The following is a 143,199-nucleotide window of genomic DNA, read 5'->3' on the forward strand; positions in this document are numbered from 1 at the left end:
AGCGTTGTTACCACGAGAGCAAAGCCTCCCGAAGAAAAAAGGTGGAGGAGTGGAGAAGCCAAATTTAGACCTAGAAGAAGATGGCCTTGGGGTTCCACCCAGGAAGTGCACAGTCAACCTCAAGGAAGCTACTTTCACTGGCCGAGATGGAAATGGGGTTAGGAGATCAGGTTTGTAGGAATGTGTCAATCAAAGGTGGGTGTGAGGATGCTTAGAGATGCAGGCCTTGTGTTACTCCTGCTGGTCCCGTTCAGCCTTTACCTTGCTAGCTGTTATTGACGGGTCGTTTTCATGAATGAGTGAGTCTGGGGTTGGTCCACTCTCCTGGGGCTTTGACGTGAGCAGTCTGCAGGGAACCTTCCAGACATTGGTGTGGGGATTTTTTTGTATTCAGATGGGTAAGCCTACCAAGACAGGAGAAAACAGCCAAGAGCTAACCATCTCTCCATTCACCCGTTGACTCAGACATACAGGTGCTGATCCATGGATTTGCCCACCTGTTCACTCATCCTTGAGCCCACCCAAGGCTGATTTTTCAGGCTTTTGTGTCTCCAGACAAAAGAAAAAAGAAGACATTGAAGACAGGAGAGACATAAAGAGGGGCAGGGGAACTGAGAGACAAAAGGAGAGTCAGCAGCGCATTCAGCAGTCTGTCCGTCTACCTGCCCAGTCGCCCATTCCCACATTTTTCTGCCCACTCACATCCTACCCATCCAATTCATCTACCTGTCTTCCACCCACCCACTCATCCATCCACCCACCTATCGGCCCATGCAGGCCAGATTGAACATGGTTGCTGAATGCCAGCCTTGAGACCTACGACCAGATGCTGTCTTTTAAGACAGCTGCCAAGCAGGGGAGGTTAATGCACACAGTTTGTGTGCACACTGGAAGCTAACAGGGATACAGGAAGGCATAATCTGGAGATCACAGAGGAAGGGGGACTTTGAGAATGGGACTCTCTATCTGCATGCCAGCTTTAGGGAGCCTCCGGGGAGCAGATGGCACTGTTGTGAGTGGTGGATTGCTACCCAAGTTACACTAACCCTAGAGTGCTGGTGTTGTGTGAATTCCCCAGGAGATATCACTCCAGAGAGAGGGGGCACCGGTGGACCAAACAAAGGTTTCCATCCTGTTCTAGCCTGGCCAGCCAATGAGTTGACTGGAGTTACTTACAGAATCCTAGGTGACTCTTGGGTAGCCATGTCACCAAACAGTGCCCCCCCCCCAGTCTGTGTAACCCCAGAACAGCGGTAACACTGGAGTCGTCTGGGACAGCTATACCACCATTAAGTCCCACCCAGTTGGCTCTTTATCCCCTTATATAAAGGCACCTGGAATCTCAGTGAGGGGACAGGGCCTCAGAGAGGGAGGAGCCTTGGAAGACCTCATGAAGTCCTCGTGAATCTCCTGGCCCTTCCTTCTCCTTTCCTGTACAAGGGAATATTTAAGACCCCATCTCCAAATGGCCTCTGTCAGGTGATCACAGCTGCTTTGCCTCAAGATGGTGGTTGTCATGTCCAACCTGGAACAAAGATCTCACTCAGCAGGCAGCAGATAGAATGGTCTGAATTGTTAGTTCTCAAGAGCTTTTGGAGGTGGAGGGTGTAGCCAGAGTTTCCTGCCTGGCCCACAGTCAGGACAAATCTCTCTCACCCTCCAGTCCCACAGCTGCAACCCATTTAACATACAGAACATCCCACAGCAGGAGGGAGCCCCAGCTCATCTCTCTGGGTCTCTGTTGTGTTCAGGGCTAAATGATGAGCCCTTTTTGAAGGAACAATTCATGTAGGAGAAGTGACTTTCGAATGCTTGTGTGTGTGCATGTTTATGTGTGCATGTGTTCATGTGTGTGCATATATGTATGTGTGGATGTATGTGCATATCTGTGCCAGAGGCCAATATCAGGTGTCATTTTCGATCACTACGCACTTTCTGAGACAGGGTCTTTCTTTGAACCTGGAGCTCACCCTTTCAGCTAGCCAGCAGGTCCCAGGGACCCTCCCGTCGCCACCTCCTCGGTGTTGAAATTATAGACTCACGTGCCAGTGTCTGGCTTTTTATGGGGGTGCTGGGGATCTGAACCCAGGTCCTCATACCTGCAAGGCAAGCACGTTTCTGACTGAGCCACTTTCCCAGGCCCTGAACCTGCCTTTGAGTAGTGACTGAACATTGTTCTTCAAGAGCAAAGCCGTGCCTGGGACCACGGCATGGGGCTAGGCCTTCTGGAGGAACCTTCATCTCTCATCAGCCGTTGGTCCTGTGTCTCCATGTTCATTATGAGGGACTGCTTTCTCAGCTTACAGTGTTTGGTGTTCAGTGGCGCCTATCAAGTGAACGAGTGGGCAGACCCCATTAGTCAGTAAACACTTATTGAGGGCCGGCTGTACGCCAGGGACTATCCTGTCAGCTTCGCATCCTACAGTAGATGAGACCGATCCTCCATCATAGGAGCTTGATTCAGTATTCAGTGTGTTTAGAAACATGCCAGCCAGCCAGGACTTTCACAGCACATACACTCTCTTTATGAGGGAAGCGGTGTGGGCTGGAGTCTCTGGGTGACGGTGTCTTGGGAATAGGGGTGAAGAGAGAGCAGCACTTAAGAGAGGTACCAACTGGAGAATCCTAACCGCCAGTTATGAAGCCCCTGTCACATCCAGTGCACCTACGATCACGTGTCCTCATCCACAGGTCTTACGTCTAAGGATGCAACCAAACCCATAGGAAAAATATTGGGAAAAATTTGTGCCAGTATTGAGCAAATGTGGACTTTCACCCTTTCCTGATTCTCTAAACAACACAGTGTGGCACCTGTTTGCATAACTTTCACAGTGTGACAGGCATTATAAGTAACTGAGATCATTTAAAGTACATAGGAAGATGTGCATAGGTCATAAGCAGATAATGCACCATTTTGTATACTTATCACCTGCAGATTTGGGGCTCTTTAGGGACCCTGAAGCCATCAGAAGATAGCCAAGGTGAATATGCTTTCCACTGACACTGTGTACCCCAAGTATCCTACAATGTAGTTTTATTTTTTAAATATATTTTTTTTAATTTTGTGTGTGTGTATGTCTGTGTTTTGTGCTTATACATGTGAATGCAGTACCCAAGGAGGCCAAAAGAGGGAGTCGGATCCCCTGGGGCTGGAAAGTTAAAGACTTCTCAGCTGCCTACTGTGATGCTGGGCAACAGAACTTGGGTCCCCTGCAAGAGCAGTATGTACTCTTAACTGCTGATCCATTTCTCCAGCCCCCAATACAGACTTTTTATCTGCTCATTTTCACAGACGAGACACCGAGGCCCCAGGAGCTGATGATGAGGCTCATGGAGTCTCAAAGGGAGAAGATGATGAACACGTGATTTGAACTTGGGCACTTGGCTCCACTGCTGGGGGAGGGGAGGGAGGGTGGCATGAGGGTCTGCAGGAGCTAGTCTTCTTTGGAGGACTCTGGAGCTGCCCTGGTGGCAGTCTTGCCTCTAACACCGCGTGTCCCCGAATGTGGGGCTGTCATCACCGACTTTAGAGAGACATGCCAAGGCAGGCCTCCGGTGCCCTTTCCCCAGGAGACTGAGCGGTGCAAATTACAGCTGCCCACACCCAGTATGGATCCTATGAGTTTACACAGCCCCCTAAATGAAAATTACATATTACTGCAATTTATAATCAGCAGCCCGCCATTTGTAGCTGCAGGGGAGGCACGGAGTGCTGGGCCCGCTGGGCTCTGGAAGGCAGGCAGTCACTCAGCGCTGACACTGCCACAGCCACAGTGGCGGGTGGGCGGGGGACCTGGCCATGTGGAGAATTTAAGCACTGATTCAGTCCTGCAAACACACACATCTGGAGGCCCCTCCAGAGCCACAGCCCAGGGGTGATGACTCTTAGAAAGCCATCGTCACAGCTGTCTCCCACACAGCTCTTTCTGCAGTCAGAAGCCAGGCTACAGGCCTGAGACATAGGTACCTCGTTTGCCACCCTCGTTTTACGAAGGTGGAAACAGGCTCAGCGAGGTTAAGCAACTCCCTCAGGGTTATCCTGCTAGGAATTAGTGGAGATGATCCCCCAAAGGGTAGATTCTTTCTTTCTTTCTTCCTTCCTTCCTTCCTTCCTTCCTTCCTTCCTTCCTTCCTTCCTTCCTTCCTTTCTTTCTTTCTTTCTTTTTCTTCTCTCTCTCTCTCTCTCTCTCTCTCTCTCTCTCTCTCTCTCTCTCTCCCTCCCTCCCGTCCTCCCTCCCTTCCTTCCTTTCTTTCTTTTTTTTTTGAGACAGGCTTTCTCTGTGTAGTTTTGGTGCCTGTCCTGAATCTTACTCTGTAGACGAGGCTGGCCTCGAACTCACAGAGATCCACCTGGCTCTGCTTTCTGAGTGCTGGGACTAAAGGCATGTGACACTACCACCCGGCTTGAACTTGGATAGGTTTAAACACCAGGGTGGAGCCACAATGCTGCCTTGCCTGGACCTGCTTCCTCCCTCCCAGCCTCTCCAAAGGAAGCTTGTTGTGAGCAGAAACCATCAGCAGACTTCTGCAGAATCCCTGAGAACACATTCAGGAAATGAAGCTGTGTGAAAAGCTTAGAACACATAGCCAATGGTGTGCTCTCTTGTATGTCTGTACATGCATGTACCATGTGTTCTGCATGCTTGTATCACCCAAATGTGTACAAGTGAGTGGCCGAGGGCTTTAGTATGATTATTATTGCTACTAGCCATAAGCATGCCTGTGCTCATGTTAAGTGTGTGTCAGATTTTTGCTGGGTTCTTCCCTGTGTTCTGAGTACAATCTTGTGTGCTTTGCAATCATCAACTAATTTTATCAGCAGATACACTCATCTCCCTACACCAGGGGCAAGGGACAGAGGCAAAGGAAGAACATAACATTACTCGACATCCCTTCTTGGGATTACAGTTGTATCTTCATTTATGCCTACTCCCCCTCTCTTTTTGGCCCACGAAGTTAAGGGATTGGTTCTATGGCTCTGTCACACCAGGATTAGCAGTGGGACAAAGGTGTGGCAAGTCAGAGTCAACATGGTTGGTCCTAGACATTGAGGGTAACTCAGTGTCATTCAAAGCACAGCAGAGTCCCGTCACGGTCTCCATCCCGGATCTCAGAAGCAGAGTCTCTGAGGCTGAGACCCAGGCATCTAGGCTTCCATAGCCTCCAGGTCCTGAAGCCACCTGCCTGGGAGAGGGCCAGAAATCCAGCTCCTCCATTCAATAGCTGTGGGTAACCTCTGTCTGTGGTCTGCCTCAATTTCCATGTCCATGTAGTGGGATAATGGCAGGCTTGAGTGAATCCCTATAAAATGCCTAGAGCAGCAGCCCATGGTGCCGCCACTGCCCTAATGCAGGGACAGACATGTGACCTATCCTACCTAATGACGGTAAGCCCTGGGACTTCTGCTGTCATCAGCTGGTAAAAGGAGTGCCTCTCTCCCCTGGGACAGGCTGTGTGCCCCCAGCTGCTGCTGACCGAATGCCACTGCAGGGGGCGGCGAGCTTGCCTGAGCTTAAAGCTGTAAGAAAGAAGCCACAGGGAGACTTGTTTGTTTTGAACTAAGGTTCCACACATCCCAAGCTGGCCTTGAACTTGCTATGTAGCTAAGGATAACCTTGAACCTCTGGTGCCCCCATCTCCACTCTCTGAATGCTGGGGTTACAGATGTGCTCCACCACAGCTGCTTTTTATTCCGTGCTGGGGGATTGGACTCAGGGCTTTGTGCAGGACAGGCAAGCACTCAACAAATGAACTAAACCCCCAGCACTACCATAGACATTTTTGGAGCACTTGGATCCAAGCCTGAAGTCAGTAGACTTGTCTAAACACGGGTAAGCGCGTCTCACCTGAGTGGGCTCCTTTCGCCAAATGGGAAGCATTTGTTGACGGTCCAGTCTGACCCTGTTTATTATGAGAGTGACTGTCAGGGACCCCAAGACTGGTCAGTGGCTCTGGACAGTGCTCCAACTCCTCCATGCCAGACTGGCACCTTGTCTCGCTGTCACGTCCTGACAAGGTGACTTGGGACCTCAGTGCCACCGACAGTGGTGGTCCTTGCATCGGCATCTAGAGAAGGTCCTGCTCCGCTGCCATCGCCTCGAAGTGGCAATGATCTGCACCATGCAGTCTCATTGCTGAGGCCCTTAAGCCATGTGGAGACTTTCTGAAGGCTGCATCACTGGCCAGGCCAAGGCCCTCGGCTGCCAGCTGGGGATGGGTCGAGATCAGATGATGAGGGCCTCAGGGCCAGTGGCATGTCCTTTAATTTCTTATTAAATTAAGGTATGTGCTAGCATGAGGTAGAGCCACTTTCTGCCTCAGTTTCTCCAGCTTGCAATCTGTGGCTCCCTGCTTCTTTACCCAGACTAACCAGGTACTCCCTACCTCCCCTTTGGACTTGCTGCGTTCTCTCCACACCCTCCCTCCTTGCCTGGCCTCGCTGTTTCAAAGTCCCAGACTCCTACAAACCCTCATCCCCACCCCATCTGACTCTCTCTCAGGCTCACAGCTCATCCAGTGTCCCTGTGCCTCTCTCTCCCTAGATCTCTAGGTTTAGCTCCACCGGTCCTGCCTCAGGCAGCCAACCATGCACCTGTCTCTGTTTCTCCCTCCCTCTCCTGCAGGTGGCCCACTGCCTGTCGGGTACCAGCCCGGTTGCCATGGGAACCAGTGAGCAGCTTAGGAAGCTGCCATAGATCTAATCACAGGCTGTGAGGCTTCAAGGAACAGCTCCCTTTCTGTATGAAGCAACACCGACAGCCAATTAGGCAGCAACTGAGAGCGGAGTGGTGTGTGGGGTGGGGGGAGGAAAAGAGCCACGGAAGATGTCAATCAAGGAAGGGCCAGGCCTCCTGGTCACCTGGGGTCAGACCTCCCCAGTCCACACTGCCAGGGCTTCACTGGCACATTCAAACCCTCTGAGAAGGTATCAGTGATGTCTTCGGGACATTGACTCTGTTACCCCTGCCATTCCACTGATTGATCAATTTTCCTCATTTATCCATTCATATACCAGACATCCCTATGGGTCATGGTCTCCAGACACGTGCCAGGCAGTTGGGGAAGGCAGATCCTTACGTGGAAAGCTGCCCCCAGAGGACCCAGAATCACTGGTTGGAGGCACACGGGCTTAGGGACCACCTGAGGTGGCAGGAGCCCCTGCTGGTTGGGCTGGATAGAGAGAATAAGGGACCTGGGGGTGGTTAAACACAAACTGTCTCTAGAGGAGAAATCGGATCATGTTAGTCAAGCCACAGGGGCCCTAGACTCCATTCTGCAGGTGGGCGTGGCATCTGTCTTTGAGGCTGCATCTCAGGGGATCCAGACAAAGCAGGGTGAGGCCCAAAGAAGCCATTGTGGGTAGAGACTCTTTATGGTACCCAGGTTCCCCGGAGTCAGGAGGGCAAGAGTGGAGGATGGGGCATGAGTTTCCACCTGTGGACACTTCCCCCACAGCCAACAAGGCTCTAGACCACTTCCCAGGCCAGAAGGGCCTGCAGTTTGGGCCCCTCTCAGAGGCCTCTCCCTGAGACCAGGCTTTTGGTTTCTCTATTCCCAACCAGGGAATGTGTTTACATATCATTTGCATATATTTGCATGTGGTGTCACAGGCCCCAGCATAACATGTGGAAAGCACATTTTTCTCGCCAGGGCGCTTTCATTCTGAATTAGAGCCCAGGTGCAGAGAGACCAGGGCTCTCCATTCCCCCCTCCACCCTCCCCCGCCCCCCCCACCTAGCCCACTGCTCCTGAGTTCCTCCCCTCACCTCAGAGCCTTGACCCCATTTCCTACCCGACAGTCAGCTAGCGAGGCGGCCAGGATCCCTCTGCCCCCGGAGCAGCGTGACCAGTGTGACTTGAGCCTCAGTGTCTGCACCTGACCTTGAGTGAGTCTGGTGCTTGTCATAGGAGCAGAGGATGAGTCTATTTGCGCTCTGAGTACGGTATCCCTGGCCCCAGTGTTTCAGGAAAACTGGCCTTTCTCAAGGGACCACCCGTTTGTGCAATATGGGAGCTCAGAATGAGCCTCGAAGGTCATGGGAGACTTCCTGGAGAAAGTGTCATCTAAGTAAAGAGGGGCTGGAGGAGTCTTTCATGCAGCAGAGAAATGTGCAAAGGGCCTGGGGTGGGAAAAGCAGCTGGGAGAGGAAGGCAGTGTGGCTGAATGGAGAGGGTGTGGAGGAGAGAGCAGACAGGAAGGGCTGCCAAGGCCCCAGGAACTTCCTGGATCACTATAAATTTTCTCTCCTTTTCCTCCCCTTCCTTCCTTTCCCTCCTTTCCCTTCCAGAGACAGGGTCTTTCTCCATAGCCCAAGCAAGCTATGAACTTGTGACCTTCCTGCTTAGCCTCCCAAGTGCTGGGACTGTAGGCGAGGGCCTCCGCACTGGTCCTTGGAAGATGATGCTCTCTAACCCAGAGCTGCCTTCGCTCTGGGGGCAATGGAGCTATTAAGCAAGGGAGTGAGGAAGAGCATGTGAATAATGGGTGGAGAGCATCAGCAGAGAGGCTGTGCGGTCCCCAGGAGAGGAGCAAGGGCTTGACAAGCTGCGTCACGGAGCTAGAGGGACAGGAAGAAGTGAAGACAAGTGGTGACCTACTTAGTTCATGGTAGGCCCCCAAGAATGTGTGTGTGTGTGTGTGTGTGTGTGTGTGTGTGTGTGTGTGTGTGAGTGTGTGTGTGTGTGTGAATAAGCCTGGAGTTTGAGTGGGAAGGTGAACCTCCAGCCAAAGTGGCGGATAGTGGGCCAGGGAAGACCAGACTTGGGGAAGAAGAGCTGAGATTGAATTACGATTCTGTCGGGTTTGTACAGCCTCGGAGACAGCCTTGCAGCATCCGGGCAAGAGTCTGGATGACAAGAAAGGGCAGATACGGGTGTTGGGTCCTATTTACTCACCACCACCACCACCACCACCACCACCACCATCACCACCACCACCACCATCATCACTACAACAATCACTGTCAACACCACCATGGCCACTGTCATTATCTCCACCATCACTACCACCACCACTGCCAACAAACTACCACCACTATCACCACCACAAAGACCACCACCATCATTACCATCACTGCTACCATCACCATGACCACAGTCATTATCTCCATCATCATTACCACCATGACCACAGTCATTATTTCCACCATCATCACCATCACCACTGTCAACAAAATACCACCACCACCATAAAGACCACCACCATCATTACCATCACTGTCACCACCAACATGACCACAGTCATTATCTCCATCATCATCACCACCAAGACTACAGTCATTATCACCATCATCATCACCACCAAGACCACAGTCATTATCACCATCATCATCATCATCACCACTGTCTCCATGAACATCACTACCATTACCAACCAACCACTACCATTACTTCTGTGACTGCCCCTGCCACTGCTGCTGCCATCACCCCCACTTCACACCGTCACCCCCACCTGCCACAGAAACCACCCTCATCCCTTACTTTCTAGAAGTGCTCAGGCTCACTTGTCTGTAGTTAAGAGCTGAGGCTTATTTCTAAGAGCAGGCAGGACATTGGCAAATGGTGCCATTGTTCTTGGGAGTGTTTAAACATCTCTCTCCCCTCCAGGCTGCGAGTACCTGGATCACTGAGCCTTTCTCAGAGTTTTCTTTGCTGACCACAGGCCTCATACTAGGTGTAGTCTGTATTGTTGAGTGAGTGGCTGGGTGTCAGCATTTTGTGTTAAGTGCTTTGCCTTACCAGCTCCACACTGTTTGGCTTGGGTTTCCCACCCACCTGTGCTCTTCACAGAGCCTGGCCTGAGCAGAGTTGGTGCTTAGTGTACATCTGCAGTTTGCCCCAATACACAGCCCTGTCTCAAACAGGCTTAGGTTCCTGTGTGTGGCGGCCGGCCTCGCTTGATGTAATGGATATGTATTTCTCGCTGCCCACGTGGCTCCCCTCCCCTGCTGAGCACTGTATTAAATGGCTGTTCAGCAGCTTGAGCGCACACATATTCCTTTCAAAATTATTATGTTCACCTTTTGTTGGCAGAACATGCCACCTGAAACATCCCAACCTCTTAGTGAGTGTGGGTGTCTGCTTCCCGCTGCTGCCTCCACCACCATGCTGAGGCCCAGAAGCCTTGCCAGGGTTCCAAGTGCCTATTAGGCCAAGGAGGGAATGGACCCCAGGCCGGTGAGGGAGCTGTCTGGATTAACTGGAACTGACCCAGGCAGAGAAGTCATCACTGTCACAGCATTGCTGTCCCCACCATTGCCACTCAGCATCACCACCATAGCCACCACCGTCATACCATGATTATCACCAACTCCATTACCTCTGCCATCAACACCAGCACCATCATTAACACCACCACTATCACCACCATCACTGTTGGGGAGCAGTTTCCTTCTAGATGAAAACCTTCCATTGTAGGGGGGAGGCTCCTTAAGACACAGGACATTCAAGAGAGGTGAAACATTCCATCCTGCAAGGAGGTTCCTTAAGCTCAGGAAATAAACAACTCAATGGCTTCAGGAAGTTCCTGAAACTGACCAGATGCACTACGTAGTAAGACTTGTGGAGAGACTCTCAAGACAAACCGAACTACCTGGAAAAGACACACTACAACCTGTTGAGCTGCCTGTAGGCTGTGCGGTGAGCTCCACGTTTCCAGTTTGGTGGGCTGTTACCCCTGCTGGGGTGGGTTTTGGTGATGTGGCCCTTGAGTCATTTCTGCTCTTGTAACTAATCCCTCACCCAGATTCCTGTAGGTAACTCCAATAAAACTCATTGGTCACCAGGTTGGACTTTGGCGGTGTCCACACTTTGGTCTGTCGTTGGTTCCCCATCTGGAGTAAAAGTAGACATTTGTTCATGTCTCCCCATCATGCACCACCACCATCATCAACATCACCCCCCCCTCATCGCCACCACCAGCTTAGCTGTACTCCTCACCTCTGTTACCTGTATGCCACCATCACTACCACCAGCATTGTTAGTCATCATCATTATCATCTTCATCATCTTCACGATTATCATCGCCATTGTCCCATCTCAGCCGCAGAGCGCTACCATCAATTATTAGTGTTGCCAGCATCTTTACCTGTGGTAGGTGTGGTGTCAAGTACCTCATGTGCATACTTTCATGGAATCCTCAAAATGACCGTAGAAGCAGAAAGCTTTCTAGTAGTCTTGCTTTTTCTGTTTGCTTTCTTCTGTTTGAGCCAGCCTCAATGCGTGGCTCAGACTGAACTTGCTACCCTCCTGAATACTAAGGTTACACGAATGCTAGGTTATAGGCATGTACCACCATGCCTAGCTTTTTGTTCTTATTTTACGGATGAGAGAACAAACTCAGAGAAGTTATGGAGTTTGTGCAACATGGTACTTTCAAGTACTGGCTAAGGTTAGTCTGAAAACAACAACAAAAAGCAAAAGCAAAAGCAAAAACAAATGAACAAACAAATAATCCCCTCCCCCAAGAAACACCACCATCACCACCACCACCACCACTACCACCACCACCACCACCACCACCACCAAGTCTCAAGCCAGCAGGTGTTCAGCGTTTATTTTGAGTTACAGTGCCTCCCGTTGCTAGGAACACAGAAATGAGTGTATCTCCCGGCTATGAGGATCTTGACAGCTCTCTGAGGGACATTAGACAATGAAATCCACACCGAAAAGCCTAAAGGAAGATGTCTTATGAGAGTTATAAAGTGAGGCACCCTGAGGGTCAGGAAAAAGGCATCATTTGTGGTGGAGAGGGCGCTGCACACACAATTTTGAGAAGAGGGTGTCCCGACTTCTGGTTATCTAAAAGCCTTCTTGTCTTCCACTGTCCAGAGTCCAGTCAGCTCAAGCGAGGCCTGCAGCAGTTCTAGCCTTGGACAGCCTGGCCCAGGTGCTCTTTGTGTGTATTTCCCCGGCCAACATCTTGGTGTCCTCTGAGAAAGTGAAGCGAGATGGCCAGGCACTGTGAGGGAAAGATCAGTTTTGGGCCGAGCTGAGTTCCTCTCGGTTCCTTACAGGCTCTCTGCATTTATCAAGAATGGGAGGAGACCCTCATTAGCTGGATTTTGTAGTAAACTGTGGCAGTGGTGGGGGCATGGCTCCTTGTCACTCTTCCCTGATGCCTCTCAAGGGGACTTCAGGGCACCTGTATGGATCATGGAAGAGGCCAAGATTCTTCATTCGCCTGTCCATCAGGAGTGCACACTCCTTGTGGCTGGCTAGGTGATCCTTCCCTTAGTGGGTGAGGGTCCCAAGCACACATCTGGGCCTCCGGGTCAGGAAAACGGGCCATCAGTTTCAGTCTGGCCTTCTGCCCAAGCAGCAGCTGGCCTGCTTCCCGAGAGCCTTGGGCAGGCAAGAGGGAGAGCTGAAGGATTAGAAGCTGTTTGGTCTGAATGACGAGTTAACTCCCACCTTTTGGCGTTCTCTCAAGAGACCGCAGCACAGCAGTTAACGCGCCTTTTGAAGGTTTCTGCACATTAGACTGAGGTTCTTCTGCTGTGACTCATGCTCAGGTTGTCTTCAAGGAGGAGGCAAGATGGCCTAGCTCCAAGAGCTTTCACTCGACTGGTTCCTTTGCTCATTTGACAAATACTTTCTGACCTCCTCTGGAAGGACCAGGACCTGTGCTTGGAAAGAACCCTTGGGAGAGGACAAAACAGAGGCAGATTCCACCATCAGGATAGTGAAAGGCAGATGGATTGCACTCCCATGGCTACTGGAAATGGAAATGCAATTATAGACAATTTGGGGCCCTCCTCCAAGGAAGGGCTGCTAGGAGAACATGGAAGTGACTTGGGGTGTCATAATGGCAGTGCTTAGGGATGGCTACCCGGTGTTGGATGGACTGAGCTTTACCCTGAGAATGGCTTGCAAGATCGATCATTGGTACCCATGTTATTCCTATTGGATCACTTCCAGGTCCACACTCACTTCTAAGTGTTTGTCTTTGTGGTTACTGACTCATCCATTTCACCCTCACCCTTAGGAAACAAGAACTACTGTTATTTTATGGATTAGGAAACCAAAGCACAGAAAGACAGTAAATATTCTGATGCTATACAGTTAGTAAATTGTCAGGTGAGGACTTGCACCCAAACGTGTTGGGAGGGGGGTGAGTTCTCAGTGGATGGAACAGAGGTGCATGGAAAATGACTGGTGACTAGAAGGAGGAGGCAGAGCATTCACAGAACCAGATGAGGCATGCCCCTGGGCACAGGGCTCTAGGAACAGCAGGGCAGAGGCAGGCCATAAGCAGGGGGTGTAGAATAGGTGTTGAGATTTGCTTTGGGTTAGGATCTTGCCAAAGGGAGCTTTGTAGGGGCAAATCCTGGGTCCATTCTTCCCCCCGTGTATACCCAGGTCTGGGTATCTGAGCTGTCACAGGATAGGAGGTATCCAACTGTCACCTGGTGAGTGACTGTATAGGAAAGTCCAGCTGTCACCTGCTGATGTCCTCAGTTCCCACTGGGAAGCCAGTGGGGATGGCAGTATGGGTCTGGGGTCTGCCCTTCAGACACTTCTGGGAACACACAAGGAGCACATCGCCTCTAGTCTGTCTTGGTGAGGTCAGCATATCTCTTGGAAGACAACACCCTGGACTGGTTCCTTGCTCCCTCTTCTGACTTGGGGCTGTTGGCATCAGCTCCTGGGCTGAGTCTGGGCACCCCTAAGCACAGATTGGATCATAGTTAAGCTTGAATTCTACATGTTCTATAGACTTCCTAGAAGTTTGTTGAGTCAATCAATCTGCCTAGAAATCTGTTGAGAATCAATCAATCAATCATTAATCTGCCTAGAAATCTGTTGAGACTCATTCATTCATTCATTCATTCATTCATTCATTCAATCAATCAATCATTACTTTACCAACCAATTAGCTAACCCAGAGAAGAGAGGGAGAAGTGGTGGGGGATGATGGGAAGAGGTGAATCAAGAGAAGAGATGGAGGGAGACTGACGGTACAACTGAGGTGTAATGTGGGGGCAAGGGGTAAGGGGAGAGAGTGCAGGACCAGGTAGAGGCTAAGGGGGAAGATAAGGCCCGCCAAAGGGATGAGATGGTCCTCAGGTCAGTCCTGAGAAGTAACAGCATTGAGTGTCTGACAGAAAGACTAGGCTTGTGCCACACCTGTTATCCTAATACTTTGGAGGATTCAGAATTTGAGTACAGCCTGGGGGCTGCTTCATGATGAGATGCTGTATCAATAAAAGAGAAGAAAAGAAGGAAGGAAAGGAATGAGGGAGGCAGGAAGGGAGAGGGGGAGGGAGGGAGGGAGGGAATGGGGAGGACAGGCAGGCAGGCAGGTCCTATATCAGCTATTCTTGACGAGTTACAGGAGAATAATACAGCTTGCAGGTGCTGAGGGTCAGCCAGCCTTCCTGTCTCTCCCTCGGGGTTCAGGGATTCAGTTGCTCTGAGAACCCCTGAGCTGTTTCTCGCAGTCAAGGGGCGTGATCACTGCTCCAAGATCATTTGTGTCTAGATTTGAGTCCCACTTCTGCCCTGTACTGGCCAGGTGCCATCAGGCAGGTGACACAGCTCCTCAAGCCTCAGTTTCCACATCCTTGAGGGGGAAGTTACCAAAGTGCCCAAGAGCAGTACAAACAGCAAGTGATCCTGATACTGCAGGGCCACACTTTCACTCCAGCCGTTCCAGGCCACACTTGCCTGCTCGTTCGCACACATGTCTTCTGCCTGGACGCCATTCCAGGCCATACCTGCTGACCAGAGTCTCAATCTTTGACGGAAGGTTTCTTCTCAGGAAAACCTGCTCTCTCAGAGGGAAGCCGGACCTGCTAGGAGTCTCTGCATGACTAGAATAGTGAGGTAAGCTTTGTCATGGCCAGAGTGTGGACCAAGGTCCTAGTACCCAGCATGGGACTCAGCACAGAACAAGGAACCACAGGAAAAATCACTTGAAACAGTAGATTAAAAGAGACTGAACAATAGATATGAACTGTGAGGGGAGAGGAAGAGAGAAGGAAGGGGTAGGAGAGATAAGGGAAACGTGAAAGAGAAAGAAAAGAAAGGAGAGAAGTTGAAATTCAAAGAAGAGATGGGTAGGGCAAGAAGGTGGAGGGAGGATGGCTTTGGCTCAGGCCTTCATGGTGCCCCCCCCTTCACAGTACCGACACCCCTCAAGCCTGCTTCCTCTCCCCTGCCCACTCTCTCCCCCTTTAACCTCACCCCGCCAGGTCTTCAGTGCCTCTGGCTCTTACGAAAACTATTCATTGTTCTCTTGCCTACTCGGCTCTTCTCTGCATCTTAGGTGCCAAGGAGGGTGGCATCATCAAGGTGAAGCTTGTCTGACACCAGGCCTGGTGGGGCTGACTCATCTGAAGATGCTCTTCGCCCCCAGGCTGCAGTGCAGAAACCAGCTCGGCGGGCTGAGTGTGCCCAGATGTTCCTGACTTCTGGAAGAGGGTGGTAGCCCGACCCAGAAAGCAGCATAGGTCCACTGGTTTGTAAAATCAAGTGACAGGGGCCAGAGAAGCCTTGGCCAAGGTGGAGGGGACAGACCTCCTGGATGCTGAGGGAAGGGAGAGGTGGCCCAGCTGTCGGAGCACTGACGCTGCTGGGAATTCTGGAGCCACTTAGGGGCAAGGCCCAGGGGACCTGGGATGTGGAGGATGGGGGCAGGCGGCAGAGGAGGGAGAGGCAGACATTCCAGATGAAGTGGAGGCCGGCTAGGAGAGACAGGTAGAGGCCGAGTCAGAGACAGAGACGCACGTAGACAGAGACGGACACACAGGGAGCGACAGTCACATAGAGAGAAACAGACCAACACACACACACACACACACACACACACACACACACACACACACACACACGGGGGGGGGGGGAGAGCACTTTTGCAGACTAAGAGGTAGATGCCGAGGTCTAGGAGGGCTATGACATCTTGCCCTAATTGCACACGATGGCCACAAGGAATTGGATAACAGCTCCTTTTTAAAACAACAACAACAAAACCCCTACATACCTACTATGTGTCAGGGCCCATGCTGAGTACTCTAGGACCTTGACTCACTCCATTCTCTCTCTAGCTTCTATTGTAGACATCAACACCACCTCCGTATGAGAACAGCACAGGATGGGAAGCTGGAGAAAATCCTAAAGTCCATGGCTGGAGAAGGAAAATCAAGATTCAAACATGGACGTCAGAGCCTCCCTCTCCGTGGCCTGTGAGGGCCTTCTGTCCTTCTGTGTAGGCCTCCTTACTGACTATTGTAAACTATGATACATGCTGTCTTAAGATGCCAAGTGAGAGTAGGAGAGATGACTCAGAGGTTAAGAACACCGGCTGCTCTTCCAGAGGATCCAGGTTTAGTTCCCAGCACCCACATGTGGCTCACACATCTGTAATTACAGTTCTGAGAAAATCCAGTACCCTCTTCTGGCCTCCACAGGCACAAGGTACACATGTAGTACATAGACATACATGTAGCAAAATACCCAAACACACAAAAATATAAAAAACTTAAAAGTTGGAAAATAGAGTTCAGGGAGGAAAAAGTGTTTAAGGCATGCATTTTTTTTTCCAGATGAACTTTTGTGTCCAGATTTGATTTTTCTATACTTTTGGGATTCCTGGACATAGATAGAGGCTGGGTCAGACCAGGGCTGCATTGAGGAGTGGGCGGGTGGCAAAATGGCTTGGGGTCCTGCCAGTCCACTCCACAGAGGATGACATCCTTCATAGGAGGCTAGCTGGTGTTCCTGGCTTCTGGCAAAGGGTCATGATCTAAGGCAGAGTTTCTGGGTTCCCTGTTGACCTCCACACCTTGCTTAGGAGGGTGGTAGTTCCAGAGAGCCTCTCATGCCTTTGGCTTGCTCTGTGCTTCCGGAGGCATCACTGACTCTAAGATCATGCCTGGCAATCAGGCTCCCCCAAACTCAGCAGGTGTGCCGTTTGACATGGAGGACCTGCTAAGGCCCGGCAAAGGTGTGTGTGTGTGTGTGTGTGTGTGTGTGTGTGTGTGTGTATTTCTGAGTCCCTCTGTTTTGAGAGCAACTTTGTTCTTTCCATAATGTCAGTTGCCTTGCATGTTTTTGATTCCAGGTCATATAATTCTATCCCCTGAGCATAACGAACAGCAATTTCTGGTACCATGGTTGCCATGGCAACATCATCCCAAATTTCCTCCTAGGGGGGCTGGAGAGGCTTGCGATGAGGGTGGGGGCCGGCTTGGATGGGGCTGGAGTCCATTAGGTTTAGGACATTGGGATTTTATTATCCAGATGCCCTCAAGGAAGCCCTGAGGCTCAGCCTAGCACTTGAAATGTCACCAGTGACACTCAGTTTTCTGTCCCTGTGCCTATCTATGCTCCCATATGAAGAGAGGCAGGATCCAGGGTTCATTTAAAAAAAAAAAAAACTCAAAGATATGAGGCAGAGCTGAATCCTGTGCAGACTGAGCCACCTGACAGGCGAGGGACGGCTGCAGAGAAATTGTGTCAGGCTCTTTTGAAGTCCAGGCAGAGAACAGGAGAGCAGTGGAGGCTGCAAGTGGTGGGTGACAGGAGCAGGCTGGTCCCCAGCAAACAGCACAGAGAAGTACCTGGCGAGGAGCTGGGCCAGAATGAGCATCAAGGGAGGGAAGGGCTAAGAGTCCTGTGCTTCCCGGCAGGGCCAGGCTCAGAACCTGCCCCAGGCATCCCGTTAGAGCCCTGTGCTGACAGGGTCTCACCTGTTGCCACGAAGGACACCCTTCAGCTGCTCTTAGCTGAGAAAACAAAGCTGGGACAGGAAGTGTCCTGGGTCCAGGATCCTAGGGGAGGCTTCCTCATTTGCCTCTCTTTAGAGAGGGCTCTGTGAATCAGTAACAGTTTCTCTCTCTCTCTTTCTCCTTTGCATTTTCTGTCTCTGTCTCTTCATACTCCAACCCCTTCCTTCCCACCCACAACATCTGTCCCCCTTTCTCCTCCATCCCTTTATTTCCCCTCCTCTCTTTCCACCCTTCCTGCGTCCTCTCTCTCTCCTCTCCTTTCTCTCGCCCCCATCAGCAGTTCTCCATGTCACGTGCTGCAAAGCCAATCTTAATTAAAATTAATTAATTAGTTCAAAAGCCCACAGGGCTCCTTCTGCCTCCCAGCCACCATCTGGGCCTGCCTCCATTTGCCCGTAATCTAAACATCAACCCAAAGGAAAATTACAGGGAAAGAAAAAAAAATCCATTGCTCAAAATACCCAGAGCTAAGCAGACATGCATTTAGGCCAACACTTCCCACACTGGCTACTATTCTTCAAGTCCTGGAGTTGGGGCAGGCAGTTGAGCCAAGCTGTAGGAAGTATAGACACTGGAGCCTGCCCACTTGGGTTCATAGCTTTGCTTTGTAGTACACTGAATGTGTGACTCTGGGCAAGTCCTTTGTTGTTCTGTACTTCAGTTTTCCTCTCTGCAAAATGGGAACAGTGATAGTACCTTCTTCCTAGGACAGTACAGTGCCTGGCCCTTAGGGGAAATTCACTGCGTGTTATTTATTCCTGTAATTGTTCCATGGGAGGAAGATTGGGAACACTGAATACTTTCTGCTCTTGTCTCAGAAATAATAATCCCATAGATCCCCAGACTTATTTTGGCTGCAGTTCCCCTTCTTTGTTTGCATTCATGAAACACTTGTCTTGGGGCGCTCCTGTTGTCGAGGTCACAGTTTGAGAAGTGCTCGTTTGAGATGACTCATTTGTTCAAGAGTGGAGTAGACGGAAAAAGTGGTTTTCATCACTTGAGAGATCTGGGACCAAATGTGCTGCGCGCCAGCTTTTCTCACTACTGACCACAGGGCCCAGAAATGTCACGGACAGGCCCAGAGAAGGGAATGACGTTCCCAAGACTACACTGTCACCTAGAGGGAGACTCAAGAGTGTTCTGTAGGATTTCCAGGCCAAGGCTAGCCCACCTTCTCATTCTTTTCTCCCATGTTATCAAATAAACACAACTCCCGCCCCCCCCCTCGAGACTTGGGCCCAAGCAATCACATAGCTCGTATCTGCGTTTCTGCACATCAGAGAGGAATGTGAGAGGCCCCCACATCTTCCTGACTATTGGTTTACTTTAGAGGATTTAACTAATCTTTTTTTTTTTTTTTTTTTTCCTGAGACTTGGGTCTCATGTAACCCAGGCTGGCCTTCAGTGTACTGTACAGCTGAGGGTGGCTTTCCTGATTCTCCTGTCTCTACCTCTCCAATACGGGAATTACCGGCGTGTGCCACCATGTCCAGTTTATGTGGTTCTGGGCATCAGATCTGGGACCTCTTGTGTGTGGTAGGCAAGCACTGTACCAGCTGATCTATTTGCCCAATCCTATTTTTATTTTTTTTTTTTAAAGAGCCCGGTGCATTGCCAGAGTGACTGTTTGCCCCTATAGCCAAGGCTTCCTCTCTGTCCATGGTGCTGAAACGCTATGCTTCTCTGGGCAGAGGTCTCCAACTCCAGCTCTGATTGGAACAGCTGTTACGAATACTAAGGGGATCTGGGCAGTGGTGGTGCAGGCCTTTAATCCCAGCACTCGGAAGGCAGAGGCAGGCAGATCTCTGTGAGTTCGAGGCCAGCCTGGGCTACAGAGCGAGTTCCAGGAAAGGCACCAAAGCTATACAGAGAAACCCTGTCTTGAAAAGCAAATAAATAAATAAATAAAAAATAAATAAATAAAAAATAAATAAATAAATCCTTATTTCTACCATCTTAGGGGCTGGAGCAATGGCTCAGAGGTTAAGAGCACTAGCTATTCTTCCAGAGGTCCTGAGTTCAATTCCCAGCAACCACAAGGTGGCTCAGAGCCATCTAAAATTTGATCTGCTGCCCTCTTCTGGCATGTAGGCAGAATACTGTATACATAATAAATAAATAAATCTTTAAAAAAAAAGTTTGGAGTCAGTTAACGAATACTAAGGGGTGGGTGGGCCATGTGGGGGCATCCAACTTAATACTATGCCTCCCAGACTTCACATCTCACCCCATGAGCCAGAATCCTCTGGGTTCAGTGCCTGTCTCTGGATGCTGAAAAATCTTTTGGGGGCAGTGGTTTAGAACCCCACTAATCAATATCAGGTCAATATCAGATGCCATTTTTGATCACTATGAACTTTTTGAGGCATTTATACCTTCCAACTCTATTTCACCTCTCCTGTGGATTACTGTTTGCTAGTGTTATTTATTTCATATAAATGACTAAAAGCTCAGATTTATAGTCTGTTCCCTTAGTTTTACAGTAGCAGCAACTTATTCATACGATGGGAGCTCCTGGTCCTGTGAGAGTGGTCCTTCAAGGTCCCCAGAAGCTAAGTGAGGCAGTTCCTGCTCTACCCATCTCCTTGGCCTCCAGGCTTAGTGGTTGGGAGCTGAAATGTCCTAGTTTTTCTCATGTGCTTCCTCTCCCCACAGTGCACTGCCCCACAATGGCACAAGAAGGTGCTAGGTTAGTATTGACCATAGACTCTTCTTTTCCAGGGGATACTGAGGGAATTCCTCTTTTGTGGAGAAAGAGCTGTGCTGAGCTATCTACCAAGAAGGATACCACAGGGTGGGGCCAGCAAGCTTCAATAGCTTGGGAGGAATCTTCCAGCTCTAATGCTGTGGAAAACAGTGGATTTCACCCTTGGGTCCTGTCTCATCCTGTTATCTGATATCCCAGAGCAGGTACCTCTGAGGTCATGAGGAAGTACAGAGATGTGGTTATAGGTACAAGCTTTGGAATCAGACCTAGGTTCAAATCCTGGTTCTGTCTTTTGCTAATCCTGTGTGGTGGGCTGAATGAGAATGGTTCCCTATAGTTTACTATTTGAATACCTTGTCTCTAGTTGGTGGAACTGTTTGGGGAAGGGCTAGGAGGTGTGGCCTTTTTGGAGGAGGTGTACTACTGGGTGTGGGCTTTGAAGTTTTAAAAGCCCACATCAGGCCCAGTCTTTCTCTTCCTGACTCCAACTTTTGGATCAGATGTAAGCTCTCAGCTACTGCTCCAGCACCATGCCTGCCTGCCTGCTGTCATGCTCCCACTGCGATAGACATGGACCCAGCCTCTGAAATTGTAAACAAACTCCTAAATTAAATGCTTTCTTTTATAAGTTGCCTTAGTTGTGGTGTCTCTTCACAGTAACAGAAGAGTAACTAGAATTCCCTGTGATCTTGGAGAATCGTTTCTACTGCCTGTATTCCCGCTGTCTAAAGCGAACAGTAAAGAAAGCACTATCCATGCCCCCCAAAGGTTGATGCATGAGAAAAAATATTGGGAGACAAGGGGGCCTAAGAAAGGGGATAGGATGGGTTCTAAGGGGCTCAGGGCATAGAAGCTCAGGGTTGGTTGTAGGTTATTATGGGGTATTGGCTCTGCTCCCTACCACAGCTATGAACTTAGGTCCCCTAGAGCCTCAGACATCAAATAGGAAAATGACACAAAATGTTAACCTATGAACCATCATAGCTGACTATAATCATAGAAGTGAACTTTTACATGATATTCTTGGAGTCCTGCAAACTTTCACTGCATTTGATGAGGATGAAAACTGAATTCTAAGCATGAGCTGAAGGCAGGTATCTGAAGTAGAGAGAGGGCAGGGCTGTGTGACCAGAAAAGGGTATTGCTCACTGTCCTATTTATGGCACCTTCCCCAGGAGTTGTTAGAGGGCAGCCCAGTTCGGAGTGGAGGAAACTATCCCAGGTGTCTGTGTTTGAGTCTCTCTCTGGTACCTGACACAGGGATCCTGGACCAGCACGGGCCTTGGAGTTAGCCTGAAGGAGTTGAAATGCCTCAGATAGGAAGATGGAAGCCCAAAGTGGCCAAAAGACTTTGCTGCAAAACCAGGGTGTGCTTTTCATTGTACCGTAGGGCTTGCTAGGCACCTGCTACCAGTCTAGCACTGGCATTAAAAAAAAAAAAAAAAGACAAAGGGTGATCAGGGTCTCTAGGAAATGGATTGGATGGATTCTGAGGGACTCAGAAAGCAGAGACTTGGGGTTGGCTATAAATAACAATGGGGGTTCGACTTTGCTCCCTTCTACTGTTATGAACTTAGACACCCTCCCCCCCCCAGCCTCAGTTTCTCTATCAGTGCAGTGGGACTGATAAGGAATTCCAGTTCTGTAAGACACTCATGGTGATATCTGCAGAGACTATCCTTCAGGGCCGTGTCCCTTTTCATGCCAAACTGTCTGAGTAAGGAAGGAGAGGGGTCAGAGGGAGGTGGGCATAGGCAGATGGTACACAGAACTGGACCGTAGACTTCCAGTGGTGGGAGGAGCTGTCTGTGGAATAGTGAGCTCCCTGTCTGTGGAGGTGAGCAAGGCCCTGGTGAAGATGTTGCTTAGAGGGTGTGGGCATCTGCAGGAGAAATGGGCCAGCACCTGGATGCCCAACAATGCCCATTCTTCCCCCTCTCAACGCCCTGGCACCAGCTCACTGGGGGCCTCTGTTTTCCAAAGCAGCAGGCAGCCTGCCTAGTCATTACTTTTGGACTTATTAAGCATAATTATCCCCTAATCACACACAACCAGTAATTACTGTGGCTGTTACCGGGGGCCTACCCAGGCAGTACTGCCGGCAGTACCAGGGTCCAACTCCCAGCTGGGGCCTGAGGTGGAGTCGGGGCTCCATGCCCCAGGGTTGGGGGTGTATTGGTAGAGATGCTTCATTTCAAATGTCCAGTCCAGCCCTCTGCAACCTGGGTACCAGGTTGGTGAAGGGATGGCTCACACACTTCAGCCTCAGAGTCATCTCTAGCTCCACCCAATGAGCATCCCAGCCTAGCCCTGCTCACACTGGGCACGTGCCCATGCCACCTGGCCTTTGCCCAGTGCTGTTCCGTCCCACCTGGGAGTCTCTTATCATCCCCCTCCCTCCAAACTCCATTCTCCCTCTCTTTCCTTCAAATTTGCAAAATGGGGCTATACTTTATGCCATCTGGGGAATGTTCCAGAGAGAGGGAACACCCAGTGCTGGAGTGCTAGTGTGGGAACAGGTTTGGCATGGTTGAGGAATAGGGAGGAGGCTAGGGGGGCTGGAGCAGGGGAGTGAGGTCAGGGCTGGAGGGAGGTGGGGGTGGATTTCCAGGGCCTGGCAGGCCATTTTTAAGGACAGACAGTAGATTTTTCCATTTCACTAACCTGCTGAGTGGAGGTCTGGTCCCCTGGCTCCTTGTTTTTATAGCTCCACAGAGAGCCAATGAGAGAGAGAGGTCAAGATGGGAGCAGGGAGCTCAAGGAAAAGCTGCTGTAACCAAAAGAGCTTCACTAACACCAGGCAGCAGCAGAGTGGGGGAGATTCTGGAAACATCTCCAAGGCAGAGATGGCTAGGTTATCTGACGGCTACAGGCTGGTGAGAGAAGAGGCATCAGGAATGATTCTAAGGTTTTTGTCTCAAGGGTAGAAAAGGAAGCTGCCCATTTCCTGAACCAGAAGACCTGGGTCGGGTGTGTTGGGATCCCAAGGAAGGTGTTCTTCTCCAGGTCAGAGGAGCAGATCTGGCTGGAGGGATACACAGAGGCCCCTCAAGACATGGCATTTAAAGCAGGAAGTCTTTGATGGCCCTCAAGTCATGGCATTTAAAGCAGGAAGTCTTTGATGGCTATCCCTTGCACAAGACAGGAGAGCAGCCGAAGAGAGAGCCCGAAGGCTGAGCCCTAAGCCTCCTTATGGGGAGCCTGGGCAGATGTCATAGACCAAGGAGGAGACTCAGCAGGGAAGGAGGAGGGGGATGCCCAGGCTAGCCAACGACAGGCACTGATCCTTGTCTCCTCTCCTTTCACACTCTCTCAGACCAGTTCACTCCAGTTTTGTTTCATCTTGTTTGTTTGTTTTGGGGAAGGGTCTCACTATGTAGCTTTGGCTGTTCTGGAACTCACTGTGTAAAACAGGCTGGCCTCAAACTCACAGAGATCTGGCTGCCTCTGCCTCCTGAGTGCTGAGATTAAAGGCACCATTATGCCTGGCTCATTCTGTATTTTTTTTCTTCTTCTTATCTCTTCTTGGCTTTCTCCCTTGGTCTCACTCTCCGTCTCTGCTCAGCCCCTAGCCGTAGATCTCAGGCATCCGGGGTCTCAGACTTCCAGGTATCCCTGGCAGTCACAGGCCTGTGCCAGTCTCCAGAGGTGGAGGCGTCGCCACCGGCCTGCGGGTCCCCCTTGCCTTGCTGTGCCTCCTGCCCGCATAATGCGCTCTAATATTTATTTACATGCCTTTCTGACTATTATTTATTAAGGTATCGCTGCCAACTGCGCGCGGGCTAATTGCTTTTAATGTGCCCCCTTCTGGTTCCCACGGCGACATCTTCCTGGCTGCGGAGGCAGTGTTGTTGCTCTAAGCAGGAAAGCCAAGGACAGAACATGGGGACCTCGAGGGACAGGAGTGCAGGGGTGCTCAGAGTGCGAAGTCTGGGTGGAGAGGCTGCAGCCTATAGGGCGGGGACCAGGGCAGCGCTGGGTGGGAGTCTCGAAGCTCGAGCTCATGTCTAGGGCACAGCTTGCAGTCTTGAGAGGGGGGGGGAGCTTGGGGTGGGGTCTAGAGCCCATAGACGACTTTGGGATTAGGGGTGGCATGAGGAGTCAGGTAAGGTTGGAAGACCTAAGGCTCAAGAAGTGGATCAAAGAATCAGATTGGTGCCCTGTAGGGCTGGGGGGAATTAGGGAGTCAGCAAGAGGTGTCAGAGAACCAGGGCTGGGGACCTCAGGACTTTGGGGGTGACACTGGGAAGTCTTGTGGGGGTGTGGAGTGCTCCTCCTTCATCAGCACAAAGCTGGAGTATTTGGGTCTCAGCAGGGTCCGATGTGGGCGGACACAATGCATCCGGCATTCCGAGGAGCAGGCGGCTGCCTCTCCCTGCTCCACCCGTGTAGGCGGCGGCCTCTGCGTTCGTTTTTCCCGACGTCAGCAGCCGCCACTGGAGCCGGAAGGAACTATTTAATTGGCAGGATTTTGGGTTAAAGACAGCTGTGGATTCTCTGGGTTCCAAAGGGAGCGTGCGCACCCGAGTGGGGACAGGAGGAGGAGAGTGAGATTGAAAAAGGAAACCCTAGCTTACAGAGGCTCTAGATCAGCGGTTCTCAACCTTCCTAACGCCGCCATCCTTTAATTCAGCACCTCCGGGTCCCCTCCCCGTGGGGGAAGAGGAAGGGAATGGGTTCTGTTTGTCTTCTGGGGACAGTGTAGGGAGCAGAACTCAGGCCACTTGAGACTGAGCCTGCAGTCCGTAGCGTGAATCTCAAAAAAGTCGTATTAGTTAAATCAAACCTGAGGCCAGTTATTGGGGTGAACGCTGGTAGAACAGAGAAGCAGAACAAGCCATAGCTTCCTCACTTCACCAGTTCCTCAGCTGATCCTGTTTCCTCAGACTGGAAACCTCTGAGTCCTCATCCAGAATGAATCTCAGCTGAACTGCTGCTCAAAAGCTTAAAAGCTTTACCAGCTGGTTTTCACACCTTATATACCTTTTTGCTTTCTGCCCTCACTTCATGGGATTAAAGGCATGAGTCACCATGCTTGACTGTTTCCAGTGTGGCCTTAAACTCACAGAGAATCAGATGGATTTCTGCCTCCCAAATGATAGGATTAAAGGCGTTTCTAGTCTTTGTATCTAGTGGCTGTTCTGTCCTCTGACCCCAGATAAGTTTATTAGGGTGCACAATGTTTTGGGGGAACACAATACCACCACAGCAGTCCTGGTAGCTGACCAGAAACAGATTTCCTTTAATTAAACTTGGGAGAAAGCAAAAAGCTTAGTCAAAAGGTCCCATTCCTAAAACCCCAGGCACCTTGGCCCATTTAGCTGAGCATAGGAAGTGTGGGGCACATGCCTTGGAGTACATGGATCCATGGATGGGCAGACCCAGATTTGAATCCTTCCCACCTAGATTTCTAGTTGGATGACCCTGGACAGAATACACGATGTCTTTGAACTTCAGAGTCCTTGTGTGTAATAACAAATGATGCTTCCTAGAGTCCCGAGGAGCAAAGATTTGAGTGTGAGGCCACATCTGCCCTCCTGCCCTGCCGATGATAGCTTGATTATTGTCTTTTTAATTTTTACTGAAGAAAAGGTGACTGGGTTGGCCTTGGGCTCGGTCATCAAGCGGCTCTGCCTCAGTTAGCTTTCTGCCACCCTGGCGCTCTCTAACGGTGCATCACCGAGCTGCCCTCCAGCCTTTACCCCGTGTTCTAGTTAGCTTTCTGTTGCTGGGACAAACACCATGACCAAAAGCAACTTGGGGAGGAAAGGGTTTTTTTGGCTTATAGGTTACAGTCTGTCATGAGGGGAAGCCAGAGCAGGAACTCAAGGCAGAAAGCTGAAGTCAAACACTGAAGCAGAGATCATGGCCGAACTCCATGGTCTTGCTTCCATGACTTGCTTGGTTTGCTTTCTTATACTATCCATCTATGTACTATACTATACTATTCTATACTATCTTATATTATCCTAGGGTGGCTCTTCCCACGGTGGTCTGGGTCCTTCCGTAGCTGTCAGTAATCTAGAAAATGACTTACAGGGTTGCCTACAGGCCAGTCTGATGGGGGCATTTCCTCTTCTCAGAGGACACTTGCTTGTATCAACTTGACAAAAACAAACAAACAAACAAACAAACAAACACAAAAACCCAAACAGCAACAGCAAAACCCAAAACCTCACCAGGACGTGCGGTATATATTGACTTGGTTTTGTGTTGCTCATCTGTCTCTCTTTCCTAGACCATCAGCCCCATGGAGACAGCGGACAGGTTAAATGTTGCTCTCAATTCCTACACTGAAATTCTAACTTCCAGAATGAGACCTGTTATGGAGATAAGATCTTTTTTCCTTCCATTTTTTTTTTTTTTGGTGTATGAATGTGGTATTAAAGTGATAATTTAGGGCAAGCAAGAGAACTCAGTGGGTAAATGTGCTTAGTGTGCATGCTGGACAATCTAAACTTTATTCCTGGAACTATGTATGCGCATGTTCTCTTATCATGCTTTCACCCAAGCATGTGTGCACACACACACTAATGTATTATAAATAATAATAATAATAATAATAATAATAATAATAATAGTAAATTTTAGAAAAGAGGCAATTTAGCTAATTGAGGTCATCTAGGTGGGTGTTAACTCAGTGTCTTTATAAAAAGGGAATAGTGGAGACAGGAACTCTTGTGGAGAATGCAGTGTGAAGAATGGAGCTGTGACCTTGGACTTGGGGGTCTCCAGAGCTGTGGGACGGTGGCTACCTTATTAAACTCTCATGTGGGGTGCTTTGCTGTGGCAGTCCAGCCACAATGCAGGCAGGGATTTCATTTTGCTTCTAGCTGTATCTCCAAGTCTACCATGGACCCTGTGGTTTAGAAGGCAACGTGGCTTGTAGATGAAGGGAATGACTCTGGTATGACATGTAAGAAGTGACAAAAAATAGTGAGACCTCCGCCCCCAGTCTATGTGAGGGATCTTGTATGTCAGACTGAGTTCGGATTTTCCCTCCAGAGGCTGTGGGAGCCATGGAGGGTGTTTGAGGTTTCCCTGGTGGCAGTGTGGATACAAAGTCATCATCTGCAGGCAGGGAGACTAGGTAGCACAGGCGAGCAGGGATGTGAGCAGAGTGTGAGGTGACAGTGTGGATGGAGGAGATCTGTCAGGGAAGAGTGGAGGCTGGCACGTATAAGACAGCCAGGGTCTCCACTCTTAAAATTCCATCTGTCCCCTCCTTTTCTCCCCCCACATTGGTAATGTTTGTATGTCTAAATCCTTATACTCAGCATGCAAAGCTCAATGGGACTTGGGTCATTTCAGATCCCTTCTTGAGTGAATGACCAAGAGACTATCTATCCTCAAACTGATCACTGCTTGGAGACAGTGCTTGAGCAGGTGCTATGAGAGCTACAGAAGCTCTGCCTTGAAGAATGTACAGTCTGACAGAGGAGACAGAGACCTCTATTTGAGAAACTCCCTGTCTGATGGAGGACATAAAAGCCCTGCTCTTGGAAGATCTCCAATCTGATGAGAGCAGACTGGTACACAGCACTGGGCAGGTACACTGGCCCTGAAGGATTTCTCTGAATATACAGAGCTGGGAGCTCCCAGTCCAATAGGGAGACAGACCAGACCCTCCCTATCCCAGTCCCAGTAAAATATGAAGTTGCTATTGAGAGGAGATCTGGGAAGCTTGTCTGAAAGAGACAGGCATTGCATGAGGTTGTGGGGAGTGGTACAAATATGGTGGAGGAGAGAAGGAGGATTAGGCCAAGGAGGCAAGGACCACATGGCCACTTTGTCCTTTCTAGGCATAGGTGAGCCAGCCTGGGGTCTGAACTCACAGCTGAGTACATATGGCACATCGGGCTTCTGGGCTGCAGAAGTGCTTGTTTTCAGCAGGGGCAGCTTGGGTTGCAGGCCTCCACCCCTGTGCTTGCTCCTCACTTCCCACATCCAGGCCAGCGCACAGCCCTGGTCTGGGAAGGCAGTGTACACCCACAGCGCTCTCTGCTGGATGTCAGGATGACATTGCCAACTTGAACACAGCAAGGCCTGCAAAACAGCCCCTGCTCTCCTGCTGTGGAGCCCCAGGTTCTGAGGGCACCGGTGCTGGGTACACAGGGAATGGGCCAACACCCGCAAGGTTGCATATCTGCTCTCTGGAAGATCTGAGACCTTTCTGGGACCAGTTAGTCTTAGGATGGCTGAGAAAGCTATAGTAAACACTGTCCTCTGAGCTGGCTTTAAGAGTGGGGTCTGGCCAACATCGTAGGTATCTGGGATAGGAAAGGACTCCTTTCCCTCACGTGTCAGTAAGATGACTCAGGGTTCATTGTGCAATAGAGGATGCATGGCCCTTCCTTCTTCCAAGGCCCTAGACCTGGGCCAGCTGGACTTTGGGTGTGGGTAGGCTGGGTGCTCCCAGAAGAGGGTCACAGTCGGGGAGCGAGTTCATCGGGGCTTCCAGCAGAATGATGGAGGTTGAAAACGCAGGGCTGGAGTCCACCTGGCAGACCAGGGTAAGAGTGAACTGAGAGCCCAGGGCAGCTCAGGCTGTAGAGTGACAGGGGCAACAGTGGCCTGCAGGCTGTCTCAGGAGAGGGAATACTGCAGGCCCAGAATCTGGGGCGCCATCACTCCTGTCTTCCAGAGTTCCTGGAGATAGCCCAGGAGTCCCGATTATCCATCAGCACCTCATTCCAGTGCGAGGGGCTGGGGGATCCTTACCGCAATCCAGGAGGGTCAGAGGATGAAGTACTAAGTTCCTCCCAACGGCAGAGGTGGTACCACAGGGGCCTCCAGTGGAGGTGGGACAGTGACAGGTCTTGTTGGTCACACTGAAAGCTAGCTCTCTGCTGCAGGCCAGCAGGGTGTTGGTGACTGTTTTAGCTCAGCCTGCTGGCATCCCGCACTATCTGCAGGGACAGGTAGTGCCTTATAGTGATGTTTTGAGGGCTGATGGGAACTCCTATTTTAGGCAACCATTTCCCCTGTAATCCGCAAAGGGCTTGTGTCGATCACGTTTCCTGTTGTTGTGACCAAAATACCCAACAAGAAGCAATGTAAGGGGGCGGGCGGGTTCTTTCTGGCTTACAGTTCAAGGGCATACAGTTGGTCATGGCAAACTTGAGGTTTTCGTCACTCTGGCTCCCAGAATTCCTGGTTAGGATGAGGGTCCACGGCCATGGTAGTAACCTGAGCAGCAACATTCCCTCTATCAGTGACCCTCCACATTTATCCGTTGGGTGGCTGTTTCCTCTGGGTTGGATGTGGCTGGAGTCTTGAAACCATAGCAAAAGCGATCACCCTGGGTGGCCCTAGGGGATCTGGTGGGTTAACACTCCCTCCAGAGGGATGGGTGGGGAGGCTTGGGAGCTCTTCCTAAGGTCCTTCCTTCCCTGAGGTTATATAAAAGGTAAATAATTGCCGGGGGAGCATTCAGAAGTTCAGCTTTTCTGTGAGTTTTCCTGGTGCAGGTGGCACTCTTTGGTGGCACTCCTCCGTGGCACTCTTTAGTGACACTCCTCGGTGGCACTCTTCAGGGGCATAGCTTCCTCTTTGTCATCCTTGCCTCTGTTAAGTAATCCCAATAAACTCATTGGCTCTCTGAGCTGGACTTAGAATCTCTCCCCCCCCAATCTCTCCCCCCCCCCACTTCTTCCCCTTTCTGGGGTGAATAGACATTTCTGTACGTCTCTCCAGAAAGTATACCACAACGTCCATTCCTCTTCTCATCTCTCCCAGGGTATTTCCTGGGACCCCCAGTTAAACCACATATATGCATACAATTTATCCATATCTACTTCTCAGGAACCCACTTCTATTTGACCACAACTGTCCCAGTTTTAAAATATCCTGGCGACCTTTCAGTCCCAGGCAAACCTAGATGATGTCACCGTAAGAGGCACCCTCGATAAGACAGACGCAGCTCCCTAAGGAAGGTGAACGGTCCCTGTCCTGGTAGTTTGGACTCTGAGAACAAAACCAGCAGACACAAGTATAATCTTGTCACATGGATACTCTTTATGAGCCAAAAGCCTGGAGGAGGACAGGAGACATCATGGCAAAGCAGCCATTCCTTTGAAAATAGATACACACACACAATCCCAGGGTAGGCATGGCTAAGTGTTGGTGGAATTCGACAGCTGGCATCTAGGACCTCGGCAAACATCAGTGTAACTGGGCCACACTAGGCAAGATGCTAATGTATTTTCCAAGAAGCGGGAAGTGTCCCAGGCACTGTGGGGTCACTGGGTTGAGCAGAGAAAAACACAGGGCAGCGTGTGATAGGCACTTGAGGCTCTGACAGGGACAAGCACCAGCCATGCCGCTTGAGCCAAAGCCACCTGAGCAAATAGTTGGAATTATACCACATTACCACATGAATGCATGGAGACCAGCACTTTGCCTTAGAAGCAGCTGCAAGCCCAGGCAGGACAGCTGGACCAAGAAGTCTGGGAGAACTGCGGCGTCAACGGGAGACATTTCACATGGGCATTGTTAGGTCACCTGGGGAGGGCGGTGCTGGTGTGAGGTTAGAGTCATCAGGTCAGGGCAGAGACGGACACAGGGGTCAGGGCACTTCCCTAGTAGGGAACCATAGTATTGGCTGGGCAAGGTTACCACGTCCACGGTCTGGGGACAGACCTCTGTGGATCAGGTTACTCAGCTGCACAATGCCACACATGTTATTTTGGTGGTCCTGTAGAGAGAGCCACGTTACAATGGAGGGGTCTGCCTCTTTGTTTCCTCTGCTGTCCTTAGTTCTGCTATGGAAAAAAAAAAGACATCTCCAAGTGCTGAGGCAATGGATACATGCCTCATCCCTTCCCTCTCCCACCTGAGGCACTGAGGATGGAGAATGCACTTCTACCTGGGGTTACTCTGAGATGTTGCAGTGGGTCAGAAGTGAGGCAGGACTTAGAACCCCAAATGACACGTGCTGGGGTGTCATCCAGCCAGGCAGAGGGATGGGGTATCCAGTCTCTGGGGAGGAGGCCACTGTGGTCAGGTGGAGCAGACCCTTTTCTATGCTCTCTCCTTTAAGAGTCCCGGCTGAGGGAGAGGGCAGAGGCATTTGGCCCTCAAATAAAGATGTCAGTGGGGGGTGCAGGCAGGATTTAGAGGAAACTTCTAGAAATCTTTATTGGATGAGTGAACCAGCAAGCAGGGGGATTGGGGTGGAGGGCTTGCTTTTTCACTCATCCAAAGGGCAAATGAAAATTACCAGGAGTTGGTATTGGGAGAGGCTGCTCCACTCATCAGCCACAACCATGCCAGCTCAGGTCACCGTGGACACTCATTTTGCCTCAAGCAGGGGACAGATTGGAAACCAAGGCCACCTATTTACATTTACACATGCAGTGTGAGCCATGTTACTGAGTGTGAGGCTGAGCTTCCCTGGGCTCCAGAGTTGGACTCCTCAGCTGAGGAGCCTTAGAGACACGGTCTGCCTATGGCAGGAGGTAGACCCAAAGGGCATCGGGTGCTCCTCTTTGGCTGTTACCATGGCCAGCTGTCCTCACACCATCAAGAATGTCAGAGTGCTCAGAGATCTACAGATTAGCATTGGCAGTGCTCAGACAGTGAGGCTATGCTCACACTCGGCAAGACCATGAGTCTGGAGTATGGTCAGTCAAGATAAACCCAGCCATGGACCAAGGAGTGCCAGAGGGGTCATGGGAGCTCTTCCAGTACTCCTTGTCAAACTCCAAAGGACAGGGGTGGCAGCCAGTGTGCTCACAGGGGCACTTCACATGCCTTACATACAGCAAGCACTCTATAAAGGCTGTTTGGATGTTAGTACCAACCCAGGGAAATGCCCAAAGACCAGCATTTTTTCAACTGGGTACCTTTGAAAGAGCTGCATGCTGGGTGATCTCTTTGGAAAGTAGTAGTGCCAGTAAGTGGTGGTGCCGTTACCGATTATCTTTCTTGCCTGCATAAATCTGTTTTCTGGGGGTTTCCCCAGTGTGTTTGACATACAGAAGTTTCTTGTAGATGGGCAACAAGCTTGGAAGTGTGCATCTAATAGAATCCTACCATTCTACAAAAAAACAAAAAAACAAAAAACAGGGCCTTGGAGGAAGACAGCAATGTGCCAGAAGTCACACAGCGCAGTGATAGTTGGATTGGGTCCAACTCACAGGTTCCTCAATTCTTGGCCCATGTTTTTACCACTAAAGGCAGCACAGAGGCTGGCTGGACAGTCTCAGCAGACATTTCTTCACACAGTGAGGACATCAGTGTCCCTTTGACATGACCTTGAAAGTAAAGCTGGTTCAACAAACTAAATGAGATGAATTCAAGTTCACATAGATCACAGGAACAACCGTGCACTCCTTGGTCTTTGTACCGCTTCAGCGTCCATGCGTGTGCTCACTACCCAGGGCTCTCACCTTTTCCTCGAGGTCCAACCCATTGGCCATCTGCTTGGTGAGCCAGGCAGTGGGTTGCTGAGGCTGCAACTGGAGTAGTTTTGACAAATGCCTCTTGTTCGGACACTCCCTCCCCAAGTCCTTGGGTTATTGGACACCAAGGGATCTATCTGTTCCTTGGTACTATGGTGCTAGAAGGGTGAGTCCAATTATGCATCAAACACACCGATGAGCTCTGGCAGCGGATATATGGGCATATCTTCCTAGGTATCTCATAGTGCTGATTCCATGCTGGGTGAGAACTGGACTGCTCCCAGCCATGGGCATTGTTGTCTCCAGGTCCTGAGTTCTGGGATCAAGCTCATGGGCAGGTGCGGGCTAGATAGTCCAGTTTGCTCATTGCTAGAGGAAGAGAGAGGCCTGGAGTACACACACAACATGTTCAAAGTAACGCAGAAATAGAGTAAATCCTTGTTTACCAATAGGGGATCTGGGAATGTTAACAGAAAGAAGCAGGTTAACTCTAGAATACGGAGAGAAGGGAAGTCTCTTATTATCTGAGAGAGCATCGAGACTGAGATCCAAGTCCACATGTCCTGACTCACAGCCTGACCATTTTTCCTTTCATGGTGACCAGAGAAGGGACACTACCCTTGCCTTCCTGGAGAAGCTAGGGCTGTTGGCTGTGTATCGAAAGTAGTGGGGGTTTTGATGGAGCAAGGGAGTTGACACGTCTCTCCTCATATCTCCTTGGGACCTCAGGCAAGATAATCTAAATCCCTGTCCCTCTTGGCGACACTGATATTAAGCCAGTGCCCAAGATTTTATTCTGCCCCCTCTGAGGTCAGGAGCTGTTTCTCCCTAGAGGGTGAATCGGAAGCAGAAACATTCAGTGAAATAGGGACTTGACTCCTCAAGAGGGTCGTTCAGACAGCGAGGGGCTCCGTGGGAAGCTGCCGCAGCGTAACCGAAGGCAAGGCAGGGTGTGAGGGTGGGGAGCAGAGCACCCAAATCCTGTTGGGCCTGTCTCTTGTCCCTTCCCTCAGCTGGTGTTCTGTGGAAGCATCCCTGCCTCTAGCTCTCAATAGAGACTGTATGTCCCTTAGAATCTTCATGGAGCTGTCACCTGGCTCAGAGCCCATAACCCGTGGGTTGGTTTAATCAAGAGTTGTCTCACCAACAAAGAAATGTTGTAGGGTTTCATATCGAGGGTCTTAGAGACTATTTTTGGAGACACACATGAGATGTTAATACCTTAGAAAGGGGATTTATGGGGTCCATTCTGTCTAGGGACCCAGGCTAGTGTCCTTGGTGAGATACAGACACACTTCTGGGGAAGTGTGAGGGGGCAGGGGTGGTGCCTAGACAGTTGGACACCAGTCCAGGGTTATCACATGGTGCTCCTGGATTGGGGGAGGCCCCCCCACAGCTCTTGCTTTAAAGGTTCGAGAGCCTTTTATTCCTTTCCATCTCCAGACACACTGCAGCCCAACTGTTCTGCTGCAGTGAAATTTCCTCTCTGCCTGACAATGTGGTATGGGCACGTTGATAGAGACTCCACTATCCCAGAGTGCAATGCACACAGAGGCACTCTAGCCCGTCCATACAAATGGATGGAGTCACTTTATCCAACAATGGAAAGCATGTAAATTATTTAAGTCTGGTTTCTTCACCAATTCCTGTGGGCTTGCCTATTTTAAAGTAGTTCTACAGACCTCAGCTACAATCTACTATTTTGTCTGGAAGAGAACCTATCCCCCACTGGTCCTGCCCTCATTTCCTTAGATAGGAAGCCAAACTTAGTGCCAATCATACGGTACTCAACTGCTAGGAAGAATCTCTTGCAAAGTCTTGGGAGGGATGGTTCTTTGGTTGGCTTCCTAGTGGGATTAGGAGCCCCTGGACTGTTACCATGGAGACACAAACCTATCCCATGGTGCAATAAACAAGAGAAGGTTTCTTGGTGCCTGGAACAAGCTTGTGGTTCTGGTGGCTTATCTTTGATGGATTTTCTTATCTACCTTTTTACTGGAGAGGGGCATTGTCCTTCCTTCCTGGTGCATGCCAACATGGTCTTTCTCCAGGGAAAACTCCTCTCTCTCTCTCTCTCTCTCTCTCTCTCTCTCTCTCTCTCTCTCTCTCTTTCTCTGTGTGTGTGTGTGTGCGCGCGCGCGCGTGCGTGTGCGTGTGTGTGTGTGTGTGTGAGTGTGTGAGTGTGTGTGCGTGTGCGTGTGCGTGCGTGTGTGTGTGTGTGTGTGTGTGTGTGTGTGTGTGTGTGTGTGTGTTTCCCTCGCCATGGCCCAGTAGCAGCAAGTCCTGAAGCTGCCTGAAGGTCTGAATGGAAAGGAAGATTGGGTCCATTTAAAGATCTAGTACATGGCCTTATCTCACTCTCTTGTTTTGCAGATTGGAAACTAAGGCCCTGATAGGGCAGTGACTGGCCTAAAGTTAGGAGGTGACAGCAAGGTTGGGATCGAAGTCAAGCCCACCACTGCCAGTCCAAGGCTCTTTCTAGCAACACTATATTGTCTACAGCTTTCAAAAAGTTCCCCTACCAACCCAAATGGCCCATCCCTCTCCCCCTCCCCTACACGTAATTGGGGTTGTAACAGAGCATATTGAATTCCAGGTTCTCATCCCAGTGTCTCAGGAGCACGAACAGCTGGCGAGCGGTGGCCTTGAGTGCGCCCAGTGTGCGCCCTTCAGGTACCTTCTGCTGCTCCAGCCATGAGCTGGCCTTAGCAGCTACCAGCTCCCACTCAATGAAGTAGGAAGCTGAGTTGTGTTCTAGCCATGCGAGGGCCACCACGGTGGCCCACAGCTTTCCTGTGAACTCCAACAGTGCACTTGAGTCCAGGCCTGAGCTGCCTTCAGCTTGGGACTCCAGGGAGGTGTCCTCACAGGGTGGGGATGGAGATGACAGAACAGGGCAGTGCTGTGGACTCTGGTTCTTTGAATCATGCCGGTGGTTGACGAGAGACATTCGGAGGCAGATGAAGGGTGAGGTCCATTTGAGTTTCTCCATGTGGATCTGGATGGCCTCGCAGAAGGCTTGGTTGAGCAGAAAGGCTCCTGAGGCCAGCTGCAGAGACACCTGTGGGCAGGGAAGCCATCTTCGTGGGTCTCAAACCTCCCAGGCCATGGAGCCCCAGGCCACGTGAAATCCAGATCCACATGAAATGTCTGCTTGTTCATTTCCTCCTGCCCATTCTGCCTATTTTCGGGATACCCCAAGTCAACTGGGTATGTTCTTATTTAATTTACCCTTCAGCATAGCGGGCTAATCATTCTCCAGGCCAAACTCACTCACTCTCCTGGCTCCATGCCTGCCTCTTATCCTGTGCAGGCTCTGCTTGGCCACTGGGATTGTGCAGACCTGTCCTGCAGACCCTAGCCTGCTCACCCTTGTCCCTGCATGGGGACTGGTCACTCTCTAAGTCCTAACAGGTCACTCTCTTAGTCCACTGTCTGCCTCCTCACACGTTCCCCGCCCCCTCTCTCTTTCCTCCTCCACATCTGTTCATCTGTCTTGCACTCAGAGGGACCTCCCTCCACAAAGCCTAGATTACACACTCTCTAAAGGCCCTGCTCAATTTCCCATTTACTCAGTGTTCTGTTAGACAGAGTCCAGCGTGTGATTTATGAAGCCTTGCACCACCTGGCTCCATTTTTTCCCTGCACTCCCCTTCCCTCCACATCCTTCTCCAGATGACAAGCTGTCTCCTTTCTAGGCTTCCAGTCATGACTCCTCAAGAGTCAGGTCTCAGCTCAGCCACTGCCTTCTTCAGGAAGTCATGCTCCATTCTGTTAGTACCCCCGAATGACCCCTGACCTCAGGCCTCAGGGTCCTACCTGTATTTCCCACCAAAGAGACCCTCCCACTGCTCTTAAGGGGTGGGATTGCCCGGTTCCTACCCTGCCTTCCACTGGGTGCTTCCTTCCAGGAACTACCCTTAACTAACTCAAGGCCGTCTGTCTCCTCAGGGTCTGCGCTGAGTCTGACTCAGTCATCACTGGCAGAGTGATGACATGTGTAAGTGCTCAGTCCCCCTGGACTTTTGAGGATTCCAAATGACACCATGCACACGCCTGGGTGTGGAAGGATGGAGACATGAGGTGATGTACCCGAACCATGCCTCTCCTTCACACACCCCACAAACCCCAAGCTCAGGGACACTCAGAGGTGGCAGAACACTCCTTGCCGTGTTCCTTGACTCTGAGCAGCAAGCAGGCTGCAGATCCAGGCTCCTCTAGCACCATGGCGTACTGGGCCACCTACAGAGCCACTTTTGGAGCAAGGGTGTATCCTTGGGATGGGACTTTTACTCACCCGAGAGTCATGTCAAGGCTTATTTCTATGTACTGAGAACAGACATGTGGCTGATGTTGCAGGACAGTGCCCAAGTCCCATGAATTTTTAAGGCAAGGATAGCAGAGCACAGAAAAGCATCTTGAGGCTGGCATTGGCTAATACGGACACCCCATGTGGGAATTCCTGACTGTTCCCTCTGCCTTGGTGGCTACTTGGGTGGGGAGTTCTAGGAAGCTCAGGATTTCTTTAGATAGGGGCATTGAGACAAGAGCTCCTTCCCTTGGAAGAGGGGAAGGCATGGACAGGGGATGAGCTGGGTGGGAGGGGTCTGAGGTCTGGTACTTACCAGCGGTATGTAGTCGAAGCTCTGGGTGCCCCGAGTTGGCTCTGGAGCCTTGGACAGTGATTTGTTGAGAAAGCCTTTGGCAGCTCGGGTTAGCAGCCTCGGCTTGCTGAGATTCAACCTACGTAGATAGAAACAGGTTCTCTGGGTCATCCCAGCCCTCTCAGAGAGAGAAATGGAGGCCTGGAGGAAGGGGGAGTGTCCATCCCTAACTCATCTGTTAGGGACAACAGGGTAACGATCAGGTCAGTGGATACTGTCTGTGGATACTGTATCCACCCAAGGCCAGGGATGGGGAAGTTCCTAAGATAGTTGTGACAGTTGATATTGTCAACCTGATGGGTTCTGGGGCCAAGGAAGAGACAACTCTCTGGGCTAATGGAGGAGGGAAGACCCACCCTAAATGTGGGCAGCACTATCCCATGGACTGGAATCCTGGACTGAATGAGAAGGAGAAAGCGAACTGAACACCAGCATCCATCTCTCTGCGTCCTTACTGCAGATATGATGTGACCAGCCACCTCACACTCCTGCCGCCATGCCTTCCCAACCGTGATGGACTGTACCCTCAAACTAAGTAAGCACAAGACAAACCCTCTGAAAATTGCTTTGCTTGGGTGATTTTTTTCACAGCAAAGAAAAAAGTAACTATTTTTGGCCTTCCCATGGGTGTTTATATTTAAAGAGACCATGGAAATGGAGGGAATGTTTAGACAGCTTGAGACCCGGCACACTGTGGCATTTTTAGGTGGCAGGACTTTTTAGCACCATTGAGATAAGGCTGCCTCTGCCTTTGACAGGAAAAAGAAAGCAAGCACCATGTTCTCAGAGGAAACTCCACTTACTTGGATACAAAGAGAGTCTCGGAGGTCTTCATGGAGGACGGGGCACTGGTGGATGTGTTGTGAGGGGGACCTAGAGAGTCACAGAATGACAGGCTGAGACTTGATAGGGGACCTGTCCACTGAATCACCTCCCAGCTGGGGAAACAGGTTCTGAGTGGAACAGGAGCTTGCCTATGTACAGATGGTACCAGGATGCGAACTGATGGCTGAGCAGCTACACCCCAGGGGCCGTGGATAGGGGTGACATAGGTAAGGGGCAGGGGAGCCTATAGGGTTCTTGCAGGCAGAGCCTGGCATCTTCTGGGAGGTGACTGAAGGGACTGTTACAGTTTCACACCAACCACACCATTTCTGGATTAGACACTGAGTTGGCAACCTTGCTAGAGGATGCCATGATGGGTGCCAAGGGACAATGGCCTCTCAGCTGGAACGGGGGTGGGGGTGGGCGCGGTGTGCAACCCTAGGCCCAGCTCTATAACGAACTTGCTAAGTGACGCTGGGCAAATTGCTTCCCCCTTCCAAGCCTCAATGCCTTCATTTTTAAATTGGGGACAATCCCCTCCATCTCTTGCTGACTTGTTCTGAGACATCAGTGAAGTTCTGGGCACTCTGTTGGTGACGCCTCCCTGCCCCTAATACTTCTCACATTCCGCTAACACAGTAAGAGGGCCAGCCCCAGCTGCCTACCTACCTTCCTCAGCGGTTTGCTTCTCCTGGCCGGGGGACAGGGGTTTATTGAAGGTCGAAGTTGGGCTTTCTTCTAGGGCTGCAACAGAGGAGGCCAGTGGGACCTGAGCACCCTTCACCTCTCCTTTCCTCCTACCATGCTGGTATCAAAGACTTAACACCCCCACTCACTAAGCAGTGGCCTCTTGGTAATGTTCTCAGTTTACATTGTAAACTGGGGCTAAGGGTACCTGTCTCACAGAGTCAGTGGGAGGAGCCAGTGAAACATCATTCAGATAACACTTAGTGCTTTAAGTACTCAGCCATGTACTCAGTGAAATCTTCAACTACAGACCCCACAGGGAATCTGAGGCAAGTCTGGGAGGGCTTCAGGATGGGAGTCAGAGTCTAGATGTGGTGGTATTTCCTCCCCAGGTCTGTGCCCACTGAGATGTTCATTTCCAGGAGGCACCAGTACATAGCCTCGACCCAAGAGAAGGTTTTGAGCCTCAGTTTCCCTGTCTGTAAAATAGACATGCTAGTCATAGTCCACAAACATGATTGTGGTGGTTTGAAATGGACGTGATCCCCATGGGCTCATGGATTTGAACACCAGGTCCCCAGTTAGTGGGAAAGTTTGGGGGGCGGTTATGGAACCTTTGGGAGTCAAGTCTAACTGGAAGATATAGTCACTAGGGCAGGCCCCACTTCCTGTTCTCTTTCTTTTTTGCTTCCTGTGTGTGGATGAAAACATGATCAGCCAACTTCCTGCTCCCACCACTGTTTTCCTCTGCTCTTTCCCATGCCTTTGTCGCCGTGAGGGGCTCTATCCCTCTGGAACTGCCAACCACGACCAGTCCTTTCTTCCCTCAGTTGCTCTGCTCAGGGTATTTTATTACAGGAACAGAAGAGTAACCAATACAGCGCTGAACCAAGTTGATGGCTATTGGGACTGTCACTTCTGGGGTCAGACTGATGGGACAAGCTGACATAAGGGAGGCTCTAAATTATAGAAAAGAGGTTCGTGTACAGACACGTCCAGCAAAGCCTCGGTCTCCCCAAATGAGAAGGGGCTCATTGCCTCGGCACGAGAGCGAACTAGAGATGGAGTGGCTGAATGACTGAGGCAAGCAGGAGGTAAACACAGTGTCACTTAATGTCACAGTTCACTGTCAAACACTGAGCCCAAGCCTTGATTCCATCACATTCTGCCACTGCGAGTGAGTCGCTAACTTCTCCGAGGCCTGTTTCTCTCCTCTCTAGACCAGGGAACAGAAAGTCCCTTGAGAGGTGTGCGAGGGGTTCTGAGTAGTGAGGACGGAGCTAAGCGCAGGGGACTTCTCAGCGCAGTGCTGATAACCTTTGGTAGGGAACGAGGAGGGGTAGTGTAAGAGGTGAGGGGCTGGAGATACGGGGCCTGAACAAAGCATGACAGGAAGGAAGGGGCTTGCGATTTCCATGGACGCCTCTGCCTGACTAGGGCTGAGGTGCAGAGAAGGAACGGTTAGACCAGAAAGTTCCAGAAACTCAGTGACTGGGCTCAGCTGGTCCCTGGTGCTTGGGGCACAAAGAGACAAAGACGTTGTCCTTAATTCTGAAAAGTGGCTCTGCACATCCAATACTCTAGTCCTTCTTTTACTATCTCTTTCCTTACATTCTTACAGTGTGGGTGGCTGCCTGGGGTCAGGGTGTGGCTGCTGGTGTCCTCCCCATGTTCAGCAGAGGGCAGGATGCCCCCACTGTGTATAGAGGGTCCCAAGGGAAGTGGTTAGGATGAGCACAGGCTGTCTGTGGAGAGCCAGAAGACAGGCATAGATGAAAGATGTAGAACAGCCAGACTGTCAATCAGCTCAAGGTCACACAAAGGTCATGCATGCCACAGTTCTCTAAGCACCAGGCGATCAGGTGAAGGCCGAAGGGGAGATGCTAGGAACCGAGGAAACAGCAGATGGTGTGACCCCGGCAGACTGCAGATGGTGTGACCCCAGCAGACTGAATACTCTCTATGGCCATCACTTGCTCTTGCTCATTAGGTTTCCCAGAACTTGGTGTCAGGGAGAACCCAGAGGCTGGAGAGCCGCAGCTGTGGGTGAGAGGGGACGCTGTGCAGGAAAGCCTTGCCGAAAGCCCTGCCTGCTGTTTCCTGCTTCCCGCCTCTGCACAAAGCTGTGTCCTGGAGTTATACCAATCCCGTGTCTATGGTAGTCAGTCCTCCAGAGCCCGAGAGGCCTGGCCTTGCCCTCTCCTTGCTTAGAGGTCCCCGAGGCCTTGGATTGTAGGGATGCCTGGACTTCTGAGCACACACAGGAGATGGTGTTTACCTAGGGTCTGGAATTTGCTGTCTCCTGCAGCTGAGGCGTGTTCTCTGAGCACGGTCTGGGACCTCCCAATACCAGCCGACGAGCTCCTCCACTGTCGGGTCAGGTTCCGGAAGCTGACCATCTGCTGCATGGCACCTTTGTGGAGGACAAGGAAGGAAAAGGGATCAGGTGGGTGTGAGCCTGTTGGTTTCTGCCCTTTTCCCAAGGCTGTCGGCAATGAAGGAACGGCTCTTTTATCTTTCAATTAACCTAAGGTAGGCAAGCGTGACGTAACACAAGACCATGAGCTTTGGGGCCAGAAAAATCTGGGTATGAACTCCAGCCCCATCCCTCACTAGCTGGAGAGGATGTGAACGCCGAGCCTCAGTTTTCCTATCTTTAGAATGGGGATAATCATCTTACCAGGTAAATATAACTGTTGTGAAATGCCCCAGCCCCCTTCTCCTACATAGATCCTTAAAGCCTCAGGCATTGCTGTTGGAAAGCACAAGGGTAAAGCCAACTTCTCAAAGTGTGTTTAGGAGGCCTCATCTTAGAGAACATTAGCCTGGGAATTGTTCCTTAAAAATAGAAGCTGTGTTTCTGGGAAGATAGCTCAGCTAGGAAAGCGTGTAAGGACTTGAGTTTGAGTCCCAGAACCCACATGAGAAAGCCTGGTGTAGTGGTCCACACCTATGATCCTGGTGCTGGGGAGGCAGAGGCAAGAGGATGCCTGGGACTTACCATCCATCCATCCATCCATCCAGCCAGCCAGCCAGCCTATTCACTGAGCTTCCAGCCAATGAGACTGTCTCAGACAAACAGCACTTGAGGAGCAACACTTGAGGCTGACCTCTGGCCTCCACATGTGGGCACGTACACATGTCTGTGCACACACACATGCACCCACCCATATGGTCACACATCTACAAATACACGAATAAACACAGAAGAAGAGTCTCATCGGGGAGTACATTTGGAAAAGCTGTGGCCCATGTTCCCCTGGTGTCTGGATGTGAACTAACACTTCAAGGGCTCTGAGAGCTCCTGCAGCAGAGAAAGCTCCAGGCTTTATTTAACCCAGGGTCCTTGAATGCACTTCCTGACTTGATAGTTTCTATTTTTTTGCATTAGACAGCTATTTACAGGCTAAGAAATCGGAGTTTTGGTTTCTTAGCACACATGTGGGGAGGGTTGGGCTAGAGGGCAGGGGCTTTTGGATTTGGAGTGAGAAGTGGCCTGGGTCCTTGATCTCTAAGGCTGTGCTACACATTGCCAGCCACAGGGTCAGAGCTGGGTGAGTGGAGAGAGAGAGGCTTCCCTGAAACAGAAGTGACATTACATCAGGGCCACAGCCTCTGGTCCAGCGCTGGCGCTCTGAGCTGGAAATGGGGAGGCAGGAATGAGGGATCATTTTGGTAATATGGATAAGGAAATGAAAGGGAAGGTGAGAGGAATGGCAGGGGAAGGAGAGGAAGGGCATGTTTGGTTTCTAAACATCTTCCTGGAGATCTGGTTAAGGAAAAAAAAAACAAAACAAAAAACTGCAGGCCCGAGGCTGTAGCTCAGGATTACAGTGCTTACCCAGCAAGCCAAGGCCCTGGGTTCCTGTGGTGATATATTGTGTACCCTAGTAAGCTTGCCTGAGGATCAGAGGACAGAGCCACCCACTAGATTAGACATAGAGGTCAGGCAGTGGTGGCACACACCTTTAATTCTAGCCCTCGAGAGGCAGAGATCCATTTGGATCTCTGTGAGTTCAAAGCCACCCTAGACTACATGAGATTGACTCGGTCTAGGAGAGAAACAGAGCCAGACAGCGGTGACACACACCTTTAATCCCAGGAAGTAATACGGCAGGGTGGAGAAAGGTATAGAAGGCATGAGGAGACAGGAACCAAAGGCTCTTTTGGGCTGAGGCCTTTTGGGTGAGGATTCAGAAGCTTTCAGTCTGAGGATTTGTGGAAACAGGATTGGCTGAGGAGTTGGCTAGGTGAGGTAGCTGTGGCTTATTCTGCTTCTCTGATCTTTCAGCTTTCACCCCAATATCTGGTGCAGGGTTTTTATTATAAGATCTTTAGCATTCAAACAATAGGTTCCATCTCCAGTAAGACTAGCAAACAAACACAAAATGAAACAAGCCACCAACCAACCCAGGACAAGGCTTTGCAAATGCCAAGAAAGGAGAATTCAGAAAAGAAAAACCCTAGAGTTAAACAACAAAACAAAAAAATAACAATAACTACCACCACAACAAAGAACCGTGAAAATTGTCCCCTCACCCCCGGTGGTTCTCAACCTATGGATGGAGCCGCTTTCATAGGGATCGCTTATCAGATATCCACATTACAATTCATATTAATAGCAAAATTAGAGTTATGAAGTAGCAACATAAATAATTTTATGGTTGGGGGTCACCACAACATGAGGAACCGTATCAAAGGGTCACAGCATTAGGAAGGTTGAGAACCACTGATCTACACAGACATCACAGATACACACAGACATCATAGATAACACACACATGGACACAGACACCACACACACACAGCTTGCCACTGGACACATGTGAGGGCCAGAGAACAACTTTCAGGAGTCGGTTCCTTAAACCATGTGGGTTCCAGGGATCACATTTCGCTCCTCAGGTTCGGCACATTTCGTCCCTCAGTTTAACTGATGAGCCACCTCGCCAGTCCCAGGTTGCAATAAATATTAGGAGAAAGTATGGAGTCATGGGGAGAACACAGACTGGACCAGGCCACTAGGATTCAAAGCTTAGCTCTGCCTGTCCTGCTTTGTGACCTCAGGCGGTGTTTCTAAACCTCGTCTGCCTCCACCTCTGAATCCCAATAAAAAGTCACTTTGGGCAATAATGGAGTCACTTTGCAGAACCTGTTCTGAAAGTTAGATGATCTAAAATATGCTTTAGAACATGGATTGGGTGTGAAAACAAAAGAAGTCAGTGCTAGGGACTGACCTCAGGGACTCCCAAACTAGGCAAGCACTCTGCCATCCCTGGCTCTCTTTTTTACTTTTTATCTTGAGACAAGGTCTTGCTAAGTTGCCCAGGCTAGCCTTGGAAACTGAGTGTGTAGCCCAGATAGTCCCAGACTGATCCTCTGCGTCAATCTTCTGAGTAGCTAGAATGACAGGTCTGTGTCACCAGGCTGGGCCTGATGGATGATGGGAGCTCCCTGCAGTGGAATGCACCACATTATCAAAACAAACATTTAAAGGTTCCTTCCAGGGATAGAGTATTTCACACCCACGTTTTGAAAAACATAGCGTGTATTAGTGTGTTCTAACTCACATAACCTTATGTGTCTTGATTTCCCTCCAAGAATAACCCATCAAGAGGAACACAGACAGGAACAGCAGGGAAGGACAAGCTTTCCTTCCTGGGTGACTGTCACTCTGACCCATCTGTACCTAGTTTGCATCAATCTAGACATTCTGGGACCCTCTGTCATTCATTGTCCCTCCTGAGGAAAACAAAGGACAGTAAAGGCGTTTGCTCTTCTCCCCTTTGGTGGCCCAGCCACCTGCTGGGAGCCTTTTGGCTTTTGCATTGCCTGGCACCCCTGTCTGCAGGGCCGTTCTTTCCTGTATCTCAGCCCCAGCGCAGGCCCATGCACCGAGGTGCTCCACCCTTGCACCGGACGTGCCTTACCAGAGTTGGGGTACTTCACCACCGTGGGCAGGTACCGCCTCTTGTTTATGTCCACAGGCACGAAGGCTGTGTACTTGCTGATCACATTGCAAGCCTTGCTGGTGTGCACAGCGTTCACCTGGTATCGGCGATTGGACCCTGGGGGAGGAAGAGTGAGGGTCACTGTTGGGGATCACAAAGTATTTTCGGAGACTCTGGAAGCTGAAAGGAGAGCTTGACCAGCAGTCTCCATCTTTGGGACCAAATAGGTCTTCAAAGTCAAGGGTCTGTGAATGTACTCATTAAAGACATTCAGACAAAAAAAAATTCATCATTTTAAAATAAAGGGTATTTTAATGTAAAAAAACTAAGTCATTATCTTAAAATAAAAGATAGTGAATTCCCTTAAATAACAGTTATTTAGAAGGTAGTCTACGCTGTCTGCATTTTATATTTGAATTTTACAGATGACTAATGGGAACCTTGTTACAGGGCTTCATGGGTTCCCAGTCTGACAGGACCTACCACCCTGATGAGAGGATTGAACATCTGTGGCTGGGAAGATGGCTCCATGGGTAAGTGTGCTTGCTAAGAAAGCATGAGACCCGAGTTTGTATCCCCACCATACAACTGAAAAGCTGGGTGTGACCATGGCCACCCGTAACCCAGTGCCAGGAATGCAGGCATGGGGAGACAGGAGGACCCATGGGACTTGCTGACCAGCCAGCCTAGCCAAAAAGTCCCAAGTTTCAAGTTTGGTGAGAGCCTCTTGTCTCAAGGGAATAAGGTAGAGAGTGGGTCACACTCAGCATCCTCCTCTGGCCTCTGTATCTACATATCCACCCCCACCACTCCCATCCAAATACACCACACACACACACACACACACACACACACACACACACACACACAGAGAGAGAGAGAGAGAGAGAGAGAGAGAGACAGAGAGAGAGACAGAGAGAGAGACAGAGAGAGACAGAGAGAGAGAGAGAGATTGAAAACTAGAGAATGAATCCATGTAAGGTCATATAGCAAGTTAACAAGGACCTGAGATTAGGATTTAGTATGACCTGACCAGGAAGCTCAGGCCCTTTCTACCAAATAGTGAGGAGTCCTCTTTATGTTGCCTTCTGAGGTTGTTCAAGAAGCCCAGGGAAGGCTGGGCAGTGGTGGTGCAGCACTCAGGAGGCAGAGCTAGGTAGATCTCTGTGAGTTCGAGGCCAGCTTGGTCTATAGAGCGAGATCCAGGACAGGCACCAAAACTACACAGAGAAACCCTGTCTCGAAAAACCAAAAACCAGAAAAGAAGAAGGAGGAGGAGGAGGAGGAGGAGGAGGAGGAGGAGGAGGAGGAGAAGAAGAAGAAGAAGAAGAAGAAGAAGAAGAAGAAGCAGCCCAGGGAAAGAGGGGTGGAGGAGTATTCACAGGAAGAAAAGAGTATCACGCATTAACCCAAAATACAAATCAAATATATGCCGCATAGTATGTAAATGAAGCATAAACTTAGAACAAAGGAATCATGTAACTCTTATTGGCTCTTAATTCTGTTCTCCAAGCGTGTTTCATCCAGATCTCAATAGTCATGTTCTAGGGAAAGGCTGCCCCAGTTCCTGAGCTAAATTAGCTCCCGAACCATCCCTGTTATACATGGCTTAGATTCATGTGTTTCTGAACAGCACTTAATTATCTGTGTAATTGTTTGATTAATGTTGGCCTCTGTTAGCCAGTGCCAGGTGCCCCTGGGAAAAGATGGACTGGCTTTGTTCTATGCCAGCCAAGCTCCCGGGGCATCAACAGGGCCAGACACCTAGCCTGGCCCCCAGCTGGGCCCCCAGCTGACCAGGAAGTCAGTGGGGTTGATGAGAGAGTGCAGGGTCTTGGCTAGGTCTAGGGACTCTGTAGGAAAGGTTGTCTCAGAGGAGCCGTGATCACTGCTGGGTCTCCAGGACCAGGCACGGGCCACTGCAGCAAAGTGCTGGGTATAAGGGAGCATGGGGGTGAGGGAGTGCAGAAGAGGAGGAGGCAGGGGAGTGCGAGAGATGGAGGAGGCCAGGGCTGGAGAAGGGAGGGCACCTCCTGTTGAGGATAGAACCCAGGCACCATTAAATGTATTGGGGAGAGGTGTGGAGTGCAGAGCCTTGGCCACTGCAGGAGTGTGGGACGGTGGTAAGTGTTGGAGGCAGTGGAGGAAGAATTAACAGTGGGACCTCAAGCACAATGAGGATCCCTTCTCTCCGCTTCCAAGAGTGGGCAGGGCATGGGGTGTGGCTTCCATGAAGAATGGGTGGATCTAGGAGGTGGGCAAAACCTGTGCCCAGAGGGCAGACTTTGAGGCTGTGGGAGGGGCTTTTATGAAGGGTAGGGATGAACGTTTTTTGGGGGGTATAGGCTTGGCATTGGGAGGTGCTGTGAAGAGGGGTGGGCATACACAGGCCACTGGGCAGGGCCCTGGGAGGCTAGAGAGAGGACCATGTGGTAAGGGCAAGGCTTTGGGGACAGGTAGGGTGGACATTTAGGCATGGGAGGGGACACTGGGTGGAGTTGGTTGGTTAGGTGGCTAACCTAGAGAAGCGGTTGGAACCCCTAGAGCAAAGGCTTTGAGGACTTTTGGGTGTGGGCAGGAATCTGAAGACTGGGGAGGGGATCTTGGGCAGTAGGCTGCTAGAGGGCGGGCCTTGGGGTGTGGGTGGGGCTTTGGAAAGGAATGGGCCAGGGCTTGGGCAGTGGGTGGGGCACTGTGCTGCCAAAGGGCTGGCTTCTGGTAGGGGATACCGCCCCTTCCTCAATCCTGGGCTCTCACCCAGCTCAATCTCGTCCTCACGCTCCGCCAGCTGCTCGAAGTCCCGGATGATGGCGCGCGCTGCCAGGTGGTGGAAGGTCTCGCTCCACATGTCGGCGTCCTGCGCGTCCCTCCTCTGCAGGGCTGGCGGTTCCAGCTCAAAGCTCACCTCCCACTGCAGACGCTGGTTGTCGCACAGGCCTTTGACCAAGGCCTTGCCCAGCACAGGGCCGGGGGTGGCGGGCCTGCAGGGGCTGACTTGCTCCTCCAATTCAGCCATGGGCTCCCAGTCTGAGGATGTCTCCGTCTCCAAGGTGGACGGCTGATGGAGTAGCTCTGTGGGTGGAGGGACGAGAGGGCTGAACCTGAGGCCAGAGACAGGGAGCCATCCATAGAGGATGCTACCCCTTCCCCGGGTGCAGTCAAAGCTAGCGCCCCCCCCTCCCCCGCTTAAGGAGTAGAGGACAACTTCCGAGTGGGGGATAGATCTCCCTTTCAGGAAGCTTGTCCCTGAGGGGCTGGATTGATAGGGTGGGACAGTCAGATTGAGTGGAGAAGGTGGGACTAGAGAGGTTCTCAGAGCAAGAGTTTCAGGAAGGCACTGGTCCTCTGTCCCTGTCATCTGAAATTGGGCCTTAGCCTTTCTGCCCCCTCAGATCTTGGACCTTGGGCGCTTACCCAGGTCCTCAGAGCTTCGGCTGTCAGGTGCAGACTTTGGGCTGGAGCCAGGATCCAGCTCCCTCTTAGGGCTCCAGGCCTGGGGCTCCTGGCCAGAGAGCAGTGAGGGTTGGCAGCCTTGAGGCAGAAGGGATGGCCGTCGGGCTCCCGGGCCGTGCAGTCTGGGGCCCTGGCTCAGGTCATGGCCACTGTTGAGTAAGGGCTAAGGAGGACAGCGGAGAGCAGGGGAAGGGAGGAAGGAGGAGGAGGGAGGGGAGGAGGGAGAGGAAGAAGGAGGGAGGAGATGATGGAAAGGGGATGAGAAGGAAGAGAAAGAGAAGAGGATGGAGAGGAGGAGGAAGGGGGAAAGAAGAGAAGTGAAGGAGGAGGAGGTGAAGCCCATGGTTGCTGGTGGCTAGAGCCTCCTTATTCTGACCCCCCAATGCTTCCCCTCTCTCCTCCTCCTCCTCCTCCTCCTCTCTCTTCCTCTCTTCCTCTCTCTCTCTCCTCTCTCTCTCTCTCTCTCTCTCTCTCTCTCTCTCTCTCTCTCTCTCTCCTCCACAGCTCTTCTCAGAGCAGGCCCCTCAGGGACCCAGGAACTCATGACTTTGTCTCCACCATCCATGAGAAATAGAGACCAGAAAACTCCCAGGCCACAGGTCAACTCCAAGGCGCAGAGAACTGTGTGCCATGGAGAATTCCACACCCGCTTTCCTTTTTGGCATAAAGCTTAAAACCTTTTTTGTGTGGAGTTAAAATTACCAACCCTTTCCCGTATGTCTTCCCATATGTCGTGCTTAAAAGGTCTTTCCCACCCAAAAAAATCTTCTAGAAGTTTTGTTATTTTTGTTTGTGTGTTTTAAGTCTTTGATTCATATGCAATTTATTTTCCTGTAAGGCGATAGAAACCAGCTTTTACTTTGATTTTCCAAATGGTGTAGGATCTCAGCACTGTTTACTGAACACAGTGGGCTCTCTGTGGTTTATCAATTCGCTACACTATCCTTACAAAGCTTTTGCGTGTGTGTTTGGTGCTGTTTATGAGCTTTTCCGTCTGTTTTGATGAGTTCATCTCTCTGTTCTTAGGCTTGGTAGAAACAAACATCTAAAAGCCAAGGGGTAAATGGGAAATGCCCTTGCAACATGTATGATGGAGTTCTTTTTTTAAGAAAATGCTCTTGGTATAGCTTGGGTTTCCTGAGAATGCAGGATCCTTTGAGTCCCGCCCAACCTCTGACTTCTGTAAAAACATGTGTTTGTTTAAAAATGCATTTTAATTTCCTTACCATGTGTGTTTGTGTGTAAAGCCGTGTGCCACTGAGCATGTGTGGTCAGAGGACACACAGGAAAGGAGTTCTTCCACCATATGAGACTCGGGATCGTGAGGGAACTGCATCCCGGTGCCAGGTGACTTTGGCCTTGGACCAGGGCTGCCCTGATGTGCATGGCAGGGACTGGCTACGTGACTGGGTGACACATCCGTGGTGACTCAGCTAATCTGGACTGCCCTCCTCCTCATGACACACGCTATGTGCCCAGAAGCTACATACAAGGAAACATCTTCCAAGCACAGGAAGACACCCCATCCCCTTGCCTCGTCAGGCATTGCCCTAAGGGACAGGTGGCACCATACCTACTGCCCAGCCTATTTGCCCTCTTCTGGTGTACTCAATAAACAATTATTCTTATTCTGGTCTTAAAAAGAAAAGAAAAAAATTCTCTCCCATGTAACTGAAGGGAAAAGACAAAATCGGAATTGTGGGGCATTCATCTATAAGTAGCTTGTATCGAACATACCAATAAGCTAAGCAGAAATGTTCAGAGCCACGGCAGTTAAAACAAGTCACACTTTTCCATACTGGAGATTGGTAAATATCTAAATGTTTGGTGATGCTCAATATGTCAGGGTCTCTTATGGATGGGAAATGGGAGTGGTACACACTGGGACAATGGGCTGTCTGTCTATCACCAATTGAAATCCACAGGCTACCCGAGATAGCCATTTCACTCTTACGAATTCAACCCTGTGGGAGCCAGAGGAGTCCGAGGGTCTGTGTGCAAGCCATGTGTATTTGTTGTAGTATTGACAATCGGAGTAAAGATCAGGAAACTATCTGGGTGAGGTGGCAACGCCTTTAAGCACTTAGGAGGCAAGGGAAGCAGATCTCTGTGAGTTTGAAGCCAGCTTGGTCTATACAGTGAGTTCCCAGGTCATCCATGGCTACACAGTGAGACCCTGACTTAAAAAAAATCTGGAAACTATGTCTCCATTGGTAGGGGAGAGTGAGTAGGTTATGATATATCCATATAATGATATATTGAATAGAAGGATTTTTTCATACACTGTGAGAAGATAGTTGAGGAAAAATTACCTTAAATATTAAATTATGACAGATTTGTATCTCAGTGATGACAAAGAGTAAACTGGGGTGATCATCAGTCTCAGAGGACTGTTCATCAGGAAGAGTAATTTTACTGTATATAAACATGAATTCAAAAGCCAGTAAGAGGGCCAGGGAGATGTCTCAGTTGGTAAAGGTACTTGCTACCAACCCTGACATCCAGAGTTTGATCCCTTGGACCCACATGGTAGAAAGAGAACTTACTTTCAGGAATGGTCCTCTAACCTCCACATGAGGGTAGAAGCATGCACACCCACTCACCCACCCAAATGTGTACACAGAGGAAACAAATGCGATACAAATTTATTTTTAAACAGCATTAAGACACTATGCATAATTGCACAATTTACATAAGCAGCTATTAAAATATACATGTGTTCTGTATATACGTGTATGTGCATGGTATTTCTAGAAAGACATACTTGGAATCAGTGTGCATTGGTGTAGGGGAGGGAGACTTTATTTGTACTTTATACCCAACTGAACTGTTTGAAAGATTTAATTCCAAATGCTGAGTAGTATGCATTACTTTTGTGATGGAAGAATATTAAGCTAAAATGAATTTCCAGTTTCTTAGACCATACACATGACCTGGTAGGTAAATAAGATGAGAAAGAAAAAAAACCACTTACCAGGTATAATGGAATTGGGGGGGGGGGATATCAGTAAACCTTGGGGCATCTTGTCACATTATTATGTATTAGTATATATTGGGGTGTGCCTCCCATAGAAGGGGTGTTTTCCTGTCTCTAAATCAAGGACCCATAGCTCAAGGTATGGAAAGAAAAGGAGACTGGCCGGTTAGGGTACTTCTGGGGGGGGGGCAGGTGCCAAGCCACGATTCTCTGACCCCTCCACTGAGATATTCTCTGCCGACCTCACCACCACCCACAATGGGTCAGAGAGAAATGGACTCTGCTACAGTTTCCATGGTAACAGAGGCATCTACAAGCTAGTTTTTCACCCAGCCAGAGTCTCTGGGGGGATCTACACAGACAGAGTGAAGTGCTGTGGGAGAGACAGATTTCAAGAGACAGCCAGGCAGGAGAGGAGAAAGAGATGGAGCTAGATGGGAGAAAGAAAAGAGTGAGCCTGCCTCAGGCACTCAGTGAGTGGAACTGCCTTTGAAGAACCGGCTATAGCCAGACATTGGGCCAGGACTGCATCCTGCATCCACTAAAGCCTGGGAGCCTCCCCCACCTGGAGTATGCTCCCATTCCATATCTGCTGGTGGATGGTGGCTGATGGGGGCTCACCCATCTATTTACATTCTCCCCATCTTGTAGAGGAGGCAGTGGGGTTCAGAGAGGTTCAGAAATATATGAGAAGGATGCCTGACTCCAAGACTAGCTAACATATACCAAGAACACTGAGGGTCCCTGGAGAAGCACAAAAGAGAGTCCCCAGGGGCCAGGTGGCATGTGGCCCATGCCTATGTGTAGATTGGGAGAGGATGTGGTAGGGAAGCGGGAAGGCACACAGGAGATGGTGGGAAGCTGCTTTGGCCCACACACTTAGGACAAACGGTTTCTGTGTAGAAGAAAATTCTTAAGTCATCATGCGGTTTAGCATAGTAGTCTCAACTGGGTTGTTTTGTCCCCTGACTTCAGAGACATTCTATCATGCTTAGGACCAACCCCTATGGCAGAGCCTCGGCAGTAACAATGCTGAGGTTGTTGAGGGCTGACCTAACAGGACACTGGTGACCTTTCCTGTGGTGGCTCTGACTCCTATTCCTTTGCCTTGGGTGACTGTCCAGCCATGGAAGGACCAGCAGTGTGATGGAGGAAAAGCAAGAACCCTGAGGACCAGGGCTGCCTGGGTCAAGTCCAAGGGTGGCTGGGTATTCCGGGTAAGTCTGCTTACTTCTCTGACTTCCAATTGCCACATGTGTACCAAGTGAGGATGGATGGTCTCCAAACTCCCTCTCTCTCAGGTGCCATAAAACCTAATGACAAGAGTCTATACAGGTGCCCTATGCCGGGCAAGCTCACCGACCAGGGAGCATCATGATTAGGAAGTCGTTTGAAGTTGGCAGATGAAGGTCCAGTTAAGTGAGGAGTGACTTACTAAGCCAAAGATGATCAGTTTGAGGGGTCATTAATAAACATATTTCAAATAAAAACCAACATCATCAGAAGGCTTGGCATTATCTGGATCTGGACTCTGCCTTCTACCTGATCTCAATGTTCGTGTGATAAACACCCCATCTTTGTGGTTATGTGTAAGCCATAGCCAAGCCAAGCTCCTCCGACCCCCTCCCACCCTACGCTGCTTAGGTACCTGCAGATCAATCTGCCACCGTTGGCTCCCTGAGCTGCTCTGAGTGGCAAGGTCCTGCACCTTGGCTTTTCGAAGTGGGTGTCTCTTGGCAGTCCCAGTGGGGTCGCTGGCTGTGGTGGCCCTTGGGCAGGTCTTCTGGCTGGAGATCTGGTTGGTACTGTATGCCCTCCGTCGCCTGAAGACATCCAGACCTGGGCAAGGGCAGAAAGAGAGGAGCTGTCAGGGGGGAGGGCGGTGGGGAAAGAAGGGGGCTTAAATGCTGCCTTCCTGCTTTGAAATGTCTTCAGTTCCTGTTTTCTTACAGAAATATGTGCAGGTGTCTCCCTTAGCAACCAAAGCCTTGCCAGGTCTGGCCCTGGTCTATCTTCTCACAACTGTCCCTTCTTCATTTTAGATGGGCTGTTCTGGGGGTCCAAACTCTGGCCCTCTTGCTGGTGTGGTGAGCACTTGATTCACAGAGCCGTTTCCCCAGCCCCAATGTTCTTATGACTTTTGCTTTTATTTTTTTGCACTTATTTCATGTTGAATGTATTCAACCCTATGGAATGCTTCATGCATTTGCCTGTCGTCTTTGTGGGGGGGGGGCGGGGGGCACGCTAATCTCCTCTGTACCATTCTAATTTTAGTGTGTGTGCTGCCGAGGTGAGCAGCCCACTGTCTTCTTTTGACAGGCTCTCTCACTGACTGGAGCTCATCGATAAGCTAGATTGACCAGCATGCCCCTGGATCCTCCTGAGTCCGCCTCTCAACACTGGCCTTTACACTGGGCCTTGCTTTCTCAACGAGCACTTCACCTGCTGGGCCGTCTCCCCAGCCCCCTCCCAGCCCCTTCTAGAGATGCTGTGTAGTCAGAGGAAACTAGAACTACCAGATGAGTGGCCCACGCCATGCCTCCACGGCTTTGCTTGAAGACTTCTGCTGGCAGGCACTTCCTCTCCCTTCCCACAACTAAGACCAACCCTCAGTTACCTATGATCTATATGCTTTTCTCTCCCTGGGGTCCCCACAACTGCAGTCTCTGTCCCTCTGCTTTTTCAGAGTTAAGGTCAGTTGTGCCTTTGTGTCTAAAGGGGGGACCTTGGAGGGCAGGTGCCAGGTGGGGGTCGTTCAACTCCCCACCACACACACTTTGCTCTTTGTCAGATAATCAGTAAATTCTCTTTGAAAAGGGTGTCAAAACTGTACAAAGGCACATAGGTCTAGGTTGACCTCTCTTTAGCATCCAAGAACTTAGCCAGTTGCTGAGATTCTGCAGTCTCTGTCTCCTTGTCTGTACAGTGGGTATCACTGTATCCACACCCATAGCTGCTAACTGGTCCCAGAGATTTTTTTTTTTTATCAAATGCTTAACACATACTAAATGCTCAATATAAGGTAGCAATCATTATGACATCCATGGCAAAGGGAACAAAACAGAGCAGAAAGCAGAGGCCCAACCATGCTGGGTGGGGGAGTCTCGGTTGCATGGATGGGCATCTTGGGTCGGCTCCGAGTTGAAGATTTTGGTACAGGTCCCACTGCCTGGGTCAGGTGCCTCATCCTGAGAGTGGTAGAAAACAGAGCTGCTGGACTCCTGAGCATGCAGCATGCCGTACTTTCGCCTTTTGTCCTGGGGACAGGAGAAGAGAGAAGGGTGAGGAGCGTGAAGCTAGATTCAGCAAGGACTTCCGTGGGCAGCACAGGGTGTATGGTGGGACTCGGGGAGGAGTCCACCTCTGAGGACCTAACAGCATAAGGAAGGGATGCTTGCGTGCTTGTCTGGAGAATTGGGGTGAAGATCAAGAGATTGTGAGCACAGAGCTGGATACTGTGGCTCACATCTGTGATCCCAGAACTCAGGAACTATGGTACAAGGCTAGCCTGAACTACACAGTGAATTCTGGGCCAGCCTGGTCTATAAAGTACAATTCTGTCTCCACAACACAACATAAAAATAAAAAAATGAGAAAGAGAGGGAATCTCTCCTCTCTCTCTCTCTCTCTCTCTTCCTCTCTCTCTCTTTTGAGACAGGGTTTCTCTGTGTTGTTTTGGTGCCTGTCCTGGATCTTGCTCTGTAGACCAGGCTGGCCTCGAATTCACAGAGATCTGCCTGGCTCTGCCTCCCAAGTTCTGGGAATAAAGGCATGTGCCACTACTGCCCAGCTAGAATCTCTTCTTATAGTATGGTGATATTTAATCATTGACTTCATTCACTGAAAATTAAAAAAATGTAATTCTAAATTTCATTCTTGTCTCCTTAGATGAACTATGTGTCCTTTCATTCTGTTCTTCATGACATAAACACACACACACAGAGCACACTCATAGAAGTCATGTTTTATTTTATAAAAACCAGATCATACACATTTATCAGCATCTTGAATTTTGTACTTAAACCATTCTGCCTGCTAATCATTGTCTTTGGCATCTGTAGATATAATATTCCACTACCTTTCAGTGTGAAGCATTTGCTTCATGGCTGTTTGTCTTTACCACCATATGATCTGTGGTCATAAATATATTCCATGGCTGTTACTTCTCTGGGGCAGCATCCTAGGAGTGACATTTCTGGATTGCAAGATTTTCTGTATATCTAATTTCACAAGTTATTTCTAGATTGCCTTCCAGGAGGGTAAAGGCAAGTCACACTTACATCAATAGCATATGAAGGTGCTGTTTATCCAACATCTGCCAGTAACAGGAGACAACATGGCCAGTCTCATGGGTAAAGAAAACAACTTGGAAAAATAGTGTGAGCACGTGTGTGCATGTTTGTATGCCTGTTCATATATATGAAAATGTACATGTGTGGGTCTGTGTGTGGAAGTCAGGGGACAACTTTGGGTGTCATCCTTAGCAACACTCATCACTGTCTACCTCCTTGAGACTGGGTCTTTCAGTGTTCTAGAGTTCATCATTAGGCTCAAGACATGGCCAGAAAGTCTTAGGGGTGGATCCTGTCTCCACCTCCCCAGCTCTGGGATTACAAGCAGCCACAATGCTTCCTGAATATGTGGGCTCTGGGGTGAAATTCGGTTTCTCACACTTGTGAGGCAGGCACTTTACCTTGCCTGAACTATTTCATCAGCCCAAGAGAATGAATCAAAGACTTGGTTGAGTCCCTATAATGTCTTTCAAGGCTCCACTTTTAATTAAAATTAAATAAAACATGGACCATGAAAAAAAAACATGGCCAGTGTTTTGCTTAGAATTTTCTCTGCATAGTTGAAGAGCCCACCTTCCATAACACATTCATATTGACCATTAAAAATCTGGACATTTCATATAGCATTCCAATTATTCTTAGGGACACAGTCAATACATGGCCTGTGTCGCAGTATGGAAACATTTCAACTCAGTGAATGGAAGCTTTCCAGTCCAGTCAAGTGAACCCCGGGTACTGGACAATGTCCTCTCTGCTCCTTGTTCCTGACTAGGCATTCAGTCATGGTTGCCTTCCTTTATGGCTTCCCTCTTTCATTTTTATTATTATTATTTTAATACATATCTACTTTACAAGCAAGTGAGCATCTGTGTTCCTATGTGCGTGTGTGCACATGTGCACACACGCATGTGAAGTCCGGAAGACAAGTGCATGCCACCGTACCTGGCATTTCTACACAGCGGGTTGGACTCAGGTCCTCTTGATAGCACAGCAAGCCTTCTACTGACTGAGCCACGCCCCACCTCCTGTCTTTCAGTGTACCAAGTTCATGTTACCCTTAGCCACTCTAGGCCCTGAGTTTGTAACTCCTTAAAAACCCACCGTGATGAGCAATGGGAGAGTGGCGAGGAGGAGGCAGTTGCTTAGACCATCTCCCGTCGGTCCGGGGTACTTACGTATCTGGAATTGGAAATGTACAAGGAGGCATCGCACACAATGCCATATCCCATCAGCCGGTCCCCGGGGAAAAGGGAGCTGGTGCTGACAGGTGAGATCAGGACCTCTGTGGTCTCAGGGAAGATCCACTCCACAGTCACGTCACTCAGCATTGGGGCCATAGCCTTCTTCAAGGATTTGATCATCTGGTGGAGAGGGTGAGAACACAGAGTGGGCGGATGTGTGAGGAGGATGCAGAGAGATGAGGAGATAAAAAGATGGTGAGAATGTGAACTTGAGGGGAGGGAGGCCCAGCAGACTTGGGTAGCAGCAGCAGACACACCTCTGAACTCCTGAGACTCTTGGGATGGACCTTTGCCATCATCACTGAGCTTAGCATTTTAAAAAGGAGAGAATCAGAGGACCAAAGTGTGGCTGTGATTAGTTCAACGGCCCGGCATAGAGCTCAGATTTGGGGCGACATCTCAACTTCACCCTCTCTGGGCTGCGGATGCTGCAGGACTGGGAGATCCTGGAGGCCCCTCCGTGTACCTTTGGCTGCAGCCGCTCCCCCTCTGCCAGGAACTCTGCACTGCCCTTGGATACAGACGCCAGCCCTTTCACCAGCCTGTAGCAGACACTGGGGCCAATTCCAAAACTATAGCACCTGGAGGACAGGGACAAGGAGGAAGCTCTGCATCATTGTCACGAGTGGGATAAGAAGACAGAGCATGGCCCAGCAGAGGCAGCATAGAGATGGCTCTGTCTTCAGGCAAAAGCCTGGGGAGAAGGAGGAGCTATCATGAAACACACACACACACACACACACACACACACACACACACACACACACACACACACTACAATCAACTCCCAGTTGGCACTGTAGCAGTCTTTCCTTAAGCTGTACTTGGACTTGCATGCTGAGCCGTGGACAACCCACCCCTCCTCATCTTATGAGAGGTAAAAAAAAAAAAAAGCAAACATGAAAAGCATCACTCAGCATCCTGGGAACAAAGCATTCTGGGAAATGTAGGTGCTATCCTCTCCCTCTGGCCCAGTGCACACTTTGTTCTGATTTGGGTTCCCTGGGGCAGCCTGGGGTCATCGGGCTGACCTGGTAGAAGAGGCATGATTCCGCACCAGCTCCAGAACCTTCCCTGTGTTGCTCACAGCCCCATCCGTGAACAGGAAGAGGAGCCTTGGGTGACCCTGGTGCACTGGCTGCCGAAAGATCCACTTGAGAGGGGAGAGGATGTTGGTGCTGCCCATGTCAGCCCGTATTCTTTGGATGCAGTTACATGCCATGGCCAAGTTCTCCTGCAGGGAAGGACCATGGCAGAGCAGACAGGTCCTAGGTTCACCACATGGCATGGAGTCTCTAAGTGCCTCCTGAGGATGAACTCTGTTCTCTGGCTCTTAGTTCAGCTACACCCCTGCCCACCCATGGGGAAATGTCACCATTTGCAAAAGAATGAAAATATTGTCGTTTCTAGATTCTTCTTTAGAAATATAAGAATTTTGAGCTCTTAATTCCTCAGCACAGATAAAGTTCCCTGCCTGGTAAGGGAAGCAGGTGACATGGAGGAAAGAACACTCTGGCACTGACTCCCATGACACTTTAATTACTGGCATCAGGTAGATGGTATTACAGTAGGAGTTGATTCCCTCCGGATACTATCTCCTGCCCCTGGCTTAGGAGGATTCTCTTCCTATAGCCATGTTTGGAGGGACTTAGACGGAAGGGTCTACTGAGCTTGGGGATGTGGTTCAGTTGTAGCTCACCTAGCACACAGGCAAGCCCTGAGTCCCACTCTCAATCCCATATAAACAAGGTGTGCTGGGGCATGCCTGTAATCCACTCCGGAGACAGAGGCAGCAGGGCCACTACATCAAGGTTATCCTTAACTACATAGTGAGTTGGAATCAGCCTAGGCTATGCAAAACACTATCTTAAAAAAATAGAAGTAATGGTCAATATTGCCAATATCAAGTCTTATGATAAATATGTAGCTTTGGATTCATGCCCAGGGGACAGGCAAGATGCATGGGAAATCTATAAGCCAAAATGGCTAAATAGAAAAACATGGGGGCCATGGAAAGGCCATTTTCCAGGCTTCATAAATAAATCCCACGCTGTCTGTGTCCTGGGCCAGGCAGTTGTTAAAATGATGTCACAGATGGACATTTTCTGGCATAAAAATGTGTTCCCGATAGACTAGGAAAGTAGGTCCTGTCATAGTATGGAGGACCTAATACCCGTCTTGAAAATGTGCATAAACTCACAGAAGGTTGCCTGGAAATAGCACTTCTTTATCAGTTTTGTTTTGTCTGACTGATGTCGTCAAGGGAGATTTAAACATTTTTTCTCCTTTTGACTATCTAGATCTAAAACTTAACAATAAGCAGACATTCTAATTCTTGCTTGTTTAAGACAGGGTATCATGTAGCCCAGGCTAGCCTCAAACTCACTATGTAGCTGAGGCTGACCTTGAACTCCTGATCCTCCTGCTTCCACCATCCCAGTGCTGGGATCACAAACATGTGTCACCACCCCTGCCTCAACATGTATTTCTCTTTCATTTTAAAAATCCATCCTTTACTTTTAGTAGTAAGTAGCCAATAATGTCCCTTCCCTTCCTCCTTCCTCACTTCCGCCTCTCCTTCCCCGCCCCCCTTCTCAGTTCTGGGTAGAACCCCAGTTCTGCTGCTGGGGCCAGAGTCCTTCTGTTCCAAATAGCAGCTGAGCCTTAGCCTTGTAAGGACCGCCACCGCCACTTCCACAGCCACCAGGCCATTTAATTGTTCTGTCCTTCATCCTTCATTTCTGTAGCTCAGCCTTGGAGGAACCCATGGTCTTCAAGAGATAGGGGCTGTGGTGGGTGGCAGCCCATGGGCATGACAGATATGTCCCCTGTCCTGCCCTCCATGCCCATGTTCTTACAGACATTATTGTGAGGGCAGATTTCTGAGGACATTAGCAAGCATGGTTTTGCTTTCTTCTGCTGCCCCAGCTGTGGTCTGGGCTCTCCCTGGGGAGGCAGCATCTGAGGCTGTCCCCAGCCCGTCCTCTTTGCCAACCCCTTCCCCTTCCCCTGCTCACCACTGCCCATCACCCATCCAGGCCCAGACTTGCCCTCTCCTTACCTCATTGTAGATCTGACTGGAAGTAAAGACTGTCTTAAATGTGGATCCAAAACCAATGATATTGAAGAGACAGGCCGGCCTGAGGCTCTTAAGGGCCACCAACATGGCCTCCTGCCGGGCAAGAAAAAGGGTTCTCAGGGTTCCGACAGGGAATACTGCCGTTTCCAGCGTGGAGCCACCTCCACAGGGACCAGTCACCCTCTCTGCACCCAGCACTCCTGCTCCATGTATCATAAAATCTGCTGCTCCTGACCAGAGGCTGACCCGCCAAAGCAATCAGCATATGCTTCCTCATCCATGCAGCAGGCCTGACTCATCAAAGCCACTCTGCAATGGCCTTGGAGTTCCCCATCCCCTCTTGCTGACTTTGAGAGGTGAGAAGAGCAGGGTCTGCCCATGCCCCTCTGCCAAAGCAAACTTGACATTGAGGAGAGGTCACATTGTTGATCCAACGGTGTTTGGCCCTCATCCAAGGCCCCTGCATCAGCATCATCCTGTCATTAACCAGTGACAAATTCCCAAGGAGGTCTCTTTAGCTCTCTTTTATTAGATGCAAATGATACACTTCATTTGCTTTGCTAATCAGCCTCAGCAGCAGGTCCATTGTTATTCCCATTCTACAGATGAGAAGCCTGATGCACAGAACAGGCAAATGATTGGTTGAGAGCATCCAGTTAGTAAACAGTGCAGCAAGGATTCAATTATGCCTCTTGGTCTTCTAAGTCTGAACATTAGAGATCCCTGTCTTCTGCAGTGATGCACCATCTGGAGACCGTGATAAATGTGCTAAATTTAATAGTGTGGGGCTGGAGAGATGAGGAGTATTTTCTCCGCAAACATGAAGGCCCAAGTTCAAATCCCTGGCGCCAAATAATAAGCGGGTGAGGCTGTGGGTACCTGTAACCCTAGCATTGGTGGGTGGAGACAGGGGGATCATGAGAACCAGCTGGCCAGCCAGCCTAGTTGAAAAGGTGAGCTTCAGGTTCAGGGAGAGACCCTGTATTAAAGGCACAAGGTAGAGAACGATAGAGGAAACAATGGACCCATTATTCTGCTCTGGTTTCTACACGAATGAGCATGGGCACATGAACTTGCGATCTCACATACATGCAACACACACACACACACAAGAAAGGAGAGAAGGAAGGAGAGAGACAGATTAGAGAGAGATGGGGAGAGAGACAGAGAGGGAGAAAGAAAAATAGGGGGAAATCAATGAGGCTGGGTATGGTGGCGCATGTCCCAAATCTTGGCACTGGGAATTTGAAGGCAGGGGAGTTATCAGCGCATGGCCAGCCTGGGCTATGTAGGAACTTCCAGACCAGACTGAGCTACATATCTCAACTCTAAACCAAAATATAGAAAGAAAGCAAAGCAGTGGGTGTGACAGTGGGAAGGAAAAGTGACAATAACAATGACAGTGCGATGACCGTGTGGTGATCAATACCCACGCTAGGATGTGCCACCATAATGTTAAGCGGCTTCAACTAACAATCACACTCAATCACTATCACCTGAATTATAGCACAGCGGGGCGGTGATACCTTCCATTATTCACTTGACTTTGGGTCTGCCTGAGCCTCAGCAGGTCACAGAGGAAACAGTAAGTGGAGTCATTACCAAGACAATGAGTTCTGTATTAGTACTAATGCCCCTATTTTGTAGGAAGGGGATGGAGGCTCAGAAGACCCGAGGCATTGTTCTGGGTGGTAAAACCTGGGAGTCTGACTTTTGGTTTTCAAAAACCCAGCTCTGGGTCTGCCCAGATGGCACTTGCTGCCAATCCCCAGGACCCATCTGGTGGAAGGAGAGAAATGAATCCCACAAGTTGTCCCCTGACATCCACACCCCCCTAGAATGTCCACAAAATAAATGAAATATAAGAAAAAGAAAAAAATCCCCCACTACAGCTCTGAAGTCTTCATTTGTGTTGGCCTCAGCACAGAGGCGGAAATGAAAGGCCTCCTCTTTACTCCCATATAGTATATTTATGCTCCCCATTCCCTAGCAGCTCAGCATAGTTTCAGGGAAACAGACCATAATACGCTAAAATATAGAAGCAAACATTGCCAGGTGATTCCGGCAATTGCCACAACATACAGCCTTCTGAGCGCGACAGCCCTGCGGCCCTCCTCTGTCCTCCTCTGCAAACACTCACATTAAATGCTTCCATTAATGTCCCCGCTGCCTCTCCACACTGCCTGTGTCAATACAGTCTGTGTCTCTACAAAAGAAGTCAATATCTGCTTTTTTTCATTAGCCACTAATGCATATTCCTGTTGGCAGGAGACTCTGCTGATCCGTACAGATCGTCTCAGCTCACACCTATTAGAATTCTAAAGCTCTGCTTTTGGCAGCAAATGGTGGCTGAAGAATGAGAGCAGCTGCCGGAAATTAAATTGCCTGAACTTTCCCCTTTGGTGTGGGCTGTTTGGATTTCTACCCCATGCCTCCTCCCTAAGCCTTGCTTTCCCTAAAAGTTCTACCCAATGGACCATAATGAATGACTCACACATCCCCACCCCCCACCAGCCTTATCCTTGGCAAGGCTTTCCCCCGAGTAATTTCTGTGCCTTTCTCTGGAAGGGTCATGCTTAGCTGAGTGGATTGCTGCACCAGCACAGAGCCATTTGTGAAGGGATGACCTTGAGCCCAGAGAGTGGAACTAGAAAAAAGCAAGGGGAGACTCCACAGGGAAAGGAGACTGAAGGAGGGACCAGAGAAAGTCACTGTCGGAGATTTCTGAAGTGGTAAAGGTGGAGAGGGCTCAGCTAATGAAGTGGATTCCTGCTCATAAACAATTTCACTTTAACGATAATAACTTCCTGGAGTGCTTGCGTGAGGAGGACACAGAGACTCAGTCCAGGATTAGCAGGGGTGAGAGGGTGTTGGGGAAGGGTCAGGATGAATCACTGATGTCTACTTGAGCTGAGGAGAAGGAAACAGAGGGCCACGTGACATACATTTGCCCTCTCTGAATCAATCCTTTCTTCTCATCTCATAGAAAGGATGAATGAAGGCCACAATTGAGAATCAGCTTGTCCAAAGCCACATAGCAATTGTGACAGAATCGATTGTGGACCCTGGGATTGCTCCTTCAACCATGCTATGCAGCAGAAATGACATATGTAAACAAGAGAGCTTTGTAGAGCCAGAGGGCATGGCTCACTCCTCATAAGCAGTGTATGAGAAACCGGCATAGACCTGGAAGGCTCAGGTCCCCTACCAGCCCTGTGATACTCAGAAAAGCATTTCACCCCTTAAGAATTCAGTTTCCTTACCCTCGAAATGAGGGACAGGGTATGAAATGCTCTCCAAAGACTGTTTTAGGTTTACAGTGCTAGTCTTAGGTGATCAGGGGGTGTTTCAATGTGGGTATGGAACTGGATGTAGAGACCTGCACTATCCGGAAGTACACTTCAGCACTCCAGAACCTTGGACAGCTCCCCACTTGCCTCCAGAAGGCTCTTGGCTCTCATCTATGATGCTTCTGCCGTTACTCAAGACTAGGAGGGACTAAGAGGACTAGGAGATTGCTGGCCTCATGGATTCCACCTAAGTTTCCTCTCCTTGCTGAGTCTGTTGCTCTGGAAACAAGAGCTTGCCCCGTGGGCAAGGTAAGAAGGAAGAATGGAATCTCCATGGCAGGAGAGCGCACACTCTTTTCTGGTTCCCCTTCTCTCATTCTCCTGAGCTACAATCCATTCCTCAAACCAATAAATAGAATGGGGGGGGGTTTACATAGACGTGAAGAGCTAGGCCACATGGGGACAGACAAGGGCGAGACAGTTCTTTCCCTTAATGAGTTCATAATTTCAGATGGGGAGACAGACACCTGCAGAAGTCACAATAAAAGGGAACATTGGATAATTTCATAACAAACTTAATGATTTCCAGGCAGGAAAGAGGGGCTTCATGGTGTGTGAAGAGGGCACTATCATTCTTCTGTATTTTTATTATTTATTTATTTATTTATTTATTTATTTATTTATTTGAGCTTCCTAAGCAAGGAGACCAAACCAAACTCTCAGGCCTTCTGACTGGCTATCAGGCCAGCACGCCACACTTGACTGTGAGCTCTGGGAGGATATTGAGTATGTTAGCATCTTGGGTGTTTTTGTTTTTGTTTTTGTTTTTTTCTTTTCTTCCTAAGATGACTTTGCCCGCCATTAGTCATTTGGGAGAAAGAATAACTAAATGTTTTTATTTTTGTGTGTATGCATACATGTTTGCATATGCCTATCAAAACCAGATGACAACCTTGGGCGCTGTTCTCAAGGCCTGCCACTGAACTGGAGCCAGTTTGCTAGGCTGATTGGCCAGTGAGCCACACAGGTCCACCCATCTCTGCCTCCCAGTGCCAAGATTACAAGTATGCACCACCACAACTGGAAACTTCTTTTAGACATGAATTCTGGGAATCTAATTCAAGTCCTTCTAAGCATTTACTGAGTTGGCTACTGCCCAGAGCAAATCCAATCTTTTCTTCTTTTGGTTTTTCAAGACAGAGTTTCTATGTGTAGTTTTGGTGCCTGTCCTGGATCTCGCTCTGTAGACCAGGCTGGCCTTGAACTCACTGAGATCTGCCTGACTCTGCCTCCTGAGTACTGGGATTAAAGGTGTGCACCACTGCCGCTTGGCAAATCCAATCTTTTCTATTGGGTTCTACAAACAGGTGGCCGGGGCCAGGTCCTGTGTCTCTGTGATGTTGGACAGGGGTGGGGGTGGGGGTGGGGAGGTATAGTCAGGCAACCATTGGTTTGACCACAGATTATGTGAGTTGTGTGATCTTGGGTAGGTGAATACAACTCTCAAGAACCATTTTCCTCATGTGGTAATGGTGACAAGAACAGTCTCTTAAGATAATTGGATTAAACACCAAGAGGCACTTTGAGGGGCTAGCCCAGTATCCCACACATTCCAGCCTCCCAGCACATGTACAGTTCTCCCCCCATGCCTTCTTACTGTGCCCCTTCCCACTCAGGACACAAGAGGGTGCTTAGCCCGGGTCAGGCTTGCAGAACATGTTTGCAGAAAGTGAAGGACCTCGCTTGAATCAGACAGCTTCTCCACTTCTGTTCCCATCACTTTGACGGGTTTATTTTGGGAACAAATTGAGTTAAAGTGTCTCTGCTTAAACTGATTTTGAACAAGTGGCTTCTTGGAACAGAGAGTCCTCTGGGAGCACAGCTGATGTACTTGAGCCCTGGCTCCCGGGTGCTGGGTCCCACACACAGTACCTTGATACACTGGATGCTGGTCCTGCTCACACTGCTGCTCCTGTCGACGAGGAAGAGGAACTCCCCATGGGTCTTCCTCAGGTTGGGCTGCACAGACTGGAGGTCAGGACAGAAGTTGAGCATGATGACTGAGTGGTGAGGGATGTCTTTGTGGAGACGCTTCCGGATGACTTCTGTCTGGAGGAGAAGGGAACACTTTTGGATTTGGTAGGGTGTTGCTGTTTCCTCCTAGCTAAAACATTTCCTCCCATGGGAGGGAGGCTCCTTAAGACCCAGGAAGAAGATTAAACTTACAAGACGTGGGAAGTCCACACAAGTCACAGGTCTCAGTGGGTTCCTGAAACCTACAGGATTCACAAGGCACCTGCATGGGATTCTAGAAGCAGTATTAACTGCTGGGAAGAAGAGACTCTTCAATATGCCCAAGTTTTTCAGGGAGCTCCAGGGATGCAGCTTTGTGGAGTCATTACTCATGCTCAGTTGGGCTGTTTATTGAGGTAGCTTTTGAGTCAATCATGCTCCTGTAAGTAACCCCATACTCACAGGTTCACTCATTTACATGGAGTCCTTTCTTTAGTCCATTGTTGGTGGCCTATCTTGGGTGCACAGACACTTGTTCACATCACCCCAGAAGAAGTCATACAACACGGGCAATTGAGGGATCCTGGGGACTCATGTTGGTCCCCTCATCACTCACGAAGCATCAGTGAGTTTTTACTCTATGCCAAAAGCTTCCAGGCTGGCAGCCCCTGGCTCCTGTGCTTGCTAGAAGATAACAGGGGGCGGCAGAAGGCGCAGCTTTTCTTGCTTCTGAGTTTGAACCCCAACTCCAATGCCATCCAACCATGTGGTATCAGGTAAGTCCTTCCTCTGGGTGTCTCCTCACATGGACAGTGGGGTGCAAACATTCACCACTTATGGTGGTTGTGATGGTGGTTGTGAGGATGAGTTACATTAGCACATAGGAGGGGGGAACCCCCTCACTGAATAATGATCTTTCACGTTCACAGTGGATGTAAGCCCCTCCCTGGCTCACCTTGGTCAAGAGCTTGGTTCCCTCGGCTTACTGGATCCCCCCTAGTGGTAAATTGCCCCTTCTTCACATTTTTCACATTTGGAAAAGCCTTCCCCACCTTCCACATGGATATTCTTGCTTAGTCTCCTCATGCATGAAACGAGCACATGTACATGCCCCGTGGAGTTGTCATGTGGATGGGATGTCACAGCTGTGACGATGGCCGCCTGGCACAGTCAATGTCATTATTGTTGCTATGGCTGCTCTTGCCTGTCCTGGAAGATTCAGGCGCTTCTCATACTGAATGCAGCGTCTGCTTTGCTCTCTGCCTCCCCTCTAGCTACTGGGCCTCATCCTGGTCTTTTGTATCCAGGGATTCCTGTGGTGTTCAGTTAGGTGATGGATCAGTGACCATCAGAGGGATCAAGAATTCAATCTTTCTTTTTTTTTTTTTTATCTTATCTGTGTGTGTGTGTGTGTGTGTGTGTGTGTGTGTGTGTGTGTGTGTGTGAGAGAGAGAGAGAGAGAGAGAGAGAGAGAGAGAGAGAGAGAGAGAGAGAACGCACAGAGGCCAGAGGTCAGCTTTGAGTGACTTCCTCAATTGCCCTCTGCCTTAGCTTTTGAGACAGGATCTCTTACTGAACTTGGACATCACTCATTCAGGCGGACTGACTGGTCAGAAAACCACAGGGATCCCCTGTGTGTGCCTCCCCAGGGCTGGGATCACAGGCCTGTGACCTCTATGTGCCTGGCTTTTATGTGGGTTTGGGTGATGGGGTTCAGACTTCATGCTTACATGGTAGGCATTTGACTGCCAACCTTTAAATATCTCACTTTCTATTTTGTTTATTTGTTTTTACATTGATGTATTGTTATTATTGTTGCATGTGCATGTGCATACAAGGGTGTATGTGTGGAGGTCAGAGGATAACTTGGAGAAATCAGTTTTCTCCTTCCGCCATGTTGGTTCTGGGGATTAAATTTAGCTTGTCAGGCAGTGCCCTTGTCCCCTGGCCTTTTATTTTTATTCGGGTCTGGGGCCTGCCCCAGGCTACATGGCGCTGCAGAACCCTTCTTCTGACTCTCCGCTCATCTCTTTCTGAACTGGATCTGTTTCTGCCATCCCCACTCCCTCCACCCCAGGATGTCTGTATCCACCAGTCTCTCCATGTCTGTTTCTCATTCCACCCTTGTCTCTCCTTGATCTTAACAGTGGGCATCAGCACTCATCCTGTGCTCACACCAGAGACATAGCGGGTGTCCCCAGTGTTCCTCTCTTCCCGACCCCGCCCAGCGGCTCACATTCCTTACCTAGCGGACACCCGAACTTGTCCTGTTCGCTGTCTCTGTGGCATTGGGGGCATAAGTTTGGGGCAGGCTTTTCTCTTGCCTCCACAGACACTTCTCGCTGTCTCATTTTCCTTCCCTGGGGTCCCTGCACACACAGCAGTCAGCTACTGCTTCCCCCAAAACTCTAAGGCATAGAGCTTAAGCTGTGCTTTTTTGTTGTTTTGTTTTTCGAGACAGGGTTTCTCTGTGTAGTTTTGGTGCCTGTCCTGGATCTCACTCTGTAGAGCAGGCTGGCCTTGAACTCACAGAGCCTGGCTCTACCTCCTGAGTGCTGGGATTAAAGGCGTGCGCCACCTCTGCCTGGCTAAACTATGCTTTATGAAGCCCAGGTGTCTGTCCCCTGCTGGGCTCTGAATGCTTCAGCCACACCCTGCTCTTCTGTTTGCAGTTCTGATGCAGGTGCTTCCTGCCAGCTCCTCTCTCCCCGTGGGCCTTCTGCAAGCCAGATCTTGTTCTCAGATCGGCGTCTGCTTGGCACGTGGCTGAAGAGCACCTGCCGTCCTATACCTCATCCTACTTCTCCCCTGGTCTCAACCCCTCTCCCAGGCTTGCTCACTTGCTGGTCTTCCTCTTCTAGGATATAAGCTCCTTGAGGAAAGGAATGTGTCCTTCCCAGAGCTGTTTCTCTAGTACCAAGAAAGAGCCTGGCACTGGTTGGGCAGTTAGCGTTTGCTGAATGAATAAAAGAGACAGTGGCTCTTTCTCTCTCTCCAGCCCCCGCCCCTTTCTCTGTGTGTGTCTTGTCTGTTACTGACCTCTCTGTGCGTCATTTTGGTGAGCTTGTTTCAGTTCCTTCTCTCTTTGGACCTCCATCTCCTCCACTCCGTGTCCTGCCCTTTCTTTGCTAAATCAGCTACGGACAGTTCATCACCCATCCTTCCTGGTAACACTCGCCTTCTGGATGCCCCTGACCTGATGACTTCTTTCCCACCTGTGGATCCCACTCTCCTGCCCACCTAGAGCCCCTTTGCCAAAAGGCCACTGCCCAGCTTGGCTTTAGGGATGACAGAGCCCAAAGCAGAAACAGCCACCTCTGCCAGCCTCAGGAGCTCCTTCCAGCAACCTGGCTCTGCCTTTCAGAGGGATGAACCGGTGCTTGGCTCTGGATTCCCTGATGGCTCCTCGAGCTCCCGTTATCCAATTACAATAAACTCATCACTTCTGAGCAGCTGCCTCCTGATCGCTGTCATTCTCAGAGCTCCGAGAGAATACAGGCTATTTGCATAACTAACCCAAGGTGGTAAATTAATCCTCATTTGCACAGAGGTCCCAGAGCTAACTGATTTAAGGTCTGATAGCTAGGACAGCCGTCTCCAGGCTTGGGTGTGTGTGCGTATGACCCTCTCCACACCACCATTTGTTCTGGGAGCTCGGTGGCCCCTCTGGCATGCCATGCTTGCCCTCATCTTTGGGACCTAGCTCAACTTCCCCTTCTAGCAAATTCATCTGCAAGGAAGGATCTGCCTCTCTCTGTAAGCCTACTGATGACACTAAGCCCCCTACATCTCCCCAGTAGGGGTTTCCACTGGGGTCTCCCACAGTGGGGTTGGCACAAGCAGTTAGGTGACGCACGTATTCCTGTCCATTTCCCTTCTCACTGCCTTGTACCAGCAAGGGCAGCGAGAAGGTGAGGAACAGTTCATCACCATTGCACTGTACCCCACTCTAGGAGCATTACCAGTCCTCTAGCCCTGATACCCCCAGGTCTAACTCTAGAGGTAACATTGGACACTAGACCTCAGGCTACTTAGCAGCAAATGAGCTGATAGAAAGAGACGTGCCTTCACACAGAAACTCGACATTCAGGGTATGCGCTGGCTGTGTGGGGGACCATGTGTGGAGGAGAGATCACTGGGCTCTGCCTGTGGCTGTGGGTTCAGCACCCTCTCCCCTGCCCTCCTACAGTCAGTGCCTCTTTAACCCTTCAATGTCGGGGCTGGGGAAGGGCAAAGGGAAAGGACCTTTCACCTGCTTTCCTGGCCCTCTTCCATCCACTTTGTAGCAGATAGTGAGGACTCCAGGCAGAGGAAGAGCAGGGAGCCTGTTTAGCAGACTAAGGCTCAGGAGGTGAAGAGGGAGCTGTAGGGCCAGAGTGGCCTGGAGAAATATGACCAAGAGGGCATCTGTAGCTGTGAGTTCTGCTAGGCTTAGGAATGCTGGTTAGAAGAAGCAGACCTGGCTGGGGTGACTGCTGTATTGGAGGTCTACTCCTGCCTCCCTTGTGGTGTCTGGAACCCCAGAAGGAAACACCTCTCACTTCTTGTCCAGATCCTGCCACCAGCCTAGGCTATGACCTCGGGGGAGTCATGCCCTCCACTTCAGGCTCAGAGGCCTCTGTGGCTCAGTGAGACCAAGTTCCTGGTACCACCCAGCTCCGCCACCCGTGGCTCACCTTCCGCTCAGCGCTGCTGTCCTTCTTGGTCCCCCTAATGAAGTCTGCTTTGCCTTTCAAGTGCTGGTCGAACTCCCCCAGGGTCATGTCCCCTTTCTCCACCAGGACGTGTGGCATGTGGGGCTCTGCACAAACGAGATCAGCACTCAGCATGTGCCTGGGTGTGAGGGGCACGGCAGGAGCTGGAGTCCAGGGACCATTTCTTCATGGGGGGGTGGGGGTGGGGGTGGGTTCTGAATTGGAGAAGAGGGTGACACCCCTGAATGTGTGAAGCAGTAGGGGCCAGGGGAAGACTCTTCAGCAGAGGAAGCCTAGCACCACCTTCTTTCCATGGGCCTCAGTTACGTAAAATGGACTGAGCCTGAGCCAACTGCCTATGGCGTCTTCTCAGGGCCGGACATGTTATGAGTTTTTAAGGAGGCAAAGAATTACTCGAAGAGTTTCTAGAAAGTGTCATGGCACTCTGCTCAGCCAGCCTAAGGGTTCAAGGCCTCTCAGGCAGGTGATACCTGGGGCTGGGAATTTTCTGGATAGAGACAGATTTCCCTGGGGGCAAGCATCTGGTCTCTTCCCCATCTCCCACGTACCCCAAAATTCTTGCCCTAACTAGATGTCTTCCACAAGGGCAGCAGAGCCCCTTGTGGGGTACCGTACCACTGGGGTGGAGAAGGATCTCCACAGGCCGGTCAAAGGTGTGTTTGCTGGCCAAGGTGATGATGATGCTCTTGGCTGAATGTGCAGATGGAGCAGCATCTGCACGGATTTCATGCGTGGGACTCTCCACCCCTGAGCAACACAGAAACACAGGACAGGGGAGGGACAGGTTTAGGAGCACAAGAGAGAAAGGAGCTCAGAGGGGGACATGAGACCTAAGCTGGAGATGATTGGCAGCCCAGCCCTAACATGGACTCCTGTCTTGGTATGTGAGCATGGATACCTTCCTCGGCTTCCCCACAGTGTAGACTGTGTCGTAGATGGTGCCCTGTGGTCCTTCCTTTCCTGACCACAGGATATAGCTTGCTCTCGAGGCATAGGGTGTCCCCTAAATGGAGCTCAGTGCTCCAAGGGTGGAACACTTTTGGTAGGTGTTCTTTGAGTGTATCTTGCATTACAATAAACACTCACTGATAAGAAACCATACCCTGTACCCTTTAAAACTCCAAGCTGGCTGGGAGAAGAACCATCCAATCCAGTTCTTAGTCTTAGTTGCTTGTTGGAATTACACAGAGAATTTTACAATGGTCCATAACTGGGATACACCCCAGAATCTTTGGGGTAGAGGCTAGGCTGTAGTGGGGGTTTGAATATTCCCCAGGAGGGAAACAGAGCTCAGTTTTACAACCACGGCCTTCTGGAGAAGGCTGAGCTACCTCCCACTCTCTGAAAGATATTTCCCTGGGGAAGTCACAGGGTAGGTAGGGCCGAGTTAACTTGAAAGCTGTCTTGGGAAAAGCTTACCTATTCCGCTCTGAGTAGTTCAGCTTGACTTCTATCTGGGTTAGGTGGTCTCCATGACCTCTGCCTTGCCTCCCCCCCCCCAATCTCTCTGGAGGCTTTGGGCCCAAAGCCCTATCTCCTCTTAGTCTCTTTGTGCCTGGGTAGCTCCCTCTCACCTGCGAGCAGACATGGCCCACGGATCTCCAGTTGAAAGTTGAATTCATATTCCATTGGGTTGGTCACCTCTGTATCCAGGAGAGTGGCCAGACACAGCCCATTCAAGGAGTCCATGGTCTGGATGCCGAAGCAGTGTGGGTCTTTGCTAGAAAGGTGTATGGAGGGGGAGGGAGGAGGAAGAGGAAGATGGAGGAGAGAGGAGGAAGAGGAGGAAGGAGAGAGGAGGGGGAGGAGGAAGAAGCCCGGACAGAGGCAAGCATAAGACTATGAGTCTCAAATAGCTCAGCCTCCTCCCAGCCCAGGGCATCTGTCATCTCATTCAACCTGACTCCAGCGAGGGCCTGGATACAGAGAGAATCTATAACCGCTGCTGGGGAGTACCTGGGATGGGTCAAGATCCAGGCATGGGTTCCCAGAGCCTCAGCCCTCATCCTTCTCACCACAAACCCAGGAGGAGGACATCAGCACCCAACACTTCCCACGTGAGGATCTGAGGCCCAGCAAACAGGCCACTCACCCACGGGCCTATGGTTAGGCTTTGGTAGAGCTGGCTCAGGTTTGCCTGGTTCTGTTATGAAGTGACTTGTCACTTGTCACACTGGCTTGTGTCTATGATCGATCATGCATCTATCTCAGTGACCCCCTTAATGATTTCACTCATTCTGTTCCTAAGCTCGGTCCATATGGCTGTCACTCACAGTCCCACAGGGCCACCATGCATTAATTTCTTCCCTACACTCACAATATCACCACCAGCACTAACATCCTGGCTGTGTCTCCTTTGGTCTTATAAAGAACATTTCTTTGGGTCCCCAGGTAAAGGGCACCTGCTGAGCATAGTCAAGCTGCTTTTCCGGTTCATAGTCAAATTCCCATTTTCCTGGTAGTGAATGGGAGCCCCCTCTTTTCCATGCCCTGGCAAACACTGTATCAGCTGACTTTTTAATGTTCCTTGTGTCCGATTTAGGCAGCCGTGAGGTTCACGGGGGTTTGGTATAGATGTCTCAAGAGCGTACCTGTCAATTCTGCCAGCTGGAATGAGGGGCGAGCTCACCAGGGGTCTCTGGTCTACTTAAGTCTGGAATGCCCCCAGTAAGATGCTGCCTTTCAAACCCACACTGTAGCCCCATGGGCAGTGCTTGAAAAGTGACTCGTGGGCTGATGGTACCTGCCCAGGTCAGCTTTGCCACCTGCTCCCGGCATCTTCAAGATCTACATGATCTGTTCTGCCACCCTGTGAGCCCGGCTCCTCCTTTCACTCTGCTATAGCCATTCTCAGCCCCGACAACAGCCAATCCAACCCGCTGCAGCCTCGGGATCTCTGCACACTCTCTGCCCCAGCGCTCCTCTAGAATGTATTCCCATAGCTTCCTGAGTCCTAGAGCATTGATGTGGCAAGTGTAAGGGTCTGGGTTCCATCCCCACAGCTCAGGAGGAGGGGGGAGGCGGAGAGGGGAAGCGGGAGGAGAGGGGGAGAGAGGAAGAGGAGGAAGGAGAAGGAAGAGGAGGAGGGAGAAGGGAGAAGGGAAAGAGGAGGAGGATCATAGCTGCTGTCTAATCCTGGTCTCTTCTATAAGACAGCAGCCACACCATCCTGTCCTCTTTGCAAGCCCCTCCCCTCCCCCCTCCCACAGTTGCTTCCATAGACAGTGGCCTTAGAGCAGGTATTCACAGATAGTGGTCTCAGAGCAGGCACCTCTCAGGCCGTGGCACCCCTCCCTTCCCACACTGTAGAAGGACGCCCCCTACAGCCCGGGCTATCCCAGCCTTGCAGCCTGACACCTGTTCCCTGTATCAGCTCCTCCCTAGAGCCCTGTCCTCACTGTCAGGCTGTCGATGAAGCGTGGTCTGACCTCTGGATACCCAGGATCAGACCCCTTCCTCATCGTCTTAGCCCAAAGAACTTCCCTCACACCACAGTGTTTATAAAATTATGAAATGCATTCGAGCCACAGACAGAAAGACCCCTGTGACTGTTGCATGATAGTAATGATCTCTTCCCTTCAAATTTTTGTTGTTGTTTGGGGACAGGGTCTCACTGTGTAGTTCTGGCTGTTCTGGAACTCACAATGTAGACCAGGCTGACCTTGAACTCGCAAAGATTCATTTGCCTGCCTCTGCCTCCTGCATGCTGGGATTGAAGGTGCATGCCACCACACCTGGCTCCTCTCCAAGTTTGTTTCTTTTTTGTTTGTTTTTGTTTTTCGAGACAGGGTTTCTCTGTGCAACAGTCCTGGCTGTCCTGGAACTCTAAAGACCAGGCTGGCCTCGAACTCACAGAGATATGCCTGCCTCTGTCTCCCAAGTGCTGGGATTAAAGGTGGGTCCACCACTGACAGGCCCCTCCACGTCTCTAAACAGCATGAATCATGTTGTTCTATCCCTTCTTATCCCTAGCACTCAGTTCTAGGGATTATCATATAGTAAATACTTTAAAAAAAAAAATCCCTCTTACGTCCACTGAAACAACCCCTGGAAATTCTAAAGCCTTGCACTTCTGCCAGTACCAAAATGGGCATTTCCGGTAGATTGTTCAGGGGACTCTGAAATAAAAAAGTTGCCGAAAGCCTCCCCCGCCCCTCCCTGTCTCCTTCCTTCTGCCCCTGGCCAGGTTCTGGTGGGCGCAGGGCCTCCTTACCCTTGAGCCTGTTGGCTGGAGGAGTCAGGTCTGTGGGGGCAGAACTGAGGCACGGTCGGGGCACAGATAGCCGGTAGCATGACGCTCACAGCCCCACTGGGCAGCGTGGGGAGCTCCGAGGAGGTGCTGATGAAGACGGTGACATTCTCCATGGGAGCAATGGTCCCCAGGTTGACCACGAACAGAATCCGCTCCAGGTCCTCGTCCAAGGCCACCTTTCCCGGTGCGCAGGAATGAGGGGCGATGGGAACCCCCTCTTGTGGAATGTTCCCTAAGTGCCAGGTTGGCGTCAGGTGCTGTGCAGACCTTGTCTCTGACCCCCTCTAGTCTTACTGTGAGGTAGCTTTAAGCAGCCCCCTTTTGCTGCTGGGGAAACTGAGGCCCACTACGGAGGGTTGGCTTGTCTAAGCTGCTCAGCCAGTGATTAGCTCACTGGCTGGATTCTGTGCCCTCGTGGGTCTGACTGGAGGCTGTGGATTTCCATCAGAAGACTCAGAACCACAAAGAGCACCCCGCCACGGGATCACATGCCCGCCTCACAAACCCCACCCAGACTCCCGCTGAAGCCTCCCACTTCTGCTCAGGAGCTTTGTTTTCATCTGAAAGGCTCAAAGTCCCACCGATCACCTGCCCCCCTCCCATAAGAGCCTTCCTAGTCCCCAGTCAGGACTCCCCCACCCCTTCTAACACCATCCTTTCCAAGCACAGCCACTTTTGATGTCTCATCATGGCCATTCCTGGGAACACTCTAGCAATTTCCCCAGGTCGTGAAAGATCACAACACACACACCAGAAGGTGCCGTCATGAGTGCTAATTTAAAAATCAGTGTGCATCTGGATGTTCATGTTAACACCTTCAGTGTCATCTGGATCCACGACAGCCAGCAGTCTGATTGGCTTACATTATGTACTTCTTGGCCTGGGCCCAGCCACTACCGTGCTGTGTGGCCTGGAGTCTGACACTTAGTCTCTTCCTAAGCCTCAGCTTCCTCACTCGCAGGGCTCACTAGCTGTGCAGCCAGAGCTTACTGGTATGCATCGTTTTGCTGAGTGGGTCTGATTATTCCATTTTACAGGTGTGTGTGTGTGTGTGTGTGTGTGTGTGTGTGTGTGAGCATGCATGCATACCTGTATACAGGTGCACACACCCATGAGTACATCAAGGCCAGAGGGGATGCTGGGTGCCTTCCTCCACTTCGCTTTCCACTATTCTCTTGAGGCAGGGTCTCTCACTGAACTTGGAGCTTAAGGATTTTTAGCTAAGCTGGCTCATCAGCAAGCCCCAGGGACACTCCCATCTCTGTTTCTGTCCCCATCCAGCGCTGGGGTCCTAAGTGCAGAGAGACACACCCAGCCTTTTATTTGGATACTGGGGGTCTGAACTCACGTCTCCATGCCCTCTGCATCCAGCTCTTACTATGCAGCCATCCCCCCAGCCCTCAGGCAAGTCTTGTTTTTTTTTATCTAAGCTCACATGGCTGGTGCAAACAGGATACGAGCCGGCCCCTAGTGTGACTCATCCCACCCAGCCTCTTCTGAGCCCAGTGATCTGTAACCTGCCCTTTGTGGATCCTCGTCACACCTTGAATGTGAAAACAAGGACAACGGTCTGCTTTGGAGACAATGAAGCTGAGGTCCACGGGACTTAGGATTGGCCCGAGGGCATACAATTCCAGCTCAGGATTCCTGGCTCTAGTTCAGCACCCTCTACCATGCTGCCTTGCCATGGGCCTGAGGCTCTGGCTCAGGTGGCCTCCATCCAGGCCAGCCTCCCCATGGTCTGTGGGGACTTCTTACCCGTGACAGTGGCAGATCGGATATCCAAATGGCTTCTGTCCAGCTTGGCTTTGTCTTTGATCTGTATGGTCACAACACGATCGGCAATGACCGCCTCAAAACCAACCACTGTGGTGTACTCGTCCATCGGGTACACAAAGAGACCTGGCGGAGCGGGGCCCAGCATCACCGAGTGCTCAGGCCCACCCAGCACACCCCGCTCCCAGAAGAGGGTCAGCCTTGGATCTGCCGGGGTTGTACTTGGATCTGTGGGTTGCACTCACTGCCCCCGAGGGGACAGAGCAGCCCCAGGCTGGGGCCAGGCAGGTGAGGGCAACAGCAGGCGGTGTGGAAAAGTGCATCTGTCTCCAACCCCCACCAGCTTTTACTCTTGGATGTGAGAGCTTCTGGGGCCAGAAAGTCCGGTTTTCAAGGAAAATGACTTGGGCTGTCGTGTGGGCTGTGTCTGGGCCTAACAGTACAGGTCTGGGTGGTGACTTTGGTCCACGGTCACTGACTTGCCACTGGCACCACCAATGGGTGGGTGGGGCTGGGAAAGAGCTAGAGAAGGGTCCAAATGCAGGCCTTTCCTGTTTCCTAACCCCGCTGCATTGGACAGGACACTCTAAGTCTAGTAGCCCCATCTACAGCAAGCCTCATGGCATCATTTATTAAGCTGTGCATCACATAGTAGGTGTCACACATTTTTATATCCTTATTTTTCCTGAGGTTCTAGGGATTGAACCTAGGGTTCCAGGGCCTTTTACAAGCTAAGCAAATGATCTACTGCTGATTACATTCCCACCTCTCTTTTTACTTAGAGACAGGGTCTCGCTTAGTGGCCCAGGCTAGCCTTGAACTTGCTACATAGCCTAGCTAAATCTTGAATCTTTCAATCCTTTTGCCTCAGTCTCTGGAGTAGCTGGGATTGCCAACTAGCATCAATATGCCTGGCTACCTTTTTGGATTCTTCAGTGTGAAGGATATGCTAGTCCTAGAGGTCTTGTTGGTGTTTGGATTTGAATTCATTTGGGGTGTGGCCTGAGATTCTGCATTTCTGTTCAGCTTCTAAGCAGCGCTGAGCTTGAAGCATTGCTTAGAATTCATCTCCTCTCTAACATGGAAACAGCACAAGGGACCATGGTGAGACCTCCACAAACCCTGACTTCCTGTCTTCCAGAGTCTCAGTTTCCTTATCTATAAAATGGAACACTTGTCCGTCCCTCCTGCCAGAGGAAAGCCGAGGGAGCTATCTCAAAGCCTTTCCATATTGTCTCCAGGGACCCTGGGTAGGCCGTTTTCAGTCGCCAATTCCAGGCTCCCTTGAACAGAAGAGTAAGGTCATTTGTTCAGCAGCCCAGGTCCCTGAGAAGAAAGTTCTCATGTGGGTTTCTTTGGGGTAGTGTTGGCCCCCAGGGCAGCCCTGAAGGGCAGCACTCAGGGCAGAGTGTGGGGACAGGGCCTGGGAGAATGGGTTAGCCATTTGGAGGCTCCATCACCCTGAATAAGAAGGGGATCCAGGTCGGATGTGGCGGCACATGCCTGTAATCCAGCAATGAGCGGGTGAGGCAGGAGGATTGCTGTGGGTATGTGGCCAGCTGGGACTACGTAGTCTGTACCAGGCTAGCTAGAGCTATACAGTAACACCCTGTCTAAAGAACAACACACCCAGCCAACCAGGCAAACAAGGAAGCAAACCAAAAAGGAGTTAGGGAGAGACTCCCGCCCACAGCTAACCCCTGGCTTGGGGGAAGGAGAGGTGTGCGGTGGCCAGCCCCTGTCCTTTACCCAGACTACTCCCCAGTGATGAGTCATAGCTACATTTCCACCCACCCGTTTCCTCTTCAGGTATTGTTACTTCATCTGCCCCTCCTTACAGAACCCAAATCTTGACTCTCCCTGCTTTCCACTCTCCTTCACTTTCAAAGCTGGGGGGCAGAGCTGGAAACCCCACTTTAGAGATAAGGGAGCAGACCAGAAAGGTCCCACGCTTGCCCAGTGTCGGCCAGCTAGTAAACCACAGGACAAGGGTTCACTGTGGAGGAGGCGGTTCCGGGAAATCCACATGGGGTTGGTTACCTTGGAAGGGCTGAGCCTCCAGGTTGCCATAGGTGAGGGAGGCCGTCAGGCCCAGGGCATAGCCACTGACGTAGGAGGTGACGTCGGAGGCCGTGAGAGGCAGGGCTGCCCCCGTGGCGCGGTTGAGCAAGCCGGGCATTCTGTTCGTTCCTCAGCTCAGCTCAGGGCCTGCAGGAGACAGGACAGGTGGGTGCTGAGGAGAGGCCCACAACCCTCCAAGCCTAATCTCATTTGAGTGCCCTAAAAACTGGAGCCTCATGATCTTCATGTACCTTGGGTGACTTCAGAGTTAGTGAGTGTCCTGAGAGAATGGGACTTGGTCCCTGGCATCTCACGTCACAGGTAGAAAAGCTAAAACCTGATGGTGCTCACCCACCATCGGGGCCAGCGCTGAAATGGCTGACCAAACATTAAGGACTTACTTATCCCCAGGCTCTGTGTGTGGGTGGGAATGAGGGACTCCCTTCTCACCCCATCCCCGTAAGCCTCCTGATCTCTGGAGCATCACATTTTTTTTCTCTGCAAAATGAAGGTATTGATTGGGACAGCTCTCTATGTGCTCTTCCTCTGGCTACAGAAAACCAACTCGCTACAGTCAACACTTGGGTTGTTACGAGGTCTAAGTTACCAAAGACACCCAAATCAGGACAGTTGCCATCCTTCTGGGTGGGTCTTGCTATCCCCCACACCCAACCCATGGCTAGGGCTGGGACTTCTCTCAGAGAAAGTCCTTGACTCTATCCATGGTCTTCCTTCTCTGTCACCCGCACACAGGTCCCAAGATGCCACCTCTACCTGGACTTTATCTCTTATTGGCATCGAATGTACTCTTCCTGATGGGTGCCAGTGGCCAGCAGGCCCATTCCAGCACTCAAAGTGAGCACTGCCCATCATCCCTGCCACCCTCTTTTACCGACCAATGGCTACCAAAGCCCTTTGAATGCAAACCAAACCCCTTACAGTAGGCCAGGGCCTGTTCCTCACCTAAGCCCCACCCCTCAGCAGCACAGTTCAAACAGGCTAGCATCTCTGCTGCTTCCCCTCCTCACCACAGTGTTTGACACACTGCCTGGAAGTTTGGCCTCACTCCCATCTTTTATCTAGGACCTTTCTCCTCCTCATCCTTCCGAATGGCAGAGGCCAGACTATCTCTGCCCAGCATCCTTCATCCCTCTCTCCATCCCATCTTCTCTCCTGTGTTGTATTTCCATTAGTTCATTGGAGCACCGTTAGTCCTGTGAGGTTATTTTGTAGCTGTTCTCTGTGCTGGGATGTGGGGAGGATCTAATTTGTTCTCCATTGGCCTCTGGATGCCAGCTGAGTGAAAAGAATAACAAATTGCTTCGCCCTTTTAACATATAGACCTTCCGGGTGCTGAGTCTTCAGGGCCGTGAATGGAGATCTGATGGGTCTCTGAGGACCTCCCACATAGCCAGATGCTTCTGAATGGTGGGGAGCAAAGGGAGTGGGATCCATGGAGGTGGGGGTCTCTCTGGGTTTTCCTCTCTAAGTCTGAGACAGGCAAAGCTTCCACGGCTGGTGACCTTTTGCCCTCTGATGGCACTATTAGTTAAGTGCTGATTCCTCTGCCCCTTCTCAGAGAAGGTCGTGCTTCCTGTCTCGGTCCTGTTGATGTCCCCACTGAGACTGTCAGGTGCTCCCCCATGGCCTGGCCAGCGTCATCTTTTTAATTATCTTCTCCCTTGTGGCTGGAACCCAGACAGCTCGGCTGGGCTTATCTGCTGACAGGCTGGCTGATAAGTGGAGGAGAGAGCTGGGGGCACACTGCTGGTTCCAGGGTTTTGTTGTCTGTCTTGGTGGCCAGAGCTGAGGCCGACCTCTTGCAGGAGGCAAGCAAAGATGCCAGACTTCATTTCCTGTGTGAGCCACATCCCCTGCTCTATGTGGCCCTCCCTCCTCCTCCTCTTCCAGTCACACTACTGTTCAGACTGTGGATGGGGGAAACCAGCTGGGCAGTGAACTTGGACTTAAGCTTTGGTACATTCTGGGTAGAGGATGACAAGGGCGTCTTGTCCAGCCCACTCCTCCCACACTGTACCTCACACCCAGAGAGTGCGTGTGCATGGGAGATTCTGCTAACCAAGACCAGACTGACTCTAAAAAGACCCACTGGATGCTGGCCCACAGTAAGGCCTATGACTGACAAATAGGACCCGTGAGATTAAAAGCTTCTGTACAGCAGAGGAAATAATTACATGAAAGGTTGGCCAACAGAGTGGGAGAAAATCTCCATCCATCTGACAGAGAAGGTTAATATATAGACTATATCCAGGACTCTAAACAAGAAATAAAATGAGCCAATTGATAAACGACTCAAGGAAATGAACTGCACTCAAAGGGTGAACTGCAAATGGCCGAAACATTTAAAAAACATTCAACTTCGCTAGCCACCAGAGAGATGTAAAACCATGCTGGGAGTCCATCCCCCACATCAGAATGTCAGCCATATAGAAAATGTGGTGCATAGCATGGTAGAAAAATTTAAATTCATCAAGAAGAAGGAAGTCACATCATTTGCAGGAAAATGGATGCAGCCAGGGATAATCACATTACAGAAACTAAGCTGGGCACAGAAAGATAGATACCATATTTTCTTTCGCTTGTGGGTCGCAGATCTTGTGTTTATACACACAATCATATATACATATGTGTGTATGTTCATTCATGTATTGTGAAAGTGAAGCAAAATTGTCAATGGAGGGCAAATGGGACCAAGGGAAGGAAAAGAGGTGAGAAAAAGGAGGAACAGAAGTATGTAGGGTTCTCAACAGTATATACGTGTACAAAAGCTTGAAAATAGTAGATATATTTTAAAAAGAACCTCCTCCCGGGAGAGGTAGACTTTAAGCCTCAAGGGCCCTTATTCATGCACGTTTTCCAGCGCTGATAAGTTCTGCTGTGTTCCAGATCCTCTATAGCCTCCGAGGAGCCGAAGATAAGACACGGCTTTATCTCAGAGAGTTTATAATCTTGTAACAGATGAAACTGGGGAGTCAAGAAGGCAGCAAGTGACAGCGAGAATTTATTAAGCGGAGACAACGTACCAAGCATGCATATTGTCTCATCTACTCTTTGCAGAACTGATAAGGTGTTCATCTTTGCTGACAGGACACTGAGGCCTGGAGAGAGACATGCTTGGCCCTAGGTGTGAGTTTGGTGGTATCTCAAGCACATGCTGCCACAATGGACGCCATGTCTGATGTTCTTTCAGAAGGAGCCCGGGATCGTTGGAAAGCAATTATGTTGGATGTCCTCTCCCAGCCTGGGCCTCCAGTGGGCAGCAGGCTCTGGGAAATCCTGAGAGATGGGCAAACCCACCCACATGTCTCCAGGTCCATGTGTGAGACCCCCTGGTCCGGCCTGAAGATGGGCTCTAGTACAGGCTGGAAGTTTGGTATGTCAGGGTGTGATAGTCAATTATCTTGATTAGGTTGATTTTAGGTGGGGGAAGACTCACCCTAAAAGTGGACGGCACCATTTCCCAAGTGTGGGTCTCAGAACAAATGAAAGGGAGAAAGCTGGCATCACATGAGTACTCATGGCTTCTGTGAGTTCAAGGCCAGCCTGACCTACACAAACTTCTAGGCCAGCGAGGGCTAGTGAAGCCCTGTCTCAAAACAAAATTTTTTTAAGAGAGGCCGAGGAAGGCAGGAAGAAGGGTTTTAGAGAGGGATTTTGCTGTTTCATGTTCCCCGAGAGGCAGATGGAATGATGGGAATGGCATGGGGTGCTAGACCAGTTTCCTCTGGATCTCATGCTGGATGAGATCCCTGTATGAATGCTGTGTGGTTTTCTAGGGCATCAAAAGTGGCCTTTGGTGGCTTAGAAATGCTGGATCTCAAAGGATGCCTTCTGCCTGGTCGGGACATTATTTGTATTTATACTGGCTCAATAAATATTTATAAAGTTAAAATGAATGACGAGTGTCAGCGGCCGCAAGGACACTAAAGGACGCTTGGTGTTGGGTTCCTGTGGGGAATAAGGCAAGTGTGACCACAGACACTAGTGTAAGAGGCAGATGTAAGACTGCACATCTAGAATTTGACCCATTCTCATCACCCCCACAGCCACCACGCCACCGCTCAACGGGGCAGTCAGAACAATCCTTTGAAGGTAAGGGCCGGGTCGTGTGACTGCCATGGTTCAAATCCCACGATGTGCTCCATGGATCTTAAGGCCCTTCAGACTAGTTTTCCTTTACCCCCCCCCACAACCCCCCGCCCTGGTTTCTTCCCTCCAGTTCTTCTGTCTCAGGTCCTTTGCACCGGCTGTCTCCACACCCAGAAATAGTCTTCTCCTGGATGTCTACACGACTCGCTCCCCTTCAGGCCTTTGCTCAGGCAGGCGCATACTCAGAGAAGCCCCCTTTCCTGCTTCATTTAGTCTTGCAGCCCCTTCTGTCTACCTTCCCCTCCAGGACTCCCTTGCTTTCTCTTTGTACTTTCTGTAGCAGTCTCACAGGCACATTACAGATAAATGTTTATTCTGGCTATTATTTAGCATTCGCTTCCCCTCCATAGGGCAAGGTAGAGCCTGGTTTTCTCATTGCCAAATCCCAAGCCCCTTGAACCAGCCTTGTACTGATAAGGCAGTAAGGAAACACTCATTATGAATTCATTCACAATCCCAATTCCAAGCTGGCCATTGGGCCTCCTGAGGGAGAGAAGTGGCTACCAGATTCTTCAGTGACTGCTGTGAGGAACCCTTGAGGCTGAAATCATTAAGTTCCATTCCAGTGTGCGTCACCAAGTCCCTAAACCTCCCTTTCCTCCTGCAGCAAGGCCCCGTTCTCTTGTAACAGCCCATTGTTTCCTAGAGAGGATGCTTGGTCATTCTAGGTCCCTGGACCAGCTCCTGGTCATGGCCCATCTCATTGCGTCTCTCACAGTCACCAGTCCTTGCATCCCATTCAGCTCCTGGGACTCTGCATCCTGGGTGAGGATGTACCTAACCTGTACTCTCTGCAGGATGGGCTGCTGACCCCTCCCTGGGCTGGTACCTCCGTGGTAGCAGGAGACGGAGGCCTTTCTTGGTCCCCCATACTGTTCTGAGAACACCACTCTTGTGTTCTGAAAAAAAAAAAAAAAAACTCTCTGAGGGAGCCCTGGTGCCTTTCAGCTACCCCCTCTTTCTATCATTTTTTGTGTCCAAGGTTCTGATCACACATTCCATAGCCTTACTCAGAGCCTCTCTTTCCAGCTCTGCTGACATCCTGGCTCCATTAGCATCTCTGGGGACAATGCACCCGCTCCTGCATTTCATCCTGACCCAGCATCCTTTGCTCCTTTCTTGCTCTCTCTCCATCTCCACTCGCATACCCTCAGCTTCAGACCCCACTGGTGACGGCTCTGTGGTACTGCTCGCAACTTCCCGTGTGGAGTTTCTTTCTTAGTGCACACACCTGCTCAAATGTATATTTGGTTTATCTTGTTGAATGTGCCTCTGCACTCTTCCAGAGTATGATCCTATGAGGGTGGGATTTTGTTTTAGCTTGTTTGCTGTTGTATCTGTTACCTAGAGAACAGTGTCGGCACACAGCAGATGCTCGGTGAATGGATGAAACCCACTCCAAGTGCCTTCAACATATAATTTGGCAACATGTATTAGAGGCACCTACTCTTTCCATCATTCCTTAAAATCTCTTATTATGCTTCATTTACCGTGTGTGTGCATGACGCAGCACGCCCGTGGAAGTCAGGGAACAACCCGAGGGAGTCGATTCTTTCCTCCCACCATGTGGGTTCCAGGAATCAAACTCAGGTGGTCCGGTTTGGCTGTAAACACCTTTTTTCCTCTCTGGGACACCTTGCTGGCCCCTTTCTATCCCTCCTTTATAGACAACACACCAAGGTTCAGAGAGGTAAGAGGACTTGTTCGAGATCCCACAGCTGGGAAGTGATGGGGCTTGGAGCTGAGCCCAAGCAGCCGGACTGTGGAGTCCACATGCTTAACCGTGAGGTTACACTGCTCTCTGCAGTGAGCTTTCCTCTAAGCCGTGGTGAGTCCACATGCTTAACCATGAGGTTACACTGCTCTCTGAAGTGAGCTTTCCTCTAAGCCGTGGTGTGTCCACATGCTTAACCGTGAGGTTACACTGCTCTCTGAAGTGAGCTTTCTTCTAAGTCCTGGTGTGTCTACCTGAGTGTCCTCTTGGCTCCACCTCCACCCAACCCTGCTGCTTTGTTGCTGTCCTCTGGACCACCTCTATATCCTCCTAAGTGGTCCTTTAACCCAGCCATTTTCTTTTGGATCCTTGTTATCACCACACATGTGTGTCCTTACACACACGCACACACACCTCCATTTCTCCTGAGTTGGCTTCCATTGTCTTTGTCCAACCTGGAACATTCTTTAAGGCCTTCCGTCTGGCCCACCTCTCTGACCAGTGTCACCTCCAGCCAAGCCCTGTGTATCAGCCTTCCTCCAGACACTCTGACCTCACTGCAGCCCAAACAGGCTGGGTTTTTTGCCACCCTGGAGCCTTTTTCTAGGACAGTTCTCTGCCTTTCAAAGTTCCATTCATCATGCAAGGCCTATTCTCCCATCTCTTCCTCCAAGGGTGTGGTGTGTGTGTGTGTGTGTGTGTGTGTGTGTGTGTGTGTGTGAAGTATGTGTATGTGCATGTTCATGTGTGTGTGTGTATCTGTATGAAGTGTGTGTATGTATGTGTTGTGTGTGTCTGTATGGAGTGTGTGTATGTGTGTGTGTAATATTTATGGAATATGTGTATGTGTCTGTAAATGGAGTGTGTATGTATGGAGTGTATGTGTTTCTGTATGAAGTGTGTGTATCTGCATGGGGTGTGTATGTGTGTGTGAGGGAGAGTATATGTATTTGTTTGGAGCATGTGTGTATGTTTTTGTGCATATCTGTATTGAATATGTGTATATGTATCTGTATGGTATGTGTGTGTGTATGTGTGTGTGTGTGTGTGTGTGTGTCTGTGTGTAAGTGTGTGTGGGGTGTATTGTGCAGGTCCATGTTCATGTGTGTGGAGGCCAGAGTCAACCCCAGGTATTGTACCCAAGGCCAACATCTAACTTTTTTTTTTTTTTTTTTGAGACAAGGTCTCTCACTGTTAACTGGAACTTACTGATTTGACTAGATGGCTGACCAGCAAGCTCCAGAGACTCGTCTGTCTGCACTCCCTCAGCACTGGGACTGCAAATGTACACCACCATGCTTGGACATTTTCTTACACAGGTTCTAGGAATCAAAACCAGGTCCTCCTAATCACATGGCAAGCACTCTACTGGCCAAGCTGTCCCTCCAGCCCCATGAAAGCCAGTCTGGACACTCTTGTCCATCTGATATTGTCTCTCTTTGGCTTCCATGTCCATGGTCCCTCGTCTATCACATTCCATATCAAGGCACGGCAACCGTCCATCCATCATGTACAGGCTGATGAGTTCTCTGAGAGCATTGGCTGTGACCTCTTTGCCTCTTGTCCCAGTGTCCTCTGTTAAGCTTGGTTCAAAGAAAGGGGTACCTTAAAGGCCCTCTGTGCTGACGGACACTATTAGGGTTCATATCTGTGCACCACTTTACAAGTTCAAACCTAGTATATCACAGCTCTCCAGAGGCCAACCTTGATGGGCACCACCTTGCCCCCTCCCTCATCCCCATTCTACAGCCCATTGTCCCTGTCCTAAGCTGCTTCTCAGTTTGTGCTGAGGATGGGAAAAGCAACAGGGACAGAAAAGAGCAGGTAGAAGATGTCTGGAATCTGAATTTCCAGCTCTCACAGGCAGGATGGGGAGCACCTACATCAGGGCTCCTGGGGCCCAGGGGTGTCCGCACTCTCTTGCTAGGAGACTTTGACACTTTAAAAAAGAGATTTAGAAAGGGCTGGGGCAATAGCACTTGTCCAGCATGTGCTCAGGGCCCTTTGATTCCTGGCACTGTCCAAAAAGAAAAAAAAGCAAGCATGAAGGCAGGAGCCTGCCTGAGTGTGGCTGGGTTTGTGTTCAGAGCAGTGCCGGAGCCCTGCTGGGCATTAGAGCCCAGGGAGCTGCTAACGAAGCAATAGGCCCAACAGCTCTGCTGTTCTGATACTGTGTGTCTTGAATATCTGACTTAACGCTCTGGGTCTTAGTTTTCCCCATACATGCAGAGTAGAGAAGTTCCCACAGATCTCTGTTGACCAGAGCTCTGATCAGGGTCTCATGTTGGAAACGAAATGTTTAACTGATAGCAACTCAACCCATTACTGTCTCAGATATGGCCATTTGGCTCTCTCCTGGCATTCTGGAAGCCTCACTCCCTCAACCTGGCCAGATCCCCCCACCCCAGATCATGTTCCAAACGGGTGGAGTCCTTTGACTAAGTGGTCTCAGTCTGGCTTGTACTAGACAGAGTACAAACTCATCACTTGAGTCTGGGCTTAACCCAACGCTCTTACCTCAGTCTGGGGGCCTATTCCTTCTGTTACCTCTAGAAAGCCCTTTCGCTTCTTTGGGGAGCTCAAGCCCCAACCACGGACTGGCAACCCAATCCTTCCATCAAAGTGGACCACAGTCAGTGTGTTCCCAGAGTCTGAGTCAATTGTACCAGGCTTCTAGAATTTTAGGGGTCTCACATTCTGGTTTCCAGGCTCTAAGCCTCCCTATTCCAGGATCACACATCCATGTGTCAGATCCCGAGCTCTGTTGTATTTATCTCATCTTACAGCTCATCAAGACCTCCCACCATTACTCTGAGCTCTATCTTCTGGTGCTGCTGGCTTAACCTGGGCCCTGGAGGGAATCTTAGTTACTTTCAAGGCCCAGCACCAAGGCTCCCATCTCCACAGAGCCCTCCAAGTCCTTCTTGCAGAGAGAACCAGCAGTTCTCATGTCTTGTGTTTCATTTGGGTGTGCTGTGTTTTGTCAGCAGATGAACGTGGCATGCCTACTGAATGCTAGAGTCTGTGCCAGGCCCAGCGGACAGCCAGAGTCAAGACAGACATGGCCCTTGTTCTCATACTTTGTGCCTTCTTCCTCAGTCATCCAACCAGGACCCATTCCCCTAGAACTGGAGGCAGGGACTCTGTCTACAGGACTCTGTCTACAGACACAGGCAGGGATTTTCTGGACAGGATCCCAACAGCATGAGAAATAATTGCAAGCACTGACCAACAGAATTATACAAAACCATCAACAGAGACAACCTACATGAAGGGAAAACGTCTTTGCCAACTACACACCAGACAGGAAAATTAATATCTAGGATATGTGAAGAACTGAAGAAATAAACGCTAAAAACTAAATGAGACAATCAGTACTCAGGCTAATGAACTGAACAGACAGTTCTCACGAGAAGAAACACAAATGGCCAATAAACAGTTGAAGACGTATTCAACACTCTTAGTTACCAGGGAAATGCAAATTAAAACTGTTCTGAGACCATCTCACTCTAGTCAGAATGGCTGTCGTCAAAAAGACAAATGACAGCAAACACTGGTGAGGATGTGAAGAGAGAAAAACCCTTCATGGCTTCTGGGAATATAAAACCACATAGCCACCATGGAAATCAATACAGAGTATCTTAAAAAGAAAGAAAGAAAGAAAGAGAGAGAGAGAGAGAGAGAGGAAGGAAGGAAGGAAGGAAGGAAGGAAGGAAGGAAGGAAGGAAGGAAGGAAGAAAGAAAGAAAGGAAGAAAGGAAAGGAAAAACAGAATTATGTATTATACAACCCAGCCATGCTATCCTGAGTATTCCCATGAAGGACTCTGGGTTAAAACATCACAGGGACACTTGCACACCCATAGTGATCACTACGCTGTTCATACCAGCTAGGAAATGACACCAGCCTAGATATCCATCGATAGATGAATGGATAAAGAAAATGTGGTACATAGTCATAGCAGATGTTATGCAGCCGTAAAGAAAAGTGAAATCATGACAATTGTAGGAAAATAGGTGGAATAGAAAATCGTGATGTTAAGTGAAGTAAGCCAGACTCAGAAAGACAAATACCTCATCTTCTCACCTATGTAGAACCTAGATTTAAAGTTACATCTAGGTGTAGGGTCTGCATGCATGTGTGGAGGTCATGAAACCAGAAAGGGGATTATGACAGGTGGGAAGAGATCTTAATGGAGGTGGAAAATGGAGTGTAATGGAATATCCATGGACTGTGAAAGGACCAAGAAGCTGGATATGGGGAGAGTGTATCAGAGGCAATGGGAGAGGGGAACTAGTGGGGGGGGGGCTTCACGGGCCAGCCTTAAAGACCTCCTCTCAGGGTCCAAAGGAGAAACTACAATAAGTGAAGGAAAAACTAATATCTGATGGTGAAGGAATGAATCTGCTCACACAGTGATCCTTCTCTGCATGTCTCTTTATTCTCTCTCTCTCTCTCTCTCTCTCTCTCTCTCTCTCTCTCTCTCTCTCTCCCCGTTTTATGATGGCTGAACTTCTCACTGCATAATCCTGCACCCACAATAGCTCGTGATGATGGCTCCTGACAGGGAACAGTGAGGACAAAGTAAACCAAGACGTCTGCATGAAGAAGCCTAGATGCAGCCCATTACTTTGTGTGTGAACCTACCAAATTAAATAGTAAAGCGATGCCTGTCTTCCACTTCAGTGTGGACCAGTAGTTGATACTGAATAGTGAGTGGGCAGGAGGTGGTATCACATGCCTGTAATCCCAATTCTTTGGAGACAAAGGAGGAAAGACCTTAATTTGAGGCCAGCCTGAACCATATACCAAGACCCCATAGCGAACAAACAATAAATGGATGTAATGTACTCTGTCTGTGGATGAGAGGATAGGATAGACTGCATTATCAAGGGGTGAGGCTAAGGCGTTGGCTGTGGGCTCATCTATAATAGTAGAGAACATTTTCTCTTGAAGCCCAAAGCTCATAGGACCCCATCCCAGAGGCATCTGTAGACTTCCTTGGAGAAATGATCAAGACAGAAAATGCCCAGCCTTTCTGTTCTTGGTGTCCTCCCCCTTGCTTGGGAGCGTAGAGTCTGGCCAGTGCTGATGTCCAGGACAGTCAACTCCAAGGAGGCAGGGGCCCAGGCTGTCCACCCTCCCTGAACTTTCTGGCTAAGAGGGAGTGACCTGCTGGAGAAGGGAGGAACGAGCAGGTGGCATCTGAAAACTCCAGAAGAAAGAGGGTCTCCATCAACGCTCTTAGCTACTTGGAGGTGTGGCTTAGGTGCAGATGTTGCTGGCTGGCAGGTGGCCTGCTCCCTGGGGCCTCAGAGAGGTGGCAGTGCCGAAGTCTTCTCAAACAAGATCACATGTTGTTAGGAAAATTGGATTCTGTCTCCACAAATCCAGTTTAAGCCGCCCTTCTGCGGTGCCTTTAAAGGTGAACTTACCCACCCCACCCCCGCCGAGCTGCCAGCATCCCCGGAGCCCTGTGGAAAGGCACTAAATGGATTCTTACCCGGCTTCCAGCCTTGTCTCTGTCTCTAGCCCATGCCTACCTGCCTGCGGAGGAGTGCACAGGATGATGGACAGAGGAAGGGCTATTCTGAAACTGCCTTTTCGAGGTGGCCTTTTGCACTAGTGTGCTAAAGAAAATAGAGTGATCACTGGCCTGTGTCCCTCTCCAAACACCTCTGCACGATGTAGAAAAACAGACAAGAGAGCTGATTTCTACTCCTGGAATCTTACTTTGTCTCCATGTCTACCACTGCCCAGCTGGGAGTATCTTTGAAATTCGGTACCTCTACTCCGCGCAGTGGTGAGGTGGCAAGGGCTACAGGGAGGATGCAGGAGAGAGGCTGTGCATAGGATGCTCACTTAGCTTTGGTCCCCAGCCATGGCTAATGCTTTATCGCTTCTTTTCTTAGGATGCTATCTCACTCCCTCCCCCTCCCCCCAACTTAGACTCTACCTGGGCCCCTGAACTTCTGGTACTTCCTATAGTGACCCTGATCACCCATAGCTCCCCACCCCTGATCTGCACCCAGGCATCCCAGGGCTCCTGACTACGTGTGTTGGCATCAGAACATGTTCATTGTCTTAGCTTCCCTCTGAGATCTTAGGTCAATTAGTGACAAGCTGTGAGGCCCCCTCTCCACCACAGGCTGCCCGTTCAAATGGCGCGGGGAGGTCATCTGGGTGGCAGAGAACACTGGACAGACAGTAAAAGCCACCAGGCCCGAGTGCCAGCTCTGCCACCCACTCAGTATAGACCTCAGACTGGGACTCTTGCTATCACACAAATGGCCTTGACCAGGCCTCTTGGGGCCACACACAGCATAGAGGGTGGGCCGTGGAGATCGGAGGGTTACAGGTTTAGGGTCTTCTTGGCCTAATATTTCCAGAAGTGTGAGACCTAGGGGTAGGAACCAGAGTTGTCATTGCCTGTGTCTTTCCAGCATACAGAATAGTGCCTGAAAGAGTTAAAAAACAAAACAAAACAAAACAAAACAAAAAACAAACAAACAAACAAAAAAACCGAAACAATGATACACAGGCACGATGCCAGATATAACCCTGAATACTTTCTATGAGGAGGGGTGGGTAACCCTCAGGCCAGGCCAGGAAAGCAGGCATGGCTACTGTCCTACCACCCCATTTTTCAGGCAAGGAAACTGAGACGTGGAATGGTTCCATCCCTGCCGAAGGTGGCACACCCTTGGATGGCGGGGCTCTGGCTTGGGTGGTCACTGAACCATATCACCCTTCAGTGCTTGTTTGCAGAATGAGTGAATGAGTGACCTGGACAGGATGACCCCATCGAGCTCTGCCCAGGCCAGATGGCATCTACTAGGAACGTGAATACCATGCTTTCTTCCTTAATGGGCAGTCCAGGGTCTGAAGGACTTTTGGAGACACAGCACAGGTCAGGCCGGAAGTCACGACCTGTGCTGCATCCTCACCACCCTGACCTTTTGAGGAACTGCTTGTTCACTACTTGTTTGTCAGATTAGGGGGAGTTTCCGAAGGGCCCTCCATGACCTCATTTGATTTCTATGATCATCTCTTTTCAAGGGAGGAAACCGATACCAGAGAGGTTAAGGAAGCTTCCAGGTCACACAGCCACATGGTGATAGAGGCAGGATTTGAACCCAAGTTTGGGAACCTACTGTTTGGACCATGACCCCCTGCTGCTCGCAGCCTTCAACCAGTTCATGGCTCATGGCTCAGTAAGTGTCTCTGCAGCCAGCTTGCTCTTACTCAGATTTCACTTGATTCTGGGTATGCCCGCGGGATTCCTTGTCACCCTGGTTCCCATCCTTGGGGTGCGGTGACGGTTTCTAACATACAGGTCAGCCTCATTGCTCTCCTCCTGCAGTCAGCACTAGGCACGTGACCTCTATGGGAGAGTGACTGGATGAAAGGGAGGGGGAAGTCTCAACATCGCTCTCCCCAGGCGCTGGCGCCAAGCTGCAGGGGAACCAACCTGGGACATGGTCTGCTGTGCCCCTTGGCTCCTGTGAACCCTCATAAAGTTAATAAGTCACAGGTGGGAGTCACTGCCTTGGGGATGCTGAGTGCCCTCCGTGCCAACTAGGCTTATGAAGACAGGATTTGTGGACTCAGAGCCCCTCCCCGCCAGACTCCAAACAGAATGCTGCGATGGGATCAGTGTGCCTGGATTATCACCTGGTTCCTTGGGAGTCTCTAAATGTGAACATCACTTTGTTTTGATTTATAGATGATTGGAGTAAATATAAGAGAAGTTAAGAAACCCACCTGGGTCAGAGGGCTAGTGGGAGGTGATGATGTGGGGACAGAACCCTGGCGGTGCCATGTCCCTGTGCTTCCTATGATGTCATAGCGACACCCAGAGATAGGGGATCCTTTAGCCACCCGAGAAGGCCTTCTCTTTGAGAGGCCCAGATACCAACTGGAGGTGTTCGCAAGGGAGACTAAGCCAAGCAGCATCCTAGGTGAGAGAAGAGGCAGCTGGCTCAGTCAGCCTGGAAGCCAAAAGCGCTGCCTTAGATCCCCGAAGGATTTCAGCTTGAAGCCAGGCTCCGGTGTGGGCCATCCAGTGATGTGGCACATTACTTCACTTGGCCAAGCCTTTGTTTCCTGATCCGTGGGAAGGGCACAGGACTCAAGCCTGCTACCCGGTGCCATCGGACGGAAGTGCAACAGGGCCTGGGATGCACTGCACACATTGACCAGCTCACGGTTTTTTGTTTTTTTGTTTTGGTATTTGCTATATAGTGCAGGCTGGCCTCGAACTCATGATCAGCCCTCCTGCCCTATCATTTTGAATGCTGGGATGGGAGGTGTGCACCTCCACACCCAGAGTTTTGGCTGACTTTTGAAGGCACGTTGGTGGCTTCTTCCTGTGTAGGGGTCATAGGAGGACATGACCAAGGTAGCCAGGCTCAGACCTCTAAAAGGGCTTGTGCGTGATGTCTTCAACACGGACTACCTCAGAAAAATCTCCAGTGGCTTAAAAAAGTAGAAATGATGTAATTAAAAGTTGTCCAGGGAGCTTTTACCTTGTGACCAATTAACATTTTCAAATTCAGTAGTGAGTCATCAGAGTACCGCTGTTCATTCATTCATACCTCATGCAATTTGTACTCAAGGCACTTCCTCATCCATAACCGTTAAAGGGCTAAGAGCCAGGAGAGAGAAAAAACAAGAGACAAAAGCCAGCAGCCCTGTGACCGATCTTAAGGGTCAGGGGACCTGGGCTCAGATGGGACACAAAGGAGGGCTGAGTCTTCTGTTTAAAGCTAATCTGCTGCTCTGCTAAGCTTAGACCTGCAAGCGGCTGGAGTTGGACTCCACGGGAAGTCTCATTTGCTGATTAGAGCTGAGAGCCAGTGGCTGGGGTTGCTATTGGGAGCTAAGATTCCGGAAGGCTCTTCCAGGTTAATCTCTCCATTCTGCCCGATGTCCTGTGAGTGTTCTGACAGGCTTCCATGCTCTTGTGGTTAAACCTACGATGGTCCGCATGCTGCTGAGCAGTTCTGGGCTCTCCTTGTCATAGAGACAGGGCAGGCTGCATGCCCCTGCCCCCTTGAAAACCTGAGGTGTGTCTTGCTTCAGCTCGTGAGCTATGCAGAAGTGAACTCCTTCCCTTCTGGACTAGAGGCTTAGAAAGCCAGTGTGTGCTGAGCGGTGTCCTGTTTCCTGCCATAGGAACCTTGGAAGCACGTGTGGAGGAGTGATGGCATTCCATGATGACATGTGACCTGCTTTGGACATGTGGCATGAACATGTGCTTATTCTTACTGCAGCGTAATCAAACCTGGCTAGTGAAGCCATTAGTGTCCTGGTCTGCAAGTGATGGTCAGGGGCAGAAGCCACAATACCAGGAGACTAAGGTGTGGCAGAAGAGGACACTGACCAGTGGGCTCACTATGATATAAACTCCACAAAGACGGAGCTTTTATTTGTTTTCAACAGTGTTCAGGAGAGTGGCTAGCACCCAGTGGGTGCTCATTAGATGCTGAATGAATGGACAGAGGACAGGAGGTAAGGTGTGGTAGTAGCCCACATGAAAGCAATCAGCCCAATAGACAAAAGTGCCTGATTCCGGAGACAGCTCACAGTTCCCTGCTCATCCATTCACTTACTCAACTCGCACAGGCTGAAACACAGACTGCAGAAGGGCTCTGTACCTCCCCCAGCCCCCCCCCCAGTCACCAGATCCACTTAAAACAGTGACCAGGTTTCATGGGAAATGGTGAAGAAAGTTTTCCATTGGAATTTTATTTTGGAAAAGTAAAACAACAACTTGAAAACAGAATCCTACATTGGGTCAAAATAAAATTATAACTGTATATTAAAACTTTCAATGAAGTCAGGCAGTGGTGGCACATGTCTTTAATTCCAGCACTTGGGAGGCTGAGACAAGTAGATCTCTGAGTTCGAGGCCAGCCTCGTCTACAGAGCAAGTTCCAGAATAGCCAGGGCTACACAGAAAAACCGTCTCAAAACAAAACAAACAAACGTCTTTCAACGAATGAAGAACAAATCAAGTATTGAGTTGGGTAGGCACAAATTTTCTAGAGAATTCTCTGTTTAGCCCACTGTGACTTTTCATACTTCAATTTTCTCTTTTTCTGTCATTCATTGGCCTAGTGTCCAGGTTCTGTTTTGTCTATGGCCTTATGTGGGATAAAAGATCCAACATGCCCTCTAAATCTCCTCACTGAATCTCATGACTTCCATGAGATTTTGGTTCCATGGTATAATCCTTTGGCTTTCTATGGCCATCATTTCTCCTATACAACAGCCTCTGAGACACCGATGGACATATAGGTGCCGACTGATGGGCAGGGATTGACATGGGCTTTGAGCAAGGGCAGGTGCTTATGCTGATCATTTGCAGAAGCACTCAATTCATTAGTATTCTTCTGTGATGTGGATTTTGAGAATGAAGTCTGACACCAGGGTAAGGTCTGGCACAGTCAAGGAGCACACTAGCCGCTGGCCTCCTTTCCAACTGTCCCCTCTTGCTTTTGCAAGTTCATTCCCAGGGCCAGGAGACATGTGCGTGCATGTGCATGTGTGTGCGTGCGTGCATGCATGTGTGTGTGTGCGCGCACGCGCGTGCGTGCGTGCGTGCATGTGTGTGTGTGTGAGTTTTATGTCAACTTGGCACAAGCTATAGTCATTTGGGAAGAAGATCTCTCAATTGGGAAAATGCCTCTGTAAGATTGGCCTGTTGGGCGTTTTCTTATTAATGGTTGATGTTGGCGGGTCCAGGCCACTGTGGTGGTTCCACTCCTGGGCTAGGTGCTATAAGAAAGCAGGCTGAGCAAGCCAGTAAGCAACACTCCTCCATGGCTACTACATCAGCTCCTGCCTCCAGGTTCCTGCTTTGGGTTCCTGTCCTGACTTCTATCAGTGATGGAGTGTGACCTGAGAGTCATAAGCTGAAATAGACCCTTTCCTCCCCAAATTACTTTTGCTAATGGTGTTTTATCACTGGAATAGAAACCATAAGACACTGTGTGTGTGAGTGTGTATGCATATGTGTACATGTGTGTGTGTGCATATGTGCGTTTGAGTGTGAGTGTGTAAACATCTGCAAAATGGGAATGAAGTCTGACACCAGGGTAAGGTCTGGCACAGTCGAGGAGCACACTAGCCGCTGGCCTCCTTCCCAACTGTTCCCCTCTTGCTTTTGCAAGTTCATTCCCAGGGCCAGGAGACAGTGAGGCAAGCGACTGGGGGTGAGCATCCCTCACACTCTTATCTCAAGCTGTTCCCACTTAGCAACTCTCTGCTCTCTCTCTAAGTGGCTCACCCTCTCCCCACTGCAGGGAGTGAGCAGACAATCCATGAATGTGTACCATGGCTTCTGTGCCCCAGCCTGTCACAGAAGGCCCTAAGTCACTTGCTTCTTGACCAGTTCACAGAGCTCAAATTCAAGAGCCCTTCTTGTGAGCGTTGGTTGACATAAGCTTAGGAAACAGATTACCACCCTCTCCAACCTGAGCCTTTATTTCCTCGAGAACAGACACCCAACACCCAGCCAACCTGGCATCAGGTGGCATCCAATGACTCAGTGCCTTTCATTCCTGTCCCCTTTCCCACCTTGCCCTGCCTGATCTCGCAAACTGACTCAATACTCTTGAAACCAAACATTTCTTCTCCTTCTGTACCGATCCACACAGCCCAGCCCTAGAAAACATGCTTCCCTGCCTCTTTTTCCACGTGGCCATACGCCTCTGTTGCTTCCTCCACACCTCTGCACTAACACTGTTTCCTTTGAAAGCCTTCTTAGTCCCCCACGAGCACCCTTGACCCCAATCTCCTTCCCATAAAGAATCCAGGCATGCAGAGAGACCCAAGTGTCAACTCTACTGCTAGGTAAGTGCCCCAGAGGCTAAGGAGAGAAGCTGAGGGCAGTTAACAAGACCAAAAGACTTGTGAACCCCGCACTGTGGGCTGGAGTTGTGTGGTCCACTGACTCAGATGACCCATTTCTACACACACACACACACACACACACACACACACACACACACACACACCGCTGCCAGAATGTCAACTGACATTGCTTGGCCTTGCCAAGTTTGGCTGAAGGAAGGGAGCCTGAGACCAGGAGGGTCTACAGGGGTTAGCTATTGGGCTCTGAAGCTAAGTCCTTGTGAGGGATTGGCAGTGAGGCCCTGTGAGAAACCACAGCACCCAGCAAAACCTGAACCAAGTAGAAGCCCAAGACCTTTGGTTTTATCCAGGACTCCCAGGTGCCCCTTCCTCTGCCCCTTTTCCTCAGGGTATCTTTATAGATGGCCTCCCCAGGGCTACAGTCAACACCACCTGTCTGGCCATGAGAGAACAGCCAGTCAGAGGAGGTACTCTCTGGGAGAACAGCTCTGAGAGGCAGAGAGCCAAAGCCCAAAGCTGGCTAGGTTAGTTCAGAAAGGTGTCTCAGTGGGCACCCCAATCCCTCTAACCAGGGCATATTGTTGCCATCCAGGTGTGTCTGTCCGTAGCCTGGACACCTTGACTCATAGCCAGATGGCCAATGGCTAGAGGATATCCTGAGAGCATCGTCTGGCCCAGGTTTGGGGATGTGGTTATGATAGGAGGCCACAGGCCCCTCAGCTTCCCAACTCCTAAAGCTATAGTGGAAGGATATTCCCAGCCCAAGCCACCCCCATGCCAGGCATCTTAGCCTGTCTCAAGCCTGAAAATCAATGGGGTCCACAGGTTACCCAGGGGGACACAGTTCCCACACTGCCTTGAGCCATGGGCTATGACCTGAGCTGGGTTAGAAATGGCCCAAGTCCTGCCCATGGAGATGAATAAACATCCCAAAGCTGAAGGACATTGCATTCCTATGTCAAGACCTTAGGGGTCCTGCTCAGTCACCCTATGGTCAGGCTTAACCCACGGTCTTAACAATCTTAATTCACACATATGCATGTACACACACTCATAACTCCCTTCACATCACTGGTTAAAAAGCATTTTGCATGTGCACTCCTGAAATGTGAACATGTTTATATACGTGTACATGACCCCCTTATCTACTCATGTGGCTTGCTCCATACACGTCACATCACTACTTCCAGGGACATATCCCTCCAGAAGTGTGCTTCTATATGTCTCCCCAGGACATAGCCCACATACATCATGTACCCCTGGGCTCAGCCCCCAGTCTGATCCCAGTTAACCACCGAGTTCTGTGCCCTTGGGTGCCCCCCCTCCACGTGAGAGAGCTGCAGGAGCCCCATGCCCTTTGGCCTCTGCCCATTTTCCTTGACTTGCTTGGTTTAGATGGGTGGGAAACAGGCTTAAGTCCCAGCAGAGAAAGTGAAGAAGAGTGCTGTCTGGAGAGAGAGAGAGAGAGAAAGAGAGAGAGAGAGAGAGAGAGAGAGAGAGAGAGAGAGAGAGAGAGATGCCTGTTGCTTTTTAGAGTGGAGGAGGGGCTAGAGGGTTCTGGGCCCCCAACTCCCAAGCCTCCTGTACCACTGGCTGGGACAGGAGCAGCAGGATAAAATACCAGGACTTCCTAGGACCTCGGGAGCTGCAGCAGGAGATATGAAGGGACTTCCAGCAGGGGCTTGATGTGTTAGCAGAAATCACCATTCACAGTGCCAAGTCCCCCGACCCCACCACCTCTCACTACCCAAGGATGACCTCTCTGTTCAGAACCTTCTTACCTCCAGGATCCCAGGACGTGAGAGCTCAGAGAAGAACGCACACTCAGCCAGCGGCTTTGGAGACAGCCACACGCCAGGCACCCAGAGGGCAGCAGGAGCGAGCCTGGAGCTTGGCAGCGAGGGTGGGCAGCCCTGCAGAGCACTGACTGCTCTGGAGCTCTAGAGGACAGATTAGAAAGGATGGGGACAGGGAGACGGTGGAAAGAGGCGGCAGGGATGGGAGGCTGAGACAGAGATGAAGAAAGACAGACAGAGATGAGAGGAGATGCTGAGAGAATTACACACAGAAAACAGACACTAAGGAAGAAAAGGGAGAAGGGGGAGAAGAGACGGGGGGAGGAAGAGAAGGAGAGAGAGAGAGAGAGAGAGAGAGAGAGAGAGAGAGAGAGAGAGAGCGCACACGTGCCTGGGAGCCATGGGAGCAACATGTGGTTACATCCTCACTTCTGATGCTGGAACCTCCTGAGCCCCTCCCCACAAAGTGAACACACAGACACTTCCACACAAACTCTCTGTGCATATACACACTCATGCACACCCTCTGCCCTTAGGATGCGTCTCCCCTTGTCCTTGCACTGCAGGACACTGGTTGCACCAACCCTTACCTTGTCCCAGAAGCAACATGTGTGAGGGCGAACACTTCCTCTCCCCACGGTCGCAGCAGCTGCCTCCCTGTGCCCCAGGCTACTGGAGAGGGCTCCCAAGCCGGGCTCTGGTACCCGAGCCCAGTGCCTGGCTGCGCTGGCAGCGGGCTTGATCAATGCCAACATTGCGATGGCTGTTGAGGTGGCCTGCAGGAAGCCAGCCATTTGTTTTGCCGGAGCGTAACCATGACGATCACCCCAGGCTCACACGGCAGTGCAGCCTTCCCCCACCCTACGCCCTCCCTCCCCCCTTCTCCTGAGCACAAGAGGAATCAGGAGGCCACTGAGCAGCCTTGGCTAACCCCTGCAGGGGCTGATAGCAAATGTCTGGCTTCCAGGGACATCAGGCTTTTGGGCAGCCCCTCCCGGGGGTGTGTGTGGTGGTGGGGGGGATAAGTCACCTCACCTTGAGGCATTTCAGTGCTGGACAGAGCCCCCAGGGTCCTGACTCTGGACCTAACCTCCCCCACATCCCAATGCTGTTCCTCTGCAAGCCCATTTGTGAGACAGCTAATATAAGCTGTCACTCCATTTCCCCCCAAGAGGCCATGATGCAGGCAAGCAGATGGCCCTGGGTACCGTGGTCCCAGGCAGTAAGCAGATCTGCCAGTGTCTTTGGTGAGTCCCAAGCCATTACTGGCTACCCAGGGCCAGGCCAGTCATGGGGGGAAATTTCTAGGCAGCTCCAGGAAGTGGGGCCTTCTCGGGTAGAAATTTGGGTAACTCAGAGAATCAAGGGCTCATTAAGATCAGGCCAGGTAGATCTAGAATCCGCATGGCCAGACAGGTAGAAATACCAAATCTAAAATGCAAGCCCCAAAGTAAAGATTCAGAAGATGAGGATACAAAGGGTGGCCGATAATAATAACATAAACTATCCGGAGACACGAGGTGGGGCGAATAATGGCCGTGTGCCTCGACTCACTACTCCATAAGGAAAACTCCAAGAAGAACGTTCTTCTCCCAGGGGTATTGAGAAACTGCACAGAGAGCAGAGCGACTCGCCCAAGGCACACAGCAGAGCAATGGCAGACAGAGCAGGGCTGCACAAGCTCACCCATCAGACTCTGCCGGAAACATCCCTTTCTATCCGATTGCCTTTAACAGACATCACTAAGTGACGGGCACTGTATACAGAGCTGGGGAGCCCTGTGTGCAGAGCTGGGGAGCCCTGTGTGCAGAGCTGGGGAGCCCTGTGTGCCGAGCTGGGGAGCCCTGTGTGCCGAGCTGGGGAGCACTGAGTTCTCATCAACACTGGAGGTAGCTGCTACATTTCTTTCACGGATGAATGCAGAGAGGTGAAGGCTCTTGGTCGAAGGGGCAGAAAAGGTGAGAGCCGGGATTCACACTTAGGTCTGTCTTTCCATTTCTTTCCCCTGCCTTCCTCATCTGACATTTTACTGGACTTTGCTTAGGGAGGTTGGGTTCTGGAGGTCTACTGGGGGGGGGGGCAGTACACACAGTGGGTGCGTTGCTGTAAGGGAATAGAGATTTTACGGCTTTCTCCTTGTGGTCATAGATGATCTGGTTTAACCCAGAAGTCCTTGAGCCGGTGATTCCACAATTAGACAGCCACATTAGGATTCTGAGGGACTTTTATTAGACATGCCACTTGGAGTCTCGGGTCTCGTCCATCTTGATAAATATGGGCCAGTTGAGAGTGACACCCAGCAGAACTTTGGAGAACAGTCTAGGGAGGGTTTGGAGGACTGCTGGGGAGAGGCCATGCGGGAGAGAGCCTGGTGTGGGACACAGCCTGTTCAGAATCGATTGTTTCACCTGGATTCTCGTTAGTCCCTAGGGTGGGGTACTGACCTCCACAGAGAAGGAAGCTGCTGTCATGGGCAAGGGCAGGTGGTCTGAGGCATGCCAAGCTTCCCCTAACCTCTGAGGACAGCCTGAGGCACAAGATAAAGTTCCCTTTGGCTTCTTATACTCACCCACCACAAACCAGTCTGGGCTGGTGTTTGGGTGATAAACACAGAGACTCCCAGGAGCCCGGAAGAGGTAAATGAGGGCACTGACTTCCCAGCAGGCTTCTGTGCTACTCTGCAGCTCCCTGTAGCCAACCTGCTGAACCCTTATCCTCATCCAGTGTAGAGCAAGCTTGAGAAGGTGAGAGGAGAAATATGACCCATATTCAAGCTCAGTCCCCGAGACTCCCCAAGTCCAGTGTCCTGGCAGCGATGCCATATGGCTTCCAGCAGCCTGGAATGCTCATGAAACCTTTATTAGTACAGAGGATCCTGGTTCCCTAGGACCAGAGAACATAGTCATATAACTCTACCCCACCCCCCACCCCCAAAACTCTCCAGTTCTCAGGCCCCATGAAGGTCGAGATCGCTGCTGCAGGACCCTGATTGAGTTCCTGTCCTGACTTCCTTCAATGATGAACAATGCTGTGGAAGTGTAAGACAGATGAAACCTTCCCTCCCCAACTTGCTTTTTGGTCACGGTGTTTCGTCACTAACGGAGACACACTGTCTTATGACAGCATTAGAGAAGTAACCAGGACACTGTGTGAGTGTAAGGATGTGAGTCTGGATCTCTAGACCCCACTGGACTCAATAGGGCCCTTCTGTAGTTCTGGCGAACCCATGATGAAACAAGAGGCTGAGACAGGAAGAACCCCACCAGCTTGCATGCCAGATAACTTGGTGTATGTGTTGGTGAACAAGAGAACCTACCTCAAACAAGGAAGAAGAAAAACCAGCCCCAGAGGTTGACCTGCGACCTCCACATGTGTGCTGTGGTACTGGTGTGTCTTCACTCACAGCCAGGGATGGACATACACAAAGATCGAAAAGAAAAAAAAAATATCTGTTTTGCATTGGGTGCTCCATTCGGCATGCACACCCACCATCACCCCACCTCCTCAGCCACGCCAAGCCCAGAGTGCGCATCTCATGATGGTGCTAGCCTGACTGAGTGCCTACAGGGTTCATGAAAATGACATGAGATGTGGCCAGATGCGAGATCAGTGAAGCCAGCTGGTTGGGGACAGCAAGTGACTACCTTCAAAGTATTTTCCAGAGCCTCCTCCTCTTGAAGGCTGCACGATTTTTTTGACCCTTGTATTCTCTTCCTGGGATTCCACAGCCTGGGTGGCTCAAAACACAGACATTTATTGTCTCGGAATTCTGGGGACTGGAGGACTGAAATCAAGATGGCGGGTGTGCTCCTTCTGAAGGCTCTACCAAAAACTTCCCATTGTCTTGTGCTGGTTGGTAATCCAGCTCCTGGTTCGGCACCACACCACTCCAGTGTCTGCCTGTGTTTTCATATGACCATCTCCTCTTTGTTCCAGCATGTCTGTCTCCTCTTTTTTTTTTTTAAAGAAAACTTTACAATATATTAGTGTGTGTGCATGTGTGTGTGTACACATGCTTGTGTATTGGGATTCATGTACCATGGAACACAAGTGGAAGTTGGAGGGCACCTTGCTGGAGTCAGTTTTCTCCCTTTTGCCGTGTGGGTCCCAGGGATCGAACTTAGATCATCAGGCTTGGCAGCAAGCGCCTTTACCAACTGAACCATCTCCCCAACCCTCCTTTCTCTGAAAGAGATGCTGATCAGACTCACCCTGGTGGTGCAGCTTCATCATATCCGAAGGATGTGCGCACAGGAGCAAAGTCGAATTTCACAGGGCCAGAGATTGGGACTTGAACATCCCTTTCCGTGAGGCAGGCGACACAGTTCAACCCACAATATCCATTCAGAAGAATTAAGGAGAGACACCCAACAGGCAGGGGACCAAGGCGGTCTTGTCACCGTACTACAGAAATCCCAAGACGATGGGAGGCAAGGTGATACCATACACAGCAGGTTCAGGGTGGCCCGGTTCTGGACTCTCAGGTTTAGCTTCTGACACTGACATTCTCTAGCTGTGTGTCTCAGGGAAATGATCTAACCTCACTGTACAGCAACCTCCCCGCTGTTAATATTTGCAAAGCACCTAAGATAGCAGGACACTTAGTATGCACCACACGAGCGTTTGTTAAACACCAAATGTCCCTTCCACAAATGCTACTGTTTTATAGGTGTGAAAACCGAGATGCCGAATGGGGAGGTAACTTCACCCGGTCACCTGGGCGGACAGGGAGGGTATGGGGAATTCACGCTCCCTTCCTCCCAGTCTCCTTCCCCAACAAGCTAAGGTAGGAGCCTGGCAGGGCAGCAAGAGAGGAGGTAAGTGCAGAGAAGTGGGGATCCCCAAGGAGAATGCCTTCTGCCTGGGAACATACACCTCTTTCCCCACCCACCCTCTCCTTTCAGGACTTGAAGCCATGCGCTTGTCTCTGCCCACACAGAGGAAAGGGAGTCTGGGGAATGTGTGATCAACAGAGACTTAGTGAGAAAAACTAGTCCCTGGGGAGGCACCTTGGTGGGCCAAGGCAAGGCTGGCAGAGGATTCAGAGCAGGCCTTGGCAGGGCACCAGGGCCCATGATGTGTGTGTGTGTCTGTCTGTGTATGTGTGTGTGTCTGTGTGTGTGTCTCTGTGTGTGTGTGTATATATGTATGTGTGTGTGTGTATATGTGTGTGTCTGTACCTATGTATGTGTTGTGTCTGTGTGTATATATGTGTGTGTATCTGTGTATGTGTGTGTCTGTGTGTGTGTGTGTCTGTGTGTATATGTGTGTGTGTCTGTGTGTATATATGTGTGTGTATGTGTGTGTGTGTGTGTGTGTGTGTGTGTGTGTGTGTGTGTGTGTGTGTAGTCCAAGGTAATGGTAGCAGGCTCTCCCCACACTCTGAACATGGAGCCGGTGTCCCGTAGAGGTTCTGTTCAGGTATGGTTACTGAGGGTCCATTGAGTGTGACTGTGGGGTCTGCAAGGCTCAAACAGCAGGTAGTTGAACAGATAAAAGTCACTTTTAGGGGACAGAAAGAACTCATCAAATACTTTATCTGCATGAGGAAATTGCATAGAAGGCTGTGGTTCTTCACCTCTCTCTGTAGCCGGGTTCTTTATCACGTGACTTGGCAGTCCTTCATCCAAAGGTAAAAGGTACCTCCTACCCCTTTACCTTGAACTCAGTGAAAGTGACTGCCGATGGATTACAGGCACATGGCATAGCTAATGTGAGTTCTGGTCCCATCGCTAGTTACATGTGGGGACTGCTGGCCATAATGTCACTGCATGTCTCTGGCAAATCGCCTTTCCTCACTGGTGTCTGGCCATGTGGATGCTTTCTCAAGCTCTGCCTTCATCACCCTCATTTTCTTCAGAACCGTTCCTGCAGCCTGCCACCTCCTGTGTTCTCCCAGAGACCTCCAATCTCTGCACAGTAGCCAGAGTGAGCCTTGCATAGTACCTTGATGAGCCCTGTACATGGCTTCCTGGAGCTTAGGAGGACACCATGCCCTTGGCCTCAACTGAACAGGGACCCATAGGTCTTACACCACTGACTTCTCCAGTTCCTTTCCCTGTCTAGCTACCTACTCTACAACCTGGGAAACAATGGATTCCCCTGTGGTCCCTGGGCTTATCCTCGACTAGATCTGTTCCTTGTGCCTAAATGCTCCTTTCTGGCTGATCTTCAGTTAGTATTTCTACTTCTTCGGGTGTCAGCTCAACCATCTATTTCCCATGGGGCCTCAAGCTCACATCTTCCATTGCAGATTTCCAGGCCTCTTTGTATCCATCATTTGTAGATTTGATAGCATTAATTGTGACTACAAGTTAACATTTTATTATGAGATCATTTGATTGAAGTGTTTCTCCCTTGCCTCAGTGCAAGCTCACTGGAAGTCAACACCTTACAGTTTGGACTGCTAGGTATCTCCCGTGCTTAGCTTAAATCCTGGCAGAGGGTGAGGCACTTGCTGAACAACTGAATGAGTGAAACCAAATGAACCCATGATGAAAGAGACCTTTCTCAAAAATATAGACACTCATTTAGAATTATTATTGTACCCACTTTACAGATGAGAAGAGAGAAGGTCAGAAGAGTTAAGGGACTTGCCCATTTCCTGGTTAGTGGCAGAGCCAAGGCTGGAATCAGGTATAGCTCCTTGCACATCAAAGGGCCCCTTCCATGCCTACTGAGTGGAACTGGGTTTACTGCTAACTCCAGTACCCAATTGCTTACACCATATTCTCTCTGCAGGAGGCAGGCTGCCTGGGGTTGCAGACAGTTGGCTGACAGGGGTCAGGGCTGGCAGGAGACAGCTGTGTGTCTGTCAGGTGTCTGTTCCTTATTCATGACCTGTTGCCATGAGTAGTGCCTGGGTACACACAAATGAGCGGCAACAATTCCAGGCTTCAAAGCTGTCCTGGGAGCAGTACCACAGCTGGCCTGTGAGGTGGGAGCTGGCAGCTCACTCTTGATGAAGGGATGGGGCAGAGGTGGTTGTCTCGGAACAGGTGGCTGCTGGAAAGAAATTGGAGTGAGGCAGGAGGCTGCTCAGGGAACAAGAAGGGCCAGTCTCCGGAGCTGTCAACCTCACAGCACGCTCCTCAGGCTTTGTAAACATAGACATGTTGCAAAAAGTGTGAAAAGGAAAAGAGAGGAAGAGACTTTCAGATGTGGTGTGGGAGCACTTCCGGCTCCTCGTCTCTTGTGTTTCTTCCATGGAGCGAAGGATAATGCATACTCAGTCCCTGTAGTCTCCAGGCCATCCATGACATGACATGCACATGCCGATGACCTCCAGCGTACCCAGCACCATGTCAGGTGTTCTGATCCGCACCAACTCAGGCCGTCTTCAGAACAGACCTGGGAAGCCTTTGCTGTCCGAATTCAATAACCACAGTGTTTCCTTCAGGCTAGACTCTGGGCTCCGGTAAGACACCACTGTTCTTTCCATCAGGAGTCCTGTACCACGAAGAGGTGGATACTATAAAGGAAATCACTGGAGTAAAATGTAATAGTCACTGGGTCATAGGGAGTTGGTGACAGCGGGGTGGGGGTGGCTGTTCAGGAGGGAATGACATGCATGACTAAATGGGAAGGCCTGGGATCTCAGTTACTTGAGGAACCGGGCAAAGAAGGAATATCAGAACCAGGGGCAGCAGGTGCAGAGGGTGAATAGAGCTCTTCAGAGCCCAGCAGGGAAGGGAGCTGGAACAAAATCAGAGGGGTCCATAGAGGACAGTGACGGGCAAGAAGTAGCGAGGAAACGTAGCGGGCCCTGAGAGACTTGAAATGTATACTTTTGGAGACATGAGGTCACTGAAAAGATCTAAAAAGGAGAGAAACATGCTTGGGGTTTCATTTTATGAAACCCTCCTGGCCACTATATAGCGTAGGTTAGAGCATGGGGAGGTCCACAGGGAAGCCACAGGTAAAGGATGACAGTATGGCCGTGCTGGTGATAGGGACGGTGGCTGATTGGATGAGGGTGGGGAAGGGAAAAGAAAAGAATCAGCGATGCTTCCTAGGCTATGGGCTCTGCACTAAAGTGGTGAGAGAGATGAAGGAGGACCAGGTTGTATATGATGGTGGGGATCTAGATATCTGTTCTGGACGTCATGAGTTATGGCAAAGCGTGCATCCAGGTACTGTCTTGTAGTTGTGGGTTTTTTTTTTTTTCACATTTGGGAGCCTGCCACCCAGCTCCCAAATAAATACACAGAGACTTATTCTTACTTATGAATGCTCAGCCTTAGCTTGGCTTGTTTCTAGCCAGCTTTTCCAACTTAAATTATCCCATTTCTCTTTAACTACATTTTGCCTCTGGGCTCTTTACTTTTCTTTATTCTATATATCTTTCTTTCCTTCTTACTCCATGACTGGCTGTGTGGCCCCTGGCATCCTCCTCTCCTCCTTTTGTTGCTCCTCCCCTGAGCCTAGATTTCTCCTCCTACTTATTCCTTCTGCTTGGCATCCCCACCTGTTTCTCTCATCTGCTAGCTATTGGCCATTCAGCTCTTTATTAAACCAATCAGGTGTTTTAGACAGGCACAGTAACACAGCTTTATAGAGATAAACAAATGCAACATAAAAGAATGCAATACATCTTTGCATCATTAAACAAATACTCCACAGCATAAATGAACAAAACACATCTTAAGCTAATACTCCATAACAGAGCCTAAAGTTGTACATGGGTTGGAGTGCAGAGGATACCAAAGGGGTTTAGAGGGTTGGTTGAGCACCACTTGCAAGCCCTGTGAGGGTGGGAAGCTTGGCCTGAGCAGCTCATTGCCCAGCGCCTGCAGTCCAGCCCATAACACACATCTGTTCAGTCACTGTAAAGCACTAACGGAGGGAGATAAAGGCATCCAAAAATGCGTTCCCTTCCTTTAGGGATTCCTTATTGTATGAGGCCACATGGAAGCAAAACAGAGTCACATGACCAGTTTAGAGTCAGGATGAGATGGAGTTGCCATTGACCTTGACCTCACAGACCCTACCATGGCACATACTCCCAGGCTAAAGGTGCTTCTGAGGAAAAATGTAGTGAACCCAAGAAATACTATTTTTCAAGCCCTTAGGAAGTATCTATAAATTGGGCGTGGTGGTGCATGCCTGCAATCTGAGCATGTGAGAAGCAGAGACAAAAAGAATTGAGTTCAAGGCCATCCTGGACTACTTAGTAAGACCCTGTGGTATGCTGTTAATAGACCTCCTCTGATGAACTGGGAGACAATTTTTGTTTTCCTGGAGCATACCATACGTGGATGTCATGTTGTCTCCCCTTGGTTTGGTGATGCTCTTAACTCTCCATCTCCCTGCCTATCATTCTCCAAATTCCCAGCTTTGTGAGGGAATGGGCTGCGTCCGTTCTACGTTCCTGGCTCTAGAAGCTAGTCAGTGCCTCACAAGCAGCACGCAGCAGACAGCCGATGCCCGTCAATAGACAGTAGAGACTTGCTGGCTTTATGAAATGAATGAATTCTCAGCTATTTATTGGAAAGAATTCTCTCAGGATGCCTCCTAGGTAATGCTTCTTGGAAGTGCCCTGTGTGGTCGAGTGGTTCTACATTTGTGGCTTGAAAATTCGCTGAATGGAAACTCTGGGACTTGGAGTCAGTCTCTGGGCCTCTCAGGGCCTTGACTTCTATCCATGGCCTGGAAGTGGTCCTCAATGTCTGTATCCTGCTCCCTGTGGCATGTGTCATACATGTCATGGAAGCAGGTCTAGCCTCTGCTTGGGAAAGGGTGACTTTATAGAAGCCTTGGGGGTCAAAGTCTGGGTTCAGGGGAGGTTGTAGAGTGCCTGTCCTGAGCATAGACACATGAGCCAGGTCTGCATTGTGTTGAGAAGGGCCTTGAAACAACAGGTGTGTATTATGATAATTGTTGCATGTGTATGTATGTGTGTGACATGTGCATGTGTGAATGTATGTTTGCACGTGTACATGTGGAAGCCAGAGGTTGACAGAAGGTATCTCTCTCAGTTGATTAAGGCAGAGTCTCTTGTTGAACAGGGAGCCCCCAGATTCCAGGGATTCCAGTTCACTAGCCCAGGGGCACTGTCTCTGCCTTCTGAGTACTGAGACTGTAGGAGGCCGCCATACTTGCCCACACCCACCCACACCTGTCCTCAGCTGCCCAGCTTTTCATATGGGTGCTGAGGATCTGAACTCCAGTCCTCACTCTTCCATGGCAAGTATTTGTCCACTAGGCCATCTCCCTAATACCTATTTGATGATGATGATGATGATGATGATGATGATGATGATGATGATATGGAACCAGCAAGGTACCCACGGTTAGTCCATAAACAAGATGTTTGTTCACTTTCCAAACTCTCTTAAGTCCGTGCTCTTCCCATCCCCCCTGCCCTCTGCTAGCCTGAGCCCCGAGCCTTTACCTCTTCCCTGGGCCCCTGTGCAGAGATCCCTTGCTGTTCTTCCCTTGAGCCTCCCCACAATGTGCACTTCTCGCTCAGCAGCCGAGAGACATTTTAACAACCAAAATTAAATCACTCCTCTGCTCCGTTTAAACACTTTAGAGATTAAACGACACTGAATAAAAGCCCTCGCCCTGTTCTTGAAGAACTTAACCCCGTTCCCTCTCCTCTCTTCTCCTCGCCTCCCTCTTTCTCCCTTTCTGACCTGGGGTCCAGCTACTTCCTTCTTGGTCCTTCGAGTCCAATGTACAGGGTCTCCCTCTGACCCTGCCTTCCCTTCTGGAATGCTCTGCTCCTCATTTTTTATATGGATGGCTCCTTAAAGCTTTAGCACAAATACCGCTTCCTTGGGGATGGAGGTATGCCTGCATGGTTAAGAGCTGGGGACCCGAGTTTGGTTCCTAGTGCCTATACTGGGAGGCTCACAACCACCTGTAACTCTAGTTCCAAGGATCAAATCCCCCCTTCTGGCCTCTGCAGGCACTGCATGTACGTGGTGCATACAAGTAAGCAAGCACACAAAAATAAATAAAAATTATATATCTCTATCTTCCTCAGAAAGGCTGTCCCTGACTCCGGGCCTGGCATGTCACAGACACTTAGCAATTAGGAATCACAGGAACAAATTCTTCTACCCCCATGCCACTCCAGCATGGTGTCACACAGGAAGGACAGAAGGGGGAAAGACATGATCTCAATGTCTTGAGCCTTTATTTTTGGGGAACCCAGGGCTATAGCACCCCAGTGTAGGTTCAAGCCTGGTTTGAGCACCCACAAAAAACTGTACACATCCCTCTGTCAGTAACCCAAGGGTATGCTGCTGACCAGATGACAGATTGGTTTGAAAGTGTTTAGGCTACCCCCCACCTACCCACCATGCACTTCCAACTGTGGCTATCAGATGTCTCTACTACCCACTTGTAGGGAGTCCAGGTGACTAGAACATGTGTATCATGTTCATGACATCTACCGGTGACTGACCGACTTCACCATGACCCCTTGCTCTCGGTGACAATCAAGTTGTTCTGACATAGTAAACACATCTGTATTCCTTCCATTCTTGAATCCTGAAAAGGGGATTTAGGCTCAGCCTACACTTCTGGAGTTGGCTTAGACAGAGACCAGAAAGCCCTAGAATCCCCTTCTGGGGACTAGTCATGAGCACAGTCGGCACTCACAGCGGCACACGAACCGTGGGCTGGAAGCAGGACCATCGGCTGGCTGTAGGGGGCTGTTTCTGGCCTGTGCTGAGTCTTCTTAATCACAGTGGAGACAGGGGGGTGCTTAGAGCAAGGGGTGTCTGTTCACCCGGATATTGTCCCGGTGCATTCTGCCAGTAGCCCTCGCTTGCTCGAGGTTCCTAATCCCTGATGGTGACTTGGGGGAACCACGCAGGCCAGCCAATATAGTTATCCAGGCAAAGCTGATCAAGCCAGAAGGCATTCTGCCTGAAGCTGTGGCTTTCAGGCCAAGGGTGGCTCACAGTGGTCCTTGGTGGTGGGTAGGTGAGTGAGCAACTTCAGTGATGCCTTCATGGTTGATTTGGTGAGAATGTCTGACTTCATGGCCTGACAGCCCAGGAAGTTATCTGAGCTCTCTGGCCCTCACTAGCTGGCTCTGGAAAGTGGTTGCTAAGAAGACCCCTACCCCGCCCCCCCAGCCTGTCCAAGACTTAAGACATTGAACTGGATAGAGTCTCCTCTGCTAGGCCATGTGAGCCACATTCATGAGCACCCAGAAGAGCAATGTTTGCTTCCAGCCTTTTGAAAGCACCAGGCAGGCCACTCTTGGGATGTTGCCGACTCCATGGAGACTCCACAGAAGACGTCACAGTCCGTCTTCACAGCGTCCTGCTCACACCAGCAGCACCCAGGCAGTGAAGACTCAGGCCTTCCATGCTCCAGGGTGCTCACCTAAGTAACAGATCCAGGCCTCACAATGGCTCCCCAAGAGTCTTGCTTTTGATCTTCCCTGTATAAATGAGGATCCTAGACACAGGCAGGTGGAAGGACACACCCACCTGTCTCCACAACCCCACCTAATCTGTGTGGAGGAGGGGAGCCTTTTTTGACCTACTCCAGGGTGTGGCTCCCTATCCCTGCCTGAGAAACCTCAGGGCCCTGAAGGAACGTCTCTGTGGGCAGGTCTATGGGTCAGGCCGGAGCTCCAGTGGCTCCCCTGGGTTCTTCTCCCAGGCAATCAGTGACAGTGATGTTTTTCTCAGCAATTTAAAGGTGCATTCACTCCCTCAAAGACTTTCATCATTCTAAACTCGGACCCCGGGCCAATTTCCAGAGAGCAGAGAAATCTGATTGGATATCCCTGGGAGCTGTTCTGGGCCTCTGAGGAGCTGACTGTTGCCATGGTGTCTGCCTCAGCTCCTCTGCAACTGGGCCCAGCCGGTGTGTTTCAGATAAGCATCAGGTCATGCCTGGCTGCTGTCGATGTTGCCAGGGGATGCCAGCCCGAAAGAGGCTCTGGGGCTGCTAATGGTGGGGTAGGAACAGAGTTCACAGCGACATCTTTGTTCTCAAGGCTGATCTCTGGTTCTGAAAGAGTCCCTGCCTGTGTCCTCCACAGTGGTGGATACAGCACAGTGGTGGATACAGCACCACAGTGCATCCCCATACCTGGTGCTTAGTGTCCAGCACTGTGGCTATAATGAGGGAGTAAGAAACATCATAGGGCTGGGCAGTGGTGGCGCACACCTTTAATCCCAGCACTCGGGAGGCAGAGGCAGGCGGAACTCTGTGAGTTCGAGGCCAGCCTGGTCTACAGAGTGAGTCACAGGATAGGATCCAAAGCTACACAGAGAAACCCTGTCTCGAAAAACCAAAAACCAAAAACCAAAAACAAAAAACATCCCAGGGCCCACCATCATGGGGCTTCCATTTCAGTGAAAGAGAAAACTGCTAATTAATGCCTGAGAGTTGCATGGTGCTGACTGGCCACAGAAGTTGTCCTAACTGAGAAATCTGTTCGAGTTGAGGTCCCACTGGGTATGTGTTAACCAGAAGAGGAAGAGCAGCAGCCTCCAGCAGTGAGGAAAGCGTATGCAAAGGCCCTGTGATGGGATGCATGGATGGACAGTGTGGTTGGAGCAGAGAGAACAAGAAACAGCATGGAACAGGTTGAGGAATTTGGCTTTAATCTTAAGGGTCATCAGAAAGCTTTTAAGTAGAGAGATGTGGTCCAATCTTTTTTAAAATGGTCACGTGGCCACCAAGGGAAGAGTTGGAAGGATAGAAGGCAGGAGGTGGTGACACCCTGCATCTAAAATCCACCCCTATATCCCTTCACTCAGGCCTCTACATATCATTCACACAGCTCTCACCAGCCCCCCACTAGACTTGTGACATCTGATCTTGCCTGATTATCATCTGCTGTGCCTGGGGTGGCAGCATTCCAGTCAAAAGCCTGGCTTTGATCGAACCCCACGAACCCCACGGAGTACAGGCTGTGACCACCTGTTTACAGCACCATGTACAGACTGAGTAGCCAGAGTTCCCTCTCTGTCCCCCTTCCCTCCAGCTTCCGGAACACATGGTGACTTAATTCCCAAGGGCTGCTTTCTGTCTGAAGCCTGTGCCCCATCCTGTAAGATTCACCTGAGAGGAGAGTCCTCTCCGGCTGCCCAGCCCTCCCCTGAGGTCTCTCCTGCACTTTGGCCCAAATCAGAATTCACTTCCTGTTGCCTCTTTAGAGCAAAGGGCAGATTAGCCAGAGCATCTACCCAGACCAGGGTCTTGATTTAATCTTGATGCGATCATTAATACTGATTGCCAACTTGCCAGGATCTTGAATCACTTAGAAGACAAGCCTCCGGGCATGTCTGTGAGGGAGTCTCCTAAATTTGGCTAAGTAGGTGAATGGACCCACCATAAATGTGGACAGTACCATCCTACAGGAGAAAGTGAGCCAAGCACAAGTGTCCATCTCTCTCTGTTTCCTGACTGCAGATGCCATGTGACCGGTTGTCTCAAGCGTCTGCTGGGACGCCTTGCCTGCCATGATGGACTGTGCATCCTTGAACTGTGATCCGGAATAGACCCTTCCTTCCTGAAGTTGTTCCTGTCCGGTGTTTTGTAGTTGACCCACCTGGTATATTAGTTGAGGTTTTCTGGGTGGGCATGTGGGGGAGACACAGAATCAATAGAATTAACACACACGAAAAGAGGGTTTTATTAAACTGATTTACACAATACAGAGAGAGCAGTCCAACAATGGCTGTCTCACACCTGAGCCTGAGGACCTCATGGTTGCTCAGTCTGTGGAATTGGATGCCTCAGCATCCCAATATGGTACCGAAGACCTGACATGCTGCTGGTCTTCAGTCCATGTTGAAAGCTCTGAGAGTCTGGTTCTTAAATCAGCAAAGGGACGGTGATGGCAGCAACGGGGTGGATGCACTCCGCAGCCAGAGTGAAAGCCAAGGGGGCAAAAGGAGAAGCTTTCCTCCTTCTGGGCCCGTTTGTCTGGTTGGGACCCGAAGGTGCCGTCCACATTCACGGTGGGTCCTCCCACATCAGTTAAGGCAACCAAGACAACCCCACCTCCATGCCAGCCTGATGTAGGCAATCCCTCATTGAGACTGTCCCCAGATGATTTTACTGTTAACAGCTTGTGGTTAAAAAAAAAAAGGTCTTAAAAGGTCTTATACAAGGCACAATGTCATTTCCATTTTAAAGATGGGGAAACTGAGGTGCAAGTTGACTCAGCAGAGCTGGGGTCTCGACCATGCTTTTTACAATATGGCCACTGTGTCTCCCCAAGATAGGTGGAATGAGGGTGCCATTTGGTTTCCTGGGGTTCTCAGGGATCATGAAGGGAAGGTGTCAGGAAATAATTCAAGGAAATAAAGGCAAATGTCTTGTTCTTTCTAGAAGGTTCTCTGCTCCAGATAATGATATTAATAGTAGGTGTTTGTGCATTACGAGGTGTTTGTGTTATAAATGAAAGGGCATTTTGATTGAGGACGAGTACCTGTCAGACTTTGCAGATTGCTTTATCTGAAAAATATTCTAAGACTCTACAAGGAGGTGCCATATCTATGTCCTCATTGTGGGGAAGAAACAGAGGCTCAAACCTTCACTTACAATGAACCAGATGAGGCTGGGCTGGCTTGCAGTCCCAACCTCTATAATATATGTCTTACATATGTCTGAGCAATGGCTTGATCTGGGTCTAAAGATTATTAGGGGTCCACCCATGTCAAGGGTCCTTATAGGTTTTCCCAGAGCCCACATCACTGTGTCCTAGGGCCAGGATCTTACGTGCTTTTGGAATTTTTTAGCAGGAAAGAAATAATTTTCACTTATATTCTCAATACTCTGATCATTCATCTATCCACCTACCCACCTATACATCTACCCATCCACCTACACAACTACCATTCACCTACCCATCCATTTATCCATCCATTTACCCATCCATTTATCCATTCATCTATCCATCCATCTATCCATCTATCTATCCATCCATTTATCCATCAATTTATCCATCTATTCACTCACCCTCACACCCATACCCGTCAACCTACTCATCCATCTACCCATCCATCCACCTATCTACCTACCCACCCATCCATTTATCCATCTATTCAGGCATCCATCCATCAACCTACCCATTCACTCATCTTCTATTCAGGCGTCCATCCACCTAGTGCTTATGAATGCTCACTATGTGCCATGCCCTACTATATAGTAATGAAACACAGAACAAAGGATAGGAACCTTCCAGAGCCTGAAGACCAGTGCTGCTCTCTACAAATCCCTCCCCCAAACCAACCAATTAACCAACCAAACAAAATACACCAAGACCTCTTGGTGCCTTGGCAGGAAGCTGATATTGAATCTGACTTGTAAGAGGCCCCATTAACTTGTCAAAGGTTGGCAGTCTAAAGGCATGCCCCCAGTGTCCTTACTCTTTCACTGTCGGTAAGGACTGGGACAGATGCTGCCAAATGATGGGAAGAAGGGTGAGCTCAGCTGTTGCATGTCCTCAAGAACATCAACAATCAGGAAACATCTTGCAGAGTCTGGGCAGATTGTCAGGGCTGGATTTCCCCTGGGCCAGACAGCTTGCTGAGAGTTTTTTCTAGAGGCAGACGGTTACAGCTCCTGTCAGCATCAACTCAGCTCAGGAGGCATCTCTCAACACTTTGTTCTTTCTAATGACACTTCAGCCAGCAGGGTGACTGAAAGGCAAGCTCTACCTCCCTCCAGAAGCTACCGGAACAGCTGGCATTTGTTCTGTGTCTTCTGTGGACCGATATCCTTATATGTGATGGCCCATTTCCCCACAATGATCCAGGAATGTAGCTAATACCCATTTTACAGATCGAAATACTGAGGCTGATGGAGTGAGCTCTCACACCCAGACAATGGCAGTGCTAGGGTGGGGGTGCCTAGTTAGCACAATACAAGACTGCATCTCGAAGTGCCATAGTTTCACAGTCAGGCTGCCTGGCATGGGAGTCAACACTGTATCAAACATCTAAGTCTCCAATCCTTTGGCTTCTGGGGCGTAAGACGGGCTTAGAGAGAGGTAATAGGAGACCTCCAAGTATAGCTCAGTGTCCATTGCTTGGGATCTGGATTCCACTGGCCTTCTGTAAGATGGTGCCTGGGTTTTCAGACTGGTCACCAATACTTCTGACTACTAAATACTTGGGGGCCCTAGTAGGGTGTCACCCTCATCCAGTGCCACTTGTGCCCCTGCAGCTGCAAGAACTGTATGTGGGGGCTTGCTCATGACACCAGTGTCCCCAAAACAAAAGTTGTGCTTCAGAGCTTCCACTGGGAGGCAAGAGTAGGAGATGAACTCTTTTCCCTTAAGAACTATGCCCTGAGGTTAACTGAGTTTACCCTCCAAACACCGGTTACCACTCCACATCTACAGTAGATTTTTAATTGATGCTGGCAGAAAGAGAAGTGGGGGAGGAAGGCTGTAAGGAGTATGGAAGTCCAGGAAGCAGAAGAAATATAAAACTGGAAAGAATAGCTTTGTTCACTGTTCAGGTTAATTTGAGGACAAAGGGAAGCGTTCACCCGAAGCCAAGGGACCAGATACTCCATGTCTGTCTGTGTGCTGTATGAGGGTTCCACCAATGTGACTTTGCCTTTTCTTTTTTTTTCTTTTTTTCTTTTTCTTTTTTGCAGGCTGATCTGTCCTCAGGATGAGTTCAGAGGAGGTGGTCCTGGCTGCCCCTGGGAGCACAGGTTACGTCAGCAGCAGCTCCCTGGGTCCCTCCTGCAGTGTAGCAGACCTGACACTCATGCCTTGTATGTGGCTCTTCTCCATCCTCTGAGTCCCTTTGCCCTTTGCTGATGGCAGAGACACCGTCTGGCAGACAGGCATCGCTGGGTGTTGCCATGGTGATGGCTATGATGTCATACAGGAGTAAATCAAATTTCAGATCTCAGCGTTGAGCAGCTCTTTTGAGAAATGCCAAGAGTCAATGCAGGATCTGCCTGGCGCCAGCCTCCCCCTTCCTCTTTGCTTTCTCATCTAAATGAGACTTGTTCGCTTGTTCGTTCATTCATTCATTCATTCATTAATTCATTCATTTATTCATTCACACTCATTTCAATGATTTTTGGGGAACTCCTACTATGTGCTGCAAGCTATGCTAGGTAAACAGATGTGTGGTTCCAGAGCAGCTGGACAAACATTTTAGTCTTATAGGAGAGACAGGAACATACAATTGCATAGCCACTGTGATCTGGGCTCTGACAGAAACTACAAGAAATGTGTTAGTTTGATAGGGTTGCCACCCCAAAATGTCACAGACTAGAGGGGGTTAACAGAAATCTATGTTCTTAAGATTCTAGAGGCTGGAAGTCTGAGATCAAGGGGTAGCAGGGCTAGCTTCTCCTGCTTGACTTGTAGATGGCCTCCTTCTCCTCGGGTCTTCATTTGGTGCTCCCTGCTTACTCTCTCTCCTCTTCCCCCCTTCGCTTCCCCCCCCCATGTGTATCCTAATCACCTTCACCTTTTCTTATATTCACCAGTCTTCATGGATCTGAACTCTCCCTAATGACCTCATTTAAACTGAATATTTCTTTAAGACCCTTTCCTCCAAAAAGAGTTCATACCAAGGTCCTGAGAATTTGTGGGCAGCATAGTTTAGCCCACAATGGAGAAGAGGGATCCAAGGTTGTGAGTGAGAAAGGGGTCAGGCAGTCCTCCCTGAAGGAATGGCATCCCGGTAGAGTCTTGAAGATTAGAAGAGGTTTCCAGGGAGGAAGGGGTAGGGATGGAGACAGACATGAATGGAGAGAAACAGGAGTGCAAGGGTCCAGAGCAGGGCAGCCTTCCACTGAGCTCAGGTCATCACACACACACACACACACACACACACACACACACACACACACACACCAGAACAAAAGCATTTGCATAGTCTGGTTGACATTTAAAGAGATGAGAACTCTCTCTGCAGCCTGAAGTTCTGACCCAGACAAATCACAAACCCATCAGCAAGAAAAACACATGCTTATTATGGCAACTCATCTGGATTGGGCTGGAGTATTGCTTGTTATGTAGCATTATCATAGCCATAGCTGACTCATACAGTAAGCAGGAGTTGGGAATGGCCTGAATTAAGGTAATGGCAATGGGGATGGAGAGACTGGGCAGACTCAAGTTAGATAGACCCAGCTGTTAACATCTAGGTGTTACTTAAGAGCTGGAGCGGTTCCGCCAGAAACAGTGCATGGTATGACGGAGGAAAGAGGGTAGCCCATCAACTAAGGGATTTATCATCAGATGAGAGACCCCATCAATTAAAGATGGGGTTGTGTATGTGACTTTTGGGGCTCTCTCAAAGACTCTACCATAGCCCTGGTTGTTCAAATAGCAGAAATTTATCTCTCCCAGTTTGTGGGCTGGATGTCCAAAATCAAGGAGCCGTCGGAGTTAGCTTCCAGTGAGACGGAGTCTTCTGCCCTCTCTTGGCCCCCGGCCCTGTGTGCACCCTTCCTCTTCTTGTAAGGACAGTCCTATGGGACTAAGACCTGAACTTTGGTATGACTCTACTGTCTTCCCACACTGTCCCACTAGGAGTTGTGGGGACCCAGTCTGTAGCTGGTGACACCTCCTAGGTGCCAGGTGTTGAATGTCAGAGCAAACACTGCAAGGTTTCTTAGGACAGACAAAAGGAAGTCACACATCACCCATGACCTTCATCAGTCAAAGCAAGTGGGGGGCAATTCATTTCTTGGTAGTAGAGGGATATGGAAGATGGGTGGGACTGAGTTTTTGGAAGCAACCACAGGAACTCTGAGCACCTTCCAAATTCTTTCTGTCTTCTGTCACCACCAAGAAATGTGGCAATTATTTGGGGGACAGAACCCCTTAGAGACCAAGGCATCCTTGGAGAGCTTCCTCTTGCCTCCTATCTGTTATCTGAGAACACACTTGCTAGGGCTTCCTTGTCATCTGGATGTTAAAATTGTCATTGTCTTTCATGAGAAAATGAAGGACTTCATGACACATCTTCTTGTCTTCTAAGGCTGATGAGGTTGGTGACTTGAGAATCTTGTGTTCTACTCCCCATTCTGTGTCCCCCCCCCCCGTGATGACAGCACAGTCCCAGTGTGCCTTATCGGACCCTCCTTCTGTGCTGGGGGCAGTGTTGGTAGAACTGTCAATCAAGGGATCCTGGTCATCATGCAGGCAATGGGTGGGCACTGTACCTGAGATGTGCCTGGGGTTCAAATCTAAGGGGAGGTCACAGGAAGGCAGCAGCTGGACAGCACCTGTCTTAGTTTGGGTTTCTATTGCTGTGAAGAAACAGTATGACCACGGCTACTCTTATAAAGAAAACATTTCATTGGGGTGGCTCGCTTACAGTTCCAGAGGTTCAGTCCATAATCATCATGGCGGGGAGCATGGTAGTGTGCAGGCAGACATGGTGCTGGCTACATCTTGACTTGTAGGGAACAGGAAGTCAACTGAGACACTGGGCAGTATCCTGAGCATAGGAAATCTCAAAGCCCACCCCCACAGTGACCTACTTCCTCCAACAAGGTCATACCCACTCCAACAAAGCTATACCTCCTAATAGTGACGCTCCCTATGAGGTTATGGGGGTCAATTACATTCAAACTAATATAGTCCCTGGAATGTACCTAATGTTTAAAGGGAAGTCCCAGGAAGGTAGCGACTGGGTGAGCATTACTCATCCACAGGCCTGGATGCTTCCTGTCTGTTCTACTTCCTGTATTCTTGATTCTTGTTTTTTCTGAAGTCTGGTTGGTTCGCTCTGCTTTTTCCTTTGACCTGAAAGTTTCCTCATACCCTCCCAGTAAGTTCCCTTCCTTTTGTTCTTTCCTTACGTCACATGATTAGCCTATACTCACTGCACAGAATGATAGGTTACACGTGACATATCCATACAGGGAAGCCACATATACTGGTCACACCTACCACCCCACCCCTGGTCATCCTTCATTGTCCCCTCGGTCTTTCTGTTCATCTTCTTCCTCTATCTAAATCGCCCAGCTTCTACCTCCATGCCACATATAAAGTCCAGAGTCCACATGGGAAAGAAAAAAATGTGACGTTTGCCTTTCTGAGCCCGGCTTATTTAACATGGGAGTTACCAGTCCTGTCCTGCTTTCCACAGATGACATAATCTTCCTTATGGCTGACTCAGGTCCCTTTGGACATATATTCAGGAGCTGTACAGCTGGACCATGTGGCGGTCCCATTTTTGCTGGTTCTCATTTTCATGCTGATTTCCGCAGTGGCCGGAATGAGCCACCTTCCTGCATCAGTGTATCAGGATCCCTCCCCATGACCCTGGCACCTTCACCAGCATCTGTCGCCTGCCTCCTGGATGCTAGCCCATCTGACTGGGCCCAGGTGGAATCTCACTGTGGTTTTGGTTTGCGTTTCCCTCATGGTTAAGGATGTGGCCATTTAGCCCGTGGGTACCGGCCCCAAGTATCTATTTTTTTGTTATTGCTGTTCGTTTAAAAGACCCAGTGTGGATTCTGCTCTGTGCCACTGATGGTCTCTCTCACTGTCTAAGCTGCAGGGATCTGATGTTTATCTGGAGGCATGAAGAGGCTCTGTCTGGGGAAAAAACTCTCCACACAGTGTCCTTTCTGGGAAGCATTCAGAATGTTCTGAGAGGGTGACTTGGTGGGTAAAATGCAGTGTGAGCGTGAGTACCTGAGTTGGCATCTCAGACCCCACACAAAAGGCCAGGTGTGGTGGTGTCTGCAGTCCCAGTGCTGGGAATGGGGATGAGCTGGAGCTCACTGGCCCCAGGTCCCAGAGAGAGAACCTGTTTCAACCGAACAGGGTGGACGGTTCCTGAGGAATGACACTGGAGGTTGACCTCTGGCTTCCACATGTTTGCACACACACACACACACACACACACACACACACCACACACACCCCACACACATGCATGTGTGCATGCAAGCACACACACCACATACATGCATGCAAACACACACACACACACACACACACACACACATCACACACCACCACCACCACCACCACCACCACCACCACCACCACACTTAAAAGGAGAAGTCATGCTTCTTGGAGACATGTGTCCTGCCCTCTTCTAGTTGAGCTGGAGAAGGAGGCACAGGGTCAGTCTTGGGGGTCTTCTGTCTCCACTTTCCTCTTACCTGCTTTTACAAAGAGCAAAGGCATCCATGTTGAATCCGGGCTGTTAGTAGCCAGCCTGGCTGACTCACATGGGCAATCGATCTCTGTGGATCTTGGTTTCCTTATCTATTAAGTGCAACTAAAACTACTGACTCTTTTGAGCCAGGTATGGCAGCTAGCTGGGCTACATAGGGAAGGGTCTCAAAACAAAATACACCCCCCAGCGAAGAATAAATAGAAATGAAACAAAGCAAACACCAAGCAACCCCTCGAAAGTAAACTCCACAAACTATGGCTCCTTTTTTTAAAAAATTTATTTTTTCTTATTGAAAATAGTTTTTTTTTCTCATATAATATGTCTTGATTATGGATTCCCCTCCCTCTACTCCTCCCAGCTCCTCCCCACCTCCCCTCACATCCTAATCTACTCCCTTTCTGTCTCTCATTAAAAAACGAACAGGCTTCTAAGGAATAATAATAAAACAAGTTAAACTGCAGCCCCTCAGAATCTGTCCAAACAGTCCTAGTGGAAGCGTCAGTCCAGAGCCAGCTACCCTGCTAATAAAGGTGACGATGAGCCCCCCCCCGGGGGGGTGGGGACGACAAGTTAAGACAAAAAAAAAAAAAACCACATCAGAATTGGAAAAAAAAAACCACAATCAACCAACCAAACAAAAAAACCCAAGCAACAACAACAAAAACTGAAGGAAAAGAGCCCATGAGAAGAGACAAGAAACAGAGGCCCACTCATTCACGCACTCAGGAATCCCCTAAAAAACACTAAACTGGAAGTCATAATGTATATGCAAAAGACCTAATATATATATATATATAAAAGTAATCCTTAAAGGATGGATGGGATTTTGATAGAGAAGGAAGGGAAGGGTACCCCAGGTTAAGGGACCCATGAGCGAGAACACAGAGGTAGAAAGGAATGGGGTGCTCTGTCAGACAGCACACTTGCGAGACAGTGCAAGCGTGGACTGGATTGTGCTCCCCACCTCCTAGCACCTCAGAGTGTGACCTTGCTTAGGAAGTATCCTCGCAGATGTCATTAGTAGAACTGAGGCCCCACTGGGCTTGGTGAGCCCCTAGACCAACACGACAGGTGTCCTTGTGGAAAGGAGGAATTAGGGCGCAGAAGGACTCGAGTGGGGAGAGGTCAGTCAGTGGTGCTTCTCTGTGGCCGCCCTGGTGAGCCCAGGCAGGGACTCTGGGAGTCTGTACTGGCAGGTGGCTCCAGAGAGAAGTGTTGCTGTGTGCCTAGGGACAGATGGGTCATTTTAGCCACAAGTCACAAAAGGGTGTGAGTAAGAGGTGACCACCAGGATCCAGAGAAATGGGTTGCCTTGGGGACCTAGCACCAGGTTAAAGCACTCCTTGCCAGGTGTGGCGGTACACACCTGCTTGCACTGGGAGGCTGAGGCAGGAGGATCAGAAGATTCAAGGCCCAATGGGGCTAGATAGCAAAACCCTGTCTCAAAGGGAGGAAGAAAGAAAGAAAGAAAGAAAGGAAGGAAGGAAGGAAGGAAGGAAGGAAGGAAGGAAGAAAGAAAGAAAGAAAGAAAGAAAGAAAGAAAGAAAGAAAGAAAGAAAGAAAGAAAGAAAGAAGAAAAATGTGACCAGGGTAAGAGGCTTCCATTTGCTTAGAACAACACCCACATGAAGCTAAGGCGTAAACTGAGTACTTCTGAGTACTAATGTTGGCACTCCGAGCGTCCCTCCCTAACTGAGGAGACGTGGGAGGGAAAGTAGGCCACCAACTCCAGGTGCGGAGGCCTGCTGTGCAGGACTGTTCCAGGCACTCGGGTTTATCCCGGACCCTCTGTACTCTTGGGAAGAAAGTGTTCTTGGACTCAGAGGGAGAAACTGGGGGTCCGAGAGTTTAGTGCCCGTGGCCAAGGGCCCCCAGAGAGGAGCTGACACAGCACAGAGTGGGACCCAGTGATCTCCCTCCTGTCCCTTCCACCTACGGAGTATGTGTGGGGATGGGACAAGTGACCCGGGCCTGGGCCAGGAGTCTAGCATGGGCACGAGCCCAGGATGAGGAGGCTGGAGAACAAATCCACCCACAGAATTCTTACCACTTGAGCTAACAGCCCCCTGATTGTTCAAGCTACTTTTAGACGGGCCTTCTGTTGTTTGTGAGTGAGAACAACCTCGTGGGATCACAGTTTAAATTGAGCCAGGCCTTTGGGCGTGAGCCCTACCTCTACGCCGTAAGTCAGAGGAGCCCATACACAATAGCCCACCACCCCAGGCACATTGGGAACCAGCTGAGAAGCGAGTCCAGGAAGAAAGCAGATGGAGCCCTGAACATCACCTCCACTAAAGACAAAGCTGCCGGTGGACAGAGCGGCTCTCTGTGCAGGGAAGTGGGCTGCCTTCTGTTGGACTCAGAATAGGCAGACTCGCCCACCCTGTGTGGGCAGCGTTGGGCCATGGCAGGGACCAGAGGAGCCAAACAGAACTCGGTTCCCCGTGGGCAGCTCATTCCTGAGAGAGACTGGAGAGGAAGGGCTACGGAGGCCCACTTCCTTATCGCAGGCTTTTCCCCATGATGGGAGAAAGGTGTTCTGTGGGGAGGACATGGAAAAGGGTGTGGAGACTTCAGCAGCAGAGCGGTCATGGTCATGATCAGGGGTGGGGTAGGGGGAGGCTCATGGGGGCAGAGGACAAATGCTAGAAAGATGAAAATAAAAAGAATCAAGGGAAAAATAAGGGAAGGGGAGAAAGAAAACAGGGGGAGGGAGGGAGGGAGGAAGGAGAGTGGATGTGAAAGCTAGATGTCGATTAGATAGTATGAACTCCTTTCTGCTTAACAATGAGGAAACGCTAGCACCGGGCATTGGAGAGCCTATGCCGAGGCTGTCGGAGGGGTGAGCACAGGGAGGAGAGGGCAGCGGCTGAAGGTCCTTGGCCACTGCCAGCTGCTTGTCCAGAGGGAAGCTCTGCCCACTTCAGGATCACTCCTGGGACCTGATTCCAGTCACAGGTCTGGGTGAGATGGATCTGGATGGTAAAGACTGTAGAGGGTGGCTACTTAAGGAGCCCAGTGGGGTTCACAGAGGAGGTGCTGCAGGCTGAGGGGCTGAGGATGCGGACGGGAGCTCCCGGAGTGGTTGCCAGGCAGTCGCCTCCTTGCCCCCTGGAAACACTAGAGGTATGGAGCCCACACTGAGGCCTGCTTCATCAGAAGGCGTATCTGGAGAGTTAGACCCACCTGGCTCGGTCGGGTTCTAGATGTCTGTGGGCAATTCAGGTAAACTTCTGTGAACCTCGGGCTCCTTGCAGGAGAGATGGGAGGGTTCCGTTGTCAACACAACTCCATACTGCAGGTCAGAGTTGAAAAGTTATGACCTGGGGCCTGAAACCGTCCATGGGTTCTAGTTAGAGCCACTGTGAATCATGGGCCTGATTATTATGCCTCCTTGGGATGTTAGCTCACTTTGTGAGCACCCCATGAGGCAAAGCCAGAGATCCTCCCGGCTCTGCCCCTCCCCCATGTCGCTATCACTGGGATTACAGGTGCACACCACCTCACGCCGCTTTTTATGTGAGTTCTGGAGTCCAAACTCAGGTCCTCGGGCTAAGTACTTTAGCAACTGAGCCATCTAGCCACCCGCTCTGCCCTCGTGATTCATGCGGCCTAAGCCACCTTGCCCTCCGTGTGTACAGGCACCACCCGCAGGATTCTTGGGTGTGCGCTGATTGCCCTTGGCCAAGGAACTCCATTCAGGCCTGGTTCCCTGATGAGGAAAACCGAGCACTAAATCCCAAAGAAGGACAAAGAGTATATGTCTCCCATTGCTGTGCCATAGATTCTGAGGCCACTTCTTGGGGGATGTTATTTCTGCCCTTTGAATGCTGGATCCGTTTCTAAGCCATCTGTCCCTCCAGGACCCGGCACAGGAGCTGGTAGCCCAAGCGCCATCAGCTTCCCGGGACTGACTGATTGGCTGATATTTGTGGCTGAGTGATTAGATGTTTTCAAAGCAGCTGCTGGCAGGGACAAGTTCTAAGTGTAAAATATTATTATTAATTATCACGATTGCTCCGTTCAGCTGCTCGGAAGGGAGAGATAAGACACCCTTGCCAGAGTGAAAAAAGGACTGATTGACGTGATGGATTTTCTGGTCCTCTGAGAGAAGGCTGCAGAGAATTATTTTCTTCTTAATGACTTCTAGACCAGAATTTGAATGGAAAAACAAAACAACAAAACCCACACATCTTAGATTACTACCTGGCTTGACACAACACTGTGTGACCTTGGGCAAGTTATTTAACCTCTCTGTGCTTCAGAATTAGAACACGGTAACAACTACGATTCCCTTTAACAGTTCCCTGGAAATTCCGGGTGATGCTGGGCAGTGCAGAAGCAAGGCCTCTGCTGATTGGCTGTCTGTGTTCACCTATCCTTTCTCTTTCCATTTTTCATGTGTATAGTGTGTATGCTATTGTGTGTGTGTGTGTGTGTGTGTGTGTGTGTGTGTGTGTGTGAGTCAGGTGCATTTGTGCACATGTGCATGTGGAGGTCAAGGCTGATGTTAGGAATTGTCCTCTATCCTCTTCCACCTTATTCACTAAGGCAGGGTCTCTCAATCAAACCCAGAGCTCATCAACCCAGATAGTCTTGCTAGTCAGCTTGCTCTGGTGACCCTGTGCTTCCCTTCTGAGACTGGAATTACAGGGAGCTGCAATGCCCAGACAGCATGGATTTTCATGCTTTAGAGGCACTTTAACCACCTAGCCATCTCCATAGCCCTGAACCACGTTTTTAAAAGACTTTTATTTTATGTGTTTACCTGAACGTGTGTGTGTGTGTGTGTGTGTGTGTATGTGTGTGTGTGTGTGTGTGTGTGTGTGTGTGTGTGTGAGAGAGAGAGAGAGAGAGAGAGAGAGAGAGAGAGAGAGAGAGAGAGAGAGAGAGAGAGAGAGAAACAGAGACAGAAGACCCATAGAGGCCAGACGAGGACATTTGGCTCCCTGGAACCGTTCAGTTACAAAGGGCAGTGAACTGCCACTGTGGGTGCTGGGAACCAAAGCTTGGATCCTATGCAAGCACAGCCAGTGCTCTTAACCATTCAGCCATCTCCCCAGCCCCCTGGAACATTCTTCACCGGCGCACAACTGCCTCCCTAGACATACAGAATGTGGGATTCAGTTTGTCCCTTTTCTGTTGTTATGGCTGGTGGGACAGGATGGCCATGCTGGGGAGAAGTGACAGACCATGGGCTGAAAGAGAGTCCTTCTTCCTCCTCCCCAACTCCCAGCTCCTCCTGCTTTGTCTTTGAGATCCCAGGAAGAGCATGGACAAGGACGACCCTAGCAACAGCAGCTCCCACTGGCTAAGCCTTGGCCTGGAACTTGGTGACAGTTACCATGCAGCCCTTTACAGAGAAGACTCCTGTTGCCACTCCTAACAACTTAAGGAGGGTCACCCTATTCTTAGGGCTGCCTGTACTAGTAAAGAATTGGACACAGAGCGGGTGTACTGTTTCTCTGAGGTCACATGGAGGCTCACGGTTTGGAAGGATGAACCCGACTTCCTCCACGGCTGCACGTGGAATCCCCGAGGGAGCTGAAAATGCTGCCTCCTGAGTCTCGATCTCCTTATTCAGACCACATTGGTTGGGGTGCAGCAATAGAATATTTGGGGGCTTTATTCTGACATTCAGCAAAGCTTAAGGACCATGAATTTTAGTCTATGTATTTTACAAATGAAGGAATTGAGGGTCAAAGATAAAAGGGGGTTTATCTAGATTTCTCCGCTTCGTGTGGCTCTACCCTAGGGCCATCCTTGTAGGAGATTTGAAGAGGGGCACCCTGAGTTTGGGGACAGTGTCCTCCTCTGTATGACCCCTCTCAGTCATACACCTCTAGTCTTCCAGGGACCTATGTCACAGCCCCGCCCCATCCTTTATCCTCAATTAGCTCCAGTATAGCCTGAAGTAACTGGAGGTGGTGTGGGAAGGCACACTCCAGGAAAAGTGCCATAACAGAAGAGATGGGGACCTGGCTGGGGTCAGCCCTGGGGACTTAATTATCCTTTGACTTCAGATTTCCTTAGCAGATCTACGCAGGTTTGAACCAGCAGAGATCAGCAGCAACGCCCTTCTCTTCTGGATGAGGCACTCAGAAGGATGTCACCTTAGCAGGTGACAAATCAGAACTTTGAACCCAGACCACTTGCAGATGTCACCCTACCTGCCACCCTCTTCTGGAAGCTTCCATGCTCTGTGGGGCTCCTCTCTCTGGGTAGCTGAGCATTGCACAGTACATTTGTGTGATGAACTGGGTCTCATCCTGTACCACAGCTTCGCCAGGGTCGACCCTTGTTCTCCCAGCACAGGGACCACAGCAGGCTGACTGGCAGCTCTGTGAGAAAGTGTTGGAAGAAAGGAAAGACAAGTACTGCAACTGACCTCAAGTCAATGCCTGTACCCACAGCTTCACAGATTCCCCCCAAAACTGCATGAGTAGATTAGGAAGGCACTCTATGTCTCTTCTAAGAAAGGAGAGTACCCCAGGATGGGGAAGCCCTGAATCTTTATGTAATAAATGCACAGAGTTGAATTAGAGAGAGGGTTCTGGAGGTAAATATTTGCTGTGCAAGCGTGAGGACCTAAGTGAGGAAGGATCCCAAATATCCACATGTGACGCCCCCCAGCACAGAGGTGGAAACAGGAAGGTCCTAGGAGCTCATTGGCCAGTTCTTTAGCTGAAATGGTGAAATTCAGCTTCAATGAGAGACCCTGTCTCAAAAAATAAAGAGGTGTGGCTTGGTGGTTAAGAATACCTGATGCTTTTCCAGAGGACCCAAGTTCAGTCCCCAGCACCCATGTTAGCTGGCTCACAACTGTCTGTCACTCCAGCTCCAGGGCATCTCATGCCTTTGGCCTCCTTGAGAACCTGCATCACTTGAGAACCTGCATCCATACACATAGCCACATGCAGACGCACATGTACACATAATTAAAAATAATAAAGACAAATCAATAAATAAAGCTGAGAGAGGTGGAGAAAGATGCCGAAAGTTGCATGCACAGGTAAGCACAACCTGTACACACATGTACATATACATGGGTACAACACACACACACTGGGGTGTTGGGGGGAGAATATTTAGTCCAAGAACAAGAAACCCAAGGAGTGCATTCAAGCATGTCTTTGCTAGCTCACTAGAGGCCACGGTGCCCAAGCTGAGCAGTCAGGAGATCTGGACATTGAACTGGGTCATCACCGTCCCCTAAGTGCTACTTTTGCCAGGTCACAGCATTAAGGAGTACATTTAGCTACACAGAGCAGAGGCCCAGGTGCTGGGTCGCCTCAGTTGGGGGTTGCTGAACATTTAAAAGCCAGTCCAAGGGAAGGAAATAGAAAGCTGGTGTAAGCCACACACTCAAGAGCCTTCCTAGTGTCTGCTCAGCTGCGAGCCCTTCCTCTTCAAGGGCCTGGGACGATGGCTCCAACTGTGTCCATGCAGCTCAACACTGGAGGCAGAGACCAGTGAAGGTGTGTGGGGTGAAGTACCCCAAGACTTGACCCTTTACTAGGAAAACCATAGTTCTAGTAAGAGCCCACACTGTAGAATTCAACTTGAACTCATTTTGCAAAATTGTGTGGCATGGCTGAGCATCTGGACGAGGTGACTGTTTTTAGTTAAGCTTGTTAGCACATTGGGATTCTATTAGATAGGGAGATGGGAGGAATGGATGCTGGGGAGCCCACTGGCATCAGGTGGTATGTAGACTCCATGCTGGTCATGAAGAATAGACAGATTAGCAACGTGGCCTCTTTCCTGTCATGGAGCACATTGCCCTATGGAAGAAGAAAGTTCAAAAGAACCTTCATAAAACAATATGCATTTATCAGGAAAGTGGTGAGGGCCCAGGAAGTGAGGTGGGACAGAGAACATGGACTGATGGAGGGTGGTAGCCTGGACATCCCAAAGAAGGTAGCGTTTGGGTTCGTCGTTACTTAGGTTGACATTTCCATGTCAACAGAACAAGGGCCAGGCTTTCACAATTTGGATTCAAACACGCTGTATTCCCAGTATCTTGGGGATACCTGACTCTGAACACTTGGTACCCACTGATAACAAGCTCTATTTTTCCTTCATTGTGATTGGCGTTGAAGGATGAGCAGGTGTGCTGGGTGGGCAGGGAGATGAACAGGGAGAGCCTGGCCTCCAGTGTGTCTCTAAGCCTCAGTTCTTGGGTTGCTGCACCCCAAGTGCCCAGCCACCCTGCCAGTCCCACATGCTCTGCCCCCCCACTATGTCTCTACAGCCTCCCTCATGCTCCTCCCCTTTCCATTTCTAAGATATGACTCTCCTGGGGAAGTGACTCATCCTTGGCCAGCTGTTTAGAGGGCGAGAAAGGACATCATCAGAGCAGGCAGGAAGATAGATGTCAGTCTCAGCAGCCACAGAACCTGGCCTTGTCAGATTCAGAAACAAGGAGTGGTACAGTACTTTGTGAGTCCTGATGATATGGGAGAATAGTCAGTTCATCAGGGACACCCCGCCCCCCTGCCAAGACAGCCTTGGTAATAGGTAGATTTTTTTAATGCCCTTCTTACAGCCTGGGAGTCTGGAACTCTGCAAGGTTAGTGATGTGCCCACACTGGCATAGCCACGAGTGAGCCCAGGTCTGAGCCTTGCCAAGCTAGTACTGAAGATCACGGGCCTGGCACCAAAGCACGGGGTCTTTGGGTGGCTTTCCTCATCCTGGGCTCTTCCTTCTTCCTCATCCTGGGGCTACCTGTGGAGGTGGCACTTTTGTCTGTTTGAGGTGAAGGGCTTCTCTCCTGGATCCCCCCCACCCCCCCAGCTTTTCACCCTGACTCAGAGCTGGCGGCTGTGGCTCTCAGTCAGAATAGAGATGAGAAGCAGGTGGGAAGGGCAGGATCTGGGCAGGGTGGAGATGTTGGGGTTGCTACATCAGAGCAGGTCGACAGCTGCTAACTCTATGACCACTCAGCATCCTGCCATGCCCTGGACCGCCTCACCAGAGTTACCCAAGGGAGCAGTGCCAGCAGTGAGGAGGCAAGAAACTCGAGTTAGGACCCCTTCCCTACGTCTCACCGAACACTGAGAAAGCATCCTTTTCTGTTCCATGAGCAGTTCTTGCCACACCCTCACCTTCCTTCGTCATGTAGTGCAAAGCACACCCGTGATGCTCGCATTTCCCACACTCGGGGGGGGGGGGGTAGTGTCTTCCTTCTCGCCCTATCTCTGACATTCTGACTCAACTTAATTCTGTTCCTGGTTGTTCTGATTCTGGTGGAAAGCCTGGGCTCCAGACTCGGGCTGTCTAGGGTTCGAACTGTGAACCTATGGCTTACCTGGGTCTCATTCATTTAACTCTTCTCTGTCTCAAAGCCTTCGTTTATATGTATATTTTATTTTATTTTACCTTTTTGAACCTGGGATGGAACGCAGAGTCTCATGCACACTAGACAAGCACTCTTCCAACACCAGGCTACAGCTTCAGTCTAGTCTTTGTCTCTCAAATCGAGCTAGCATGGGCTGGAGAGATAGCTCAGTGGTTAAGAGCACTTGCTGTGTAAGCTCGAGGACCTGAGTTCAAGTCCCCAGCACCCGAATAAAAAGACTGACATGGCTGTTCGTGTATGTAATCCTAGTCACAGGAAGCAGAGACAAGTGAGTTATTAGCCAGCCTTGCCTAAACCTCTGATTCAGTGAGAAGGCCAGTCTCAAGACAATTAAGACAGAAAGTGACAGAGGACAGAGGAAGACACTTGATGTCCTTTTCTGGCCTCTGCATGTACCTTGTGCATGATTGTATTCATGTGCATAGCACACCTGTGTGCACACACACACACCCACATGTATGTGCACAACATGTGTCTGGCAGAATTGTCGCTCCGAGCTCCTTGCCATACCTGTCAGCTTTGTGGGGGCTTTTTTTTTTTTTTTGTATTTTGGCTTTGGTTTTGGCTGTTTAAGGTGAAGGGCTTCTGTCCTGGGTCTCTCACCAGCTTTTCATTCTTACTAAGAGCTGACGGCTGTGGCTCTCAGTCAGGAAGGGAAGTAGGTGGGAAGGGTGACGGTTGTACACCCCTGGCAGCATCTGGGGAGTCTCATACCATAATCCATGTTGGCCTGGGGATCACCATGTTGCCCTCAGACTTGAAGAAATCCTCTTGCCTACCCTCACAGTTGCTGGCATTATGGGCTCAAGTCACCACATTCTTTGATGCCTTTCATGGTTTTTGACAAGCTTCTGCAATGGTGGACAGGTTGAAGACACAGAACAGGCTGCCTAAGAGTTCTGATTATAGTCTGCCCACCTGCTGGCTGGATGACCTTAGTCACATGACTTCCCCAGTCTCTGTTCCTCATCTGCAAAGCTGGTGTTCTGGTTTGACTATGACATGCCACCTACAGCGTGCTCATGTTCCGAATGCTGTTACCTAGCTGAGTAATTAACTGGTGTGTGTGTGTGTGTGTGTGTGTGTGTGTGTGTGTGTGTGTGTGTGTATGTGGATGTATGAGTGCATGTGTGTATGTGTGTGGGAATGTGTGTGTCTGTGTGTCTGTGTGTGTGTGAGTGTGTCTGTGTGTGACATGTTTCACTTTGCTTTCTGGTCTGCTGTGACATGACCTGTCGGCCACCAGGTCTTCCCACCATGACAGAATGAAGCCACGAGTCATAATACACCTATCTCCCTTTGTTTGACTTGGTTTTCTTGAGACAAAGCCTCATGGATACTTCACACTCATCATGTAGCAGAGGAATGACCCTGGACTTCTCATCCTCTTGTCTCCCTCTCCTGAGTATTGGAATCACAGGTATGGGCTACCATACCTAGTTTCTGGAGTGCTGGGCATGAAACCCAAGGCTTTGTGCTTGCCAGGCCAGCACTCTACCTACTGAGCAATACCTCTGCTTGACCAGCACTCTGAAACCAGGCACTGGACAGAACAGCAGAGTCGGAGAGGTAACATGACTTGTCATGCACACGTGGATTGGGCTAGTTAACCACCAGCTGCTCAGCAGATACTCAGCGCGTGCTAGCTACCCATTCTGCTCTTTCGTGAATTGCTGGGCTTCGGTGAGTAAGCTTCTTTGAAGCATCTCTCATAGAACTTGCTGGAGACCCATGAGGGAGGGCTATCTCTGCACTCCAGGTGCTGTCAAGGCTGGACCATTGTGCTGCTATGACGCAAACACCATCAAGAAAGCATTGGGAAAGCTCAGGAAATGGACTCACTGGGTGCCTTGAAGGGCCAGCGCTGACAGGACATTATGAAATATGTTCTTCGACTATGAGAGGTTAGGACCAACGTGTGGTTAGCTACACAGGGACTCTGGGAGTCCTGCTGATCATAAGCCCTGAGGGAGGGAGACTTGGAGTGGGCTCTTACTTCCCCGGCCCCTCCCTGCAGCAGCTTCCTAGCAGGCTGATGGCTCTCTGAAGACCCAGAGCTGTTATTCTGGAATGACCCTCTCCACAAGAAATTGTCTCTCTTCAGCTTCCTGCTAAATGTTTCCTTCTCTCTCCCTGGCAGCCCAGGGTATTATGATCCCTCATTGTGGTCACCCCAGGACACTGAAGGTCTTTACCTTGTCTCCACACTCTCCAAGTCACACATCCCCATTATAACCACCTCAGATTACCCACTGTGAGGGTGCCTGCTCGTTCTTGGATTGGAGCTCAAAAAAAAAAAAAATCTGTGTCACAAAGGGAAGCCCTGGGAAACATCATTTCTCTCCCTTCTCCTCCTGGCCTCCCTCCTCTCGTCCCTCATGAAACCCCAATGCAAGGCCCAAAGACTACATTTCTCTTCCCCAGGTGGGTCAAGAGAACTGGAGCCTTTTCCCTAGTACCAGCCATAAAACTTAAGATGTCATTCTAATGTTCCCCACCCTTCTGCGTGTGACTTTGCCATAAAGAAATCCCCTTATCTGCCTCATTTGCTTATATAAGTCATAAGACCTTATCCTAGGGGAGGTCCCGCCCAACACCAGGGAAGAAGAAAAGCCACACGGATGGAAGAATCTGGACAGGCCCTGTTAGTCTCCCTTGGTCTGTCATCATTAGCTCCTATCTCCTTCAGCCAGTCACATTCCTACCTGGGTGTCCGTGTTACATCACTAACCCTAAGCATGCAAATAGACAGTTCGTGTGGGACTTCTGGTCTCCAATCAGAATGCTCCCATGCCATATAAAGTCACAATCAAATGACTGTGTTCAGTTTTCCTCGTGTTCACCTGGTTTAGTTACAGAGTGTTGCCATGCTCCTTTACAATGGGCATGGGCAGGAAGGGATCCCTTTTCCCTGCCCTTATATTTGCCAGCCCTTTAAGTGACAAAGGTCACAGACACTCCCTCTGGGATTTTCATGCAAGTTCTGGGTGCTCTCTGAGTGGTGTCTATGAGTTTGACAAAGCCATTGAAACGAAGTACCCCAGACCTAGGGACTCAGATGACACAAATTTAGTGTCTCACCCTTGGGAAGGCTGGGAGTTCAAAGTGAGGTGTTAGCAGACTTGCTCCTTCCAAAGCACAGATGTGGAAAGATTCACTCCAGGTCTGCCTGTCTCCTTGCCTTAAAGATGGATGGCTTCTCCTTGCATCCTCCCTGCTCCCGTCACCACTGGTCCATGTCCCAATTTCCTCTTCTTGTCATATTGAATGAGGGCCTACTCTAATGACTTCATGTTAATTTAATGACCTCTTTAAGGATGCTATCGCCAAGTGCTGGCTGGCATCTTCTGAAGAGCTGGGGGTTAGAACTCCAGTGTATGATCAGAGGTGCACACAGACCAGCCTTTCACGTGCCTGAGAAACAGGAACACTGTTATTGGGGATCAAGAAGACCCCAAGAAGACATCAAGGACTCAGCAGCACTCCAGAGGAAGTGGCCACAGCTTCCCAGGGGTTTACATTCTAGTGTGATGTGATGGAACACAAAGAAACTGGTAAGAGTATTGCCCCAGTGGTGGGCAGCAGCGGCTAGACTACCTGAGTGCCTGGGTGAAATGGACTTTCCCTAGCAGGCTGGGATGGCCTCTCTGAGAAGGAGGTTTGAAAGCCAATACCTGGAGGGGTGGCTTAGCTACTAAGAGAGCACCATGAGGTTCAGACTTCAGATCCTGCTCCTACACCGACATAACGAGCCAAGGGCGTTATTCACTTCCAACCACACCTGTAATCCCAGCCCTGAGGAGTGCAGAGACAGGAGGATTGCTGGGACTTGCCGGCTGACAGCCTAGATGAAAAATGAGAGCTCTAGGTTCAAGGGAGAGACCCTGTCTGAAAGAATAAGGTGGGGGGGTGGATAAGGACCCCTAATGCCCTTCTTTCTCTGACCTCCTCACATCTTCATAGTGGAATGCACCCAAGCACACATACATGTACATACACCACACAGACTCGGAATGACAATGTTTGAGTATTCCACTGGGGGTCACGGAGATATTCCTGGTGAACAATCAGCCATGGGATTTTTTTTTTCATCTGCAGAACAACTTCTCATGTAGCTGAAGAGGCTGGGGGAAGAGGATACATATTTTCATTGGAAGTTTGATGAAACTAGCCACACCAGGGACACGTTCTGGAATGTTCTGCATGAAGTTCAAGCACACTTGAACTTGGTCTTTCTTGCTTCCTTCATGGCCCACTCTGCCTAACAGGTAGACACCCAGAAGAACTGGAGGCAGAGGATAAAAAGCAGAGCAGATCCAGCTCCATCCTGTTTCAATCCCATCAAGCCTGCACCACGTAGTGTGTGCCTGCGTGTGGGAGCTGACTGGTGACTCCCCCACCTCACCTCCCACCCCACCCCACCCCCACGCTGCCCCCGCCCCCACTGCCTCTCCCACTCAGATTGGCTTCGAGGCCCAGAGGATTACTGCGCTAGAGCCTGGCTCATATTAAAGTATTAGTCTGCATTTTAAATGTTGCCGCTGAGCCCTCGGGGATCTCGGTTCCATATGTTTGCAAGTGCTCTGGGGCTGGCAGTGGCTGACTTTGTGTACTTTCTAATGCAGGCTAAAGGTGATTCATAAGGAAACGGGGTAAGCGGAGGTGCAGAGGCGAAACCGCCTTGGTAAATATTGACTTATCCGGGCTCCCTTTGCCAGGAACGGCAGCAGAAACTGCTGGCTTGTACCGACCCCAGAGGCTATGTCCTCCAATGGAGTCTCTCCCTGTCTTAAGATGTCCCTTGCCCTCTCTCTCCTCCCTCTCCCCACAAAACTGTGTTGAGCTGACCACCCATATCTGTTTCCTGTTGCTGCTGTAACAAATGACCACATACTTGTCCAAAATGGGTCTCCTGTTGGCTGTCGCTGCTATCAGTGGGGCTGCATGGCAGCTGGACAGAGACTTTGTCCAGCTCATTTCCATCTCATGCTTCTACTATTCTTGTATGTACATGTGTGCATGCATGCATGTTCATGTGTGGGCAATTAGAGGTTGGGGAACAGCACAAGGAACATTCTTTAGGGATCAACTAACTTTTTGGGGAGAGAGGAGTGGTGGAGGCAGGGTCTCTCACTGGCCTGGAGCTGGTCAAGTAGTCTAGGCTGGCTGGCCAGCAAGTCCCAGGGAGTCACAGGTCTCTGCTTCTCCAACCACCATGCCCAGATTTTTTAAAATGTGGGTTCCAGAGATCAAACTCATGTCTTCACGGTTACAAGGCAAGTTCTTTTTTGACTGAACCATCTCCTCAGATCTTCTCTTATTTCTAGATGCATCCTACCCTCCTCAGGTACTGGCCTCTTTTCATCACTTTCAAAGCCACAATGGCCATCCAGGTCTTGCTCATGTTCTGTTGTACTGACTGGAATTCTCCTGCCTCCCTGCTCCACAATTAAGGTAAATATCCATACGGAGACGGCCAGGTGGACATTAGATATATAGCTTTGTTTCTTGTGCAAATTAAGCTCAGACCCTCCTTTCTTCCTCAGCCCAAATTCAGGAGAGTAGCAGGTGGTCTGGAATGTTTATTCTGTCTCCCATTTGTCTTTGGTGTTTGAGGGGTATATCAGATAAAGTACACTGTTAGAAGTTCTTAGTAGAAGAATTAATTGGGAAAGCTACCACTGCACACAAGAAAATCATTGCAGGAACCAGATAATATATATTCAAAAGCTGGTATCACCAAGAGTCCTTGAGGCTTGGCTTTTCCCTCTGGAAGAGACCTGCTTCTTCCAGGTATTAGCTTCTGCTATAGTCAGCTGAATTCCTGCTTCACATTTCTGTGGCCCACAGCATTTACTAACATGCACATATTATACTGGGTCTAGTCCTCTGGAGGACCCTGCCCAGTGCAGATGGTGAGAGACAGGGCACAGGAGACAAGATAGGCCTGAAGAGGGAAATGGAGGTGCTGCCTCTGGGGTACTGAGGATGCTACTGTCCGTGCCTGGACTCTAAACAAGATCCTGAGAAACACTGGAGGCCATTGAAGGACTGTGGAAGGTTTGTATGAAAATAAGCTTTCTCCCAGGAAGAGGAAGTGCTGCAGGTTCTGGCTGCTGAAGGCAAAGTTGACATGGGAAAGTGTGTGGTTGGGAGACCCAGGGACCTCAGGACTCTGGTCCAGGGCACTCTGAACTCTGCACCTGGAAACTTCCAAAGGTCTCCTCACAACCTACAGAGGGGGTCTGAGTGTGATTTCAAGCCTTGTGCTGTCTACAGTGGGGAACAGGCTCTGTTTCAGTAGGAGGGAGGAGGGAACCAGAGAGGAACCAGATAAGAACACATTTATAATGAACTTGTCACCCCTCCTCCAGGAAGCTTGCCTTGCCTAACTCACCCAGGAATGATTGGCCCTCCTGGGAATGCCTCCTACTAAAGGCTATACCACTCACATTCATTCGGTCAGCAAGGGTTTATTGAGGACCGGCCATGTGCTCAGCACTATTAGGCTCCTCATTAGAAAAGAGTGATCTTGGATTTGTTCTTTATCCTGTGGGGTTTATTACATAGCGGAAGAATAGAATGCGGTGCAGATGAATGGGTGTGTTTAAAACAGCTTTAAGTGTGGTGAGCCCTGTATAGAAAATTAAGTCATCAGAGATAGTGGACTGGAAACCTGCTGGTGGTAAATTACATCATTGGAGGCTGGTTGGTGGTGATCACTTTTAATCTCAGTACTTGGGAGGCAGAGGCAGGTGGATCTCTGTGAGTTTGAGCCAACTTGGTTTACAGAGTCCCATGACAACACAGACAAATGATGTTTCAAAAAAAAATGTATCACTGGCTTCAATTCTGTTCCTTCTCGTTTGCACAATCTTGTCATGTGACTGTGAAGATTCTTTTATGAACAACAAAGGACATTTCCACAGCCTCTTGGCTTTATTTAGGCTTGGGCCAATTAAGAACCAACTCTAGCCGGGCAGTGGTGGTGCACACCTTTAATCCCAGCACTCGGGAGGCAGAGCCAGGCGGATCTCTGTGAGTTTGAGGCCAGCCTGGGCTACCAAGTGAGCTCCAGGAAAGGCTCAAAGCTACACAGAGAAACCCTGTCTCGAAAAACCGAAAAAAAAAATAGTAATAATAAAAAAATAAAGAACCAACTCTAAGCCTAAGCCAAGGAGGTCTTTGTGGCCTTGGTCCTCTGACATCACCGTCAGAATGCCCCTCAGCCACTCTAGTTAAGTATGGCTGGCTCAACTCAGTCCTTGAAGATGAATGGGAGTGCTCGGGTCAGGTTAGCAGAGGGACCGGACTGATTTCAACCCTGGTCAGCTGACTTCTACCCCGAGCCTGTCTGTAAGTGTGACATCAACTGGGAAAATGACTCCACTGGGAAATGCCTTCTGCAGAGGCATGAGGATCTGAGTTCAGACCCCCAGCACCCATGTAAAAAAGCTGGACACAGTAGTGCACCCCTGTAATCTCAGTGCTCATGCAAGTGAAGACAAGAGGGTCCCTGGGACTCACTAGCCAGCCAGTCCAGCTGAATCACAGAGTTCCAAAAAATAGAGTGGACAGTGGTAGAGAAAGAGACCTGATATCAACTGTGGTGATATTGTGTTCCCCAAAATATCGTGTACCTTAATAAACTTATCTGGGGTCAGAGAACAGAACAGCCACTAGTTAGGCAGTGATAGCACACAGCTTTATTCCTAGCATTCCAGAGATAGAAATCCCTCTGGATCTCTGTGAGTTCAAGGCCACATTGGAAACAGCCAGGCCTGGTGACTCACGCCTTTAATCCCAGGAAGCAAGCCTTTAATCCTAGGGAGTGATGGTAGAAAGCAGAAAAGTATATAAGGCGTGAGGACCAGAAACTAGAAGCATTTGGCTGGTTAAGCATTCAGCTGGTTAAGCTTTCAGGCTTTGAAGCAGCACAGTTCAGCTGGGATTCATTCTGGATGAGGACTCAGAAGCCTCCAGTCTGAGGAAACAGGACCAGCTGAGGATCCGGCGAGGTGAGATAGCTGTGGCTTGTTCTGTCTCTCTGATCTACCAGCATTCACCCCAATAACTGGCCTCAGGTTTGATTTTATTAATAAGAACTTTTAAGATTCATACTACAGTCAACCTCTGGCCTCCACCCAGATGTAGCATGAATCTTAAAAGTTCTTATTAATAAAATCAAACCTGAGCCAGGTATTGGGGTAAATGCTGGAAAATCAGAAAGACAGAACAGGCCGCAGCCACCTCACCTCACCTCACCAGTTCCTCAGCTGATCTTGTTTCCTCAGACTGGAAGCCTCTGAGTCCTCATCCAGAATCAATCTCAGCTGAACTGCTGCTCCAAAGCCTGAAAGCTTAACCAGCTAAAAGCTTCTAGTTTCTGGTCTTCACGCCTTATATACCTTTCTGCTTTCTGCCATCACTCCCTGGCTCACTTTCTGGGATTAAAGGCGTGAGTCACCAAGCCTGGCTGTTTCCAATGTAGCCTTGAACTTACAGAGATCCAGAGGGATTTCTACCTCTGGAATGCTAGGATTAAAGGTGTGTGTGACACCATTTTCTAGCCTTTGTATCTAGTGGCTGTTCTGTCTCTGACTCCAGATAAGTTTATTAGGGTGCACAATATTTTGGGGAACACAATGCCACCACACCCAGACACATGTGCATGTACATACATAGACACACGTGCTCTGGTGTTCACTGCTGGGATATGGCGGGTCTCTCTTGGGCAGGGCTGTCATTTACTGTCATCTAGTTCCCTGGCTCGCTCTGAATAGGCTGTGGCAGGGTTCCCCAGCCGACTAGCATCTCCAGGAAGGCTAAGTCAAGCTGGCAAAGGAAGCCATGGGCAGCATTCCAAGCTGAGGGAACACAATGAACAAAGGTCCGGAGGGAAGAAGGACATGAACATTTGAAAATATGAAATAAATAAGGAGCCTCGGGAGTGACCACAGGGGGATGTGAGGGTGAGAAGGTGTGGTGGGAGAGCTCTAGTGAGGAGATGGACCCCAGCCCTCCTCTCCGGCTCATGAGGGGCAGAGCCAAGCAAATGTGCTGGCTGGAGACCCTGTGTGTTTTATGTTCCCGTCTGCATCCTGTCCCTGTGTGTCGCTGTGACCTGTGGCTTTTGTGTTCCCGTCTGCATCCCATCCCTGTGTGTCGCTGTGACCCTGTGACCGGATCTCTGACAAAGGCGGCCTGAGGAAGAAGGAGCTTATCTTGCCTCACAATTGGAGGCTACAGTCCATGGTGGTGGGGAAGGCATGGTGTCTGGAGCTTGAGGTGGCCGTCCTGTTGCATCTGCATGACACCAGGAAGTAGAGAGGGGTGGACACTGGTGCTCAGCTCACTTTCTCCTTGCTTCTTGTTCAGTTCAGAACCCCAGGCCATGGGACGGTGATGCCCACATTCACCTGTGTCTTCTCACCTCAGTCAGCCCCGTTCAGAAACTCCATCTCAGACATGCCCAGGGACCAACCTGATCTAGGTCAGTTCTCACAGCCAGGCCCACGGACTTGTCTCTAGGTGATTCTAGACCCTGACAAGTTGACTAACTTCATACCATTATACAGTCATCTCTTTGAGAAGTGGCCAAGGGCCTTCTCGACCTTATCTCTTCTCACGTGGCCAGGATGACCCAGTGTCTCCATAGCTCCACACCCCACGGCTCTGCAAGGGAAGGGAGTCAGCCGGTGAGTGGTTCTGAAAGGACAGCTCCCCCCAAAGATGCCACAGCCACAAGCTTCCCAATTAGATCATTCGCAAAACAGTTATTCGAAATGGGAAGCCTGCTTCTTTCACCCCACCACCCTAGTTTTCATGCTGAGACTGTTTATTCATTGCTTTATGGCCACTTGAGGTTATATTTATACAGCTATGTGTTTTGTTGAATGCAAACAGATCTCAGAAATCAAAGTAAGGGGTTTTTGTTGTTGTTCTCTGACCTTTTTTGTACAAAGCAAGGAAATACAGGGAGAGCCCTCAACAGACAAATGTCGAGCGATAACTACACCTCAGTAACCCCAAACATAAAAAATACAGGCTTTCTTTCACATACAGCAAAGCCCTACCTCCACTTGGGAAAAACATCCTGTGGTCAGCAGATTAGGAGGAACGGTAAAATATCCAGGTAAAGAGAGAAGACTCTGAGAGAGCAGGGCAAATCTCAGAACCCTCCCTTAACAAGGTCAAAAGCACCTACTCAAGAATAGACCTGATAACGCCTTTTCCAGTAAAGTATTTACAGTGCAATTTCACGTCTGCATTACATGCCAAGCACTGTTCTAGTATAGGTGATTTACATCTACGAATACATTTAAGTCTCATATTAACCAAGACTCAAGGTCATCTGGGTGTTAAGTGCCAGAACTGGAATTTGAGCTCAACGAGTTTGGCTCCTTGAGTCTGCCTTGACGGTTGCTATCATTTTAGCTCTCCCTCCCTCCCTCCCTCCCTCCCTCCCTCCCTCCCTCCCTCCCTCCCTCTGATTCTTTTCTCCAACTGGCAATTTCAAATTGTAATAAAAAGATCTGTATGGAGGTTTCTCTGATCGACCTCAGATAAAGACTTACACACAAAAGCAATGTGTCTGGAACGAGCTTGCCCGAGGAACAGTTAGGGCCGGAGGCAGAGTCTGCGCATGCGCAGAGCAGCCTGAGCGCCCAGGGGTCTGACACTTTTGCGGGGCTTTCCATGCTGACTAGAGATGACAATTGGGCTGAGGAGGGCCTGCGGAGGACAGAGTAGGACTGAGAGCCGGCTGAGAAATCGCTAGAGAGAATGGCAAGCACCCAAGCTTTAAGAGAGTCCCCTCAAGCACACACATCTCAGTTAGGTAAACTGAGCCACAGCCTCTTCCAGAGCCCTGGAGTGAGGTTAGATTTCCTTCTCCGAGACAGGCTTTTACATAGTTGAAGCGAGATCACGAGTCCTACTGGGACTTTGATAGTCCAGTCAATATATTGATTGCACTCTCAACTGGTCTGCGCTGGGTGTTTCTTGTTCTCAAGATTATCACGGAGCGAATCAAACAACGAGATGAGCTAGCAGGCCCTGGACATGCTTTTAAACATGTTATAAATTCGAGCTTTTATGAAAGTGGAACGGAGTGGAATTTAGTTGTTGTTTTTCTTTTTTGTTTTTTGAATCAAAAAAGAGGTCAAGCTTTGGAGATTTCCAGCCTCAGGTTACACCCATTCTCCAGGGCCAGATTTCTTGAAGATAGGTCCTATTAGTCCCTGGAAGAATCGAGAACAGGATTGGCTCAGTGCAGAAGGATGGCCATGGTATTGCTCTCGCTGTGCAGTGTATCTTTAAGAGTCCTTCTGCGGGAGTGGAGTGAGCCTGTAATTTGTAGCTGCTCTCCGATCTCTGGCAGGTTCAGGTTGTATTTCAATTTACTAATTAATTTAGAAAATTGGAAATTGTTAATGTAGAAAATGGAACACTTGGCATAGCTTCCCTCCCAGCACCTCTCAATGGTTGATAAAAACCCAGTAGGGGTGGGAGAGGAGTTCCACATCCACATTGCTTCCTCTCTTCATTCACAATGCTTTGGTTTGGGCAAATGTTACAATATAATGTTTCTTTTCTAGGAGCATAAAACCCATGAGATAATTAACATGGGTGAGACACTGTGCCAAGCCTCTGAGTCAGGAGAAATGACTGTGGGGTCCTTTGATAGATGCTGCACCAGGGGGACCCTGTGGGGGTCCATCCCTCTTCTCAAGAATCCCCACAGCACTGAGGGAAGAAGAATGTGGGGGTGGCGTGATACTGGTAGAGTTATATCAGGAGTAAACAGGGGTTTGCAGATAGTCTCCGTCATCATATTAAAGCCAGTGGGAATCTTATTTACTTATGACCCATGTCATCAGTAATATTTCAGTGAATACCAAGTAACATGCTTTACCAGACCACTCAGCTGTCACAGAGAAGACCTGAAGAGCCTTGCCTGTTTCTGATGCAACGTCCGTTGTCCCAGACAAGCCATGTGATTTTAGGAGCACACTCTCTGAGACCCATGTGACACACAAAACAACTTCTGAGGCTCAATTTACTTATGTTTGATAGTCTGACTTTGGGGTTACTGCCCTGCCCCCATAAGCATGCATTCTAAACTTTTTTTTTTTTAATTTCAGGGTCCTGTTAATCTTTCCTGCCTCCTGACTACCTGCTCATTTTGATTGTTCATTTCTTTGCCACATTCACAGCACTTTTTTGAACATTGAATTATGAGACACCCTGAATTTATCACGTGCATGGTAAGACGTTGTGTTCTTGAGGCTGGCTGGAAGACAATCTGCATTAGGCATGAAAGTTCAGATCTGTGAGATGCACTCACTTGAGTCTGGGTTCTTGCCCTACTGCTCATTGCTGTGGGATGTCCTGTATGTTGTGAACAAATAAAACTCTGATTGGCCAGTAGCCAGGCAGGAGGGATAGGGTAGGTGGGACAAGGAGGAGAAGAATTCTGGGAGGTGGAAAGCTGAGGCAGAGAGACACCGCCAGCTGCTGCCATGACAAACGAGATATAAGGTACTGGTAAGCCATGAGCCATGTGGCAACTTATAGACTAATAGAAATGGGTTAATTCAAGATATAAGAACTAGATAACAAAAAAGCCTGCTGTGGCCATACAGTTTGTAAGCAATGTAAGTCTCTGTGTGTTTACTTGGTTGGTTCTGAGCGGCTGCGAGACTGGCGGGTGAGAGAGATTTGTCCTGACCATGGGCCAGGCAGGACCAGAAAAACTCTAGCTACAGCTCATTGCCTACACAACTGAAATTGTGAGGGCCTCAGTTTCTCCAGATGTGAAATGTCCCTTGCAGGATTTTCATTCAGAATTATGTGAAAAGAATTTAATAAGCAAGATGGGAAGCAGCCTCCTGCTCATCCCTTCAGACTTTAATAACCTCCTAGCCTTAAGTAGTGTTTGTGCCGACACCTTCAATATACTACTAGTTGAATGAGTGAGGGTGGATGTGTCACAGCCAGTTAAATTATGAGCTGAAACTAAAAGTTGCCTTTTTCATCCAAAACCATAACATTTAGAATCTATGCAATAGCCATGTTGGGCTGTAATTCACAAATGTTTGTTACCTGCTATGCTTGAAGTATTGTGTTATTATTTATTTATTTATTTGATTTTTCAAGATGGAGCTTTTCTGTGTCACCTTGTATGTCCTGAAACTCACTCTGTAGACCAGGCTGGCCTTGAACTCACAGATATCTGCCTGCCTCTGCCTCCCGAGTGCTGGGATTAAAGGCATGCGCCACCACTGTGTTTTTAAAGAAATGGACAAGGTATGCTTTCTCTTCTCAGGAAGCTGCAGTTTCCACTTCCTTTCTGCCAACTCGATCCCAACAAGTCGACCTCTTAAATTGGAATTCTTGAAGGTTGGTCGAGTTCGTCTTTCTGATTTACAGTCTCTTTGGTTAGACATCCACCCCCTGACTTTAAATATTCTCTATGTGCCAGAGACTCCAAAATTTATAACTAAAGTCTAGACTTCTAAACTTTCAGCCCATATATCTGTCTTTTGATAAATGCATTTCCTCTACAGCGTCTTTAACCCACCTGCAGAAAGCCTCCTCAAGCCTGCTCTGCCACCTAGAGTGCCCACATGAAGGTGTGCCTGAAGTCAGAGACCCAGGACTCTTTCTTGTGCCCTGTTTTTCATTCCCAGGATGTGCTGCCTACATCCAGAAAGCCACTAGGGCATATGGTTGCAGGAACTCCTGGATCACATCCTTCAAGGCTATGGTCTAGGGACAATGACATCATTAGCTTCTTCAGGTACTCCAGTGACAATGCTGGAATTAAATCAGAGTGGATGGCACAGCCTGGCTTCGTTCATGCACACGTCTTAGGTCCTGTAACCAGGAGGACGCAGTAGGCCAAGTGATTAAGGCCAAGTTTAAATTCACCAGCTACCCCTTCTAGCTCATCATAGAGTCAGTGCCAATCCCTGAGGATGAGGGGCAGTGGGGAGCAGCTTTCCAAATGACAGGACTGTTGCTGGAAGCAGAGGAGCTGGAGGCTGAGCTCCAG

General features: G+C 49.9%; 1 protein-coding gene and 1 long non-coding RNA gene across 3 annotated transcripts; one reads left to right on the forward strand and one right to left on the reverse strand.

The window, feature by feature from the left end:
- Positions 1 to 35,313: 35,313 nt before the first annotated feature.
- Positions 35,314 to 98,457, reverse strand: Vwa5b1 (von Willebrand factor A domain containing 5B1). Of its 2 annotated transcripts, none has more exons than XM_037203120.1 (22): positions 98,263 to 98,457; positions 78,093 to 78,260; positions 76,035 to 76,178; positions 74,238 to 74,508; positions 71,599 to 71,744; positions 70,640 to 70,771; positions 69,986 to 70,110; positions 65,229 to 65,405; positions 59,989 to 60,099; positions 57,959 to 58,161; positions 57,394 to 57,508; positions 56,862 to 57,047; positions 54,480 to 54,651; positions 53,043 to 53,233; positions 48,379 to 48,580; positions 47,722 to 48,036; positions 44,944 to 45,081; positions 41,295 to 41,429; positions 38,999 to 39,073; positions 38,308 to 38,377; positions 37,466 to 37,583; positions 35,314 to 35,901 (listed from the first exon to the last, which is right to left on the reverse strand). In XM_037203120.1, exons 2-22 carry the CDS (start codon positions 78,229 to 78,231, stop codon positions 35,395 to 35,397), a joined length of 3,672 nt encoding a protein of 1,223 aa, XP_037059015.1. In that variant the 5' UTR covers positions 78,232 to 78,260; positions 98,263 to 98,457; the 3' UTR covers positions 35,314 to 35,394. The 2 variants fall into 2 exon arrangements, with proteins under 2 accessions (XP_037059015.1, XP_037059014.1); XM_037203119.1 differs by lacking the exon at positions 98,263 to 98,457 and adding an exon at positions 86,515 to 86,667.
- LOC119087471 lies at positions 91,471 to 93,836 on the forward strand. The gene is made up of 2 exons (XR_005090944.1): positions 91,471 to 91,957; positions 93,174 to 93,836. It is a non-coding gene; the product is annotated as an uncharacterized LOC119087471 (long non-coding RNA).
- Positions 98,458 to 143,199: the final 44,742 nt, after the last annotated feature.

This window comes from Peromyscus leucopus, chromosome 2 (genome assembly GCF_004664715.2).
Source record: "Peromyscus leucopus breed LL Stock chromosome 2, UCI_PerLeu_2.1, whole genome shotgun sequence".
Lineage (NCBI taxonomy): Eukaryota > Metazoa > Chordata > Mammalia > Rodentia > Cricetidae > Peromyscus > Peromyscus leucopus.

Excerpts from the sequence above, each read along its gene's own strand:
- Vwa5b1 (XM_037203120.1), bottom strand. The coding sequence starts at position 78,231 with ATGCCCGGCTTGCTCAACCGCGCCACGGGGGCAGCCCTGCCTCTCACG. Across the intron at positions 57,509-57,958 it reads AATCATGCCTCTTCTACCAG|GTGCTATAGTTTTGGAATTG; the intron begins GTCAGCCCGATG and ends CCTGTCCTCCAG. Across the intron at positions 53,234-54,479 it reads AGACTCCCCCACCCAGCATG|GTCTGGATGTCTTCAGGCGA; the intron begins GTTGGGCCTCTG and ends GCCCTTGCCCAG.